The sequence below is a fragment of the Saccopteryx bilineata genome, chromosome 6 (assembly GCF_036850765.1).
Source record: "Saccopteryx bilineata isolate mSacBil1 chromosome 6, mSacBil1_pri_phased_curated, whole genome shotgun sequence".
In the NCBI taxonomy this organism is placed as follows: Eukaryota; Metazoa; Chordata; class Mammalia; order Chiroptera; family Emballonuridae; genus Saccopteryx; species Saccopteryx bilineata.
Window position 1 is genome coordinate 123,013,692 of NC_089495.1, and position 115,593 is coordinate 123,129,284.

The window sequence follows — 115,593 nt, forward strand, 5'->3', positions numbered from 1 at the left end:
ACACCAGTGGTCCCCAACCCCCAGGCTGTGGATCGGTACCAGTCTGTGGGCCATTTGGTACCAGTCCATAGAGAAAGAATAAATAACTTACATTATTTCCGTTTTATTTATATTTAAGTCTGAACGATGTTTTATTTTTTAAAAATGACCAGATTCCCTCTGTTACATCCATCTAAGACTCACTCTTGGTCACGTGATACATTTATCCATCCCACCCTAAAGGCCGGTCCGTGAAAATATTTTCTGACATTAAACCGGTCCATGGCCCAAAAAAGGTTGGGGACCACTGCTTTACACTATGAAGTCAATATAAGGAAATCAGTCAGGGTGCCTGGGGTTTCAGGTGCCAGAGGGGGAGCAGGTGCTGGCAGCTGTGAGAGGAGCCTGCTCCTTTTATTTTTATTTTTTTCTTCTTTTCTCCGCCGCTTTTTGTGCAGCCATTAGCAAAACAATGGCACCTCCCAAGCAGGAACACAATCCAATCCACCACCTGCAACCAACTGCCCCATTCCAAGCATCTGCCTAATGCCATTTCCCACAACAAAAGCAGCAAACCAAAAAAATACAAATTTCACAAATTCATCTTCCCAACAATGGGCTACGCTAGCCCACATGAGGTTCTCAACTTCCCCAGGGACACAGCAACCCCGCAATTCCCTGAGAACCCTCTCTTACAATTTCCCACCATTATGGCTAAAGCAGTGGGTCTCCCCGTGAACCCCATGCCTCCCATATCAGACAACAACCATGCCACACGAAGGAACTGGGGAAGGGTAGGGGAAACTTGGAGGGGACCCAACCCTGCCTTGGCCCTGTCAGTCTTCAAGGTTCAGAACCTTAGAACTTCCCTTGGCTTTTGCCCTCTGGGTTTTTTTTTTTAATTTTTATTTATTTATTTATTTTAGAGGAGAGAGAGAGAGAGAGATTGAGAGAGAGAGAAAGAGAGAGAGAAGAGGGGAGGAGCAGGAAGCTTCAACTCCCATATGTGCCTTGACCGGGCAAGCCCAGGGTTTTGAACTGGCAACCTCAGCATTTCCAGGTCAATGCTTTATCCACTGCGCCACCACAGGTCCGGCATGCCCTCTGGTTTTAAGCCAGATATTTCCAATTATTTTTTGCATGCAAAAACTCAATTCAGGCCTTAAAAACAGACACATTTAGATATTAAACAAAGACTTCACATACAATCACACAAATCAAGAAATTTAAATGCATGCACTTTACTTATTCCAATTAAAATTACACCAGAGATTTTCCTGACAAAGAGAACTTACAAAACAGACAACTTACACCTGACCAGGCAGTGGCACAGTGGATAGAGAATTGGACTGGGATGTGGAGGACCCAGGTTCGAGATCCTGAGGTCACCAGCTTGAGTGCGGGCTCATCTGGTTTGAGCTTGGACCCAGGGTTGCTGACTTGAGCAAGGGATTACGGTCTGCTGTAGGCCCATGGTCAAGGCACATATGAGAAAGCAATCAATGAACAAATAAGGTGTCGCAACAAAAAACTGATGATTGATGCTTCTCATCTCTCTCTGTTCCCGTGTGTCTGGCTCTTTCTCTGTCTCTGTAAAAAAAAAAAAAAACCCTCCCCAAAAAACCAAAACCAAAAAAACAGACAACTTACTATTTACATATACACTTTTAGGCACACAGTCCGACAAAGAAAGCAGTTCCCTGTCAGGGGCCTCTCAGGTGCTCACCTAACCACATCCCTTCGTAACTTAGGCTCAGGCACCAGAAATCCTCATCCACACACCAATCACTCAGGGGTTTTAGACAGAAACATTAAAAGCAAAGAATGAGATCTCGACAAACACAAAGGTGTCCCTGGAAGTCCGAGGCAGGACTCATTAACTCAGCCCCTACTCAGGTCTCTTCCTGAGAGCACCACCAAATGTCCCCACTCAATAGTTCCAAATTCAGTAGTCCCAAACAGAATTCAGCAAAGCAAGAGATCTGCCTCACTTCCAGAGGTCAGAATTTACACTCCTCGATCTCTGCCAAATTGTCAAATTTGCGGACCAGAGGTATCTGCCGAGTTGTCCAAACCCCCCAGAAAAACGGGAGCCCTGGAATGTCTCAGGTGGTGCCTTTCCTCGAGATCAAGCGGGGTCAGGCAACCCTCCGGAGAGACCAGCTGATCTGGGTGTCTCTACCCGGTGACGTGGAACACCAGCATCCCGGGCAAGCCCCCAAATGTTGTAAAGTAGCATTCCACTGGTTAACACAGACACCAAGGCAGTATACAGAAGTTTTAGGAAGAAATTTATTAATAAGCCAGCTGCATATGACTTACAGGGGGTATAGCTGACCCAAATCATGTAGTGTCAAATATAGCTCTGAGGCTAGTTATATATATACACTTGACCACATACAGGTTGGGGGGAAAAGGAGGGGGAGACATGATAACATAGAGATCATGCCAAGTGAGGTCATATGCCTGAGTGAGATATTGGAATTCCTTGGCATAAACAAGATTAGAGGAGTAGGAGTCCAGATGCTTTTCAATTGCAGATAGATTAGAAAGGAAAAAGAAACATGAACCCGATATCTGAAGGCAAATGAGAAACAGGATCCGGCAAAGGTAGAAGAGGACCCTGATAGAATGGAGGGGGTCATGCAGAAGGGGGAGAGTTCTGCAGGGGGGTCGGCGAAGGAGGGAAGATCAGGAGTGGAGGGTTTAGCTGAGGTTTCTCTGGCCAAAAGGACCTATGCTGTAGAGCAGGCGGCACAGAGATTAGGACGGGAGCGCAAATACCAGAAGCCCTGAATGTAAGGGATCTCCGAGCATTTCCCAGTTCTCTGGCAATAGTTCTGTAAATCAATGAGGGTGTTAAAGTCGAAAGTCCCTTCAGGAGGTCACCTGGTTTGGTTATCCAGTGGGTACTGTGGCCAGGCCACAGTGGAGAAGATCAGTTTCTTTAGGGAGGGATCTATGTTTGAGAGATTCTGGATAAAGCACCCTAGAAGTGTTTTTGAGCCAGGTTTAAATTTCTGTGCCCCTATGGCTACCCTCAGCCTTGGAGTGATCAGAGATGAGAATTGACGTCCTGCAACTTAACCTCTGGCCACGGGACAGTCAGGCAGAGTGGGAGTGTCTGGGACGTCTCCATGGGTACACACACAGTCGGAAAGGGTAGGAGGTCCCTGATGCAGCTGCGATTATGGACAGCGAGTCTCGGAGTTGGAAAGAACTGAGGGGAGGTCAGAGGCAGGGGACTTACCGCACCATGTGCCAAAGTGGGTGGGAGATCAGAGGTCCTGGTCTTCCTTGAGAGGGAAGGAGAGAGCAGCCCTTGCGGACTCAAGCTCCTCCCAGGTTTTGGCACCAAATGTAAGGTATTTTCCACCGAGGAAGAAAGAAGAATGTAGCCAAGTGTGGACAAGCAAAAAGCTTTATTTAGAGCGCATCCTGGGCAAGGTTCACTGGTCCACAAGACAGGGGACAGGGAAGTCGCACAGCTTCTCCTGCCCATAGGGATGGTAGGGTGGTGGCGGGTGGCAAAATTTCATTGGCTGACAGTTGTTCTTTTTCAAAATGCTCCTGGGCCATTTCTTTTCTTTTCTTTTTTTTACAGAGATGGAGAGAGGGATAAATAGGGACAGACAGGAACAGAGAGAGATGAGAAGCATCAATCATTAGTCTTTTTTTTTTTCAATTTTTAAAAAGATTTTATTTATTCATTATAGAGAGGAGAGAGAGAAGGGGGAGGAGCAGGAAGCATCAACTCCCATATGTGCCTTGACCAGGCAAACCCAGGGTTTTGAACCGGCAACCTCAGTGTTTCCAGGTTGACGCTTTATCCGCTGTGCCACCACAGGTCAGGCGCCATTTCTTTTTTTAAAAATTATTTTTTACAGGGACAGAGTCAGAGAGAGGGATAGATAGGGACAGACAGACAGGAATGGAGAGAGATGAGAAGCATCACTCATCAGTTTTTTGTTGCGAGACCTTAGTTGTTCATTGCTTTCTCATATGTGCCTTGACTGCGGGCCTTCAGCAGACGAAGTGACCCCTTGCTTGAGCCAGCGACCTTGGGTCCAAGTTGGTAAGCTTTGCTCAAACCAGATGAGCCTGCGCTCAAACTGGCGACCTCGGGGTCTCGAACCCGGGTTCTCTGCATCCCAGTCTGATGCTCTATCTACTGTGCCACCGCCCGGTCAGGTTGGTGAGCTTTTTTTTGCTCAAGCCAGATGAGCCCGCACTCAAGCTGGTGACCTCAGGGTCTCGAACCTGGGTCCTTCCGCATCCCAGTCCAACGCTCTATCCATTGTGCCACCTCTGGGTCAGGCTCCTGGGACATTTCTTTTGGCGGGCATGGGTGTGGCCGTTTCTTTTGGTGGTCATGGGTGTGGGTGGTTTCCCAGGCCAAAGTCCCTGGACCTGGTTCCTCATGTAACCTTCCCCCATTGCCAACTGATTTCAGTTAACACTGCTTTGGGACCAACAGTGTTTTGTTGTTTTTCCATTTATTTTTTTAAATTATTGATTTTGGAGAGACACACAGAAACATCAATATATTCCTGCTGACTGGGGATTGAACCCATAACCTTTGTGTATTGGGACAATGTTCTAACCAACCCAACTACCCAGGCCAGGGCTGGGACCAATAATGTTTCAAGGTCACTAACATTCAAACACTGAAATACACCTTGTTATAATCTAATAGAGCATAAAATAGAGCTCCAAACACTTAAGGAAGAATCAACCTTCATCTTTTCCAAATAGCAAAAACATCCCTTTTAAACCTCAAATTTTCAATTGTGAGTACTGTTCAGAGTACTTTTTAAAAAAGGCTTATGTAAGTATCATCTATTAGGGAAATCTCATTAATTCTACACAGTATCATCATTTTGGAGGAGACTAGGTTGAAGTTTATCTTTGTACTCTCTGTAAACAGCTCACAAAAAACCCCCCAACAAAACCATACTCACCTGTGGCAAAGTCTGGCTTCTTAGAAACAACAAACTGGATCTGCTGCTTCCTTTTTAGCAGTTAATAAATTCTAAATCGACCAGAGCACTCAGAGCTACAGGGACTCCAGCAATTATGGTAGATTTTAGTGCTATTGGCTCAGGCAGGTCTCATGCCTTCCTCTTTTTGTTCTTAGTGTTACCTAAACATAATAAGTTTATCTTGAAATTCCGCATAATTTGAACTTGTTTAATTACATGGTACACTCTTTCCCTTTGACAGTACAAATTAGCGAGGTTTTACTGTATCTTTATTTTTTGATTATAGCGAGTAAAGTTCAAGACAAAATATTCCAATATTAATAAAAATAGTATCAAATATCAGATTTATTTTTTGATGAGATGTATGTCACTTCATACACCCTCAGATCTTGATTACAGGTATTCATCTGTGAGTAATATATGTAAGCACTAATTCTGAAATAATTTTATATTTAACAGGTCAATATCAAGCAATATAAATGTACTTTTATTTCCCAGAATCTAAACTACTGTCAAGATAGACCCAAATGAGATTAACACAGTGCTTTTTACTTTATCTTAACACAGCAATTAAATCTGGTAGGAAGATTAAGGCTTGTGTCAACAGACAGTATTTCTACTGGATCTAAAATTCTGATATTACCAGTCCCACTGGGACAGATTTTATGTTAGGTCCCAAGATGGAAATTACATTTCCACTGAATTATACTACATCCACAAGACTGATTCTAAAACAACTGGTTTCATGAGACAGATGTCAGATATAGCTAACAGGTTAAAAAAAATCAAGTGATGTGTTGTTTTACACTGATTTTAGGAATAAAATTCACTAAGAGGGACACATTTACCCTTTATCTAAAATGATTGTGTAAATTAGATTTCAGCTGAAAGGACAATTTAGCAATTCAGATAAAGCTCCTAGAAACATACCAAAAATAAAGCCAGATATATATTAAGAAATAGAGTCTATGGAACTTCCATTTATCCTTTAGCCCTAGTTTCAATTATATTTTCTGATCCAAAAATCAGAACACATGGTTTGCAAAGGATTTTTCTATGCTACTCCTGGGTGTAAGCGCTAACCTGAGTGATACTTTTACATTGTCATGCCAGACACATAGTAACCTCCAAGCATTTCACTAGTTTAGGCCAAAATGACAGAATATGTGAAATCTCTATCCAGACTATCCAGTTAATATGGTCACCAGTCATGGGAACTCTGACTGAGAGCTCTCCCTACACTTACTCTACCAGGAGGGAACTGTGACTTTCATCTCCTTTCTTTAGCACCTCTTTCAGGAGGTTACAGGAGAGGGGGAGAGAGAGGGAGGGAGGGAGGAGAGCCAATCTCTGACCAAAGTCCAAAGGTCCTATGTAGAGATAACTTTGCTACCTACCTCTTCCAAAGAAGTTGAGGACAAAGAGAGTCATAGGGCTACTACAGTGACAATTTAGGGATCCTTCAAATGAAAGATTAATTCCCAATTACACAATATAACGATCTTACAGTAGGCATGAGTCGGAGAAATCCTTGTGTTGGAAAAATGCTATGAACAAATAAAAACAATGTGTCAGCAACCACAGGTAAGCAGGCAGAAAATGTGTCCAGCTCAAACCACTCACACCAAATTTCCTGGTTAGTTTATTTTCCCCAATCCATTTTCTTCACTCCTGCTTTTAAGCCAGGAATGGAAGATTTAATGGCAGGAATGGTGAGACATTTAACAGGAAAGCTTAAAAGGGTTCTACTGCACTTGAAAAAAAATACCTTTGCTTAAAAACACATGTATCCAGTGATTAGCAATTAAGATGTGAAAAAATTAACTACTTAGTAGTTAAATTCTACTAATTATCAAAAGTTATGGCCTACTGGGATCAGTAGCACAGCAAAGGGAACTTATACTGCATTTCTTAAAGCCTTTTCTGAATGAATGCTTAACAGGTCTCTTTCAGTGTTAACTGTACTTAAAACACATTTGTTTGTTCATTTAATCTCTGAAATCTCTTCATTTTTTTCTTCATTTATAAAGAGGAAAGGGTCAATTTATCATTTGCTTAACAACTCTCCAAATTCAATCAAGATTCTGCACAGACTTGTGTGACAGGGACAGGGGGAGTGGAGGAGTAGAGCTGCTTTCTGGAGCAGATTAAACTTGTCCTCATGACATTCAGAGCTTGGACTGCAGTGGCTTCAGGTGCTTGTAGTAAGATTCATGGACCTGCAGGGAAGGAGAAGAGAAGAAATCACTGATAAGGAGCTTGCAATGTAAGACCGTATGCTTTTACTCAAGAAATTATCAAAATCTTATCTCAATCCTTTTCCAAAGAAACTGAAGGGAAGAAACATAAAATTGAGCCAATTGGGAAAATCTGGACATGGGTTAGTTTATGATGTTAAAAAGTTATCGTTTAAATTAAAATTAATAAAAATAAAATAATATATAGCCCTGGCCGGTTGGCTAAGTAGTAGAGCGTCGGCCTGCCATGCAGGAGTCCCGGGTTTGATTCCTGGCCAGGGCACACAGGAGAGGCGCCCATCTGCTTCTCTACCCCTCCTCCTCTCCTTCCTCTTTGTCTCTCTCTTCCCCTCCTGCAGCCAAGGCTCCACTGGAGCAAAGTTGGCCCGGGCACTGAGGATGGCTCTATAGCCTCTGCCTCAGGCACTAGAACGGCTCTGGTTGCAACATAGTGACACCCCTGGTGGGCGTGCTGGGTGGATCCCGGTTGGGCACATGCAGGAGTCTGTCTGCCTCTCCGTTTCCAACTTCAGAAAATACAAAAAAAAAGAAAAAAAAGAAAAAGAATATATAACTTTTAAAGTTTAGATGAGATAAGTCTTATGATAGATATGTGAATTCCAAACTGCCCTCTTGATGTTCCACTTATCTGTCAGACCTCAGCCTTACTTGACTATCGCCCCTGAGCAGAGGAATTCCAAGAAGCTGGCAAGCCCCCCAAGAAGGAGCACTGGACATACCAGGACTTTTGCCTCAGTATCCCCTCAGGCTCTCCCAAACACTATATAATTTGCCCCTAGTCTGTAACCAGTGCTCTTCTCCTCAGCAGAAGTGCTTGGTAGGGTTCCTTTCTTCCTTTCAATAAAAGCCTGTTACTCTGGTCTTTTGGACTCCCATGGATTCCAACCTCTTAAATTTGTTTTTTGTTTTTTTAATCTTTTTTTTTTTTTTGGAAATCTCTTTTTTTTTTTTTTTTTTTTTTACAGAAGCAGAGATAGACAGGGACAGACAGACAGGAACGGAGAGAGATGAGAAGCATCAATCATCAGTTTCTCGTTGCGTGTTGCGACTTCTTAGTTGTTCATTGATTGCTCTCTCATATGTGCCCTGACCGTGGGCCTTCAGCAGACCGAGTAACCCCTTGCTGGAGCCAGCGACCTTGGGTCCAAGCTGGTGAGCTTTTTGCTCAAGCCAGATGAGCCCGCGCTCAAGCTGGCGACCTCGGGGTCTCGAACCTGGGTCCTTCCGCATCCCAGTCCGACGCTCTATCCACTGCGCCACCACCTGGTCAGGCAAATTTGTTTTTATTTAATGCACATTTTGAATTAATGTCTTATATCTTTAATCTTGGAATATAAATTTTGATTAATAGTCACAAATACAGTCTATTAAAAATTGTAGCTCTTTGTCGGACTGGGACACAGAAGACCCAGGTTCGAGGCCCAGAGGTCACCAGCTTGAGCCCAGGCTTGCTGGCTTGAGCAAGGGGACACTGGGTCTGCTGTAGCCCCTTGGTCAGGGCACAGATGAGAAAGCAATCACTGAACAACTAAGGTGCTGCAACAAAGAATTGATGCTTCTCATCTCTCTCCCTTCCAGTCCGTCTGTCCCTATCTGTCCCTCTTTGACTCTGTCATACACACACAAAAAAAATTGTAGGCCCTGGCCGGTTGGCTCAGCGGTAGAGCGTCGGCCTGGCGTGTGGGGGACCCGGGTTCGATTCCGGCCAGGGCACATAGGAGAAGCGCCCATTTGCTTCTCCACCCCCCACCCCCTCCTTCCTCTCTGTCTCTCTCTTCCCCTCCAGCAGCCAAGGCTCCACTGGAGCAAAGATGGCCCAGGCGCTGGGGATGGCTCCTTGGCCTCTGCCTCAGGCGCTAGAGTGGCTCTGGTCGTGGCAGAGCGACGCCCCGCCCGGAGGGGCAGAGCATCGCCCCCTGGTGGGCAGAGCGTTGCCCCTGGTGGGCGTGCCGGGTGGATCCCGGTCGGGCGCATGCGGGAGTCTGTTTGACTGTCTCTCCCCGTTTCCAGCTTCAGAAAAATACAAAAAAAAAAAAAAAAATTGTAGCTCTTCTCTACAAAAAATAAAAAAACATACACACACACACACACACACACACACACAAAAATAAAAAAAATCTTTAATAGATGTGAGAATGGTATTGTGATTATTATGTTTCTAAAAAGAATCTTGTATTTTAGAGGTACATACTGAAATATCTATGGATAAAATTTTCTCAATCTTGGATTTGTTTCAAAATAATCCTCAGGAAGAGGGTGGGGGTTGGGAGTTTCAGATGAAACCTACTGGCCACAAGTAGACAGCTGTCAAAGCACAACAAAGGACACAGGAGCTGTGTTATAGTATTCTACTTCTGTATATGTTTGAAAATTTCAATTAGTTGCTCAAAGGTCATTCCTGTCTTAATATTTATCTATTTTTTCCATTGATTTTTTAAGAGAATGTGGGGGGTGCAGAGACAGAGCAAGAAGCATCAACTTGTTGTTCCTCTTAGTTGTGCACCCATTGGTTACTTCTCATACATGCCCTGACCGAACTCAAACCAGCAAACTCGGGGTCAAGCCTATGCCCTCCAGACAGAGCCAGTGACCCAGGACCAAACCAGCGAAGTTGGTCCTCCAGGATGATGCTCCATCTGCTGTGCCACTGTCAGGGCCTGGCATAATATTTATTTATTTATTTATTTATTTATTTATTTATTTATTTATTTTTACAGAGACAGAAAGTCAGAGAGAGGGATAGACAGGGGCAGATAGGAACAAAGAGAGATGAGAAGCATCAATCATTAGTTTTTCATTGCAATGCTTAGTTGTTCATTGATTGCTTTCTCATATGGGCCTTGACCATGGGGCTACAGCAGACTGAGTAACCCTTAGCTCGAGCCAGTGACCTTGGGTCCAAGCTGGTGAGCTTTGCCAAACCAGATGAGCCTGTGCTCAAGCTAGTGACCTCGGGCTCTTGAACCTGGGTCCTCCGCTTCCTAGTCCGATGCTCTATCCACTGCGCCACCACCTGGTTAGGCATGTTATAATATTTAAATGAAGAGACCTGTGGTGGCGCAGTGGATAAAATGTCGACCTGGAACGCTGAGGTCAGTGGTTCAAAACCCTGGGCTTGCCTGGTCATGGCACATACGGGAATTGATGCTTCCTGCTCCTCCCCCCTTCTCTCTCTCTCCTCTCCAAAATGAATCAAGTCTTAAAATTGTTTTAAATTTATTTTTGTGAGAGAGACAGAGAGAGGGACAGATAGGGACAGACAGGAAGGGAGAGAGACAAGAAGCATCGATTTTTTGTTGTGGCACCTTAGTTGTTCATTGATTACTTTCTCATATGTGCTCTGACTGAGGGCCTACAGCAGACTGAGTAACCCCTTGCTCAAGCCAGAGACCTTGGGCTCAAGCTGGTGACCTCGAGGTTTCCAACCTGTTTCCTACACATCCTAGTCTGATGTTCTATCCTCTGCGCCACTGCATGGTCAAGCTTAAAAATTTTTTCTTCTAAATAAAGGAAAATTTCAAAAGGTGAAAAGACATTGTTTTCTTTACCTCTGCTTTGTTCAGTGGGGATGTCTTGGCCCACTCAAACAAGTTTTCATAAACATTCCCGTCATAGCGGCCAAGCACAGAGCCCAGTGACGCATCCCGAAAATCAAATGCATCAACCAAAGCAACAGCATCTGGGCGAATCGCAGTCAATAGCTCCTTCATGCGCTGGTGTACTTGGGTAATCTGAGAGTCTGTCAGGATGCTCTCCTGGAAGAACAAAACAAGCAAACGACATATATGTCTGTATAACATATAGACAGATATATTATACACACACGATTATAAAGCAGACCACAATTATTTTTCTACCAAAACAAGGCTTTAACTTAGAAAAATACTGACCTGGCCCTGGCCGGTTGGTTCAGTGGTAGAGCGTCGGCCTGGTGTGCAGAAGTCCCGGGTTCGATTCCCGGCCAGAGCACACAGGAGAGGCACCCATCTGCTTCTCCACCCCTCCCCATCTCCTTCCTCTCTGTCTCTCTCTTCCCCTCCCACATCTAAGGCTCCATTGGAGCAAAGATGGCCCAGGTGCTGGGGATGGCTCTGTGGCCTCTGCCTCAGGTGCTAGAGTGGCTCTGGTTGCAACATAGCGACGCCCAGGATGGGCAGAGCATCGCCCCCTGGTGGGCAGAGCGTTGCCCCTGGTGGGCGTGCCGGGTGGATCCCGGTCGGGTGCATGCAGGAGTCTGCCTGTCTCTCCCCGTTTCCAGCTTCAGAAAAAACAACAACAACAACAAAAAAACCCAAACAAACAAACAAACACAAAAAGAAAAATACTGACCTGCAGAAAATCCCCTGCCTTCTGACTGATTCCATACAGAGCATACAAGAGGCATAAATTCCTTAAGACAGCTTGGACAGATCTGTCTTGAATTTTGAGGAGTTGTTCTGAAAAGAGCTTAACTACCACATAGTGGCAATGTGCCTAGAGAAAAAGTAAACACCAGAGTGTGAGAACCTTTGAAAAGCCTCTACAGCACAGGAACAGGGTTTCTGCACTAAGAAAATGAGGGGAGGTGGAGGAGTAAATAGTGAAGGAGGGGAGACAGAACTATCACTGACCTCACTTGCTCGAACAAGGTCAACGGAAGTTAGGTTCCATGCTACCTCCTTGCTTTTTCTGTGACTCACTTCAGTTTGAAGGTTTTTCGCAGCCATTTCTACTAATCTGTTAAGAAATGAAAGAAAAGTGAAGCTTAGAAGAAGTAATGAATGGTGCTCACACCTTCTTCCTATTCCCTTGGGCTCCTCGCCTGAGGCCCCACAGCCGCTCTTCCAGCGCAGGAGGTGAGCTCACCTGGCTGCACGAAGTTTATAGGCTTCTGTGAGGCCCTCGGGACTGTTGATGTCCACCCCAGCTGGCCAGACTGCCACCTGCTGTGGCTGGATGCGTTGACTCTGCAGGTCATTCAGGTAGGACACCATGCCACACACCAACTTTCCCGAGTGCACCTGGTCAAAACTTTTCATCAGGAACCTAAAAATCATCAGTTTGCATGCTTTCAGTAACTCTGCTTCTCGTGAGACAGAAATAAAATCTTCAAAAGGCTTTAAGTTATGTGACAGGTGTTTCATACTTGCTAGTCTAACCACAAGATAACAGTGGGTCTGGATAGAAGACAAAATGATGTCTTTCAGGAACAAATATAATGTGAAAACAAACACGGTAACAGAAACTGATGAAAAGGCCTTGAACATTTTTTTTTTTTTTTTTTTTTTTTTTACAGAGTCAGAGAGAGGAATAGACAGGAACAGAGAGATGAGAAGCATCAATCATTAGTTTTTTGTTGCGACTCCTTAGTTGTTCACTGATTGCTTTCTCATATGTGCCTTGACTGTGGGCCTTCAGCAGACTGAGTAACCCCTTGCTGGAGCCAGCGACCCTGGATCCCAGCTGGTAAACTTTTTGCTCAAGCCAGATGAGCCCGTGCTCAAGATGCCAACCTCGGGGTCTTGAACCTGGGTCCTTCCACATCCTAGTCCGACGCTCTATCCACTGCGCCACCGCCTGGTCAGGCGCCTTGAACATTCTTATTAATAGATAACAGTAATCATGAATTAAGATTCTCACCGGGCCGTCTGTAGCATCATGACAGTGTTTTCTCCCTCAAAGGTGCAGGTTGGGGTAAAAGTGACGTAAATATTTGGAAGACCACTGCAATGAGAATAGCCATGGCCGCCACAAGCCATCCGACATGCTTCTATAGCAGCATTAGCTGTCCAGGAGGTGAAGGCCTTCAGCCCGGCGCTAAGGGCATGGAGCTGAGGGGAAAGCACAGGTCATTAGAACATCTGTACTGCTAGTTCCAGTTCCATGAGAACACAAACCCTCCTCTAACAGCGCTGGTCATTTTCAAAACCACTTGCCACGCATGGAACTGAAGCAGCATGGTGATCTAATTGGCCTGAGTTAATACTATTCCCACACTCCCTTCTTAACTGTTCTACTTGACAAAAAGCCACCACTGATGTTCCCTTGGTTAACAATGACCAACATGTCACAGCACTTCTGAAACATAAAGACAAAACTCACATCTTCATATCTAATCCACTTTCAATCAGAAAAATTTCAGGATCTTCTGAGAATATATGGGCTGTTCAAGAAATCCCAATGTGTAGTTTTCTCTGGACACTGTCTAACAGGCAAACATGAAACAGAAGAGTGCCCACCAGTTAAAGAGACTAAACACATACCTCGGGCAGTTCACTCAGGTCCCCGTGACCAATGTCTTCATTAATCCGATGATAGGTCTCCTTCATGTAGTCACCCACAAAATGGAAGGCATAGGCAGTGGCCAGGAGTGGAAAGAGTTTATACTGCTGGGTTTGAAAATCCAAAATCTGTGGTTCTGGTTCACTAAAGTATATAGAAAAAGGGGGAAAAAAATTAAACACACATACAGAACTTACTCTGTGCCAGGTTTAGTGTAAGCACTTTGATATATTAACTTATTTGTCATAAAGACCTTGAGAGGTAGCACTTACTACTCCCATTTTACAGATGTGAAAAACTAGAGGTCAAGCGCTGCCCACAGCCATGCAACTAGTAAGTGGCAGATCCTTGATTTACATTGAGGCTATTTGGCTACAGAAGATGTTCCTAACTACCATGTTAAACTGCGTTAGGTGGACAGAATTTCCTAGTTGTAAAGTTCACATCTTTCTTTGTCTTTCTAGTATGACTAAGGCAACTTTATCTTATAACAGCAATGTACAAAACCCAAGTTAGTTAACTTCATAGGACAAAGGCAATGTTAAAGACATCTAACCGACTCACTAGATGGCTGAATAAACTATATTTTGACCACAATTATGGAGAAGACCCAATGTAGAGAGTTAAATATTTGAAGTCTAAGATCTGTTCTTATCAATTTCTTTATTCCTTCTTTAAGAATGAAAAGGTTATCAGGGGGTTATGCCCAGGTGAAAGGCAGCAGTAGGAATAAACTAAGCATATGAACACAATAGGGAATCAAGGTTAATTTCACTTTCACTATGCCCAATTTGTAGTTGTTAGTAGGAATTAGAATTTTCAAACTGCCTTCAATATTTTGAACATTTCATGTATAGAGCTCAAGTAGTATTATTCTTTCCTGTTTTTCTTAGAATGTTAAAAATAATAAGGTGGTATTCTCATCTATCCACTTAAAAAAAGGGAGTCTCACCCTGGCTAGATAGCTCAGTTGGGTTAGCACATTGTCCTGAAGTACGGAGGTTGCCAGTTTGATCCCCGGTCAGAGCACATACAGGAACAGATTAATGTTCCTGTCTTTCTCTCTTTCCCCTTTCCTCTCTTGCCAAAATCAACAAATTTTTTTTTAAAAAGAGGAAGTGTAGCCTGGCCTGAGGTGGCACAGTAGATAGAACCTTGACCTAGAATGCTGAGGTCGCCAGTTCAAAACCCTGGGCTTACCCAGTCAAGGCATATACAATAATCAATGAACAACTATGAGTTGATACTTCTTGTCCCCCCTCTTCCTCTCTCTGTAAAATCAATAAATGAAATCTTTAAAAAAAAAGAAAAAGAAAAGGAGGTCTAGGTTCAAAGTAGCAGACCCAGTACACTGCCATCTTAACTAATTTTATAGCCAATGCATCTTTTCTATACCACATTATAGAGAATTTTGATATTTGAAAGGGCTCAAAGCCAGGTCCTCAGTAACGAGCCCACCTCAGACTCCATTCATCCTTACCCAGGTTTGATCTCAGACTGGTGCCTTACGGCACTGTAGCGGATGGCAATGGTGCATGCCTTCGCCAGACACCGAGCAGCTTCCCCTACAAGGACAGACCTGATAAACACCATGGTCCCGTAGGTCAGCTTGTTACTCATGGGCTTCACGTATGTGCCATCAGGCTTCACCTGGAAAAAGGACATGGGACTAATGCTTCCTTCTGTTTAAAAATAAGAGGCCAGTCTAGCCTGTAGGGGCACAGTGGACAGAGTGTTGGCCTGGAATACTTGAGGTCGCCAGTTTGGAACCCTGGGCTTGCCTGGTCAAGGCACATAAGGGAGTTGATGCTTCCTGCTCTCTCTCTCTCTGTCTCTCTCTCTCCTTTCTAAAATGAATTAAAAATATATATATAGTGGGGGGAATGTATTCGGTGGGACACCTGAATCAATGTAAACACAATAAATTTAAATCAATAAAAAATATATAAATAAAAAATAAAAAAGAAATAAAAACAAGAGGCCATTGTTCTCAAAGTGTGGTCTCCAGAACGGCAGTGTCAGTGTTGCCTGGGAACTTGTCTGAAATATAAAATCTCAGTCCCCACAATGACCTATAAGTCAAACTCAGGGGCGATGAAATCTGGAGAGTAGCTAACCCACCAGGTGATTCTAATGCATCTTCAAGTTTAACACTGCTGGTTTAGTAGACCAGCATACACCCATCATACCTCCCAATGGCTTTTGGTTTGCTGTCATAATAGAAAAAGCATCAGAAGTAAAATTATGTCATCACCTTCTAAAAGCAGACCCTTTTAACCCTGTGCTTACCAACAGCCACAGCAACCCCCATGCTTGACACCTCTGATCCTCTTTTCTGTTTTAATATACCTGGGCATGCTTCATCAGCATGTTTTCCCTGGGAATACGATAATGGTCCATCTTCAGGTAGCCATTATCCACCTCATCATAGCCAAATTTGGGACCAATGTCGCCAACGGTGATACCTACCAGACAAGAAAGAAAGCCACCAAGTGTTTATGCTCTGGAATTCCTGGCTGTCCCCACTCCTCTTTAGTCGTGTGTTATACTTTTTATAAAACAAAGTATTTGCTTTAAGTTTTCATCTCAACATCAGATGCACAATTCTAACCTGGCAAAGGCTTATGGGTTCCAATTTCACGAATAGGTACAATGAAGGCATGCAATCCATAGCATTTCCCCTTCGTGTAGAGTTGGGCAAGTACTATAGCATGATTCGAAGTCTTCCCAACTGCAAATTCAAAGAAAACAAGAGAGACAAGTGAGCACCCATTTTACATGTTCAGAGGATAGAAACAAAAGAGGGGAGGAAAGCATGTTAAATATAAGACTAATTAATAAGTACCCCCAGAGAGCCTTTCTTATGCACCTAGTTGTCAGGAGAAAATCTACTTAACCTGACTTTTTTTTAAATTTTTATTTATTTATTTATTTATTTTTTACAGAGACAGAGACAGAGTCAGAGAGAGGGATAGACAGGAACAGACAGACAGGAATGGAGAGAGATGAGAAGCATCAATTATTAGTTTTTCATTGCGCACTGCAACACCTTAGTTGTTCATTGATTGCTCTCTCATACGTGCCTTGACCGCGGGCCTTCAGCAGACCAAGTAACCCCTTGCTGGAGCCAGCGACCTTAGGTTCAAGCTGGTGGGCTTTTCCTCAAACCAGATGAGCCCGCGCTCAAGCTGGCGACCTCGGGTTCTTGAACCCGGGTCCTCTGCATCCCAGTCCGACGCTCTATCCACTGCGCTACCGCCTGGTCAGGCTTAACCTGACATTTAAGGTGTACAATATGTTGATTTGCTAGCAATCCATTTTAAAAGACAGCTCTACTTTTTTTTTTACTTACTTAGTTAAATTAAGAAAATTATTGTATAACCATAAGAACATTAAACTTTTTTTTACCAAAGTGAGAAGAGGGGGTAGGGGGGAGGCAGACAGACAGACTACTGCACGGGCCTGACTGGGATCAATCTGGCATGCCCACCAGTGGACGATGCTCTGCCCATCTGGGAAGTTGCTCCACTATGATCAGAACCAGTCTTGTGCCTGAGGCAGAGGCCATGGAGCGTCCTCAGTGCCTGGGCCAACTTTGCTCCAATGGAGCCTTGGCTGCGGGAGGGGAAGAGAGAGACAGAGAGGAAGGAGAAGGGAAAGGGTGGAGAAGCGATGGGTGCTTCTCCTGTGTGTCCTGGCCGGAAATCAAACCTGGGACCTCCATAAGCCAGGCCGACGCTATACCGCTGAGCCAACTGGCCAGGGCCAAGAACATTAATTTAAATTACTTCCTGGGCTGGCTTAAGCTCAGTGGTTCCTTCAAGTCAAAATCTGCTTGCGGCTCTGGCCAGTTGGCCCAGTGTGTGGAAGTCCCTGGTTCAATTCCCAGCCAGGGCACACAGGAGAAGCACCCATCCGCTTCTCTACCCTTCCCCCTCTCCTTCTTTTCTCTCTTTTTCTCTCTCTCTTCCCCTCCTGCAGCCAAGGCTCCATTGGAGCAAAGTTTGCCCAGGCACTGAAGATGGCTCCATGGCCTCTGCCTCAGGTGCCAGACTGGCTCCAACTGTAGCGGAGCAACGCCCCAGAGGGGCCGACATCGCTCCCTGGTGGGCATGCTGGGTGAATCCCGGTCAGGGGCACACAGGAGTCTATCTGTACCCCCTTCCCCTGTTTCTCACTTTGGGGGAGGGAATCTGCTTGCTAAATTACTTCCTCTTTCTCCCTTAAGGCAATATTTTCCAAAATAGTGGCCACTAGCCACCTGTGGTTATTTATATTTGTTAATTATAAAAAAAAAAAAAAAAAAAAAAAAAAGATTCAGCCCTGACCGGATAACTCGGTAGGTCAGAGCAGTGGTCCCCAACCTTTTTTGGACCACGGACCGGCCTTTAGGGTGGGATGGATAAATGTATCATGTGACCGAGACAAGCGTCAAGAGTGAGTCTTGCCTGACCTGTGATGGTGCAGTGGATAAAGCATCGACCTGGAAATGCTGAGGTCGCCGGTTCGAAACCCTGGGCTTGCCTGGTCAAGGCACATATGGGAGTTGATGCTTCCAGCTCCTCCCCACCTTCTCTCTCTGTCTCTCTCTCCTCTCTCTCTCCCTCTCTGTCTCTCTCTCTCCCTTCTCTCTCCTCTCTAAAAAAAATGAATAAAAATTAAAAAAAAAAAGAAAGTGAGTCTTATGACAATACGTGTGATAAGGGGTTAATAACCAAAATTTATAAAGAACTTGTAAAACTCGGCCTGACCTGTGGTGGCGCAGTGGATAAAGCATCGACCTGGAAATGCTGAGGTCGCTGGTTCGAAACCCTGGGCTTGCCTGGTCAAGGCACATATGGGAGTTGATGCTTTCAGCTCCTCCCCCCCTCCTCTCTCTCTGTCTCTCCTCTCTCTCTCTCTATCTGTCTCTCCCTCTCCTCTCTAAAATGAATAAATAAATAAAAAAATTAAAAAATTAAAAAAAAAAAAAAAAAAAGAACTTGTAAAACTCAATACCAGGAAGACGAACAATCCAATCAAAAAATGGGAGAAAGAAATGAATAGACACTTCTCCAAAGAGGAAATACAGATGGCCAATAGGCATATGCAAAAATGCTCAACATCACTAATCATTAAGGAAATGCAAATTAAGACAATGAGATATCACCTCATGCCAGTCAGAATGGCGCTCATCAACAAAACAACCCAGAATATGTGCTGGTGAGGATGTGGAGAAAAGGGAACCCTCCTGCACTGCTGGTGGGAATGCAGACTGGTGCAGCCACTGTGGAAAACATTACGGAGATTCCTCAAGAAATTAAAAATTGGCCTGACCTGTGGTGGCGCAGTGGATAAAGCGTCGACCTGGAAATGAAACCCTGGGCCGGTTCGAAACCCTGGGCTTGCCTGGTCAAGGCACATATGGGAGTTGATGCTTCCAGCTCCTCCCCCCTGTCTCTCTCTCCTCTCTCTCTGTCTCTCTCTCTCTCCTCTCTAAAATGAATAAATAAAAATAAAAAATTAAAAAAAAAAAAGCTTTAAGAAGACACTCAGAAGCTGGTTTAAAAAAAAAAAAAAAAAAAAAAAAAAAAAAAAAAAAAAAAGAAATTAAAAATTGAACTGCCTTTTGACCCAGCTATCCCACTTTTTGGAATATACCCCAAGAACACCATAGCACTGTTTGAAAAGAAGAAATGCATCCCCATGTTTATGGCAGCATTGTTCACAATAGCGAAGATCTGGAAACGGCCCAAATGTCTGTCAGTGGACGAGTGGATTAAAAAGCTTTGGTACAGGCCCTGGCCGGTTGGCTCAGCGGTGGAGCATTGGCCTGGCGTGCGGGGGACCCGGGTTCGATCCCCGGCCAGGGCACATAGGGGGGGGCGCCCATTTGCTTCTCCACCCCCTCCCCTCCTTCCTCTCTGTCTCTCTCTTCCCCTCCCGCAGCCAAGGCTCCATTGGAGCAAGGATGGCCGGGTGCTGGGCATGGCTCCTTGGCCTCTGCCCCAAGGCGCTAGAGTGGCTCTGGTCGCGGCAGAGCGACGCCCCGGAGGGGCAGAGCATCGCCTCCTGATGGGCAGAGCCTCGCCCCTGGTGGGCGTGCCGGGTGCATCCCGGTCAGGCGCATGCGGGAGTCTGTCTGGCTGTCTCTCCCCGTTTCCAGCTTCAGGAAAAAAAAAAAAAATACACACACACACACACAAAAAAAAGCTTTGGTACAGGCCCTGGCCGGTTGGCTCAGTGGTAGAGCATGCCTGGCGTGTGGAAGTCCCGGGTTTGATTCCCGGCCAGGGCACATAGAAGAAGCGCCCATCTGCTTCTCCACCCCTCCCCCTCTCCTTCCTCTCTGTCTCTCTCTTCCCCTCCCGCAGCAGAGGCTCCACTGGAGCAAAGATGGCCTGGGTGCTGGGGATGGCTCCTTGGCCTCTGCCCCAGGCACTAGAGTGGCTCTGGTCGCAACAGAGCGACGCCCCAGAGGGGCAGAGCATCGCCCCCTGGTGGGCGTGCCGGGTGGATCCTGGTCGGGCGCATGAGGGAGTCTGACTGTCTCTCCTCGTTTCCGGCTTCAGAAAAATACAGAAAAAAAAAAAAAAAAAGCTTTGGTACGTATATACTATGGAATACTACTCAGCTATAAGAAATGATGACATCGGATCATTTATAACAACATGGATGAAACTTGATAACATTATACTGAGCAAAATAAGTAAATCAGAAAAAAATAAGAACTGTATGATTCCGTACAGAGGTGGGACATAAAAATGAGACTCAGAGACATGGACAAGAGTGTGGGGGTTACAGGGTGGGGGGGAGGAGATTGAGAGGGTTGAGGGAGGGGAGGGGCACAAAGAAAACCAGTTAGAAGGTGACAGAAGACAATTGGACTTTGAGTGATGGGAATGCAGCATAATCAAATGTCAAAATAACCTAGAGATGTTTTCTCTGAACATATGTACCCTGATTTATCAATGTCACCCCATTAAAATTAAAAAAAAAAAAAGAAGAGGGATTACTTGTAAAAAAAAAAAAGAGTGAGTCTTAGACAGATGTAACAGAGGGAATCTGGTCATTTTTTAAAAATAAAACATCATTCAGACTTAAATATAAACAAAACAGAAATAATGTTAAGTTATTTATTCTTTCTCTGTGGACCGGTACCAAATGGCCCATGGACCGGTACCAGTCCACAGACCGGGGGTTGGGGACCACTGGGTTAGAGTGTCGGCCTGAAGCACAGAGGTTGCTGGTTTGCTCCCTGGTCAGGGCACAAGCAGGAACGGATTGATGTTCCTGTCTCTCTCTCTCCCTTCCTCTCTGGCTAACATTAATAAATAAAAAAAATGAAAGAGATTCAGTTCCCCAGTCAACTAGCTACATTTCAGGTATACATGGAGCCCTGGCCGGGTAGCTCTGTTGGTTGGAGCCTCATTCCCGATACACTAAAGTTGAGGGTTTGATCCCCGGTCAGGGTACATACAAGAATCAACTAATGAGTATATAAATAAGTGAAACAAACTGATGTTTCTCTTGTTCTCTCACTCCAAAAATCAATGGCTAAAATTTTTTTTAAATGTTCAAAAAAATGGGTATATTTGGCTAGTGGCTACTACATTGAACAGCAAAAATAGAGAGTACTTCCATCATTGCAGAAAGTTCTATGGCCTAAAGCTGCTGTCAGAGATTTTTGGTTAGTACATCCAGAAATATTTATCTTCTTTCGGCATGCTAGTTTTTTTCATATAAAAATGCAATGTCACATATGAAAATACATAATTTGAATAACAAAATCCTTTGAGCACTAATGCCATGTGAAATACATATTCTAAGACAATGACTCAGAATGGAATATGATATTAGGTAAGTTTCATGTCAAACTTATTTATACTAAATATGTGAAAATACTCAAGTGCTTTTCAATACAGAAACAAGTACCCAAACAAGGAATATAAGGTTACCTTAAATGATGACAATAGAAATTATGCTAATACACGGAAATGTTTAGAAGAGAAACTAAGAAAAGCACAGTAAGACAGCTGTCCTTTCTGTGCTTTGTAAAAGTTATAAATATCTGTATCATGCATCATAAGAGAATGAAATAGCTTAGAACAGTTTAAGCCTTAAGAGTTTTTTCTTTTTTCTTCTTCTTCTCTAAGTCAGAGGAGGGGATATAGAGAGAGAGACTCCTGTATAAGCTCAGGCCAGGATCCACTCAGCAACCCCCATCTGGGGCTGAGCTATTGATTGCAACCGAGCTATTCTTTAGCACCTGAGGTGGAGGCTCCATGGAGCCATCCTCAGGGCCTGGGGCTGATGTACTCAAACCAATCAAGCCATGGCTGTGGGAGGAGAGGAGAAGAGAGAGAGAGAAGAAGAAGAAGAAAGAGGAGGAGGAGGAGGAGAAGGAGGAGGGAAAGGGGAGGAGAAGCAGATGGTCACTTCTCTTGTGTGCCCTGACTGGAAATTGAATCTGAGATATCCACAAGCCGGGCTGATGCTCTACCACTGAGCCAACCAGTCAGGACAAGTTTTTTTTCTATATTACAAAATTATATTCTCATATAAAGCTCTATATTCTAAACATGATGTTACAATAAATCTTCAAAACATCCAATAATTGTTAAAAATTTCACTTACGTCCACCAGGCCACCACTTGATGGAGGTCACAGTAGGGCTATTAAGAATAAATTCCTGGGTTTCAGGGTCATACGTGGCTGTGGTTTCTAAGCCTCGAAGATGAGTTCCTAAGGAAATAAATTACATTTACTTCAAACAGGAACAAGGTAAAATCTCCTATCTACTCCTTTGGGCTCTAATATCACAGAGAATAACAAGATCTAATGACAATAAAATGTTTTTAGATGAGCTACAAATGTTTGATAACCAAGATATATAATTTTCTATACAGTGGTACTTTGAGATACAAACAGACCAACATACGAATTTTTTTTAAAGATACGAGCTGCAACTTGGTCCGTAGAGTTCTGTTTGAGATCCGAGCGAAATTCCGAGATACGAGTCGTGATTCGGAAAGCTGCCACTAGTTGGCGCGTTGGTGCACCAGTCCAGTATCAGCAGTTTGATATACGAGTTGACTAACTTAGCTCGGTTACAGAACAAATTAAATTTGTATTTCAAGGTACCACTGTACTTAAATCAAGTAACATTCATTCATTCATTCATTCATTTTTGTATTTTTTTTTTCTGAAGCTGGAAACGGGGAGGCAGTCAGACTCCCGCATGTGCCTGACCGGGACCCACCTGGCATGCCCACCAGGGGGCGATGCTCTGCCCCATCTGGGGCATCGCTATGCCGCAATCAGAGCCATTCTAGCGCCTGAGGCAGAGGCCACAGAGCCATCCTCAGTGCCCGGGCAAACTTTGCTCCAGTGGAGCCTTGGCTGCGGGAGGGGAAGAGAGAGAGACAGAGAGGAAGGAGAGGGGGAGAGGTGGGAGAAGCAGATAGGCACTTCTCCTGTGTGCCCTGGCCGGGAATCGAACCTGGGACTCCTACACGCCAGGCCGATGCTCTACCACTGAGCCAACTGGCCAGGGCCAAGTAACATTTATTTAGATCAACCAAAATACAATGTAAAGGCAGCTTAGAATCATAGTTTCATAAGATCACAGGATATGAATTTCACAGGTAAGTGAAATTCACAACAGACTGGCCTTTCAAATCCATCTCTCTTTTTTATCTGAAGTGAGAAGTGGGGAGGCAGAGAAACAGATTCCTGCATGTGCACTAGGGGGCAATGATCTGCCCATCTGAGGCTGTTGCTCCCTTGCAACTGGAGCCATTCTAGCACCTAAGGCAGAGGCTATGGAGCCATCCACAGCACCCAGGCCAACTTTGCTCCAATGGAGCCTTGGTTGCAGGAGGGGAAGAGAGACATAGAAAGGAGAAAGGGAAGGGTGGAGAAGCAGATGGGTGCTTCTCCTGTGTGCCCTGGCCAGGAATCGAACCCAGGACTTCCACACGGTGGGCTGACACTCTACCACTGAGCCAACCAGCCAGGGCCTTAATCCCCTCTCTTAAATAAAAAAGAAATCACTCTAAGTTGTGAGAATGTCAATTTCAACTCATACTACTGTGTTTACCACAGGTCTTCTACATTTAGAATTTATTTCAGAATAATTGCTAGAATGGAAAACAAGATCTTACAAAAGTATAACCATTATGAGGGAAAGACCTAGAACAATGACTGTCCTGGCTGGTTCACTACTGTGACCAGGAGTTCCCAGTTTCATGTTTACTGGGACAGGGAATCATGTTTTACATTCTCATACAAATGTACCAAAATTCTTTCAAAAGAGTTAAAGGAAAATGTTCTAAGTGACACTCTCTACAATGCTAAGTACCTTTCACCAAACTGTTTGATAATGCTAGGCAGAACTCATGAAACACTTAGAAACTTTCAAAGTGAACAACAGATATGGCCGTTCACTTGTGAACCACTACCTTCTCCAGAGTGGGAATCAAGGAAATAGAAACTTAAGACTTCTTTCACCAAAGAAGCAGCTTTTTAAGAAAATGAGATAATATTAAACAGAACAGATTATGACAAATTATTATTATTATTTATTTTTATTTTTTTTACAGAGACAGAGAGAGAGAGTCAGAGAGAGGGATAGATAGGACAGACAGACAGGAACGAAGAGAGATGAGAAGCATCAATCATTAGTTTTTCGTTGCAACACCTTAGTTGTTCATTGATTGCTTTCTCATATGTGCCTTGACCGTGGGCCTTCAGCGACCTAGGGTCCAAGCTGGTGAGCTTTGCTCAAACCAGATGAGCCGTGCTCAAGCTGGCAACCTCGGGGTCTCGAACCTGGGTCCTCTCCATCCCAGTCCGATGCTCTATCCACTGTGCCAACGCCTGGTTAGGCTGACAAATTATTTTCAAATGCACAAGTGAACCAAAGGGTACTACTTCACTTTGAGTCTTAAAAATCCTGTAAAGCACTATTCAGCACCAAAGCTGAAAGCCAAAGCAGCTATAAAATGAAGCAGAAATAATGAGCAAATGGCAAATACACAGTGGACCAGTTGTCCCAAAACCTTTGAATAGAAAAAGAGAAGCCATAAACAAATAAATAACAAACACAAATGTGAACTCACAACAGACTGAAAAGGTAAGAGGGGAATGAAAAGAAAAAAGGTACTAGAGAGACTGTGAGACCATCTGCCTGAAGGTATAGCTCATCTTATTTTTCTAAACTTTGGCTAAGCCACCTTCAGAAGTTTACTGAATTTACTAAATCAAGGCACAAATAACTTTCAGTTATTTTAAATGTTACATAATTTGGCTATATAAGCCACTTATTTCTTGTCAGCAAATCAAAGAGCATACATACTACGAATCTGTATTTCTAGAATTTCTGCAAGTTCACTAATGTATCAGTAGTAAATAAGGGTAACCAGATAGTAATGAGGAAAGAAAAATGAGTTCAGATTCTAATATGCACATGTATTCTATGCAACTTCAGTAAGCTTGAAAAGCCACTTACTTAATAAGGCCTGACTTGACCTTCTGAAGGGGAACTAATTAAAAAAATCAGCATATATCTGTGATAATGTAACCCTTCATTTTCAGTGACCAATGCAATATTTTTCCCAAGACTTGTATGTTGAAAAACATGACTTCTGCTTGACCTGTGGTGGCGCAGTGGATAGAGCGTCGACCTGGAATGCTGAGGTTGCTGGTTTGATACCATGGGCTTGCCTGGTCAAGGCACATATGGAAGTGGATGCTTCCTGCTCCTCCCCCCTTCTCTCTCCTCTCTCTCTCTCTCTCTCCCCCCCCCATCTGTCTAAAATAAATAAATAAAATCTTCTTAAAAAAAACAAAAACAAAAAACAACCTGATTTCTGTGGAAAGGTGGCATTGAAACAGTTTATATAGTACTTGGCACGCAGAGATAACACTGCTAACACACGGTGGGCGCTCCATATGTGCTGAGCATGCAGCATCTTGCCCAACCCAGAAGGTAGACTGAATGCACCGTACCATGACCCATCTCTGTCTGGGCATAAGTGCCAATGATCTCGAAGTTCCAGGCGTGCATGAAGAAGCGTTCCTGCTGTTCCGCAGTTGCCTGGTGAAGCAAGGTGGGCAGGAACATGCCCAAGTGAAGGTCCAGAGGCGAAGGCCCTCGGTGCACAAAGCTTTGAAGGAATACCAAGGGTAGGCATTTGAGAAGAGCCATCAGTTGTGATAGAATCAGCGATGTAAACACACAGATCAAGGAAAGGAGAAAAAAACAAAACCTTCCGTAAGTATGAGTTAGTCGAGTGGATTTTATAAATGTGTGGGAGCACTGCCCTTTTCTGTATTACTTTATAACTCTTGGCAATTTCCATTTACCTAAAGTATGAAAAAAGTATTTTCATACACTACTCATCTCTAAAATAACTCAGACTGGCAGGAGTGAATGCTGATTCCAAAGCTTGTACAGCACTTGTACAGGTGAGCAAAGCAAAGGATTCCAGGCTTGCCATTAAATCAGAGGAATAAAACATTTGAAGAGGTCGCATGGAGCATAGAATTTAAGTGGTACAATGATTTACTCTGCTGAGCAGCTAAGATAGAACAGTAGTTCTCTCACAGGAAGTTTTTCTAGGTGCGATTTCAACAATGCTGGGGTCTTTTCTGTTTGTCTTCAAAACCTCCAGCATTGGTCCAATTCCTCAACTAACTCTGCTCACTTCCTTTGGGTTCATCATAAGTATCTAGCTACATGCCATCAAGATAAATTAATACAAAAACTGACAGTGCTCATCATTCCAATAAATTTCAGAAATAAAAAAGACATGCAATTTCTAGTGAAGACCATAACTACAAAACAGATTCATGCATAACAAGCTTCCATTACAACTTATGAAAATTGCCACTAACAATAAACATCTTAATAGTAATTTTATTTTATTAAAGTTTTTCTTTATTGATTGATTAGAGAGAGAGAAAGGCAGAGAGAGAAACACTGATTTTTTTTTAATTTTTTTTTTTTTTTCTCAAGCTGGAAACGGGGAGAGACAGTCAGACAGACTCCCGCATGCGCCCGACCGGGATCCACCCGGCACGCCCACCAGGGGCGACGCTCTGCCCACCAGGGGGCGATGCTCTGCCCCTCCGGGGCATCGCTCTGCCGCAACCAGAGCCACTCTAGCGCCTGGGGCAGAGGCCAAGAAGCCATCCCCAGCGCCCGGGCCATCTTTGCTCCAATGGAGCCTTAGCTGCGGGAGGGGAAGAGAGAGACGAGAGGAAGGAGGGGGTGGGGGTAGAGAAGCAAATGGGCGCTTCTCCTATGTGCCCTGGCCGGGAATCGAACCCGGGTCCCCCGCACGCCAGGCCGACGCTCTACCGCTGAGCCAACCAGCCAGGGCCTTAAATTTTTTTTTAATTTTTATTATTTATAACATTGATTTCTTGTTCCACTTATTTATGCATTCACTGGTTGATTCTTGTATGTGTACTGATGGGGGATCGAACCACAACCTTGATGTATCGAGACAATGCTCTAACCAGCTCATCTGTCCATCCAGGGCAAGCACAAGAATCTTATCACCTAATCATATCTTCTAGTGTAGTGTCACTGGGCTGAGAATAATGATGAGGGCAGTAAAGATTTGCCCAAACCAGAGCCATCCTTGGAAGTGTCCCAGTAAAATATGACCACTGATGGAAATTGGGTGTGAGGTCCATGGGGACTGCTCTGTGCTATTTTTGCAACTTCCTATGAATCCGTAATCATTTCAAAACAAAAAGTTACAATCTCATTTTTAAAAGAATGGTGACCAGGAAAAAGAAATAAATGTATGCTGAGGCCCTGAAAAGAGAAAAGTCTTTGAACTAGGACTGCAAACTGTGGCATGGGAACAGCCCCTTGCAACACTGGAGGGCTAACTTGCATTACTAGAAAGCTGAGAAGCACTGGGAAGAAGCCACTCTGAAGCACGGGTCACACATATGGGAGGGCCTGTGGCATTATAGAATACAAGACACCAAGGTTACCACAAAATACACATATAAGGCAGGTGCAAAACCACTACTATCTCAAACTGTTTTGAGACTGAAGAATGTTTTCAGGAGAAAAATGTCTCTTGTGACTAAGATTATTCAGAAGTGGATGGAATTTAGACATATTACAAAGAGAAAGTGACCTAGATAACTTTTTGACTTAAATATTTTGTTGTAAAAAGTCTGTTATGTGCCTGACCAGGCGGTGGCACAGTGGATAGAGCATCGAACTGGGATGCAGAGGACCCGGGTTCGAGACCCCGAGGTCGCCAGCTTGAGTGCGGGCTCATCTGGTTTGAGGAAAAGCTCACCAGCTTGGACCCAAGGTCGCTGGCTCCAGCAAGGGGTTACTCGGTCTGCTGAAGGCCCACGGTCAAGGCACATATGAGAAAGCAATCAATGAACAACTAAGGTGTTAGAACGTGCAACGAAAAACTAATGATTGATGCTTCTCATCTCTCTCCATTCCTGTCTGTCTGTCCCTGTCTATCCCTCTCTCTGACTCACTGTCTCTGTAAAAAAAAAAAAAAGTCAGTTATGCATAACAAAGATTATATATTATTTTTTTTGTGGCAGAGACAGGGAGAGTCAGAGAGAGGAACAGATAGGGACAGACAGACAGAGGAAGGAGGAGAGATGAGAAGCATCAATTCTTCATTGTGGTTCCTTAGTTGTTCATTGATTGATTTCTCATATGTGCCTTGACCAGGGAGCTACAGCAGACTGAGTGACCCCTTGCTTGAGCCAGCGACCTTGGGCTCAAGCTGGTGAGCCTTGCTCAAACCAGATGAGCCCACGCTCAAACTGGTGACTCGGGGTCTCAAACCTGGATCCTCCACATCCCAGTCTGACACTTTATCCACTGCGCCACCGCCTGGTCAGGCTATATATTATTTTTAAATAACTTATTTTAAAGATACAAAGCACCAACATTTTACTCAGTGAAGCACTAGAGTTAATTCTTTTAAAACCATAATACCAAAGACCTTTCTAGTCTCTCCTTCTGTGTGATACAGGGCTTGAAAGGCTGGCAGTCAGCATTGAGGACAAAATGATTCAGTTAACAACAGATAAGAAAGAAAGAAATAAAAAATAATACCATCATTAATAAATAATTTTAGAAAAGATGTAGGCTATAGAGGGGGGAAAAAACACTGCATTCTTGTCCAATAGGCCCATTCAAGTAGAAACTTGAAGAAGAGATTTATAAAAGCAATAAAATATTAAAATTCATTAAGTAATTTAGCCCAAGATATTAAATAAAGACTTAATTAGGAAAAAATATATACCTAATAGGATGAATAAAGAATAGGGAAGAAACTGCTAATTCTTGGCTGAAAAGGACTAAATAAAGTTAATACTTCCCAAGAAAACATAAGGACTTAATGTAACAAAAATTTTAAATTCCTGTAGAATATATTTTATGACCTGACAAACTGAGATCAGAATTCATCTAGGCGAATAAGTATGCAAAAATACCAATACATGTATCTTGAAATGTAACAATGGTAGTCTTATTCTATCAAATATTAAAATATCTTACAAAGCAACAATGACTCAAAGTTTATGATGCTAGGAGAAAAACAAAAGAAGAAACAAATCATTGTAATATATTGAAGATTCCAGGAGTAATCCGAAACTATTATAATACTCTAGATGTAGAAGAACAACAGAAAGTGAGCTAATAGTTAATAAAGGTAAAAACAGCATGGGAGTCATTTATAAGTCAAAGCATTAAATACATATCAAACAACAAAACTTGGAAAAAACAGAAAACTTACACCTACTCAGAGAAGGATGCATTGAATACATACAGCCAAAATGTTGAACGAAACAGAAGACAACAGAAAAATACTGGGTCTGGCCTGTGGTGGCACGATGGATAGAGCATCAACCTAGAATGCTAAGGTCACTGATTTGAAGCCCTGGGCTTACCCAGTCAAGGAACATAAGGCAAGCAATCAATGAATAACTAAAGTGAAGGAACTATTATGAGTTGATACTTCTTGTTCCTCTCCTCTGCCCCCCTGTAAAATCCATAAATAAAATCTTTAAAAAAATACTGGAAGGATACAATATAATTATATATATAAGATCAATACCCATATTCCATTTAGTCAATACTCAAAGGAGAAAAATCCAGTTTCATACATGGGAAATACAGACAGTAAGCTAAAATATGTAATAATATCCAGGCTATACTAGCATTAGAAAATTAAAAACTCTTGACTCTTAGATATATGCTAATGTAACAAAACAAAACTAAAGTAACTACATTGATGGGGCTATAGAGATGCAAGTATATTACTAAGATGCTAAAATATATTGTAATAAATACATAGTGGTTTCTACATTTCAGGAAAAGTCTTGAAATATGCAACAAAAATTATTAAAATGTTCCTTTCCTTCAATGTAGTAATTGGTTTTTGAGATATTCTAAAGGCATAACCCCCCAAAACATAGTTTTTGTAAAGAAGTACACTGTAATTTATAATAGTGGGCAATCAGAATAGCCCCAATACCTAGAGAGCAAGTCTCATGGTAATTCCAATAAGAAAGGGACTGGGACTCACCCAGGAAAAATAACAGGAGACTGGCGGGGAGGCAGAGCAGTGAAGATACAAGGGGAGAAAGATCAGTGACTTATAAAATCAGGTTTATTATTTTTCAGTCAGATTCCAGGAGAGATCTGAGATGGTACACTGCCAGCTTTGAAAATGGAAGGGGGCCAAAAGCCAAGGAATGAGGGTAATTTCTAGAAGACAGGAACACAACTTTTTATAACCAAGCAACAAAAAAGGAAAAGAACAAAGGAATTACATCCACCAGAAGATAACTTTAGTTATTGAAGGTTAAAACCCTAGGAGTTCATGCCACAATAAACCAAGAATCAAGAGTATTACAGCCCTGGCCGGTTGGCTCAGCGGTAGAGCGTCGGCCTAGCGTGCGGAGGACCCGGGTTCGATTCCCGGCCAGGGCACATAGGAGAAGCGCCCATTTGCTTCTCCACCCCTCCGCCGCGCCTTCCTCTCTGTCTCTCTCTTCCCCTCCCGCAGCCAAGGCTCCATTGGAGCAAAAGATGGCCCGGGCGCTGGGGATGGCTCTGTGGCCTCTGCCCCAGGCGCTAGAGTGGCTCTGGTCGCAATATGGCGACACCCAGGAGGGTCGCAACATGGCGACGCCCAGGATGGGCAGAGCATCGCCCCCTGGTGGGCAGAGCGTCGCCCCCTGGTGGGCGTGCCGGGTGGATCCCGGTCGGGCACATGCGGGAGTCTGTCTGACTGTCTCTCCCTGTTTCCAGCTTCAGAAAAGATGGAAAAAAAAAAAAAAAAAAAAAGAGTATTACAAAAATGAGTTGTAGGATGGCATCCACTGAGGCCCTAAATCTTCCTGTTCAATTGCCAGGTTGTAAGGAATATTGAACTTGATTACCTATCATCATCCAGAATGCTCAGAGTTGCTTCTCTTCCGCTGAGAGTAGCAAGACCAAAACATACTTTGAAACAAAAGAATACTTGCATGAAAAACAACTTGCTCTACAACATCCACATTTACACTAAAGAGCAACAGCAAAAAAAAAAAAGGGGGGGGGCAGTGCCCCTGGCAGGATGGCCCAGTAAACAAAGCATCGTCCCAGCACACCTGGGTTGTGGATTGGATTCCTGATCAGGGCATGTACAAGAAGCAAGGATGAGCATGCAACTACATGGAAAAACTAAGTGGAACAAGCTGATGCTTCCCACTCTTCCTCCTTCTTCTACAAATCCATGAAAAATTTTAAAACGGGATGGGGAGGCAAAGAAAACATACAAAATTGAAACAGAAAAAAGAAATAGAAATATAGAAATTGACATTCAACTGGAGCTGGAAAGAAACTTGAATATGCCTAAATTCCCATCATGGAAAGAATGCTGATGTGATGAAAAAATGCTTACACCTGATTGAGACAAAGGCAAAGACAGGGGAGAAAAAGACATACTCTATATAGAAATATAAAGCTGGTTTCTTTCTTTTCTTTTTTTTTTTGTATTTTTCTGAAGCAAGAAGCGGGAGACTCCCACATGCACCTGACTGGGATCCACCTGGCATGCCCACCAGGGGGCGATGCTCTGCCCAGCTGAGGTACTGCTCCGTAACAACCAGAGCCACTCCTGAGGTGGAGGCCATGGAGCTGTCCTCAGCGCCCAGGCCAACTTTGCTCCAATGGAGCCTTGGCTGTGGGAGGGAAAGAGAGAGAGAGGAAGGAGAAGGGGAAGGGTGGAGAAGCAGATGGGCGCTTTTCCTGTGTGCCCTGTCCAAGAATTGAACCCAGGACTTCCATACACCCAGCTGACGCTCTACCACTGAACCAACTGGCCAGGGCCTGAAGCTGGTTTCTTAACTGCCTACCATGATCTGGAAGAAGAGAAAGACACACCCTGTGTCACACTGGTCAGCCTGTGAGAAAGAACACTGATCATGTACTGCAGAGATTTACTTAGCACTTACGTTGTACAAAGTAAAGGAAAAAAGTTTATTTTTCAAGTTTCAGAGAAAGTGTTTTATTTCATATTTGAATATTAGTGATGAGAATTGCAAAGAGACTGTACCATCTTCAACGACGATTACTCTGTACTATGTAAGCTCCATTTTCCTTAATATTAATAACAATAACAGTAATAGAATACAGAAAAATCACTAGGAAGTGACCAGTGCCTGAAACGATCAACTATCTGTGAAGACCATACATACTACCTGCTTTGTAACCTTGAGAAATGTCTGGTCAGGATAATTAACACTGGACCACATTCTAGGCTGTTCCTTCAATACCCAAATCCCAAGGAGACGATGCCCTCCTCAGCCCAGACTTCTGTCTTTGATTATAGCTCACAGACCCACAGACCAAGAGTGTGTCAGAATTTGTGTGCCTATGTAGACAGGTGTGTATTTAAAGGATGGAAGACAATCTAAAAGCAAGAGAGAAAATGGGTGACAAAGAGAGAAAACGGGTGATGAAATTTCTTTTTTTAGGATCTTATTTGTTGATTTTTAGAGAAAGAGAGAGACAGAAAGGCAGTGGGGGAGGCGCAGGAAGCATCAACATGTAGTTGTTGCTTGTCATATGTGCCTTAATCAGGCAAGTCCGGGGTTTCGAACCAGCAACCTCAGCATTCCAGGTTGATGCTTTACTCATTGTGCCACCACAGGTCAAGCAGGTGACAGAATTTTAAGATTCTTGAGAATCCTGGAATAAGCAAGCCTGACCAACATTGAATTTCTTCACTTCTCAGTGGCTACCTGGAGGTGAAAGACAAGAAAATAGTTCTAATTTTGATTCATTCACACTGGACAGCTATTGTTGTGTGAGTTTTTTGTCATTTTTTTATTTGACAACTGTCATTTTTTTGACAATCTAAGGGCAAAGAGGTCAGTGCCCCTGAATAGTCACGTATTGCATGTTTTAAAATTCTTGTGGCATGCCAGTTAGTCTTCATTTCATCCTCTCTTCCTTCAAAATTTAGGCCATATATTGCAATATATATTTGGAATGTACTTTATAAAGAGAGGCAGGGCCTGACCTGTGGTGGCGCAGTGGATAAAGCATCGACCTGAAATGCTGAGGTCACCGGTTCAAATCCCTGGGCTTGCCTGGTCAAGGCACATATGGGAGTCGCTGCTTCCTGCTCCTCACCCCCATTTTCTCTTTCGTTCTCTTTCCCCCTTACTAAATTAATAATAAAAAAAAGGCAGAAGTTTAGACCAATAGAAGATAAACATATCAGACCCATTCAGACTCAGAATGGTTTACATCTTATGCCTCTTATGAATAGCATGGCTAAATCAAATAAATTCTACAATGATAAATACTGAAAGAGAAAAAGAATTCTATTTAAAAACCACAAAGCTATTTAAAAATTAGAAAACACACACACTCTCCCTCTCTCTCCACCCCCCTCCAAGACAGAAAATGTATGAATGTTATTTCCCTTTCCTTAGGACACCTTTCTTCAGGCTTATTTCAGTATTGGCCATGCTGAAGCTCAAGTATTGGGTGTTTGACAAGGTGTTCAGAATACCACATAACAAGAATCTGTAGTCCTCACAGGGATTAGGATAAAAAGCATTTTCTTAAACCAATCACAAATCAAAATGCACCAAATCACACACAAAAATGAAACTTTACTGATACTTGCATCCTTCCCTTTTTCCCTTTCTTTACTCTCCTTAATTTACTTAATACAAGCAATATGCTAGTTAGGAATAGAATGGTCAGCACAAATTCAAGACACACAAATCTGCCAATGGCCTTGCCCATGAAAACAAATTTATTTCACATCAAGACCAAACAAAAAACTTTTGAAAGTAGCCAAACTTTTAGGAACAATTTAACAGACATATTCCTAATGAAAAGCTCAGGGACATGTATAGATATGATGTATAAAAGAAACAAAGAGAATCATCATCTTTTTCCCAAACCACTTTATAATCCCACCAGTCCACGACAAGAGTAAGACACTTAACTGCTCTGATCCTCCGCACCATTAAAATCCAGTTTTAACTTCAATAAAGCAGAGGCATTAACCCTCTCAAGAATTTCCAAGACACTCTAATAACTACACACAAACACGATGGGGCACTGTGCCACACTTCAAGCCCATCTTTCCAAACTGCTCAATATGGGTGTAATGTCGCAATGGTAAAAACAACGAAGGACGTTTCAGGCCAGAGTCCTGGACCAGTTTATGGGGAAATGACCTATAAAAAGACAAGGTGCTGAATTTTATTTAAGAGTTAATTATTTAAAAATAAAATCCCTATGTGTAGCAGCAGAAAAAAATCAAAAGCACGTATCATCTGTTAACTGAAGTCCTGAGGGGGGTTACCCACTGACCCTCAAATGTGGACTAACCGTGGCCCAATTCCGTCTGGGTGTAGGTGCCAATTATCTCGAGTCCTTTGGAGGAAAGCAGCCATTTCTCTTGCTGAGCAGTGGTGCCCTGATTCAGCAAGGTGGGAATAAACATGGAGAAATTGAGGCCCACAGGTTCCGGAAAATTGCTCATATGTAGTCTACAGGAGAGAAAAGAAAAGGGTCTCAGCCTCACTCGACACACTGTGCTGTACCACCCCTTCTTGCCAGACAAAGTGGCCCTCAGGATGAAGGCTGAGAAACTTAAACCCCTTTCTTGTGAAATTAAATGTAAAGTTTACCGTTTTACTACCTAAATAGCCAAAAGCAGAATCTAGTGGTATCTTTTCTGCCCCTGTCATTTCAGGGCCAAAATTCCTCTTTAATTCTATACCTAATCCAGGGAGCAAATTCTACATTGTTTTAGTCTAAGAACACTTTTTATTTTTGGTTTTGTTGGTGTAATGTGTTTTAATTGGCTGGATTTTGGGGGAGTATGTCTTTATTTTTGCTTTATTTTCAGGTTTTGTTTGAAAAATCAAAAGACTTCCATAGGTCTGTTAACAAAAGCTCCTAAAAGAAGAATGTAGGAAAAAGACTTGACCTGGGGTGGTGAACACACAATATAATGTGCAGATGACATATTCTAGAACTGTACACCTGGCCCTGGCTGGATAACTCAGTTGGTTGAAGCATTATCCCAATATGCCAAGATTGTGGTTTTAATCCCCAGTCAGGGCATATACAAGATTCAATCAATAGTGCATAAGTAAATGGAACAACAAATCGATGTTCCTTTCTCTCCCCCTTCCTCTCTCTAAAATCAATGAAGAAATTAAAGACAAAAAAAAAAAAAAGAGAGAGAGAGAGAAACAACTGTCGAAAAGTATAAGACAATTCAGAAGGCAAATACTAACTGGGTATCTGATATTAAAGGATTTGTTCATTTCTTCTGTATGGTAGCACTATTGTAGCTGTTAAAAATACAGTTCTTTTGCCTGACCTGTGGTGGCACAGTGGATAAAGGGTCGACCTGGAACGCTGAGGTCGCCGGTTCAAAAACCCTGGGCTTGCTTGGTCAAGGCACATATGGGAGTTGATGCTTCCTGCTCCTCCCTCCCTCTTCTCTCTCTCTCTCTCTCTCTCATTCTCTCTCCTCTCTAAAAATTAATAAAAGAAAACTAAAAAAAAAAAAAAAATACAGTTCTTTTAGAGCCACAATAAAATATTACAAAAAAATAATAATAATGTAAACTATCTTTCCCTAGATAACCAAAGCAAATATCCAGTGTGATAAATACATATTCCAGGGCCAAAGCACAGAGATCCTTAAAGGTCTCTGGAGTTTACAGATGGGTATTGTGAGCATTTTAAACACTTATCACCAGTGGTCTCTGAAAATTACTCCCGATTAAAGGAACACTAATCATAATGAAATTCAGCCTTCCACTATTTTCTCATAAAAAAGAATCTGTGAAACCGTCAAAATACAGATTACTGTATAGTCAGCCTTGGCTATACTGCATTATAGATTTTATAGGGGTCTGTTTTGTTCCATTTATCTATTGAAAGAGCTTAAAGTACAAAATAACTGATGTTCTTGACTTCTCAAGGGATGAAGAGGAGGCAGTGTTGCTACCAGTGTACCCTGATCTGTACAACAAGCAGAGTATGAACAGAGCGGATTAGCTGACAATTCACTTTTGCAGGGGCCTGAAATCACCTACCATGTTTTCAGAGGTGCTGGCACAGACTCAAACATCCAAGAAATGCCTGGACTAGCCATCATCAAAGTTCTACAATTTTTACAGCAATATCAAATGTTAATTGAAGCTGAATGGAAGGAAAGAGGGGAAAGGAGGAATATGAACAGAAAAAGCAAGCTGCTTTCCAAGTAACTTAGACTAGCAGCACTTTACTGATACAGCTCTGTACTTCACAAAACATATCCCTCCTCACTGAAGTGGAAGCCAAAGCCTAAAGAACAGATAAGTGCCTGACCTGTGGTGGCACAGCGGATGGAGCGCTAACCTGGAACACTGAGGTTGCTAGTTCAAAGCCCTGGGCTTGCCTGGTCAAGGCACATACAAGTAGCAAGCAACAACTAAAATGAAGCAACTGCGATTTGACACTTCTTGTGCCCCACCCTCTGTAAAATCAATAAATCTTAAAAAAAAAAAAAGAATAGATAAGTACAGAAATCATTCTCAAAAGCAAAAGCACCACAGCACTCCCTAGCAATCATGTCTTATCAAAAGAGGAAATGAGCCTACAAAAATTTCCGAGAAATACAAGCAGTCATTTAGGTACTAAAAATGGTGAAAATATAAGACACTTCTACTTCCCTGAGGGAAGTTAGGCTCTGGGCTTATAAAATGATGACATTGGCAAAAAAAATAATTCTAAGAAACTGAGGGGGAAAAATGTGACACAAAATAAAGACAACCAAATATTGATGTTCTTAATAACATACTGGGCCTGACCAGGCGGTGGCGCAGTGGATAGAGCGTTGGACTGGGGTGCGGAAGACCCAGGTTCGAGACTCCGAGGTTGCCAGCTTGAGCGCGGGCTCATCTGGTTTGAGCAAAAAGCTCACCAGCCTCTGGCTCAAGCAAGGGGTTACTCTCGGTCTGCTGAAGGCCCGCGGTCAAGGCACATATGAGAAAGCAATCAATGAACAACTAAGGTGCCGCAATGCGCAACGAAAAACTGATGATTGATGCTTCTCATCTCTCTGTTCCTGTCTATCCCTCTCTCTGGCTCTGTAAAAAAAAAAAAAAAAAAAAGATACTCTTGAACCAAAAAAAAAATAATAATAATAATAACATACTGGGATTTTTGAGGCCACTTAAAAATCAACTCGAGAACAAAATGTGAGAGCTTGTTTTAAAGTTACATTTATTCCCTCTTGAAGATGCTTTTCAACAAACCAGCTTTAAAAACTTAAGAAAGATAACAAAAACCATGACTGATTCTCATTAGAATTTTAAATTAGTCTAAGAATATTTACAGTTTTTTCATAACAAACAGTATAGTTAACAGACAAAATTATAGGAAATGGGATTAAGAAAACAACTTTCATATTCCCCCAATAGCAAGGTCTTACTTTCTCAAGGCCTGAAAAGTTCTTTTGTTGCTCAAATTGAGAAATTTCTAAGTATTTTACTAATACTCAGTCAACTTGAAAACACTCTCATGAGTGAGTTATATTTAGATGAAAAACAGATCAATAAATGCCCAAAATCCCCCAAAAGAGAAATATTAGTTTTTCATCAATTCTAACACTTCTCTACCCCAATTTAACATTTAAGAAATCTGATGTAATGCCTGAGCAGGCGTTCATGCAGTGGATAGAGCATTGGACTGGGACGCAGATGACCCAGGTTCAAAACCCCGATTTTGCCAGCTTGAGCGCAGGCTCATCCAGTTTGGATGTGGTTCACTGGCTTGAGCGTGGGATCACAGACATGACCCCATCGTCACTTGCTTGAAGTCCAAGGTCATGGCCTGAGCAAGGGGTCACTAGTTCTGCTGTAGCCCCCCAATCTGACACCCGCCCCATCAAGGCACATATAAGAAATCAATCAATGAACAACGAAGGCGCTGCAATGAAGAATTGATGCTGCTCATCTCTATCCCTTCCTGTCTCTTTCCCTCTCTCTCTGTCACAAAAAAAAGAAAGAAATCTGATGTATCAATTAATGCTGTATCGTAGTTAACTTTCTTGATGGCCTATAAAACTCAGGTGCTCAGACTTGATGGCATTCACTAACTGCTGAGATTACTTCTCAATCCCCTTCTTTAACCTAAATTAATCTCTCTGTCATATCCTACAGATATAGGAAGGATGTCAAAAGGTATGTTCAACCAAACTGGACAGCCTGCTTCAGCCCCAGCAACAGTTCTTGTGAGAGGACTGCTGTGGCTATGTTCTGAATTCGCAAGGTTTGCCTGATAAAGATTGATAATAGTCTCCAGGACATACTGTCTTTAGAAGCAGGCTGGCATGAAAGAGGCAGCATAGTGAAGTAGGAAGAGCATGACCTTGAAGTCAAAAGAGAGCTTTTTTTGTGTGTGGAAGTCCCAGGTTCAATTCTTGGTCAGGGCACACAGAAGCACCCATCTGCTTCTCTCTCTCCTCCACTCCCACAGCCAAGGCTCCATTAGAGCAAAGTTGGCCCAGGCGCTGAAGATGGCTCCGGTTGCAAGGGAGCATCGCTCCCTAGTGGGCATGCTGGGTGGATCTTGGTTGGGCACAACCGGAGTCTGTCTCTCTGCCTCCCCACTTCTTTTTTTTTTTTTTTTACAGAGGCAGAGATAGACAGGGACAGACAGACAGGAACGGAGAGAGATGAGAAGCATCAATCATCAGTTTCTCGTTGCACGTTGCGACTTCTTAGCTGTTCATTGATTGCTTTCTCACACGTGCCTTGACCGCGGGCCTTCAGCAGACCGAGTAACTCCCTGCTGGAGCCAGCGACCTTGGGTCCAAGCTGGTGAGCTCTTTGCTCAAGCCAGATGAGCCTGTGCTCAAGCTGGCGACTTCGGGGTCTCGAACCTGGGTCCTTCCGCATCCCAGTCCAATGCTCTATCCACTGCGCCACCACCTGGTCAGGCCCTCCCCACTTCTCACTTCAGAAAAATACAACAGCAGCCTGACCAGGCAGTGGCACAGTGGATAGAACATCGGACAGGGATGCGGAGGACCCAGGTTCAAGACCCTGAGGTCGCCAGCTTGAGTGCGGGCTCATCTGGTTTGAGCAAAGCTCACCACCTTGGACCCAAGGTCGCTGGCTCGAGCAAGGGGTTACTGGGTCTGCTGAAGGCCCAGGGTCAAGGCACATATGAGAAAGCAATCAATGAACAACTAAGGTGTCGCAACGAAAAACTGATGATTGATACTCCTCATCTCTCTCCATTCCTGTCTGTCTAACCTCTCTCTGACTCTCTCTCTCTCTGTAAGAAAAAAGAAAAATACAACAAAAAAAGAACTTTTTTGATTTCTTACTGTGCCCAATCAAGATGATTACCTTCTCTGAACACTGATCTTTCTGTAAAATGAAGAGTACCTCACTTTCAGGGCTTCTGGGAAAAGTAACTAAGATCAAGTGCTTTCTTTGTACATTGCTGTTTATATTCTGTGCTCATGCAAAAAAAAACGGTTCAAGGGGACTGAATATACTGTGATGGAAGATGGTTTGATTTTGGATGACGGGCACACAATGCAATGTACAGCTCATGTACCTTAGAGATGTACACTTGAGACCTATATGGTCCTATTAACCAATGTCACCTCGTTAAATTTAATAATAAAATATATAAAAAAAAGGTATGTTCAAGTCTGTCCTTTAAAGTCCCCAAACCGGAAGGTCTATATCATGAGAAACAATACACAAAACAACTGGCTAGTGTTTACTAATCTTTAACCCACATAAAGGATTTGTTCTATTTCCTTGTGACTTTACTTGGGTCTGGTTACCATAACAGATTATGAAATCTAACCAACTGTGAACCGCATTACATCAGCCATTTTAAAGCAAAAGGGGGGACAGATGGTGAAGAAAAGGACTTGACTTGGGATGGTGAATACACAATATAATATGCAGATGGTGTATTACAGAATTGTACACCTGAGACCTATATAATTTTATTAATCAATGTCATTCTAACAAATTCAATTAAAATTTAAAAATATTTTTTAAATTTATTGATTCTAGTGAGAAAGGAAGGGAAGGAGAGAGGGGGAGAGAGAGAGAGAAACAGGAACACAAATCTGTTCTTTTTTTTTTTATTTTTATTCTTTTAAATTAAAAATTCTATGCTGGAAACGGGGAGAGACAGTCAGACAGACTCTCGCATGCGCCCGACCGGGATCCAACCGGCACGCCCACCAGGGGTGACGCTCTGCCCACCAGGGGGCAATGCTCTGCCCCTCCGGGGGGTCGCTCTGCTGTGACCAGAGCCACTCTAGCGCCTGGGGCAGAGGCCAAGGAGCCATCCCCAGCGCCCGGGCCATCCCTGCTCCAACAGAGCCTTGGCTGCAGGAGGGGAAGAGAGACAGAGAGGAAGGAAGGGGTGGGGGTGGAAAAGCAAATGGGCGCTTCTCCTATGTGCCTTGGTTGGGAATCGAACCCGGGTCCCCTGCACGCCAGGCCGACGCTCCACCGCTGAACCAACCGGCCAGGGCCACAAATCTGTTCTTGTATGTGCCTTGACTGGGGACTGAACGGACAACCTCTGTGGGGTTTTTTTGGGGTTTTTTTTTTTGTATTTTTTCTGAAGCTGGAAATGGGGAGAGACAGTCAGACAGACTCCCGCATGCGCCCGACCGGGATCCACCCGGCCCGCCCACCAGGGGCGAAGCTCTGCCCACCAGGGGGCGATGCTCTGCCCCTCCGGGGCGTTGGTCTGCCGCGACCAGAGCCACTCCAGCACCTGGGGCAGAGGCCAAGGAGCCATCCCCAGCGCTTGGGCCATCTTTGCTCCAATGGAGTCTTGGCTGCAGGAGGGGAAGAGAGAGACAGAGAGGAAGGAGGGGGGGTGGAGAAGCAAATGGTGCTTCTCCTATGTGCCCTGGCCGGGAATCGAACCCGGGTCCCCACATGCCAGGCCGACGCTCTACCGCTCAGCCAACCGGCCAGGGCCTACCTCTGTATTTTGGGATGAAGCTTTAACCGAACGAGCCATCTGGCCAGGGCCAATTAAAATTTTTTTAACAAATAAAAGCAAAACAAATAAACCTTCTTTTTGTGTCAGTTTAAGAAAGAATTAAATCTTACTAATATTTTAAGGTTTACAGCCCTGGCCAGTTAGCTCAGTGGTAGAGCGTTGGCCTGGCGTGCAGGAGTCCCGGGTTCGATTCTCAGCCAGGGCACACAGGAGAAGCGCCCATCTGCTTCTCCACCCCTCCCCCTCTCCTTCCTCTCTGTCTCTCTTCCCCTCCCAAAGCCAAGGCTCCATTGGAGCAAAGTTGGCCCGGGCAGTTGGCCCGGGCGCTGAGGATGGCTCTGTGGCCTCTGCCTCAGGCACTAGAATGGCTCTGGTAGCAACAGAGCGATGCCCCAGACGGGCAGCGCATTGCCCCCTGGTGAGCATGCCGGGTGGATCCTGGTCGAGCGTATGCGGGAGTCTGACTACCTCCCCGTTTCCAGCTTCAGAAAAATACAAAATGAAGAAAAAAAAACAAAAACAAAAAATTATTTTAAGGTTTACAAACTCAACTTGGATAATTGAGAAACATAATCTAGGAGTTGCTCTACTTCAGCAATTTTTAACCGGTATGCCACAAAAATCTCTGAATCATACAATACCTGACTATTTTAGTCAGAGACACGAACGACTTCCTTCCCCTTAGATTGTTAAGTAAAAAAAAAAAAATAACAATAGCCACCCAGTGTGAATGGATCAAAATTTGACCTTTTTTTTTTTTTGGTCAGATAGGCAAAATACATAATATGGTTTCGGTGTGCTACAGAATTTAGGCATTAGTTTATGTGCGCTATGAGATGAAAAAGGTTGACAATTGCTGCTCTACCTCAATTATCACCACAGCCATGAGTTACAAACTTAAAAAAAAAAACGAGTTGCCTAGCCTGTGATGGCACAGTGGATAGAGCATGGACTGGAACACTGAAGTTGCTGGTTCAAAACCTTGTGCTTGCCTTGTCAAGGAACATACGACAAGCAGTAAATAAGCAATGAACAACTAAAGTAAAGTAACTACAAGTTGGTACTTCTTGCTCCCCACTCTCTCTCCTTTCTCTGTAAAATCAATAAATAAAAATTTAAAAATAATAAAATAAAGAGCATTTGGAAGTTAGTAAGTACTCTGATTTGGGCTACAAAAATAAATTAATTGCATTTTTATAACTAAAATGGAAAAGAATTCTGAGGGTAGTCCGAAGAGCCAAAGTAAAATATTTCTTCTTGACAATAATAACCAGGTAAATTGAAAATAATTAGATTCCAAATGTACTAGAGGTAGAGTATTTTGGGAAGAATGATTATAATTATTACATAAAAGCAGAACTTCCGCCCGACCAGGTGGTGGCGCAGTGGATAGAGCATTGGACTAGGATGTGGAAGGACCCAGGTTCGAGACCCCGAGGTCCCCAGCTTAGGCGCGGGTTCATCTGGCCTAAGCAAAAAAAGCTCACCAGGCCTGACCTGTGGTGGCACAGTGGATAAAGCGTCAACCTGGAAACACTGAAGTTGCCAGTTCAAAACCCTGGGCTTGCCTGGTCAAGGCACATATGGGAGTTGAAGCTTCCTGCTCCTCTTTCTCTCTCTCTCTCTAAATCTTTCTCTCTCTCCTCTAAAAATGAATAAATAGATAAAAATAATTAAAAAAAAAAAAAAAGCAGAACTTCCAACATGTTTCATTTTTTTTCTTGGCTCTTTAATATACACCATTCACATCATTTACTCTTTACTGATGAAATACGGGAGTTCTTCTAAAATGCAGAAACCGAAAGAGCAAACAGGAATGAAAAGTTTAAGAGGTGCTGCAGGGTCAAAGGAATCTTATACTATGGTCATGTAATTATAGTGTTATTTTTTTTAAAAAGTGCATTTCTCCCCTCCCCCAATTAAAAAATAAAAAACTGTTGGTCTGAAAAACAGAAGTACTCTTTTCAGCACTGGGACCATAGGATGTTTCTTTGAGTTCTCATATGAGCAGGAGAGCTATTTAAACACTGCCACCAGATTAAACAACACCAAGTTCTTAGAATATTTTATGTATATTTATTGAGATTTGACTGATGTTCTTTTACATTCCCTATTTCTCATTATTTAAAATTCAAGATCTACACCATCATCATCATATACAAATATAATGTTATTGCTACAAAACATTTAAATGTTTGGTTTTGCAACTGAAAAGTCCTTCCGATTTCAGCATCTAAATTTAGCAGGCCTACTTTCTACAAAGAGCAAATGTATTTTGAACTTAAACCACTTGAAATTGAGATGCCTGGCCGAAAAACTTTGTAAGATTTTTTGAGAAGGAAAATTGCAGGGTCTCTAACTTGTTATTAGCATACAAGGTTTAAATACAAAAGTAAACATTTTCCACACATACAACTTTAAAGTGGCATGAAAATATGCCGGTTTGAGTCTTCAAACTCCAAGCACAATGAAAAAGGACACTACAGACAGCAGATTTAAAGTTTGGGCTTTTACCACAGATAAAAATTTGATCTACGTTAAGGCATACCTACTTTTTAAACCACATGATTTCATCAGGATCTGAGATGCCAAACTCCCTGATTTTCTTCACCATGGTGGCACTCTTCCTAACAGCCACCTCATAACGCTGGCTGCGACTGAGGAAGTTCAAGTCCTCATGCTGGAAGTCTGGGTCGTTCAGAATCAGGTTCTCTGGAAGGGATTAAAGGGCATCAAAACGAAGACAGAAATTTTGGACTCAATTACATCTTCCTGAGGCAAAGTTGGTTTCAGAATCACAGCACAGGTCCCCTCTCCGAAGGGGTGACCCCCCCCCACCCCGCCACAGGCCTCCTTAAAAGTGGGGGTCCGGTCCCCTTAAAGCTGTGCCAGAGCCTACGGCCTACAGCACCCCAGACTCCGTATCGAGAGAGTCTCAAGCCTTGCTCGGAGGAAGGAGGCCTAGCCCGCCGCCCTCACCGATCTCTCGGCGACGCCGAGTCTTCTCCGGACTGCCGTCCAAGATGTACGTGAGCAGCTCCGGGATGAAGCTGGCAGTGGCCCGCTCCCTGCGCAGGTCCTGATTCATGGTGACAGCCATCGGAGACAGCAGAGGGTGAGAGGTGGCAACCAAGAGTGTCCGTAGCTCCAGTGCTGGCCGGGTCGGAAGAGCATCCCAGAACCGCGTGAGTCCCCGCCCCTGGCCCGCCCCTTCTCCTTCACCGCGGCCACTCGGCGCGTGACCCACACCTTATTTAAGGTGGAGGCGGCGCCGGATTGGTCGCCGTGACGGTGAGAAGGCGCGTCCCCAGCTTGTAGCCAGGGGAGCCCCGGAGCGGACGCCCCACACACTGGGAAGGAAACCCCGGAAAAAACTCAAGAAATTGCCCGGGGGAGGGGGAAGCAAGAAGCGTTCGGTAACGGCTCCTCCCTCATCACGTGACCGCGTGGGGCGGAAAAAGTAAGCACAAGGCTGCTGGAACGCGGGGACAGCAGCCCGGCTGGGGGGGGTTGGGAAGGGGCGGGACAACAGGGTTGAGGAAGACTGCGCCTGCGCCTTGGGAGTCGCCCGCCCCCGCCGCTTCCGGGTCCTTGCGCAAAGGCCTCCCGGGAAAAGAGCAAGGAAGGAGACCCAAGGTCCTGGGGTGGATAATGTGTGGGTGTTGCGAAGTTGCTAGGAGAGGTCTTAGGATTTCCCCAAACCCCAGATTGGGTCAGAAAAAGGACGGGGTTAAAGGTAGCATGGGGAGAGCTTCCGATTATCTTTCGTTAAGATGGCGTCTTTACTGTCAGAGATGTGGGTGGCTTCAAGGGCGCTCCCTCCTGTTGATGGGGTAGAATGAGAGACCGTGCCCACCTCCGTGCTTAGATATTGGAATCCACTTTGTCCTAATGATCGTCGTTACCAAAGTTGTAAATGCACACGTTTTAAAAAGCCAGTATAGGAGGATTTGTAACGAAAAGCAAAAGTTCCTCATTCTCAGAAGTAGCCACTTTTAATCAGTTCTGCTTTAGTTCTGACTCCTAAAAAGTTGCTAAGTAAAATACTTAAGCTGTTGCTTTTATTCGTTTTTGTTAGTTTTTTTACTTCATGTCATGATAGTTATATTGGAACAGCAAGAAACAAGACGTTTGCCACACAAGTAGTCAAATTAAGGAGTCTTTATTACAAAAAGCCGGGGACTAACGTGGGAACTAATGTTCCAAAAACTCGCCGCTGCTCCAAACACACTCAGGAGCAAGCTTTCAAAGGCAAAATTACATTCTAGCCAGGGTAAGAGGAGAAGGGGGGCCTAGCAGTACAACAAAAAAAGTAAAACAGACTCATTTATAGTGTTTATTTATAGCAGCGGTTCTCATGACCCACAGGTTGAGAACCGCTGATCTATGGGATTAATTCAGGGAGAAACATTCTGGGTACATCTGCAACCTTGCAACACTAGCCCAAGGCCAGAGCCTGCAAAAGTAGCCCCAAGGTCAGGGGTAGGGAGTCTTTTTAGAAAAAGTAGGTGTAATGGCGTGTTGTCATCTCACAAATTACACCACAATAGTAAGTTCTGCTCAAAGTCTCTTTATTTCATTTCTATAATAAAGATGAAGCACACTACACCATCCCCTTTATATCTCCCTAATTTACCTTTGTAACTTTAATCAACGTGCTTAATCCCCTTTTTTATTTTTTATTTTTTATTTTTTAAATTTTATTCATTTTAGAGAAGGGGGGAGAGAGAGGAGGGGAAGGAGCAGGAAGCATCAGCTCCCCTATGTGCCTTGACTAGGCAAGCCCAGGGTTTCTAACCTTAGTGTTCCAGGTCGACGCTTTTTTTTTTTTTTTTTTTTTTAATTTTTATTTATTTATTTATTTATTTTTTAGAAAGGAGAGAGAGAGAGAGAAAGAAAGAGAGGAGAGAGAGAGAGAAAGGAGGGAGGAGCAGGAAGCATCAACTCCCATATGTGCCTTGACCAGGCAAGCCCAGGGTTTCGAACCGGCAACCTCAGCATTTCCAGGTTGACGCTTTATCCACTGTGCCACCACAGGTCAGGCTAGGTCGACGCTTTATCCCACTGCACCACCACGGGTTAGGCAATCCCTTTTTTTTTTTTTTAATTATTTTTAAAATTTATTCATTTTAGAGAAGAGAGACAGAGAGAGAGAGAGAAGGGGGGGAGGAGCAGGAAGCATCAACTCCCATATGTGCCTTGGCCTGGCAAGCCCAGGGTTTTGAACCGGGGACCTCAGCATTCCAGGTCCACGCTTGATCCACTGCGCCACCACAGGTCAGGCGGCAGTCCCTTTCAAACGTGTCATAAGAAATGGTCAAACCTATAGAGAATTTTTATGAGTTTATTTGATCCAAACTAATGACATAATTGCGGAAGCAAGAACTCAGAAGCTCCTGAGAATAACAGTTTTGCAGCTTTGATACATTTGAAATCAAAGGGAAAATCTAAGGAAGATTACATGGAAATGGGGAAAAAGCAAGGAGGGATTGGATTACAGGTTAGTTAAAAGGATATGTTCTCTCTTGAGGGTGATTACACTTATTTTGAAGAAGTGTTAACCAGGATGCACAATAACAATGACAGAGCTGGATTAAAACTTTTCACTAAAGAAGTTACAGGCCTGGGCCTGACCAGGCGATGGCGCAGTGGATAGAGCATCAGACTGGGATCCTGAGGTTGCCAGCTTGAGCGCGGGCTCATCTGGTTTGAGCAAAGCTCACCAGCTTGTACCCAAGGTCGCTGGCTTGAGCAAGGGGTTACTCAGTCTGCTGTAGCCCCACAGTCAAGGCACATATGAGAAAGCAATCAATGAACAACTAAGGTGTCGCAATGAAAAACTGATGATTGATGCTTCTCATCTCTCTCCGTTCCTGTCTGTCCCTATCTATCTCTCTCTCTGACTCTCTGTCTCTGTAAAAAAAAAAAAAAAAAAAAAAAAAAAAAAAGCCCTGGCCGGTTGGCTCAGTGGTAGAGCGTCGGCCTGGCGTGCAGAGGTCCTGGGTTCGATTCCTGGCCAGGGCACACAGAAGCGCCCATCTGCTTCTCCACCCCTCCCCCTCTGTCTCTCTCTTCCCCTCCCGCAGCAAGGCTCCAATGGAGCAAAGATGGCTTGGGCGCTGGGGATGGCTCCTTGGCCTGTGCCCCAGGTGCTAGAGTGGCTCTGGTCGCAAAAGAGCGACACCCCGGAGGGCGTGCCGGGTGGATCCCGGTCGGGCGCATGCGGGAGTCTGACTGTCTCTCCCCGTTTCCAGCTTCAGAAAAATACAAAAAAAAAAAAAAAAAAAAAAAAAAAGGCCTGGATCAGGACTACCCACCAGGATGACCAGCCCATTTAGGAATTTATGATCAGATCACTCTGTTAGGTTACTTTCGTTAGAGATGAAATTAAGCAAGACTTGTGGAGACAAAATACCCAGGAAAGGCTATTTAGTAACTTCTGCAGAAGGGCATGCTGCCGCTATTGAAAGCCAGCCAGCAAGCACGCAGGTAGAGGGCAAATTCTGTTTTTATCCCTAATGTAGGCCCTAGGATGCTGGGTCTTGCTCCATTGGTTGGAGCATTGACCGTACAATCTTATTTTTTCTCCATTGGCTAGTTTATTTTTTTATTTTTTATTTTTTTAAAGATTTTATTTATTCATTATAGAGAGGGGAGAGAGGGGGAGAGAGAAGGGGGAAGGAGCAGAAAGCATCAACTCCCATATGTGCTTTGACCAGGCAAGCCCAGGGTTTTGAACCGGCAACCTCAGCGTTTCCAGGTTGACACTTTATCCACTGTGCCACCACAGGTCAGGCTTCATTGGCTAGTTTAAATGGCGGCACCAACGTGGAAGGAAGAGATGGGGATATCATTAACTAGGTAAGGGGGTTGAGGAATGGTCGGAAACAACCGGATGACCGGACAAAGGGGGTTGGGGGATTGGTAGACAAGTTAGCTATTTCTCATTCTGTTCTTCGATTGGAGGAATCCAAATGAATGGTGTTGGGAATTAGTTGAAGAAAAGAACATGAGTTAAACATTTCCTTCAGTCCCCCTATTCTTTACACTTCATTCTTTTCTTCAAATTTGGTGAGCAGATGTTGGCTCTGATCATCGGTGTTCATTACTAGTATCTGGTTAGTCTAAGGGGGAGGGCTCTGCTTGGTGATGGCCATTTCAGTCAGTCTCTGAATTAGGCCTTAAACACATGGGATGATGCAACATCCTATAAGAATGAAAACTAATAACAATTACCAGGGAGGTAAATACAGAGGTCATTAATCCTTTCCATTTTCCAAACCATTGTTCCATTAAATCAGTGAAGGAGTCATTTATACCTGGGTTTTCGGCTAACTCATCTGCTAGGATGGTCAGTTCATGTAAGGCTTTGGCTATCTGGGACTGTGTTATTGGGCATGTAGGTACAACACTGGGTTCAAATCATAACACATACCCCGACCTTTTCTACTAGCATTATATCTAAAGCTAGTCTACAGAGTTGGATTTAATGGCAGGCACACTGGGCATGCCCTGGGCCCGGACTTCTGAAGGGCCTTGCAAAACCCCAACTTTACACTTTTTCTAATGACACCAAATTTAAGGGGCCCAATATTTTTTCTGTGCCAGGGCCTCAACCGACCTTAGTCTACCTCTGCTAGTCTATTTTTCCAGGCCATTTGGCTGGTAGGGCCAAGTTGCTGTGCTGTTCCCTTAATCTTATCTCTAATGTAATCGACAAATCTTTGTTGATTATAATATACCGTATTTCCTTATGTATAAGATGCTCCCATGTATAAGATGCACCCTAATATTGAGGCCCGAAATTTGAAAAAACATGTATTGAGCTCAAGTTCTATTCATTATAAAATTCATGCAACTCTTCATCACTGTCAAACCTCCCATCCATTAGCTTGTCCTCATCTGAGTCTGATGATGAATCACTGTCTTCAACAATGAGCGCATAAACAAGGGCAAAAAGCGGAAAATGCAAGCAAAAAAACCCTACAACCGCCTGACCAGGTGGTGGCGCAGTGGATAGAGCGTCGGACTGGGATGCAGAAAGACCCAGGTTCGAGACCCCAAGGTTGCCAGTTTGAGTGCGGGCTCATCTGGTTTGAGCAGAAGCTCACCAGCTTGGACCCAAGGTCACTGGCTCGAGCAAGGGGTTACTCGGTCTGCTGAAGGTCCCTGGTCAAGGCACATATGAGAAAGCAATCAATGAACAACTAAGGTGTCACAATGAAAAATTGATGATTGATGCTTCTCATCTCTCTCCGTTCCTGTCTGTCTGTTCCTATCTATCCCTCTCTCTGACTCTGTCTCTGTAAAAAAAAAAAAAAATTGAAAAAAAAAAACCCCTACAACCACTGTATAAGACGCACCCAGTTATTAGAAACCAAATTTTTCAAAAAAAGTGCATTTTATACGTGGGGGAATATGGTATATAAATTGTCCAATCTACATTCTTGTTTATAGTTACCTTCCAGAATAAAGCTGATTCACCCTGGCTGGTTGGCTCAGTGGTAGAGCATGGTGTACCCATCTGCTTCTCCATCCTTCCCCCTTTCCTTCACTTCCTGCAGCCAAGGCTCCATTGGAACAAAGTTGGCCCAGGCGCTGAGGATGGCTCTATGGCCTCTGCCTCAGGCGCTAGAATGGCTCCGGCTGCAACACAGCAACACCCCAGATGGGCAGAGCATCACCCCCTGGTGGGCGTGCCAGGTGGATCCCAGTCAGGCACATGCGTGAATCTGTCTCTCTGCCTCCCTGCTTCTCACTTCAGAAAAATACAAAAAAAAAAACCAAACTGATTCAGATCCAGCTGCAATTTGATTCCATGCCTTAAAACAGGGGTCCCCAAACTTTTTACACAGGGGGCCAGTTCACTGTCCTCAGACCATTGGAGGGCCGGACTATAAGAAAAACTATGAACAAATCCCTATGCACACTGCACATATCTTATTTTAAAGTAAAAAAACAAAATGGGAACAAATACAATATTTAAAATAAAGAACAAGTAAATTTAAATCAACAAACTGACCAGTATTTCAATGGGAATTATGGGCCTGCTTTTGGCTAATGAGATGGTCAATGTCCGGTTCCCTATTTGTCACTGCTAGCTGTAATAAGTGATATGACGTGCCTCTGGAGCCGTGACGTGTGATGCATCCTGTGTTCCTTTCACTGACCACCAATGAAAGAGGTGCCCCTTCCGGAAGTGTGGCGGGGGCCACATGCGGCCTGCAGGCCGTAGTTTGGGGACCCCTGCCTTAAACCCATTGGGAACCCCTCCCCCCGTAGGACTGCAATAGAATTTATATATAAATATAAAAATATTACTGTCTTATAATGGAACGAGAAACAAATGTCTTGCCATACAATTAATCAATTAGCCAAATTAAGAAATGGAGAAGTCTTTAATTAACTGGCTGCGCAGACTGCATGGAGACCTGAGTCGTTCAAATCAATGCGGTGGGGAACACAGTTTGGGGGTGGCTTTTTATTTTTTTAATAGGTAGCATTTTATTGTTGATAGCATCTTTTCTTTGGTGTGCGTGTGCGTGTGTGTGTGTGTGTGTGTGTGAGACAGAGACAGAGAGAAACAGAGAGAGGGACAGATAGGGACAGAAAAACAGGAAGGGAGAGAGATGAGAAGCATCAATTCTTCGTTGCAGCACCTTATTTGTCCATTGATTGCTTTCTCATATGTGCCTTGACCAGGGGGCTTCAGCAGACCAAGTGACCCCTTGCTTAAGCCAGTGACTTTGGGCTCAAGTTGGTGAACCTTGCTCAAATGAGCCTTGCTCAAACCACATGAGCCCATGCTTAAGCTGGTGAGCTTGGGGTTTCAAACCTGGGTCCTTTGTGTCCCAGTCCGATGCTCTATCCACTTTGCCACTGCCTGGTCAGGCTGGGGATGGCTTTTAAAGGGAAAATTACATACTGACTGAGGAATGGGGAGGAGAGGAAGCATAGCAGTAAAACAAAGTAGTGAAACAAGCTTTCTTATAATGTTTATCTATAGGGTTAATTCAGGGAAAAACATTCTGGAACACCTGCACCCTTGCAAAACTAGTTCAAGGCCACAGTCTGGGGGACCGGCCTCAAGGCCAGGAATAGGGAGTCTTTTCAGAAAAAGTAAGTTCTGCTAAAAATCTCTTTGTTGCCAAAAATTAGAGCCTTTCTTTTCCACACTTCATTCCCTACTGGTTTTAATTAAATTTTAATCAAATCATTGATTTATTTTTGTTTTTGTTGCTATCTTGTCTCGAACAAACCTTGTTATAAAAGTGATTAAACATGGTACTACTATCAGACAAGTTAAAATTAAAGTAAGAGGACCAATTGCTGCAGACAAAAGGGTAGTGAGCCTTGGTGACCAATTAAACAATCTTTAGAACTAATTATTTGTTTAGATTCCTTTCTTCTCTTTTCTATGTTTGCCCTAACTAAAGGTAGGCTTTATTGATTATACTAGAATTGTTAGCATAGAAACAATAAGTTTCTCTCTTTTTTTTTGTTGTAAATTTTTTAAAAAAATATTTTATTTATTAGTTTTTTAGAGAGAGAGGAGTGAGAGAGAGAGAGAGAGAGAGAGAAGGGGGAGGAGCAGGAAGCATCAACTCCCATATGTGCCTTGACCAGGCAAGCCCAAGGTTTCGAACTGGCGACCTCAGTGTTCCAGGTCGACGCTTTATCCCACTGCGCCACCACAGGTCAGGCAACAAGTTTCTCTTAATGCTGCACATAAGCTACCTTGTTGAAGGAAAAGTAAAGCTGAGCCTCTTCTATTTTATAAAACTATTTCCTTTATACAAATAAACTGAGGCATAACATTTGTTAGAATATACAGTATAGGCTTATTCTGTTCCCTAAACCAGTTTTTTTTTTCCTTTGTACAAACTGCTTACAACCTGCACAAACCTCCTGCAACTTACATAACCCCATAGCTTTCATGAACTTTCTTATCTATTGTGAAATAACTAGCTTTTATAACAACTTACTTTTCCTCTTTTCTTTTCTCAGAAGTATATTTATACTTTATGCCTTCTATTATCAAAATTATACAATCCCTTTTAATCAGAACTCTTAAGTTTTAAAGATCCTAACCTTTAGTGACAACTTAAGTTAGTAATAAGGAATTTTCTTTTAAAATATGCTTCTTTTTGGAAGTGCCTCCCTCTAAGTAGCTTGTCGGACACATAATTAATATTTATAGGTTACTTTACAGGAGTAGCTATGAGTACATATATATTTTTCATTTACCTTGTAGCTTTTTTTTCTTAGCGAAGGGACTTAAACCCCCTTCTGCATTTCCTACAGCAGTACATATATTAAAATTTAAGATGACTCACTCTGGGCATTTCCCCAACCTGAGCTCCCCCCTTTCCCAAGGTTCAATTATAAAGAAGTCCCATAGTGAGGTTCCTCAAGCTTCTGTCGTACATAGACCAGCCAGCTTCTGGTTTGTGGCTGGAGCAGGGCATGTTGTTCTTCTCAGGGTCAACTTACAGGGGTTAGTGGGATCTGTTTGCACTGTCTCTGTCTCTGAGGGGGTCTTCAAGGGAGCCTAGGGAGAAGGGGCGTCGCCCTGCCTAATATAGTTGTACCTTGAGATACGAATTTAATTTGTTCTGTAACCGAGCTTGTAAGTCAATTCATATCTCAATTCAAACTGCCAATACTGGACCCATGCGCCAATGCGCCAACTGGCGGCAGCTTCCCGAATCACGACTCACATCTCAGAATTTCTCTTGGATCTCGAACAAAAATATGGACCAAGTCTCAGCTCGTATCTTAAAAAATTCATATGTTGGTCTGTTCATATCTCAAGGTACCAGTGTACCTTGTGGGGTGAATTTTTCCCAGTAGGGGGTGTATTTAGCTTCTAGCAAAACTAGGGGGAGTAAGTCAGTACAGTTTTCACCAGTTTCTAAAATAAATTTAGTTAGGACTTCAGAGCTTGGGACAAATTGAAAGAATGAACCGAACTCTGAGGCCTGTAAGCACAATGTAATTTCTAATTAATATTGAGTGCCTTTCCTACTAGCTGTGAGACCTTAGATACGAATGCAGGCCCATTATCGGACCCAATATTAATGAGCAATCTAAATCTTGGAATAATTTTTTTTTTTGTATTTTTCTGAAGCCAGAAACGGGGAGAGACAGTCAGACAGACTCCCGCATGCGCCCGACCGGGATCCACCCGGCACGCCCACCAGGGGGCGACGCTCTGCCCACCAGGGGGAGATGCTCTGCCCCTCCGGGCGGGGCGTCGCTCTGCTGCGACCAGAGCCACTCTAGCGCCTGGGGCAGAGGCCAAGGAGCCATCCCCAGCGCTTCTCCTGTGTGCCCTGGCCGGGAATCGAACCTGGGACCTCTGCACGCCAGGCCAACACTCTACCACTGAGCCAACCGGCCAGGGCCTTGGAATAATTTTATATAGCACTTTCTTAATAACTGTTATTGCAGTCTCATTTCTAGTAGGAAAAGCTTCCACCTATCCTAAAAAGGTGTCAATAAAAACTAATAGATACTTATGCTGGCAGCTTTATCTCAGTAAAATCTATCTCCCAATATTCACCTGGGAAACCTCCTCTATCCCTATTTCTCTTTACGACTTCTCTATTTTGTTTAGCATTTACTTGGGCATAAATTAGACACTTGGACACTATGCTTTTTGCAGTAGCTTCTAAGCCTGGCAAGTAGTAATTTTTCTTATATAATTCTATTAGCTTAGTTTGGCCTAAATGAGTAGCTTGATGTAGCTGATAGCCTCTCTGCCCAGGGCTTCAGGTAAGAATGGTCTCTTATCTGGGAACTCTAACCACCCTTATTTATTTTTAGATATTCCTTTTCTCACAGCAAAATCCTCCTCTAGTTGGTTATAAAAAGGCGTCTCTGGCAATAAGCATTCTATTAAAGTCACTAAGATTTCTTTTTTTTTTTTTAATGTATTTTTTGTGTGTGTGTGTGTTTTTCTGAAGCTGGAAACAGGGAGAGACAGTCAGACAGACTCCTGCATGCGCCCGACCAGGATTCACCCGGCACGTCCACCAGGGGCGATGCTCTGCCCACCAGGGGGCGATGCTCTGCCCCTCCGGGGCGTCGCTCTGCCGCGACCAGAGCCACTCTAGCGCCTGAGGCAGAGGCCAAGGAGCCATCCCCAGTGCCCGGGCCATCTTTGCTCCAATGGAGCCTTGGCGGCGGGAGGGGAAGAGAGAGACAGAGAGGAAGGAGGGGGGGCAGGGGTGGAGAAGCAAATGGGTGCTTCTCCTATGTGCCCTGGCCGGGAATCAAACCTGGGTCCCCTGCATGCCAGGCCGACGCTCTACCGCTGAGCCAACCGGCCAGGGCCTAAAGTCACTAAGATTTCTAAAGGCCCTACTGGTCTTAAAGAGACTTCTTTGGCTGCCTTATCTGCTGCCCGATTTCCTTTTTCCTCTCTTGAGTCCCCTTTCTGGTGTCCTGGGCAGTGAATAAGGGCTACAGTTTCCAGCAACCAAATAGCTTCTAGTAAGGCTAAAATCTCTTCTTTGTTTTTAATGTCCTTACCAGCAGATGTCAGGAATCCTCTCTCCTTATAGATTGCTGCATGAACATGCAGTAGCAAAGGCGTACCTGCCGTCAGTGTAAATGTTCATCTTCTTTCTTTTGGCCCACCTCAACGCCTGAGAGCGATAAAGTTCTGCCCGCTGAGCTGAGGTCCTGTGGGGCAAGGCTTCGGCCCATATGGTCTCATCAGGAGTCGCTACAGCCACTCCAGCATATCAAATCTCATCTAGGACAAAACTGCTGCCATCAGTGAATAGCTGTACTTCTCCATTAAATAGAGGTACATCAGTAAGGTCTGGCCTTGCAGTTTGAACAGAGTCTAACACTTCAGAGCAGTCATGCAAGGGAATGCTTGGTTCTTCATCAGGCATCAGGCTTGCTGGGTTGATAGCCTGCGTCTGGACAAACTTAATGTGAGGCTCATCTATGAGCAGGGCTTGATACTGAGTGATTCCAGCATTAGATATTCACCTTTCTGGAGTTCCTCTAGGCAAAGTCTCTACTGCATGTGGGGCTGTCAGGAACAGTTCTTGCTCCATTGTTAGTTTATCTGCCTCTCTCACTAATATGGTAGTGGCTGCTATGGCTCTGAGACAGTTTGGCCATCTAGATGCAGCAGGGTCCAGCCACTTAGAAAGATTAAGCATTAGGCCTGCGCTATGGCCGTGGCCCTAAAGTTTGGGTAAAAATCCCTTTTGCTATTCCCTTTCTTTCATGAACAAAGATCTGGAAGGGCTTGGTAATGTCTGGCAAAGCCAGCGCAGGGGCCTCAGTGAGGGCCTTCTCGAGGATTTTAAAACCTTATTTCTTATTTGTCCAAATTAACTCTTGGGTTCCTGCTGTACAGGAGTATAAAGGCCTGGCTATCTCTGCAAACCTAGGGATCCACAACCTGCAGTATCCAACTGCCCCGAGAAATTCTGAAACTTGTCTCTTGATAGTGGGGGTTAGATTTGAAGGATTGCCTCTACGACTGGAGGAGAGAGTGCGCTTCCCCAGCTCAGTGGGGTAGCCTAGACAGGTCACCCTAGAGGTGCAGAGTTGTGCCTTCTTAGCTGACACCCGGTACCCCAGAGTCTGCAGTGTTTGTAAAAGTCCCGCAGTGGCTGTCTGGCAGCTTACCTCCGTTTCTGCAGCTAGAAGCAAATCATCTGTGTACTGTAGCAGTGTGCATTCCGGATGTTCCTGGTAGAAGGTGAGTAGTAATGCCTCATCAAAGAGGGTCATGAATTCTCAAAGCCCTGTGGTAATCTGGTCCAGGTTAGTTGTCCTGAAGTGCCTGCCTCTGGGTCATTCCACTCGAAGGCATTTCTTTTACAGTTTGGACTCACAAGGAATAAGACACATCAGATTACAGTAGTATAAGCAGAGGGCTGAAACTCAGAAGCGGAATCAGCCCCAAGAAACTGCACCACTGCATATTTATTGAGTTCCAAAAGCCACAGCTTAGCAAATAAAACTAGAAAGCTACAAAAACCCTTTTTTCCCAACCATACCACCCCCAATCCTGCACGTCTACTGTGTCCTTCATGATCAAGGACACAAGAAGAGTCAGAGTCTCAGAGTTTATCAATCATAAAGGACATCTGATTCCTGAAGGCATTCCTCCAAGAATCCCGTGTACTTGCATTCAAGTAACCCTAGGCCAGTCTCCTGCATGGTTAACACACTCCAAGATCTCTTGTCTCCAAGTAACCCCTTCTCTGAAGTTAACTACCGTTCATATTTGTGCAGGGTCTTTCCCTTTATATCCCCCTTTTTTGGTTAGCTTGCACTTTCTGTAGCATAAGAGGTAACATGGCAGATTGCTGCTCTATTTTGCTTTGATGCCGATTTCCTCTTCTTCTGACTATATATAATAAAAGAAATATAAAGCAAATGATTAGTATAATGCCTCCTACAGTTCCTCCAAAAATCTTAAATTGTTTTAGAGGATTCAAATTACTGCTTCCATCAGAAATAGCAGTTAAGCCTGACCAGGCGGTGGCATAGTGGATGGAGTGTTGGACTGGGATGTGGAGGACCCAGGTTCAAGACCCCGAGGTCACCAGCTTGGGCGAGGGCTCATCAATTGAATAGTTTGAGCAAAGCTCACCAGCTTGGACCAAGGTCACTGGCTCAAGCAAGGGGTTACTCGGTCTGCTGAAAGCCCACGGTCAAGGCACATATGAGAAAACAATCAATGAACAACAAAGGTCTTGCAACGAAAAACTGATGATTGATGCTTCTCATCTCTCTCCATTCCTGTCTGTCCCTGTCTATCCCTCTCTCTGATTCTCTCTCTGTCCCTATAAAAAAAAATAGCAGTTAATAAATTTTCTCTATCAATTTCAACTGATCCTTAAAAGTAGTGTCAATATGCTTTTGTAAATCTAAAATTTCCATAGTTAAATTTCCATGATTTAACAAGTATTTTTTTTTAACATTTTCTTAGGGGAAATGAGTATGATTCCAAAGAATAGGGGTAATACAAAAAGTAGTTACATTCCAATCACATTTTAGTTTAATTTGTCTTTGCAGACTAACAATTTGATCTCCTAACATAGTCACAGTCTGTTCTAAATCTTAGCATTAATTTCGCTATCTATACGTCATCAAGAAGGCCACAGTTGTTCAGAATTTTTATGCCATTTTTGTACAAAGTCCACAGTCTGTATACTTGGATGTAATGCAACTCCAGATACAGCAGCCTCAGTAGTTACAGCTATTAATCCCATAATGATGGCGATGATCAGTCCAACTAGTCTTTTGGTTTGCTTCAAAGACTTAATAACATGTTGTAACAGCATCACAGAAGAGGAATCTTGCCATATCCTATGCATTTGTACTGGAATCCATATTCCTGTTCTGGTTCTTAAAATGTAAAGACTTTGACTATTTTTATTAAAAGGAGTGAAAAAGTTAATACATGTATAAAAGTACAGTTGTTGCAAGTTACAGAATAATTTTCAGCTGTCCATTTGGTTTCACCTATAACAAACATATAAGGCAATCTAACACAAGCAGATATAAAATGTGTCTCATTCTTTTTATAGGTAAACATAATAGTATGATTAGAAGGATGATTTCTCCAGTTTTCTCCTTTGCATGCTGACATGTGTTTAAGTGCCATGGCTACTTTCCCCAAATGATGTTGTATAGGACCAAATTTTATGTGAGGAGCTGGAGGTGACATCCCTCCTTCATGCCATATGATAGTACGATTACCTTGACTATCAGCTGTAACTGAACTATTGTTCTTATGTCACTTTAAATCAGCACCCTGCCCTTTTACTGGGGTGGAACTATGAGGGCTCCAATCCATGACATTTCCATAGGAAATATTAAGTGAAACCGAGCAGTTTCTCCTCTGCAATTTTCCCAATGTACCCATTCACTTAGCTGATTAACAACTGCAGTTTGACAGGGTGGTAAATCAGGCGGAGGTTTCAGGACCAAGTACAGGTGTATTACCTTTAAATCCGTATCCTTGTAACAAAAACATGTTTTTTTCCTCCTCCTTTTCTGTTATTTTTTATGATAGAGAGCCAAGCTTGAGCTTCTATTTTTAAACAATGTGGCTCATATCCTATACATATAGGTAATCCCTCAACTTCTGTTGTATAATTTTCTAATCTTATTCCTTCTTCCGAAGGTGCTAAGGGGCCTCTATCATCAAAAGGTCCTCAAGCCAGTTAGAATCATTAATAAAAATAGGAATGGCACTATCTTTCTAATGAATAGCTTTACTTAATGTAGGATTAGGGATGTATTCCCAGTAACTAAAAATTTCAGCTATATTTACCAGAATTGTTACCAAGACAATCATTGCTAAGAACAGATTAGTAGCATTTTGTTCTTTTCTAGTAGCTTGTAGTATCTTTTTGTCCTCAAAGGTCAGCTTTTTAAGTTGACCCGAACTTGGTATTTTAGCCTTCTTAGTACTAGGCAGCAGCACCTTTAAGGTTCTTCTTCCGAGGTTCAGTGCTTCCATCTCGGCAATGGGCAGCTATGGAAAGAATCTTTCTCTTGCTCATGTTGTTAGTTTAATTCTGCGGGCAGGGATCCAAAGGACTTTGCCAAATTCTGAAATGACACAGGCAAACCCTCTTCCCCAATGTTGCACTACACTAGGTACCTATTGATCCAACTCATTTTTATAATGCACAGATTGATTAATCTTAGAACTATTATGTTTTGTCTATTGTCTGTCTGCAGCAGTCAAATTATCCTCTCCTGTATTTAAGAAATTTAAAGTAAGTAAAGCTTTATGTAACATAATTCTAAGGGATAATTTCCTTCCTTTTCCCCCTTTTTGTTTAAGTAACATATATTTTTTTAATTTTTTATTTCTTATCTTTTCTTTCTTTCCCCTGGCCAGCAGGGGAGGAGAAAGAGATAGTAGTGGTGAATAAGAAACAGATTTTTGAGCCTGACCTGTGGTGGCGCAGTGGGATAAAGCGTTGACCTGGAACACTGAGGTCGCCGGTTTGAAACCTTGGGCTTGCCTGGTCAAGGCACATATGGGAGTTGATGCTTCCTGCTCCTCCCCCTTCTCTCTCTCTCTCTGTCTCTCTCTCTCTAAAAAAAAAAAAATCAATAAATAAAATATTAAAAAGAAACTCTTAAAAAAAAAAAAAAAAAAAAAAAGAAACATTTTTGAGAAGGGAGGGGAGGAGACTCTCAGAGGGAAGAGAACCAAGCACAAAAGAGGTCCGCAGAGGGACCAGAGAAAAGTCCCGAGAGAGGGGGAGAGAGAGAGAAAGAAGCACCCCCCGGGGGTCAGGCAGGAGGGAAAGAGAGTTGGGAGTTCCCGGAGAAGGAAAGATTAGGAGTGGAGGTTTTAGGTGAGGTTTCTCTGGCCAGAAAAAGGCCTGCGCGGTGGAACAGGCGGCACAGAGATTAAGGACGGGCACATGAATAATTAGAAGCTGTGTATATAAGAGATCTCCAATCAGTTCCCAGCTTTTTTGGCGATAGTTAAATTGGTGAGGGTGTTAACACCGAAAGTCCCTTCAGGAGGCTAATTGAGTGGGTTCGGTGGCCTGGCCACAGCGGAGAAGAAGAACAGTTTCTTCTTCTTTAGGGAGGGAGATTCCTGTGCCCCCACAGCCACCCTCAGTCCTCGGAGTGGTCAGTATTGAGTATTAGCGTCCTAAAAACTCAAAGGTCTGGCCACGGACGGAAAAGGTAAAGTGGATATGCTCCGGAGGTCTCCGAAGCACGTGCTCACTCGGACAGAAAAGAGTTCCCTGACGTAGCTATGGTTTCGGACAGGGAGTCTCGGAAGAAAGAACTGAGGGGAAGGCTGGAGGCAGGGGACTTACTGCACCATGCGCCGAAGTGGGTGGAAGGTCGGAGATCCTGGTTCTTTCTCGAAGGGGATGAGGAAGAGGAGCGGTCCTTGCGGACTTCTAACTCCTCCCAGGTTTTTGGAACCAAAATGTAAGGTAATTTTCCCCACCGAGAAGGAAGGAACGGGGCTAGAGCCACAAAGTGTGGAATAGCAAACGGCTTTATTGAGTACAGAGCACGCATCCCACCTGGCAAGGTTCCCTGGCCCCGAAGAAAGATGGAGGCCAGAGAAGTTGCCTAAGTAATATATTTTTCAGAGTGTGATTACTGCACTCAATAATTACCTCTCCTTGTGGATTATATGGAATTCTAGTAGTATGTTTAATATTCTAAAATGCTAAGAATTGTTGAAATTTAGCAGATGTATAGGTAGTACCATTGTTAGTTTTAATTGCTTTAGGAATGCCCATAACATTAAAAGCTTCTATAAGTTGTTGAATGACACAATCAGTATTTTCTCCAGGCAAAGGTGTGGCCCATCGAAAGGAAGAATAAGTATCAATAGAACAGTGTACATAAGATAGTTTAACAAAGGAAGAAATATGAGTTACATCCATTTGCCACAGGTCATTACTGTTCTGTCCTCTAGGATTCATTCCTCTTGGTAATGGAGGAGTATTTATAATTCTGCATTGAGGACATTTTCTAACAATATTTTGAACCTCTCGCCTGGTTATCTTAAATTTTTGCATTAAACCTTTTCTATTCTTATGAGTCTCTACATGAAATTTAGCATCTATTTCTACAGATCTAATAAGTAATTGATTAATTTTATTATTTGCAGTAGACATAGGGCCTGGTAAAGCTGTATGAGAATGAATGTGAGTTATATAGATAGGTGAATTTGGTTCCCACAATAAAAGTTGTAACTCTTGAAATAATTTGTGTAATTCAGAACCATCATTTGAAATGTAAACAGTTTCTATAAGTTTAACTGTATGTTCTACATATTGTGAATCAGTAACAATGTTAATAGGGCAAGGAAAATCATTAAGAAGTAATACAGCAGATAACTGCTTTTTGAACTGATGTATATGGAGTTTTTATTACTTTTGTCACTAGTCCAGTATGCCCAGTTATTCCTAATTTATTTGCATCAGTATAAAAAGTAGAAGCCTTTTGAACTGGCTGAGCTGATACTTTAGTCAGCAAAATCCATTGTGTTCTTTTTTTAAAAGTTGAATTCTTTTATCTGTAGGATATTGATTGTTTATGGTACCAAAATAATCAGCTAACACAATTTGCCAATCAATATTTAATTTACAGTTATCTGAAATGTGATTACATGTTAAGGGTACAATAATTTTATTTGGGTAATTTTTAGTCAGTTGTCTTATCCTAAGTCTACTTTTAGTAATTACAGTACAGATTTTCTCTAAGTAGGTACATAATTTTTTTTTGAGTCTTATGTGGCAGAAATTGCCATTCTAATATCTTGTTTTCTTGCCATATGATACTAGAAGGAGAATGTTCTGAGGGAAAAATAATTGAATACATTGATGTGTATTAATTTGATCTAAATAAGCAGTATGCATAATTTTTTCAATAAGTGATAGCTCTTGTTTTGCTATTTCTTTTTTTTTTTTTTTGGCAGTGTGCACATATCTTTAATTTTAAATAACTTATACCCTTTGAAACAAATAAAACTCTGAGGCTAAAATAATACACCTGAGGTTCTTTTTTTTTTTTGTATTTTTCTGAAGCTAGAAACTGGGAGAGACAGTCAGACAGACTCCCGCATGCGCCCGACCGGGATCCACCCTTGCTATTTCTTTTAACAGTCTAGGACTGTTTAAATCAGAATCTCCTTGAAGAATATTAAATAAATTTGTTAGTACATAACTAGGGATTCCTAAAGAGGGTCTCAAACAATATCACCCAATAATTTTTTTTTCACCCAATAATTTTTGAAAGTCATTTAAGGTTTTTAAGGAATCAGTTTGTAAATTGACTTTTTGAAGAATAATTCTTTGATTTTTAATAATATGCCCAAAATACTTAAAAGGACAAGATGTTTGAATTTTGTCTTCAGCTATTATTAAACCATATTGATTCAAGGTTTCAGAAGCATCTTTAAGGATGACTGAAAGTTCAGTATTATTTTCACAAGGTACCGATATGTCATCCATATAATGAATTATCAAAGATTGAGGATATTTATGACAAATTTTTTCTAAAGGTTGATTTACATTAATTTTAACACAATGTCAGGCTATTTAATATTATTTGTGGAAGGAATATAAACTTAGTAAGAATAGTTAGTTCTGCCTGACCTGTGGTGGCGCAGTGGATAAAGCGTCGACCTGGAAATGCTGAGGTCGCCGGTTCGAAACCCTGGGCTTGCCTGGTCAAGGCACATATGGGAGTTGATGCTTCCAGCTCCTCCCCCCTTCTTTCTCTCTGTCTCTCTCTCCTCTCTCTACCTCTCTCTCTCTTCTCTCTAAAAATGAATAAATAAATAAAATAAAATAAATTTTAAAAAAAAGAATAGTTAGTTCTGCTTATTGTTATAGATACAATAGCCAACATTGCCAGAAACAGAGTCAAGGATGTTTTTGAAGTCTTAGTCCTAATTAAAACATTTTTTGCCTCCTGGGTAAGTTTCTTCAGTTGCCCCCAAGTAGGCAGTTCAGCTTTTTGTGTTGTAGGTATTTCTACATCTTTATTTCTTTAATAACCTTTGGCTCTAGCTTAGTCTCTTTATTTCTTCTTCTGGAAGCTCAAAGATGTCAAATCTCCCTCTCTTCTATTTCCAACTCCTGCCGAGGCTTCAGTCTTCTGGAAGGTATCCACTGGTCTCCATATCTGTGGAGATAAGAGCAAATCCTTGCCCCTATATTTTGCCTATATTGCTGTTGTAACTCAGTAAATTGTCCGTGTCCAAAAAGTTTATCTTGTGTAATAACAGGAGGGTTAGCATTAGCATTCTGATTAGCTTGAATATGAACCTGATCCTCCTACTAAGTCATAAATTGTAACTATTCCACTTTTGAAAGAACAGTCTGAGCTAACACTTCTAAATTTTTTGAGATAAAACGTTCAGAGTCCGTGAAGGAGGACAGCAATCCCTGCATATAAAGAGAGTTAGTTCTATACTGGGAGCAAGCCGTTTTTAACTCTTGTAAGAGTTGACAGGGATTTAGTCATATTGAGTATAAAAAGCTCCCTTGGGGGAATTGTAGATTAGGTCCAAATGGAGTAAATGTGACAGAAAAAGCTTCTGATGCTGGACTTATGAATTTTAAATCCCCTTCTTTTTTTTTCTTTTTTTTCTGAAGTTGGAAATGGGGAGGCAGTCCGACAGACTCCCACATGCACCCGACCGGGATCCACCCGGCATGCCCACCAGGGGGCAATGCTCTGCCCATCTGGGGCGTCGCTCTGTTGCAACCAGAGCCACTCTAGTGCCTGAGGCAGAGGCCATAGAGCCATCCTCAGCGCCTGGGCCAACTTTGCTCCAATGGAGCCTTGGCTGCGGGAGGGAGAGATAGAGAGGAAGGAGAGGGGGAGGAGTGGAGAAGCAGATGGACGCTTCTCCTGTGTGCCCTGGCCAGGAATCGAACCCGGGACTCCTGCATGCCAGGCCGATGCTCTACCACTGAGCCAACCGGCCAGGGCCTAAATCCCCTTTTTGTCTAGCCTGCATTATTCCTTTCATAAGAGGTGTGAGAATAGGCCCCTTAGCTTGTTTTTCAGTTACAACAGTAGGTATTGAATCTACAAATGGATTAGCAGAGGGGGCTTCTGTGGGCAGGGCTGGATACAAGGAAAATCTTGGAGGAGCAGAGGGAGCAATAGAAGGAGGAGGCGGAGATTAATTATCTTGGTCAGTTTTGAAAGGGTTAATTAATACTATATTGAACCTCCTTGTCAGAAGTTTCAACTGTAGTTTAAAAAGTCGCTCCTTGGCCTGACCTATGGTGGTGCAGTGGATAAAGCGTCGACCTGGAAATGCTGAGGTCGCCGGTTCGAAACCCTGGGCTTGCCTGGTCAAGGCACATATGGGGGTTGATGCTTCCAGCTCCTCCCCCCTTCTCTCTCTGTCTCTCCTTCTCTCTTTCTCTCTGTCTCTGTCTCTCTCTCTCTCCCTTTCTCTCTCCTCTCTAAAATGAATAAATAAATAAATAAATAAAGTCGCTCCTTTAGCTTGACCTGTGGTGGCGCAGTGGATAAAGCGTTGACCTGGAACGCTGAGGTCGCCATTTCAAAACCCGGGGCTTGCCTGGTCAAGGCACATATGGGAGTTGATGTTTCCTGGTCCTTCCCCACTTCTTTTTTTCTCTCTTTCTCTCTCTCTCACCTCTCTAAAATGAATGAATAAATAAATAAATTTTAAAAAGTCACTCCTTTAATTGTTTAGAAGATAAATGTTTTTCTTCATCAGAGGCCAAATGACCCTTGTTATCTTCCCATTGTAAAAAAACTTAGGGTTTGTTAGGGACTTTGCCCTAAGCCTTGCAGCTTAGTGACCACTGCATAAGTGGTCCAGGAAGAAAACCAATGTTGCTTAGCAGTGTTGCTTAGCTAATGCAACAGATGCATTAGCTTCCATATCAAAAAGTCTTTTGTATTGTTAAGTCTATTTCAGGGCATCAGAGGAGCCAAATTCCCACTTTCCTCCGGGCCCCTTTTGCAGGATATGGCCTGACAAGCAGCCAATTGCCTGAATCAGCTTGAGACAAATTCTTGAAATCATTTATCAGGGCCCTGCTTAATTTTGCTTAATTCCTTTGTTTTACAGATCTGAGCATATCATTACACACAAACAAGACAATTTTCAGCACAGAAACACAAGTATAATACATAACTTGATTAATCCTAATACTTGAATTACTATTTGGCTTCTAACTCTGAATATACCTTACAATATACTAACCAAATTAGCAAATCTTTAGGATTCATATTACATTCAATTAAAATTTAAATGAGTGTTCCTTACAAGTTCCGACTTTAAAACAAAAAAATGTATAGATGAAACTATTTCTTCAATATAAGAGCCAGCATTTCCAATTTTTGCATGCAAGAACTTAATTCAGGCTTTAAAAATCACATATTGGACAACATCAAACAAAAACTAAAGGAAACAGAAACTAGAATCAGACAAACCAGAGAGAAACCGGGATTTTAGAGCACAGACTAGAAAGATGCCTGCCTGATATTAGGGCATTTTCAGAGAGACTAACATGGATGGTACTAAGCAAAATCTCCCCGAGGAAAAAACTCGCAGCTGCTGGGAGATTTTTTTTTTGTATTTTTCCGAAGCTGGAAACAGGGAGGCAGTCATACAGACTCCCGCATGCGCCCGACTGGGATCCACCCGGCACACCCACCAGGGGGCGATGCTCTGCCCATCCAGGGCGTCGCCCTTGTCACAACCAGAGCCATTCTAGCGCCTGAGGCAGAGGCCAAGGAGCCATCCCCAGTGCCCAGGCCATCTTTTGCTCCAATGGAGCCTCGGCTGCTGGAGGGGAAGAGAGAGACAGAGAGGAAGGAGAGGGGGAGGGGTGGAGAAGCAGATGGGCGCTTCTGTGTGCCTTGGCTGGGAATCGAACCCAGGACCTCCGCACGCCAGGCCGACGCTCCACCACCGAGCCAACCGGCCAGGGCCTGCTGCTGGGAGATTTTGTAATCAGATCTATTGAGAGTCCCCTGTCTAAATATCCAGGCAAAGAATAAGAAAGAAACAAAATGATAGTTCAGAGGATTGTAGCTAAAACATTAAAGAAAATCAGTAAGCATTCTTTATTTTCCAGATTTTTTTCTTTATTACAAAGACTGGAGAATTCCAAGGGCTTTGTGATTTCTCTATAAGTAAGTCTGTACCAATTGATGTAAAGCTTCAAATTTCTCTCCTTTTAGCGGCCACTGCTCAACCCATATTGGTTTTTATTTAACTATTATCAATATCAAACATTACTGGCTCTGGTCGGTTGGCTCAGCGGTAGAGCATCGGCCTGGCGCGGGGGACCCGGGTTCGATTCCCGGCCAGGGCACATAGGAGAAGCGCCCATTTGCGTCTCCACCCCCCCCCCTTCCTCTCTGTCTCTCTCTTCCCCTCCCGCAGCCGGGGCTCCACTGGAGCAAAGATGGCCCGGGCGCTGGGGATGGCTCCTTGGCCTCTGCCCCAGGTGCTAGGGTGGCTCTGGTCGCGGCAGAGTGACGCCCCAGAGGGGCAGAGCATCGCCCCCTGGTGGGCAGAGCGTCACCCCTGGTGGGGGTGCCGGGTAGATCCCGGTCGGGCGCATGCAGGAGTCTGTCTGACTGTCTCTCCCCGTTTCCAGCTTCAGAAAAATACAAAAAAACCCAAATATATCAAACATTACTTCACGAGCTGAAGGCCATGAGGATTGAGAATCAGACTGTAATGGTTGCAAAGCCAAGGAAATTAAGTTACAAAGAGACCAAACAGAAAGAGGAATAGTGTCTCCTTGTTGATGAGTTTGCTGTAAAGCTCTCATTACTTGTTTCCATGTTTTCAAACTTAAAGCAGTTTTTCCTTGTGGCTGAAACCAATAACAAAGCTTCCTAACATTTTTAAAAAGTAACTTAAAATTCTTATCTTTAACAGTTATACCAAAACCCTTTAACAATGCTTGCAATATTTTTATACACTGGGTCTCAACAGATGGGGAGTTCCCCATGACTCTGCCTAAAATATCCCTAAGGTTTCTCTTACCACCGAGCGGATGTTTTCCCCTTCGGTCTGATGATCCCGAGACTACAACTCGCTCCTTTTCGAGCCCCACACTGGGCGCCAGATGTTAGGATTTTTCTTTTATGGTTCAGACTCGCAAGGAATAAGACACATCAGATGAAAGTAGTATAAGCAGAGGGCTGAAACTCAGAAGCGGAATCAGCCCTGAGAAACTGTGCCACTGCAAATTTACTGAGTTCCAAAAGCAAAAGCTTAGCTGATAAAACCAGAAAGCTACAAAAGCCTTTTTTACTAACCATACTGTTGTGGTGCAACCTCAACATATGGAACTGGAGCCCAAATTGATGCAATCAATTTGGAAACTATTCACTGGCCAGTGGTCTGTCCACTGCGCCAGGAAGTAAAGGACATGTTAAGCTCGGGGCGATAGGGGTATTTATAGGCGAAACCCACAAAGTTACAATTTTTTTCAGCACATTTGTACAATATCTTTGCAAAAGCACACAAGCATACACTGTTCTAAGATAATAAACCGCCTTCCTGCAATATCTGCAAGGCTTACGCATAAGGAATGCATCCTGCCTCTGCTAGCAAGATTAGATTTGCTGAGGCCATGAGAATTTTCTACTCTAGCTGTAGCTATAAGCTAAATTGGGTCAGGGGTCCTCCCCAGCATGTGCTGGCATGCCAACACACATACCATCCCCAATCCTGCACATCTACTGTGTCCTTCATGATCAAGGACACAAGAAGAGTCAGAGTCTCAGAGTTTATCAGTCATAAAGGACATCTGGTTCCTGAAAAGGCATTTCTCCAAGAATCCCTTGTACTTGCATTCAAGTAACCCCAGGCCAGCCTCCTGTTATGGTTAACACACTCCAAGATCTCGTCTCCAGGTAACCTCTGCTCTGAAGTTAAGTGCTGTTTATATTTGTGCAGGGTCTTTCCCTTCAGAACACCTTCTCAAGGTGGTCCTGATTGTCCTCTTCAGAGCCATTTCTCCCTAGTATGACAGCTTTTTTTTGCCTCTGATTTGATTCTTTCTCTCTCTTCAGTAATAAAGTAACAAGCTGCTGGCAATCATCCCAGGTAGGGTGATGTGTATATAGCACAGATTCCAACAGTCCTGTGATAGCCTGAGGCTTCTCCGAGGCGGATGGAGCCGTTGGAGGAGGAAGATATGGAAGGGGCAATCCTGAACCTTCCTGAACAGCTTGTAAAACAGAGACCTTCTTGTCTGACTTTGGGGCTGTTGCTAACAAAACATGATGACCGTTTCTGACAGCTCAGCCTCTCAGCCAGGGAAGGGGATTCTCTACTAGAGCTCTCCACTGATCTATATATATGGGAACTGGTCTGGGTGGCTTGGAGGCTTAGCTATTACATTCCATACAGCTCTGACATCTCTAGGATCTAATGAGCCCTGTTTTGGCCACTTTGCCCCAAAGGATGGCCATTCTAGTTCACAAAGAGTTCAAAGTCTTCCTTTGCTTAGTTTTACAACATAATCATCAGAAAATCTAATTTTGAAATTCTTAAGCATACATTCAAGAGGAGTTGGACTCTTACTTTGCCCTTCCCGCATTGTTACAAACAATATGAGTACAAATGAACTTCCCAAAATCACAAAAGGGATCATGAACCAAGGTTTGTGCCAGTTTTCTAAAATGTCCCCTGTTGGATCATATCCTGGAGAACCAAAGAACTTTCAGACAAAAGAGAAGAGGGTGCCCGTGAAGAGCCACACACTGGAAACTCAGGCTCAGGTACCTGAGCTCCTTATTCACACAGTCACTCAGGGGTTTTCAACACAGAGACAGAATAACAAAACAAAAGTGAAGAACGAGAGCTCGGCAGGAATAAAATCAGAGAGGGACCCTTGAAAATAAAGGTCCTCTATCCAGTGAAGAATGCTGGCAGGTGATCCCAAAGAGGGACCAAACCAGGAGATGTCTCCTAGGATGTCCTGTAAAAATAAACAGAAACAGCAAAACAGAGGGCAAAATATGAAAGCAAATCCAAACGTGTCCTAGGAAGCTTGAAGTGGGACTCAGTCCCAGCAACTGTCCTCCCAAGAGCACAGAGATCCCTCTTCCAAATAACTATCTGCCAATGTCTTGGCACTGAAGAGCCTATTGTGTGAGTTCGATTGTGTCTGATCCTTGATTACAATAGTACAGATGGCTAGCCACAAACAAACCACAGATTGAGCAGATTGCAAATCTGCTCTGCTTACCTCCAGAGGCTTTTCTGATGACTCCAAATGGGTGGATGGGCATGCTGATTGTCCGTGACTGTCAGCCAGACAGAAAAGACCAGCGGGGCCCTGGAACATCTCAGGTGGCGTCTCCCCTGCTAGGTTTCCATTCCTGGCAGTCAGGCCAAGGAAGCCAGTTGCCCATGTGTGGCAAAACCAGATGTGTCCAGAGGACACGATCCCAGACTAGCCCCCAAATGTTATATCTGGACAGTGAGGAAACAAACGATTTGTCATACAATCAAGTAGTCAGATTAAGGAGTCTTTATTCTAAGGCCAGTGACCACAAGTGGATTTGCATCCTAAAGAACTCACAGCCCCTAACTAACTCAGGGATTTGCTGTTAAAGGTATTACAAATAATAGCTGATGCCAACCCAAGAAGACCTAGAAATAACACAAATAAAAATTGGAGGCAAGCCTGACCTGTGGTGGCACAGTGGATAAAGCGTCGACCTGGAAATGCTGAGGTCGCCGGTTCGAAACCCTGGGCTTGCCTGGTCAAGGCACATATGGGAGTTGATGCTTCCAGCTCCTCCCCCTTCTCTCTCTCTCTCTCTCTCTCTCTCTCTCTCTCTCTCTCTCTCCTCTCTCCCTCTCTGTCTCTCTCTCTCCTCTCTAAAAAAATGAATTAAAAAAAAAACAACTGGAAGCAGACAACACCAAGCCTAGACTCAACCAGCTCTACAAAGAAAACACCCAGACACCCAGGCACAATGAGAAGACAAAGAAGTACAATCCAAACGAAACCACAAAAGAGACCTTCAGGAGATGAACTGAGTGATATGGAAATAATCAAACTTCCGGATGTGGAGTTTAAAATAATGATTGTAAGGATGCTTAGGGATCTTAGAACAACAATGGATGGTCATCATGAACACCTAAATAAATATCAAGTATAAAAAAGGATATTGAAATATTAAAAAAGAATCAGAGATGACAAATGCAATATCAGAAATGAAGACCACAATGGAAGGAATTAAAAACAGGATGGATAGAGCTGAGGATCAAATCAGCGAGTTGGAGGACAACTGGAATGAAGGCATGAAAGCAGAGAAGAAGAAAAAAAGCGAGGGGAGGGGGTAAGCACCTAGCCAATGCAGTTTTACAGAAGCGAAACAGGCTTTCAGTTATCGTTGGAACAATCTAGGGAGAGAGTGCTTGGCGAAGCATTTTCCAAAAAGCAAAAGAATGTGTTCAGTTATCCCGGCCTTTTACAGAGGTTGTTAAGGCAGCAGCCTGAGGGCTTTTCCGGAATCTAGACATCAGGGAACATTTATGGCCTTTAAAGAACTCTTCTTTTACTCATCTGCAAATCTTGAAAGCTTGTTTTATGGACAGGGTTTTGTTATCACTGTACTTCATGCCCTATGCTTTTCTTCTATTGGGCTGTTTCTGAGTTTCATCCTTTCATAATAAGGCAGAAATCTAATATAATTGTGGAGTGGTAAACATATACAATTAAGATTCTTGTCTTCAAGAAACAAACCCACCTTTCCAGCAGAGACGACCTCCCCATGACAACATTCCTCTCACTAAAGCTCTTCTTCACTCCTCTCCAGAGGGGAAGAGGAAACACAAGAAGTGTCTGAATCAGAGCCCCAGTTCCTACTTCATGGGTGTGACATACCAGAGTGCTATAAAGTCACCACTGTCTTTAGCCATACATGAACAGCAGTTCTGTGTGTTAGCTGCTCCACTGTCCTCCATCAGCCTGCAGGAGGAGAAGTAAGGTTGACGAAAGGCTGCTCCTTCAAAAGGGAGCAGCACTGACAGCATCCTGAATCCAGATGAGTGGGGAACTATCCCAATAAACACATTTTGGATTAAAATAATAAAAAATGAACAAAAACGCCAAAGCTGATCAAAGCTATGGTGAGCTTCATGCTATTTCTCGGCAGTTGCTTCAGGAAAAAATGAAAGAGGCTGTCAGATTACTTCACCATCCTTCTTGTACAGTATTGTCAAACTTGCCAGTCCTTAAAAAGAATATATCTCCTGTTCCTACCAGGGATTTTTCTCCCACAAATGCTTTGGCGACTGAAAAGGGTAAGGCCCTTAATTGCAGGTTGTACCGTTACATTTCTAAGATTAGTTGAAATCCAGTTGAGTCACAAGAGAAGCCTGTCCTAATACATCTTCTCAGAAACTATTGAATGCCTGATAATATATAGATAATGGTTTATGGAGCCAGCTGTGCTTGTCTTAATACATAGCAACTTTTGTATGAAAAAAATTTGAAGTTAAATTTATAAGTGTATGCCCCTTCAAAGAGTCAATTCTTCTACATGATAATTCAAAAAATAAAAATAATAGCATTGTCATCCGAATCACAGCACCAAAAAAAAAGAGAGAAAACAAAAATAATGGCATTGTCACTTATAGCTTAGCTTATATTATACATGGTGCTTAAAAGCAGAAAAATTACCTTAAAAAAGATTCTAAAGTTTCAGCTTTTTGCTAGATTGGAAAAGACTGTCCCCATTATCCCAAACAGGAAGCATGACCTCTTGGCTGTTTGGGGGGGCTTTTTGTTTTGTTTTTCACTTCTCTCTCATGCCAAAGATGATTAGGGGGCTGTTTCATTCCTGGTGATGGAAAGAAGCAGCTCTGCTCCCTGGTTTGCTCTGCAGAGCATGTGCATTTGGTGAGAGACCTAGACCGTGGCCAGTGGCTCCTGCACTGTCAGCCAAGCCTAGTCCTGGCACACTGTTCTGAAATGACCGGGGAACGTGGACTGTGAACATGGACGGAGAACTGCTGACCTCCTCAGAGGAGACAAACCAATTGTGCAAGATTCTAAGTTCCATTCCACTTTGGACTAAAGCTGTGTCATCTGATTTCTGCAGGGATCTCACTTGGGATTATTTCATTGCCATTTTCTTTGTTCATATCTCCACTTCCTTGTCCTATCAAGAAACAGTCAAAGGCTCTCACTTTCAGGATCCCTTTGTCATGAAATAATTATTGCTGAATCCCCACTTCGCTAACATAATCTACACATGGCTTCTCACGTTAGGGAGTTTTCTCTCTCTCTCTCTCTCTCTCTCTCTCTCTCTCTCTCTCTCACACACACACACACACACACAAATGTACATATTATATGTTCCCACCTGCTCCTGCTCCTTTTCCCAGTAGTATACTTTGGAGATTTTGCCATATGAATATGTCTAATGCCTCATCTTTAAAAAGCCTGAGTGTTCCATTGCATTGTTATTACATCACTTATTTAACCAGCTGTCTCTTTCCCTTTTTAAAATCATAACCCCAGTCTAACCATGAGAAAACCATCAGACTAACCCAAATTGAAAGTCATTCCACAAAATACTTGACCAATATATCACAAAACTCAAGGTCACCAAAAACCATGAAAAGTCTGCCTGACCAGTGCTGGTGCAGTGGATAAAGCATCAACCTGGGAGGTCTCCCCCTGAAACCCTGAGCTTGCCTAGTCAAGGCACATAGGAGAAGCAAATACAAGTAGATGCTTCCCTGCTCCTCCCCCCAACCTTTCTCTCTCTCTCTCTCAAATCAATAAATAAAATCTTAAAGAAAAAAACATGGAAATTCTGAGAAACTGTCATGGCCCAGAGGTTTCTAAGACATGATGACAAAATGTGATGTGGTATCCTGGAAGGGACTCTAACAGAAGAGGGACATTAGGGGAAAACTAGGAAATCCAAGTAAAGTATGGAGTTAATAATAACATCTATATGGGTTCATCAATTCTGACAAATGTGTCACACCAATGTAAGAAGTTAATTACAGGAAAAACTGCATGTGATGTATATAGGAACTCTGTTGATCACTTTTATACGTTTTTAAAAAATAAATCTCAAAAGTTTATTTTAAAAAACATGAAGACTCTTTAAGACTCTTTTTTAAAGACTATCTTTATGTACAACTATGAAAGAATGTCAAAATACAGTAGTAAAAAAAAAAAAAAAAGATGCATGCCCTGGCCAGGTAGCTTGTTCGGTTAGAACATTGTCCAAATAAGCCAAGATTGCAGGTTTGATCTTTGGTCAAGGCACATACAAAAAGCAACCAATAAATGGATAAATAAGTGGAACAACAAACTGATGTTTCTTTCTTCCTGCCTCTCTCTCAAATCAATCAGTAACTATGTACACGGGAAATAATCAGCTTGAGGACCAGGTTGTGCTCGTTTGCTTGCATATCACCTGAGATGGCAGAGTTGAGTAATTGTGACAGAGATCATAGATTACTATCTGCCCTTTGGGAGACTTCTGCTTCAAGAGACAGGGAGGGAATGGGTTGCACTGGGGTTGGGGTAGAAAAAATACTTCTCCACATAGAGCTTTTGAATGTTGTTTTGTTTTCCAAACTATGTGAAGAAAAAAAAAGTTTTTTAAAGTTTTAAACCACCACCCACTGGAACTAGCCTTTCAAATGTTGTAGGTCTCAGACCTACAACTAATCTCCCTCTCATGGTCTGCTTGGTTTGTTAGAAATCTTCAAAAATCCATTCCACTCCAATGATGCTGCCCAAACCTGGGATCTATCACTTCCCCTGGGAGGTCAGTGCCGGCCAAGTTCCTGACGGGGGCTCACTGAGGACATTTGGCAGGTGAGAATGGTTATTTTTTGCACAAGATGGAGGGATGTTTAGTGGTTCCCGCCTTGCAAAAAAATGAAGAAAATAGTCTCATTATAATTTTGTCTGATTACTTTTAAAATGCTAAGAACTTAATATACAGGCCCTGTCTAGGTGGCTCAGGGGATAGAGCATCTTCCTGGAACAACAAGGATTTGATCCCTGTTCAAGGCACATATGAGAAGCAACCAGTGAGTGAACAACTGAATGGAACAACTAAGTGGAACTACAAGTTGATGGTTTTCTCTCTCTCCCTTCCCCTGCTTCTCAACTCAATGGAGAAAAATAAACCAATATGCGTTCATTGTAAAAAATGTAAACATCTATAAAGGTGTAAAGAAAGCAAGCAAAAATCACCTGTGATCCTACTGTTTGAACAACCACTGCTAATTTTTAGATGATTACATTACATACTTTTTCATGTGTATGTACATAGGTACATGTGGGGGTATATATATGTACACATACATACATATATCGTATGAGTCATTTATCATGTAACAAATTAATCCATAATTTAGTGGCTTAAGATGATAACTATTAGTTCATAGTTTCTGTGGGTCAGGAACTGGGGCATAGGTTGGTTGGGCCAACATCAGAAGGCGGGACTGTACCTACCTGGAGGATCTGCTTCCAAGGTGACTCATTCACATGTTGGTGAGTTAGTGCTGGCTCTTGTCAAGAAGACTCAGTTCCTTGCAATGTAGATTTATCCTTAGGGCTGTTCGTGGTTCCTCAGCATGACAGCTTTCCCTTGAATAAGTGATCAAGCAAAGAGAGCCACAATACCTTCTATGATCTAACCTCAGAGGTCACTTTTGGTCATTTCTGCAATTTCCTATTGGCTGCATGGATCACTGCTAATCAGGGTGGTAGGGGACTATACAGGGATGCAAATTCTAGGAGATAAGCATCATTGGAGGTCCTGGCCAGAGAGCTGCATTGGTTAGCATTGAGCCAATACACTAAGGTTGCAGGTTCGATCCCCACTCAAGGCACATATAGAAATCAACCAATGAATGCATAAATAAGTGGAACAACAAGTAAGTGTTTCTCTGTCTCTGTCTGTCTCTCTCTCAAATCAACAAAATACTGTTTTTTTTATTCAGTGAGAGGAGGGAAGGCAGAGACAGACTCCTGCATGTGCCCTGACTAGGATCCATCTGGCAAGCCCACTAGGGGGCGATGTTCTGCCCATCTGGGGCCCTTGCTCTGTTGCAACCAGAGTCATATTTTAGTGCCTGAGGCGGAGGCCATGGAGCCATCCTTAGCACCTGAGACCAACTCACTCCAGTCGAGCCATGGCTACAGGAGGGGAGAAAAGAGAGAGGGAAAGGAGAGGAGGAGGGGTGGAGAAGCAGATGGGTACTTCTCCTGTGTGCCCTGACCGGGAATCAACCCGAGGACATCCACAATCCAGGTCGACACTCTACCACTGAGCCAACCAGCCAGGGCCTCAAATCAATAGATTAAAAAAAATATTGGATCACTGGGGACTCTTGGAGACATATATGTACATATATATATATAGAGAGAGAAATATTTTAACCTAGGTGAGATCCTATTATATTACTAGATAGTACCATTTGTCCATTTACTTGTGTATGGTAAACCTAGTTTCATGCCAAGTATATAGATCTATATCCTCACTTTAAATAGATACATTTTATTTCATTGCATAGGTATATTATAATTAATTTAACTGTAATCTATTTACTAAACCAAAATCTATTGATTTTCAGCAAAAACATCAATGTAATTGAGTTGGGAAAGAATAGTCATTTCAGCAAATGTTGATTGCATTTGTTTATCCATTCAACAGAGTGTTACTGAGCAATGAAAAAGAACAAAGTACTGATTTATCCAACAATATCAACAAATCTCAAAACCATTATGGTGACTGAAAGAAGCTAGACACAAAAGAACAGATGCCATTGTAATTCCATCCGTATGAGCTGTTTGAGCAGGAAAATTCATCTATAGGGACCAAAAGCAAATCAGTGGTTGCCTGGGGTGGAAGATGGGGGGGGTGACCCCACCATACACATCATCCAACAGCAATATGTCAAAGGGGTACAAGGGGACCTTTTAGGGTGATAGAAATGTACTAACTCTTGACAGGGGGGATGGTTACACCAAGTGTGTATTTTTATCAAGACTTATTGAGCAGGTGCCTTTTAATGCATGTAATTTTTACCTCAATACTTTAGACCAGTGGTTCTCAAAGTTTTTGAAGTTGGGGTGCATTTAAAATCCTACAAATAATTGTAGGTGCACTATATACAAATCTCTTGAGAAATATGTTATAATAATAAAGTCAAATATTAAAGAAAAAATATATAAAGTCCAAGTATGCTTTTATGGTAATTAAAACAAAATAAATACAACAAAATTAAATTTATTCTGACATTAAAAACATTTTTATGTTACATTTTTTGAGTTATGCTTTTTAGAATTTGTAAAAAAGGGTTAAAAAATTAAAAAATGACAAAAAAGTTATCTTTTTATATATATAGATACATTCTTAGTAAGATTTAGTAAATTAAATTTGGCAGGTCCTGGCGCAAATGTGTTAAGTTTTTTCATTCTTGTATTTATGAAAAACATGACCCTGATGTGTCTTAGTGATTTCTTCAATGTTTGGGCATATCTTTGAAAGGCAAACTCTCATTTCCTCATCAATATATTGAAGAATTCCTCTCTTTTTACTCTTGTGTTGAGTGCAGAGAACTCCCACCATACACATCATCTTAACTTTACACCAAACAAAGGATAGAAGAAACTCACCTCCAGTCTTTCCGGGGAACATGGGGGGTAGTGTAAACAATCCAGCACCACAGCTTAACAGCCTTTTGCAACCAAATCAAGCAAGTGAGGTGGGGGGTTGGGCAGACTATCAGCTTACAGCCAATTTCCCACACCTCTGTCCCCACAAAATCTAAACTCCATAAACCCTGTTGGTTTTTGGTCCCCAACAGGCACATATTTCTCTGGAATACCGTAGGGCGCACCTGGAAATCTTCAAGGGCGCACCAGTGCGCCCTGGCACACACTTTGAGAACCACTGCTCTAGACTAAAATAGTTTTTCTGATTTGTTACTGCCATTTTTATTTTGTCTGGTCAAAGCAAACTTTCCCTTGGGTTTATTGGCCTCCCAAAACCTTTGATGCTTTGTGGTGGTTGTGTCTATGGATAAAAGTGATCGCACTTCCCCTGACTTTCAGATTGTGCCTCTACGACATGACCCAGTCCCGAGTGACCCTGACAGCTCAGCATGGATCTGACCAGCACCAGATTTTCGTCTGTACCAAGTTGGTGGAGCCATTCCAAGCTCAGACGGGCTCCCTATACACTGTCCTTGGGGAACTTGAGCACCAGAAGGGTAAGCCAGGGTCTCATACATGCCTTTTCACTCTGGGCCTGCTTTCTGATCCAACAGGAATATGTCACTGGGGTTAAGGTTCCTTCCAAATCATCTCACCAGTTCAGAGATTCATGAGAGATGTGTGATTGGGCTCAGAGCTGAGCTGCCACAGGGCATTGAGAAAGAGTGGAGAGAAACCATTAATATGAAGGCCTACAATGTACAGGCTTGGTACCAGGTTTGCTTAAATTTTTTTGAATCTTCTTACCAGTCCTTACTCTGAATCCTTTTTTTCCCTTTTTTTTTTTAGAGAGAGAGACACACACACAGACAGACAAAAAGGGAGACAGGTGAGAAGCATCAACTCGTAGTTGCAGCTCTTTAGTTGTTCATTGGTTGCTTTCTTATTTTTAGATGAGAGGAGGGGAGATAATGAGATAGACTCCCACATGAACCCTGACCAGGATCCACCTGGCAACGCCATCTGGGGCTGATGCTCGAGTACTGAGCTATTTTTAGTGCCTGAGGTCAACACTTGGACCAACCGCGCTATCCTCAGTGCATGGGGCCACATTTGAACCATTCAAGCCACTGTCTGTGTGAGGAGAAGAAGGAGAGAAGGGGGAATTGGGGAGGAAGCAGATGGTTGTTTCTCCTGTGTGCCCTGACCAGGAATCAAACCCAGGATGTCTGTATGCCCAGCCAACTCTCTATGCATTGAGCCACCGGCCAGGGCATTGATTGCTTTCTCATATGTGCCTTGACCTGGGGGACTCCAGCCAAGCCAGTGACCCTTTGCTCAAGCCAGTGACCATGGGGTCATGTCTATGATCCTGCACTCAAGCCAGCAAACTCAGGGTTTCGAACCTGGGTCCTCAGGATTCCAGGTCAGTGCTCCATCCACTGTGCCACCACCTGGTTCAGCAATCTGAGTCTTATTGCTAGTTCACAGGTGAGGAAACCAAATGCTCAGAGAGAATAGGTCTTGAATAACTATCCCAGGAGTCAGGGTAAAAGAAGGTAAACACAAGGGAAGGAATAAAAGCAACCTGGAAGAATCTTTGAGATTTGAAGTTTGCTCTTTAAAATCTGGGTACTCACATTCTTTGCCTCCCATCGAGCTATCTCTGTGCCATTTTGGTTGGATCTGGTTGTTTTGGCTTTACAGTATATCATAAGCATTTCCTCATGTTTTCAGAATTTTTTTAGATATTGTATTTAATGACTATATTTTATAGATTAGGTGTGTATCCTAATTTATATAACCATTGGACATATATATTGTTTTCATTTTTTGCTTCTAAATGTACTGTATGCCATGGCTGGATAGCTTGGTTGGTTAGATCATTGTCCAGAAGCACAGAGGTTGCTGGTTTGATCCCTGGTCAAGGCACATACAGGAACGGATCTTTGTTTCTCTCTCTCTCCTCCTTCCTCTTTCACTAAAATTAACAACTAAAAAAAAAATTAAATGCACTGTACATTGATTACTGGTTAAAGCAGTTATGTTGTATTTAGTCAGTAGAATATTATGCAGCCATCAACAATTCAAATATATATGAATTCACATAAAAAGATGTTCACAATATGTTACTTAGAGAAAGTTTACAAAATACTGTGTATTGTATGATCCTATTTTTGTTTAATATATTTTTACATAAATATAAAAGTATTTTTTATATTTCATACATAAAATTTTGAAAGACTATTTACCAAAATATCAATAGTTATTTCTGGGTGGTAGGATTGTAGGATTCTTTACATTTTTATTAGCATTTTACAAGGAAAATGTATTTCTTATATAGCCAGAGACGTGGGGAAGTTTTTAAGAAAAAAATCTATCTAGATATGTATTTAAAACACTACAATTAACATCTTTGTTCACTAACCTTTGTCATTTTCTGATTATTATTATTATTATTTTTGACAGAGAGAGAGAGTCAGAGAGAGGGACAAATAGGGACAGACAGGAAGGGAGAGAGATGAGAAGCATCAATTTTTCGTTGCGGCTCCTTAGTTATTCATTGATTGCTTTCTCGTATGTGCCTTGACGTGGAGGGGAGCTACAGCAGAGCGAGTGACCCCTTTATCAACAGTGACTTTGGGCTCAAGCCAGTGACTATGGGGTCATGTCTATGATCCCACACTCAAGCCAGTGACCCCACGCTCAAGCTGGTGAGCTCCTGCGCCATCCTGCGACCCCGGGATTTCAAACCTGGGTCCTACATGTCCCAGTTTGTTACTCTGCCGCCTGTTCAGGCTGATTATTTCTTTTTTGTTTTTGACAGAGAGAGAGACAGACAGACAGGAAGGGAGAGAGATGAGAAGCATCAATTCTTTGTTGCAGCTCCTTAGTTGTTCAGTGATTGCTTTCTCATCTGTGCCTTGACCAGGGGGCTACAGCAGAGCGAGTGACCCCTTACTCAAGCCAGCGACCTTGGGCTTCAAGCTAGCAAACTCTGGGCTCAAGCCAGCGACCATGGAGTCATGTCTATGATCCCATGCTCAAAGCCAGAGATCCCTCGCTCAAGCTGGTGAGCCCACACTCAAGCCGGTTACTTCAAGGTCTCGAACCTGGGTCCTTTGCATCCCAGTCTGACACTCTATCCACTGCGCCACCACCTGGTCAGGCCAGGCTTATTATTTCTTTAGGGTAGTTTCCTAAAAGTAGAACTGCTACATTAAAAGATATGAACATTTATGTTTGTTCATTTATACTGCCAACTAACTTTCCAAAAGTCACAGTGATTTTTAACTGTGGGCAAAATGCACTTGGAAATAAAAGTTAAGTAGTGCTTACTTTAATTATATTTGATTTAATAAAAGTTAATCTTTATTCAGGCTTAAGCCTTTGCAATCAAAGAGTTCCTGCCCTCATAATTGGTGTGAGAGGGTTATCAGGAGGAGAGATGGGAATGGGTACAAAGGGCCTTTGCATGAATGATTCACGAGCCATACAAAAGTCCTGGGGGCTCTGGAGAACTGACTGCCTAGTGTCTGAAGCTCTTAAGGCCCGATTGCAAATTCTGGGAAACTAAGATGGAACAGCAGGCCAGGACAAGGGCAGACCTGGAATGGACACTTCTAATGATTTGTGGGAAGAAACATGAAAAAATATTTAAAGTATAAATTCAACCCGTATAATTTTTTACTTTAAGGTTTTCATCTCAAACATATACAGATGTAGAATGGTAGAAATCACCTCCATGCACCCTTCACCCATATTCAGCATGACCCACACCCACTGTTCTGTCTCCACGCCTGCATTTGTTTATTTACCCTGCTGGTGCATTTAAAGCAAATATAACACATTGTCTCCTTTTACTCATAAATACCTCAGTATGTTTCTCTACCACCACCACAATCACACCCAACAAAATTAATAGCTTTTTATTCATATAATCTAATACTTTGTCCATGTTCACTTTCCCCCATTTGCCACCCCCTCCCCCAAAGATGAGTTTTTATAATTGGTTAGCTCAAATCAGGATCCTAAAGTCCATACACTGCATTTGGGTCACATATACTATGTCTCTGTTCATCTCTAACAGTTCTGTTTTCCCTTTTTCTTTTCTTTTTTTTTTAAATGCCATTTCTTAGAGAACTTAGTCATTTGTTTTATAGAATTTACTGAAACCTGGAACTGGCTGTTTCCACATGACTGCCTCACTTATACCTGCTGCTTCCTTGTCTTGCATTTTTTCTGCTTGGATTGTATACTGCTCACAAAAATTATGGGATGTTTCAAAATGAATATGAGGCTATAATATATCCCCTAATTTTTGTGAGCAGTATATTTCAGGGAAACCAAATGCTTGACAAGGGGAAGTTCTTTAGAGAAGAATTCCAGTGAACAAATGTAGGAGAAATGATTGAATTTGAAAATGACTTCTTTGTGCCTGACCTGTGGTGGCGCAGTAGATAACGCATTGACCTGGAAATGCTGAGGTCGCCGGTTCGAAACCCTGGGCTTGCCTGGTCAAGGCACATATGGGAGTTGATGCTTCCAGCTCCTCCCCCCTTCTCTCTCTCTGTCTCTCTCTCTCCTCTCTAAAAATGAATAAAGAAAAAAAGATATAGAAAAAAAAAAAAGAAAATGACTTCTTTGAAAGCCCTGGTTGGTGAAGTGATAAATTCAAGCAATGATCATTATCACCAGCTGCTAGATTCACTAGGCGAAAGCTTGTGGGGAATGTGGTAGCACTGGGCCTGCCTGGTCCATCTGATCATTCAAGAGGCAGAGCAGTGGATTGCGGGCCTTGTGGTTGATGCACCAGGGAGGCATACAGCACTGCTCTGAAGAATTCTGGCCAACAAAAGATTGAAGCTGAACAATCAACCCTCAGATCAGGCAACATTCTTCCTAGGCTCTGATTAGTTTACTGGTTATATTATAACCCATATTCTTTTTCTATTCTTAAAAAAAATTTCCCAAAGTTTTTAAAAGTCATACATGCTCATCATTTGCAACTGACACAAAGGAAGAAACTTGACAATGAGGAGGGAGGGGCAGAGTATGGGCTGAGCATGGAAGTGGCCACATCACCCCCAACCTGGGCAGAGGGGGCACAGTGTGGCTGGCCCCTGGTCATGTCCAAAGTCCTGTGGGGACACAAAGGTCAATCAGACAGCAGTCATGCCCCTTGACAAGATTGGCGGTTCTGAGGACAGATAAGAGGCTGCCTCAAGTCACCTGTCTCAAGTGTTTGCACAGTGAGCTTGCTGAGGAAATAGAAAAAGTGAGGCAGTGCCAGCTCTGTGTCACTTTCCTTGGCCACCATCCAAAGGCCCAAGGGCTTTCTGCCCAGGTGCTAAGGTACTGGGGTACAGCCTCTCCCCACTCTGCCTCAGGGTCCCTAATAGAGTTCCCAGGCTGAAGGTGACTTGCCTACAGCATGGGGCTGGTCTAGAGTTCTCGCCATAAGCCCCTAAATGCCACCCCTTCTGGTTTGCTCCACCTGACCACCGTTTTCTCCTCCACTGGTCTTCTGTTGTTTCCTCTGGCACCTTTGCTCTTCCATCTTCGGGCCTCCTTTTCCTGCGGTTGCCTGTGCCGGAACCTGCCTGAGACCTGGCTCATTTCCAGGACCACAGATCTCTGCCCTCCCTCCCACATGGAGGGCTGGTTCCCTTCTCAAGCCAAACGCACCACAGGTGGGGCCCACATCCTGCTGGCTCCTCAGGTTTGTCATTGCACACCTTTCTCCTCTGCGGCCAACTGGTTCTGCCACCTTGTGACCCTTCTCACTTCTGCTCTGACACCCATGGCTACTCCCAGAATGGCCCACTTCTGCTCCCTGGAACAGCTCCAGTTCACCCTCTGTATCTTTCTTTCCATCCCCTCTCCCACACCATGGACTTTGGACTCCATTTTCCTCCATCTTCTGTTCACTTTTTCCCCTCTAGCTGGACCTCACTATCATTTAAACTATATTCCTGGAGGAAGTTTCCAGCCCTTCCCCTCACTGCTGCCTGATTAAACTCTAACCTTCACCCGTTCAGGTCCCAATCGACTGTTGACCAAGAAAGTTCACAAAGCTCCTTGCATTCAAATTTCTAGCACAATGATTTCAAGGTCTTGTCTTACCAGAGTCCTCCACACTGCTGAGAAATCCTCCCTTATGTCCCTCCCAATCAACCCATCCCACAATCCACACAGCTATTTCAGGCATTCACTTATAACACAAACCTGTTTCATCACCTCCACCTGTCAGCAAATTCTCTTACCTCCTACATCCCAGGTAAAATTGGGGACACCGCAGCAGTCCATCCTCCTAAAATTATAATATGCATCCACACCTCTCTGTGGCTCCCTTCCCTCAGCCTGGGGTAGAGAAGGGGCGCTCCTGCCTGAGTGCAGCCCTGTGCTGGGATCCGTGGTCTGCCCTCCACAGGGACTCCACTCTCTCAACCCAACCCTTAAGCCAGTGGTTCTCACACTTTTTGAAGTCGGGGCGCATTTAAAATCCTACAAATAATTGTAGGTGCACTATATACAAATTTCTGAGAAATATGTTGTAATAATTAAGTCAAATATTAAAGAAGGCCTGACCTGTGGTGGCGCAGTGGGATAAAGCGTCGACCTGGAACACTGAGGTCGCCGGTTCGAAACCTTGGGCTTGCCTGGTCAAGGCACATATGGGAGTTGATGCTTCCTGCTCCTCCCCCTTCTCTCTCTCTCTGTCTCTCTCTCTCTCTCACTCCTCTTTCTCTAAAAAATCAATAAATTAAAAAAAAAAAAAAGAGCCTGACCAGGTGGTGGCGCAGTGGATAGAGCGTCGGACTGGGATGCGGAAGACTCAGGTTCGAGACCCCGAGATCCCCAGCTTGAGTGTGGGTTCATCTGGTTTGAGCAAAAGCCCACCAACTTGAACCCAAGGTCACTGGACCCAGCAAGGGGTTACTTGGTCTGCTGAAGGCCCGCGGTCAAGGCATATATGAGAAAGCAATCAATGAACAACTAAGGTGTTGCAACGCTCAACAAAAAACTAATGATTGATGCTTCTCATCTCTCTCCGTTCCTGTCTGTCTGTCCCTCTCTATACCTTTCTCTGACTCACTGTCTCTGTAAAAATAAAATAAAAAAATATATAAAAAAAGAGATAGATTTAACTATAGTAAGTTGTTTTATAAAGATTTATTCTGCCACACTTAGCGAAAATCCGACATAAAGTACTTGGTAAGTAATTACTATTATATGCTTTAACTTGCTGTAACTCTGCTTTATAAATTTTATAAAGTAAAGTTACTTCCCTACTTATAAATCACCATTACTGTGGAACCAGTGGGCAGTTAGAAAATTTTACTACTGCCTGACCTGTCATGGCGCAATGGATAAAGCGTCGACCTGGAAATGCTGAGGTCGCCGGTTCAAAACCCTGGGCTTGCCTGGTCAAGGCACATATGGGAGTTGATGCTTCCAGCTCCTCCCCCCTTCTCTCTCTCTGTCTCTCTCTCTCCCTCTCTCCCTCTCTCTCCTCTCTAAAAAAATGAATAAATAAATTTTAAAAAAGAAAATTTTACTACTAACAGATACAAAATGGGCGGTAGGTATAAAAAGGTTGACTACCCATTCTAGAGCATGGAATATATTCATTGATTTGCCAGAAAGCAGAGAACATGAGTGAAAAAAGAAAAAAAATAATAATTAGGGCAAACCTCAGAAATCTTTATTGATTGATGTCACTTGAACATTGACAAACCTTTCATCAGGTCACCATAGCATCTGCTAGAAGCCCCCTTGGCCCCTTGTACAGGGTGGGATGATTTGCCCCTATGAGGCCAAACTCTCTCCTTGGATTTATTTATTTTTAATTTTTTTCTATTGATTGAGAGAAGAGAGGGAGGAAGGGAGAAAGTTGGAAGGGACAGAGAGAGAGAGAGAGAGAGAGAGAGAGAGAAACATCAACTTATTCTACTTAGTTGTTCCATTTAGTTTTGTACTCATTAATTGCTTCTTGTATGTCTCCTGAATGGGGATTGGACCTCGGTGCACCAGGATGATGCTTTATGCACTGAACGACACGGCCAGGGCTCTCCTTGGATTTATTAAATATGGGGTTGTCTCTTTGCCTTAATTTCCAGTACCAGATGTAAATATGTAATTTGAGGTAATTGAGACCCCCTTCAACTCCAGCCACTTGGAACCTACAGGGAAAACGGCAGAAACTAAAATAACAAGAGAGGGAAGTGGAGGGTATATCTCTCTGGCCCTTCCCTGGAGAAGTGGAATTTCCAGGCTATCCCCTAAGTTCCAGACATGTGCGTGTAGCACATGGTGGGCCCAAGTAGACAAACTGCCAGTGTCCCGTGTGCCCTGTCAAATTCATCCTGTCAAAACTCAGGACTGAGTGGTAGAGCATTGGCCCGGCATGTGGACGTCCCGGGTTCAATTCCTGGTAAGGGTACACAGGAGAAGCACCTGTTTCTCCACCCTTCCCTCTCTCCTTTCTCTCTATCTTCCCCTCCTGCAGCCAAGGCTCCATTGGAGCAAAGTTGGCCCAGGCACTGAGGATGGCTCTGTGGCCTCTGCCTCAGGCGCTAGAATGGCTCTGGTTGCAACAGAGCGATGCCCCAGAGGGGCAGAGCATCGCCCCCTGGTGTGCGTGCCAGGTGGATCCCGGTAGGGTGCATGTGGGAGTCTGTCTGACTGTCTCCCCATTTCCAACTTCAGAAAAATACACCCCCCCCAAAAAAAATACCTCAGGACTGAGAACAGGTGGAGGGGGGACGGCAGGGATGCATCAGCTAGTGCCTTGGTGTTTGTCTCGCAGATGGAGGTTCGATGGTGAAGGCCCGCCTGCTGACTTGTGTGGAAGGAATGAACCTTCCCTTGTTAGAACAAGCCATCAGAGAGCAGAGGACATACCAGCGGGAGAGAGGCGGCAGCCAGTAGCAAATGGGAGCCCTGGGGACCCTCCCCCAAACTGCTCCTGGGGTCAAGCCCACCGGAGACGCTGGATCTGCTACAGAGACGACACAGGAACTTCCCTGGAGTGACGGCCTTTCGTGGAACTGGAGAGAAGAGGGGAGGGCTTGGGAACATGGATTGTCCCAGAAATGAGAGCCTGGAGAGTAGGCACCAAAGCCTGACACCCCCACCCCTAAGAGAGAGCGGAGGCTGCGCTCTGGGGCGCTGCGGGCTGTGCACCTCCAGCGAGGTGATGGAGGATCCCAGAAGGTCCTCTTGAATAAAGGCCCCGGTGGCGAGCCCTTGCAGTGTGCGTACGTGGTGCAGCGCCGCCGGCGGCTAGGAGGAGCTGCAGAAGTCCGCCTAGCTGTGGGGCCACCCGAGCTGTGAGGCCGCCCCACGCAGGCTTTCTGGTGAACTAGAGTGGGAGCCCTGCGAGGAGAGGGGCTGGGGACCCCGGGACCCGCGGACCTGGGTAGAGGGCCCAGGAAGCAGCGGGGGCGACCCCGCGTAGTTTTCTGCCCTCAGAGGAGGTCGAGCGCATCTGCACTCTGGTCCGGCCTAGGCCCTCTCCCTACCTGTGCGGTCTAGGGCAGTGCTGTGGCTCCAGAAACCCTTCCTTTTTTTTTTTTTTTTTTTTTTTTTTTTTTCCCCCCTGTATTTTTCTTAAGCCCGAAACGGGGAGAGACGGTCAGGTCAGACAGACTCCCGCGTGCGCCCGACTGGGATCCACCCAGCACGCCCACCAGGGGGCGACGCTCTGCCCATCCTGGGCGTCACCATGTTGCGACCAGAGCCACTCCAGCGCCTGAGGCAGAGGCCACAGAGCCATCCCCAGCGCCCGGGCCATCTTTGCTCCAATGGAGCCTCGGCTGCAGGAGGGGAAGAGAGAGACAGAGAGGAAGGGGGGGGGGTCAGGGGGGGAGAAGCAGATGGGCGCTTCTCCTGTATGCCCTGGCCGGGAATCGAACCTGGGACTTCCGAAAGCTAGGCCGACGCTCTACCACTGAGCCAACCGGCCAGGGCCCAGAAACCCTTCTTGACCCCTGACTTCTGACCCCAGCTGACTTTGCTTCCCCCACTTCAAGGCACCCCTTCTGGGCAGCACTGAACCCCCAGAACCAGGGCCTGGCTGGGCAGCTGAGGGCTGAGGCATGAGAAGTTTGGGCCTTCCTGTGCTCCATAGCCAGCCAGTCACCTTCCTGGCTGGGCACCTGGCAGGAGGCCTGGGCTGGGTGGGGGACCTCTTGCCAGGTGCCCAGGAGTGCCGGGGTGGGGATGGGAGTTGCAGAGGACACCCTGACCCTGGGTGTCCTGGCATGCATAGCAGGGCTGGTCCTGTGGGTACAGGCTTGGGAGCCAGGAACCCTGGGCAGAGGCCTCCCAGGAGGCTGGAGCATGCAGCAGGGGTATTGGGCATGGAAGTGAACACCCGGGCACTTTCCCGGGCAGCTTTGTGGACATGGACCTGTTCCAGAAGATAGAGAAGATCGGAGAGGGCACCTATGGGGTGGTGTATAAGGCCAAGAACAAGGAGACAGGGCAGCTTGTGGCCCTCAAGAAGATCAGGCTGGATTTGTGAGTGCTGGGACAGCCCCTGAGACACTCCACCCAGAGGCGGCCCCCCAGGCCCATGAGATACCCCACCCAGAGGTGGCCCTGGCCCCCCAGGCCCGTAAGACACCCCACCCAGAGGTGAGCCTAGCTCCCCCATTTGTGTCTCATCTCAGGGTTTTACTTTCACCTCCTTTCCTGAGTGCTGTACAGTCACATTGGGGTGGCCAGAAAGGTGGAATCCTCATCTTCACCCCAACCAGGCTTTGCCCTGGGCCCCTCGTGGTAATAAGTATATTCTGAGGAGCACAGTGCCCCAACACCCCATGGCTGAGGGATGGGCCATTCTTATGGAATAGGGAACGTGGGCAACTTCCCCCCAGGGCAGAAGCACCCTTCTTGGTTCCCTGACTCAACTGCTGTACCCTTCTTCCCTGCAGGGAAACTGAGGGGGTCCCAAGCACTGCCATCAGGGAAATCTCCCTGCTCAAAGAGCTTAAGCACCCTAACATCGTCAGGTGAGGTGGGAAAGGAGGCAGGAAAGGGGTCTGTCCCAGTCTACCTGAGAGCCTCATCCTGACTGGCATCCCCCAGCCAGGTTGCTGGATGTGGTACACAATGAGAAGAAGCTGTACCTGGTGTTTGAGTTCCTCAGCCAGGATCTGAAGAGGTTCATGGACTCCACCCCAGTCTCCACGCTCCCCTTGCACTTAGTCAAGGTACCCAGGGAAGGACGGGGAAGACTGCTAACAGCCTGCTCAGCCAGCCCCACTTCTGCTCAGCCAACTCCCTCTCACGCTATTTCAGAGTTACCTCTTCCAGCTGCTGCAGGGGGTGAGTTTCTGCCACTCACATCGGGTCATCCACAGAGACCTGAAGCCCCAGAATCTGCTCATCAATGAGCTGGGTGCCATCAAGCTGGCTGACTTTGGACTGGCTCGAGCCTTTGGGGTGCCCCTACGCACCTACACCCACGAGGTACCATAGGACAAAGGGGAGCAAAGGACGGCTGAAGGGAAGTCTGAATGATGCTGTGTCCTTGTCCCCACAGGTGGTGACGCTCTGGTATCGCGCCCCCGAGATTCTCTTGGGCAGCAAGTTCTATTCAACAGCTGTAGATACCTGGAGCATTGGTTGCATCTTCGCAGAGATGGTAGGGAGAGGGACAGGGCTATAGGCAGGGTTCTACTGAGGTGGGGTGGGGGGGATTCTGATTCACCTATTAGAGGTGGATTAAGGGATTGGCCAACAAACTGAGGAACTGGGCCTTATTCCAGAAAGGTTAGGATTCTTAGCATGGTCCCAGGAGAGATCTTTGAAGATGCCTCCCTGATCTGGCCTCTTATTTGTATTGGATTCCCAATGATAGGGGGTGGACCCGACACCTCCTCTTCCTTATTCTAGGTGACCTGCAAAGCTCTGTTTCCTGGTGACTCTGAGATTGACCAGCTCTTTCGTATCTTTCGGACCCTGGGCACCCCCAGTGAAGCCACATGGCCAGGAGTTACCCAGTTGCCTAACTATAAGGGTAGCTTCCCCAAGTGGACCAGGAAGGGGCTGGAGGATGTTGTGTCCAATCTAGAACCAGCGGGCAAGGACCTGCTCATGGTAGGTAAAGGTAGGCACCTGGGAGGGCAAGAAAGGCCTTCTAGCTCCAGCTGCTGCTTTAATCAGAAGTGTCCCTTTTGTTACCCAGTGTCTTATGTAACTCTGGCTCCAAGCCAAAGCTGGTCTCTTTTTCTGACCCCTGTCCTCAACTCGCTTGTCCCTGTCCTTGTGCATATTGACTGTTCCAACTGGAGGTCTGTCCTGTGATAAGTCCAATGGTCACTTTTCCTTTTGAAACATCTTTCCTGTAGTTAGCTTTGTTTTTGTGCTGTGATTCTTGCCCTTTTTTCCCAAGTTGCCCTGTGTTTTTGGTAATTTGTCCTGTGGTCATTATTACCACATCTAAACTAAGTTTTTCCAGGCCGGGACCATACCTCCTACTGTGCCAATATTCTCCACAGTGCCTTCCCCAGTGGTTACTCCCAAACAGTGTTCCCTTCTGCCTGGCCCCCTGCTAGTCCTCACTCATGCCTCCTGTTGCACCATCTTGATCCCTTAGGCTGGCCTAGGCCATACTGCCCTGAAGGTCAGAGTCACCCGTCTTGCCCACACAGATTTGCAGGCACATTTCTCCCTTTAACCTGGTGTTGGATAAGAGGCAGGCTAGGAAGTATTCTCATCTTAAGGCTACACGTGCAGCTTTCAGAAGTCTGTGTGTGTTTACCAACCCAAACGGCAGGACAGCATAGACTTCCAAACAAAGCTCTTAACACTCTATTCTAGCTACTCCAAGGCAGTGGGTCCTCCCACAGCCTGGCTGGGAATAGGGACTGGGAGTTCCTACCCCACCCACACTTATGCTTTCTGACAGGTTTGGGCCCATATTTTGTGATACACAGAGAGAAGTCTGTCTCACCTGGAAGTAGGCTAGGGCCTGGAAACCTCGGTAGGGAAGGGAGAGACTGACTCAGCCTCAGTAGCCTGTAGATTGGGAGTGACTCAGCAGGGCTGGACCAGAACTAGGTCTTTGTCTCCACATTCTAGAACTGGCTTGTGAGCTGGGAGGTGGTGGCTTTGTGCACTTCTGGGTCTGAAGGCGGCACTTTGGGGCTTGGGGCCTTTCAGCTGAGATTTACCTGGGAGGATAATTCTTCTCCCCACTCTGGTGACAACAAGGCCCAGTCGTTTTCCTCCTCTTCCTTCCTTCACAGCAACTCCTGCAATATGACCCCAGCCAGCGGATCTCAGCCAAGGGCGCCCTAGCCCATCCATACTTCTTGTCCACTGAGGCCTCCCCGGCTCCCCATCAGTGTGTGCTGGAGTGTTTCTGCCACTGAGAATGTTAAAGGCTACCACCATGAAACCTCTCTCCAGCTGCTGCCACAGCTGCCTTCTCACTGGCTTCCCAAGAAAGAAGACATATCTGGGGAGAGAGCAAATATCTAAGAGATTTGGCATCAGCCATCAGAGGGCTGAGTTTGGGTTAGTCCTGCCAACAAGTTGGCGAGTTCCTGTGTTGTTTTGTTGAGTTTGACGGTTCCATTTCAAGATGAGGACATAGAAGCTCTGTGCATGAGGGGGTATATCAGACTGGGCCCCCTGGCACTGGGGCAACAGGCCGCGGAGAGCAGGAAGCCTGCCCTGGCAGCGGTGGCTGCTGCTGCTGTAGGGCAAGGCTCTCCGCCCTTCACCTGCCCAGCCCGCAGCTGCAAAGCCAGACCCTAAGGGAAGGGTTCCCCCTGCTGGTCTTTCTGGAGTTAAAATGCTTTGGGGAAGAGTTGAGTTCCAGTTAAAAGTCACAAAGTTCAACAGGAAGCAGGGTGAGGGAGAAAGGAGATATTTTCCTGGTCCCAGAAATTGGGTAGTGTGTATGGCTGTTCTAAGTAGTTGTCACCTAGGATATGCTTACATGTGATTGTCTCTGGATTTAAGAACAGGAAATAAAAGTGATGCACTCCGAGTTTTCCCGTTTTTCTGCTGAGGGCGCACCAGGGGCTTGCCCATCCATGACCATCATCTTCCGTGACTTGCCAGCAGGTCCCTCCCAGAGTCAAGGGCTGAACCCTCTGAGAGCACCCGTTTCCTATGAGGCCCAGTGGGCATGTTCACCCCCCTCCCCCAATCTGGGAAGAACTCAGGCAGTGGTGTCCCTTGTGCTCATGACCCAGGCAAATCCACTCTGCATTCCCAAATGTGAATGGGAGAATTGGTTTATTGGAAGTACTGGGTGGGGGAGGGGCAGGTCTGCTGATCTCCGGGCCTGGGGATGGACTGGGCGCCAAGGTTAGGGAGGGAGCCCAACACCGTGAACATTGAGTAATAATAGAACAGGGATCAGACAGAAGGAAGACCCACTCCCTTGCCCATTAGGCTGCTCTGGGGTGCGGGGTGCAAGCATCCTACCGTCCCCTTCACATACACTCCCATGACTCTGCCCCTGTCAGCGCAGGGCACGCAGTGGTAAGGTGGGGGAGGCTGAGCCAGAGCAGCGGTACCCCTCCAGCGCAGCTGGGAGGAGCAGCAGGCCGCTGAGGGGGTCTTTCCGGCAGCGCCCCATGGCCTCCTTGTAGCTCAGTCGCTCCTTGGAGATGGGGTCTGTCAGATCCTTCTCGTAGCTGGACTCATCCTGCAGGAGCTGGGCCAGCTCTTCACTGATCATTCTGGAGTGCACAGCCTGTGGAAGGGGGATGCGGCCTGTCCTCTTGGGGTCAATGAGTCCCCCGGTCAGGTGCTGCACCAGCAGGTGTGGGAACATGCTCTCCTGGGGCATCCAGCCCTTCTGGACAGCCTCGCCTACTGACAGCCTCTTCTTGGTGACAGGATCCTCGATGCCGGTGAAGGCCTTCTGGGCATTGAGCAGCCTCTGTGTTGAGGTGTTCTCAATGAGCCCCCTCTCCATGGCCTTGTGCACAGAGTAGCGCTCACGGCTGAGGAGGTCCACAATGCCCCCTGTGGCTGCCTGGGCCTCCAGCAGCTTCTGCCCAGTGATGGGGTCCAGCATGTTCTTGGCCATGGCCGTCTTGATGGTGCACTTGTTATCTGTGTTTGTGTCGTAGACTCCGGCAATGGGGAAGCTATCATCGCCAAGCCCGAAAAAGAAGCTGGAAGAGAAGTAACTGGTGTTTTGAGGGGCTGGGGAAGTTACTGGGGCCTTGGAGATGATGGAGCCGATGGAGACTGAGGAGCAGGGCTTGGTCTCCCCCGCCACCAGCAGGGCAAACTCAGAGATGGGGAGGTGGCCGTTCTTGTAGAGCTGGTACTCCTCCTTGGAGATGTGTCGGCAGCGCAGGGCGGCCTCAATGGAGTACTGCTTCCCACTCTTGCGATCCAGGAGCACTGACTCCTCCCCACAGGGGCCAGAGGTGGTGACCTCCTCCCAGTCACACTCAAGCTCCTGCAGCTGGAGGTACTGGCCTCGACTGATGATGCCTTTCTTGTAAGCCTCATACGGGGACATGTCCTTCCCTGTCTCGGGTTCCAAGATGGATATCTTGGTGGAAAGGTTGGTCTCTCGTGTCTGGGTCTCCTGGTTGAGCTCCTCCCGGCTCACCTTGGTGTGGAGGTCCCGGAGAGTCCTCTCCTTCTCGTAGATCTGGTCCTTCTCCTGGAGGATGGCTGCCTTGAGCTGCGAGAGCTCCTCGCCCTGCTGGGTGGCCCTCTGCCGCTCACTCTCCGTCTTCTGGCTGAGCAGCTTTGACTCCTCCTGCAGCTGCAGCACCTTCTGCTGCTTCTGCCTCTCCAGCTCCCGCAGCTCCTGCTGCAGCTGCCTGCACCCCTGGCTCGCCTGGTTCTGGGCCTTCCGGAGCTCGGCTTCCTCCCGGGCCCAGGTCCTGCTCAGTGCCTCAGCCCTATTGACCTGTTCCTGGAGGCGCTGCACCTCCTCCTCGCGGCCCTTCCGGCCCACACGCTCCTTATTGAGTGCCTCCCACACCCAGGACCGCTCGCCCTCCAGCACTGGGTCCTTCTCCACCCTGATCACTTCCTTGTAGATGGTCTTCTCTTGTGATTTGGTTTCCTGGAGGATGTCGATCTGGACCTGTAGGTTCTTGCACTCCCGATGCAGCTCCGTCACCTGGGCCTTCTCCTGGTCCAGGTCTTGCCGCAGGGCTTCCGTGGACTTCTCCAGATCTGGGTCCTTCTCCAGCTTGACCACTTCCTCCATGATGATCTTCTCCTGCACCGCAGGAGGCCGCTTCTCTAGTTCCTGGATCCGCAGGGTCAGCTGCCGCAGCTCCTTCTCCACAGCCAGCTTCTTGTCACGGTTCTCCTGGAAGCTGAGCAGGCCCTCCTCCTCTTCCACACCAGCCAGCAGCTGCTGCACCTCCCGCTCCAGCTGCCGCCGCCGGCCAACCTCCTCATCCAGGCTCCGGCTCAGCTGGCTGTGGTCCTCATGGAGCTTCGGGTCCTTCTGGGTGACCACCACCTCCTGCATCACCACCTTCTCCTTGGGCCGCCTCCGCTCCAGCAACAGGTACTTGTTCTGCAGCTCATAGACCATGTCCTCGGCAGCCCGCCGCTTCTGGGCCGCCTCCCGCACCTCCTGGCGGAGCCGCTCGGCCTCCTTCTCCAGGACTGGGTCCTTCTCGTGTCGTACCACCTCCTTGCTTACCACCTTGGTCTCCACCTTGGAGCGCTCCCTCTTCCACTCATCACGCTCCCCCTGCAGCCGGATGCGCTGCTCCTGGGCCCGCCCACTGGTGTTGACCAGCTCGTTGAGCTGAGCCTTCAGCCGGTCGACTTCCCGTAGCACCTCTGGGCTCCTCTCGAGCTTGACCACCTCCTGCGTCACCTCCTTGTACTCTACCGGAGGCTTTTGGGCCCGCAGGACCTCTAGGTCACACAGGAGCCTCTCTACCTCCTTTTCCACACCGCTCCTCCTGCTGGTGGTCTCCTGCAGCTCCTCCTTGAGCCGCACGATCTCCTGCTCCGTCTCCAGGTCCACCTGGAAGATCTCGTGGACACGCTCCTGCAGCTCCATCTTGGGCTTCTGCTTCTCCACCTCACTGTACTTGTCCTTCAGCTCCTTCAGCTCCTTGGCCAGCATCGCGTTCTTACTCCTCTCCCCCTCCAGGAGGCTCCGCAGCCTGGATGTCTCCTTGACAAGGCCTGGGTCCTGCTCCACCTTTTTTGCCTCCTTCACGATCACTTTGGGCTGCACAGTGCTGATTGCCAGCTCCAGGTCTTTGATGCGAGCCTGCAGCTTGACCACAGCCTCCTCGGCCCTCTTCCTCTGTGCGGCATCCTCCTCTATCTGCAGCCTCAGGACCCGGGTTGCCTTGACCATTTCCAGGTCCTTCTCCACTTTGATCACTTCTTTCACCAGAACCTTCTCCTTCACAGTCGCCTCCTTCTGCTCAAGGACCAGCAGCTCCTTCTTCAGCTCCTCCAGCTGGGCTGATATGGCAGTGTTCTCCCCCTGGAGGTGCTGGATCTCACTGCTGAGCTGGGATGCCTGGCTGTCCAGACTGGGGTCCTTCTCTATGTGGGTCACCTCTTTGGTCAGCAGATGAGGCTGCATGGTCTTCCTCTTGCTCTCCAGCTGGACGACCTTCTGGGCCATCACCTCCAGGTCTGCCTGTAGGCCGGCCCGCTTTCTGTCCTCATCCTCCACCTGGGACTTCACCCTGGACAGGCTGCTTTCCAGCTGGGGGTCCCGGTAAAACTCCACCACTTCCTTCTCCTCCAGCCTCTCCAAGGGCTGCTGGGTCCTCAGTTGTAGCAGCTGGTTTCTCTGCTCCTCCAGCTTGTGCTGCACCCAGGCCACCCGTTTTCTCTCCTCCTCTAGATGAGACTTCAGGGCCTCAGATTCCCTTTCTGCCTGGGCTGGTCTCTCAGACTGCTGCTGTGCATCATGGGTCACCCGGATGTCCTCACTGAGCTCCTTCTGCAGAGGGAGAGGAGGAAGGGGAGAGTACTGGGGAGGGGAAGAAATGAATTACCCCATTCCTCCTCACATCTGAGATCAGAGACCCCTCCCTGCTTCCTGAGACATCCCTCCCAGTAGGTTCTTGGAGGTGGAACTAAAGACCTGAAATGCATGGATGCAGGATTTGAGAGGACCCATTAATCCCATCATTTTAGGATGTAAGGCAGGGTTCGGGCCAAGTTTGCACTGGAACGTGCAAACAGGACAGGTGTTCCCTTCCAACCGTTCCCCCTCCCCCTTCCATCAGGGCTCCCAGAAATGGGTCCACCCCCTCTGGGGGATGCTGGAGTACTTGTCTGGGTAGGAAAAGCTGGCGAGTCCCTTGCCCAGTCACCAAGAGTCATGGAGAGTTTTTGGCTCCCGGTCTCCCAGGTAGGAAACGTAGGTGGCCTCTTGCCCACTGCTGGGTCCTAAGGCTAAAGAATGCAGGGATTTTTCTCCTGTCCCCACTGGGGAACTATGCAGTGACTAAGCCATGAGCCTCCTGAATGACATCTCCAGGACCTTCCTCTGAGATGCAGACCAGCCTGTAGCGCCACTGGGGAGAGAGCTTGGGGAGGCAGAGCCCCAGGACTGCAGGTGGGGGGAGGGGTCAAGGAAGTCTGCCAGGCTGCCTCGGTGGGAACAGAGTGGGCATCCTCCCCATACCTTCTCTAGCATCTTCCTGGCAAACTCCAGCTGCTGTAGCTGCTGCTGATGTACAGCCACAGCCTCAGTGTAGGCCTTTGTCAGCTGCTTCTCCTAGAGAGGCCAAAGGGGGAGGCGAGGGGAGGGCAGGGTCAGCTTCTGCCCCAGAGGCTACAGAGCTGGTGCCCACTGGGTCCTGTCTCACCTGGTCCTGGATGCTCTCCTGCAGGGGAGCCACTTGGGGTCTCTTGGGGGCCAATGCTGCCTGGGTAGGCTCCAAGGAGCAGCGGTAGGTGTCTGCCTGCAGCTCATAGTCCTGAGCAGGGAGGAAAGGACAACAGGCTGGCAGTCAGTGAGGGAAGCTGGGGTGAAAAACCAGGGGATTGGCAGGAGGGAGGGAGGATGGATAAAGAGGGACCAATAGAAGTAACGCCACTCACCCGGAGAGCCACCTGCAGGTCCTGGGAAAGGCAGGATGCCGTGGCCCTGTCACACTCCCGGCCCTGGACCTCTTGCAGCAGCCTCTGCAAGAATTGGGGTCAGCAACGCCACTCACAGGACTCTCCTCCAGCCAGAGTCCGCCAGGGCCACAGGCAGGAGCAGGAAGGCTTCTATGCAAAACTGCCCTTTCCTTTCTCTGACCCACCATGGCCTGGGCTTAGGACATTTTATCCCTTCTACCTAGCCACCCTGTCTATTCCTCAGGCCTTAGCTTGGATGTCGACTCCTTCTAGACCGCTTGTCCAGACCCCCACCCATGTCCTGCCGGCAGCTCGCACAGCACTCTGGCTTCTCCACCAGGCACTTACCAGCACCGTGACCTGTGCACTCTGGCCTTCTGCCAGCCTGTGCTGCCTGAGAGCTGAGCTGTCCCCTAGCCCCTCGCTCATTACCAGTACATAGTAGGGGCCGGGCAAGTATGAGGAAGAGAATGCAGTAGAAGTGGAACTACGAGGAGCATAGAGCCCACTGCCCACCTAGGACCACAGTGATGGGTTGGCCACTGCTGGGAGCAAAGTGGAGCATTTTGGGGGAGGTTGATGATGACCCAAGACCTCTATGGTCTGAGCTATAAGGTCTTTTGGAACACTGGCCACTAGGGGACCAGAAGCACACAGGGGGCTCTCCCTGTGGGAGACAGGCTGCCAGGGAGGTAGATGTGGCTTGAGGCCCCAGCTCTGGGCAGGGGCCAGACCTACCCCCATATCGCCTAAAGCCCCAACTCCTCACCTTCTGCACCTGCAGCTTGTAGGCGATCTGGCTGGGCCCGTCGCTGGGCCGCACCTGGTTGTGGGGCAGGTGCTCCAGCCAGGAGCTCAAGTTGTCCCTGCAGTTCTTAAACTGCTGGTAGGTGAGGCCGGCATCCTGCACCATCTTCTCCCTGCATAAGATGAGGCCCAGAGCAGAGGTGAGAGCTGCAGTGAGGGTGCACAGAGGAGGCTGGTCGCTGCCTCCCTCACTGGGACAGGTCAGGAGGCCTGAGTGACCACCATACTGATCCCTATCTCTGACTCTGTGCTGGATCTGGGCATTCTTTCTTTTCTTTTTTTTAAGAGAGAGGCAGACAGACATGTAGGGAGAGAGATGAGAAGTATCAACTCATATTTGTATCACTTTAGTTGTTCGTTGATTGCTTCTCATACTTGCTTGACTGGGGGGCTAAAGTCAAGCCAGTGACCCCTTGCTCAAGCCAGCAACCCCGCACTCAAATCTGGCGACCTTCAGGTTTCAAACTTGGGACCTCAACATCCTAGGTTGATGCTCTCTCCATGGCACCACCACCAGTCAGGGAGACCTGGGCATCATAGATGGTCAGTCTCTGCCAGGTACTATCCTGTACCTGGTGCAGCACTAGGTGCTGCTATTATCCCATTTTATTTATTTATTTAATTTTTAAAATTTATTGGTTTTAGAAATAGAGGAAGGGGGAGAGAGAGAAACATCGATTTATTCTACTGATTTATTTATTCACTGGTTCACTCTTCTAAGTGCCCTGACTGGGGACTGAACCCACAACCTTGGCATATTGTGATGATGCTCTAACCAATTGAGCTACCTGGCCAGGGCTATTATCCCATTTTAGAGGTGAGGAAACTGAGCCTCAAGAAGGTGAAGTCTCCAGTCCAACATCACATAGCTTGTCAGCAGCAGCTGCTATGCACTGTGGGGGCATGCCCAGAGCCCTGATGATCCCGGCACTTACCGCAGGTCCAGCTGGTCTCCCACGGCGTGGTAGCGGTCAGTGAGGGCTTGCACCTGGCGCTGCTGGCGCGGCAGGTCTTGGCTGAACTCCTGGAAGTTGTTCTGCAGCGCACTGCACGCGTGCTCGGTGGCCTTCAGCTCACGGTGCAGCCCCAGGACACAGGCCTGTTGCTCCAGCAGCTCCCTTCGCTGGTGCTGGAGGAGGAGAGGGCACAGTGAGACAGACCTCAATGGTTACATGAGATGCTACATCTACCATCAACTCCCAACCTGCTCCCAAAAGCTTGTTCAGGCTGTGACCACTCCCGCCCTGAGGCTGCCTGGCCCCTCACCTGCAGTTCATTGACCCTCTCCTGCAGGGCACCCGGGCCAGCAGGGATGGGGGCCTCCTGTGCCAGTGTGGACTCGAAACCTCGGATGACCCTGTCTGTATCCTGGATCTGCCGTTCCAGACCCAGGGCAGCCTTGGCTCTGCAGCAGGGGAGGCAGAGCTGTCAGTCACCCCCTTGGCCACACTCTTGCTGCCCCACCCAGTGGCCCCCTCCTGGTGTTCCCAGAGCACTCACTTCTCCCAATAGAGGTTGCAGAGAACCTGCACATCACTGTACTTGTTCTTGAGGTTGTTGAGGGCCACAGGCAGGTGCAGGGCAGCAGGGCCCAGGGGCCGCACCGACAGGAACACTTCACACTCCTGCTGCGCTGCCTCCTTCTCTACTCCCAGGCTTTGCAGCTGCTGGGCTGTGTCCTGGGGCAGGGCAGGGGTCAGAGATCTGTGTTCTGGGCAGAGGGGTTTCAAGCAGCCCTTCTGCCAGATCTACCTAACTGTTCACAAGCCTGAGAGTGCGATGGGTATGTTTCAGGCCCAGGCTAGAGATCTGGGAACAGTCCTGGCCCCATTACTCCCCATATGGATGACCTTGGGCAAGTGAACCTTTCTGAACCTCAGTTTCCTCATCTGAGGAATGATTGATGGAAGGATGAAATGAGACTGTGCATGTCAGGAGCTCAATGGCACCAGGTACTCGGTTGCCCACTGTGGTCTTCATGTCATGATCATGCCCACAAACCTTCAGTCCCCTGCCCCATCGCAGGTCAGGCAACAAGGCATTTACTCCATTCACTTGGGGTTATTTAGTTCATTTTTAAAATAATTTTTCATACATCTGTTCCATAAGTCATAGGTGCCAACACTGTACCATAGTCCACCCCCTTCCAGTCTAACTGGACGTCTGTGGACCCCTAACATCCCCGATGGGGTGGGGGCTGTGACTTCAAACCCAAGGATCTATTTGGGGATTGCTTGGGCCCAAGAGAGCTGTCATGTCCCAACCAGTGCCTTACCACAGGGTCTAACAGCCCAGAGCCCTGTCAGATTCAGAGCGTCCCCTGGAGTCAGCAGAGGTATTCCCCTCCCAATCCCACAGGGAGCACCCAGTGCATGCCCTGATAAACAACCTGCATGCTCATCTCCACTTGAAGGCATCTCAGGACCCAACCTGCAGCACCTCAAGGCCACCTTTCTCTCCTGGGAGCCTTCCTGCCCCGCCTACCCTCTGACCCAGCTGAAATGCTGCCTCCCTCTACTTGCGGTATATTATTCAGTGAAAGTCACAAGTCGCACAGCAATTTGAAAACAACATGACCTCAATTTTAAAAACCAAACTCAAACAACATATTTGAATAGAAACCTGCTCAGAAGGGTATAACCCAAATTGCCACCCCTAATCCCACCCCAGGTGTGAGGAAGGGACAGGCTTTCACTGTTAGAAGTTCTTTTGCTTACTCTGCAGCCTCTCCAGGGAGGCTGCTGCCCACCCCCATCCCTGCACACTGCACCCCCAGCTTCCCTGAGAAATCACCCTGAAGACACTTCAGGCTTTCTTGCTGCCTTCCTGTCCCTCCCAGGACACCTCCTGGGTCTGGGTGACTGGGTGTTTACTTTGAGTCTTGCCCCTTTAGAATCTTCCCAGGCCTTACTACACTTTATCCTTCTGATAACCAGATGAATAGGGCATTATAGTACCTGTTTTCAGAGATGAGGAAACCAAGGCCCAAAGAGGTTAAGTGAATTGCCCAAGGTCACAGAGCTGGTCAGCAGAGGAGCCAGGATAGGAACCAGTTTGTGTGCACCCTGGACCCTTCATCAACCTTGGGGCCTGTGGCAGCTCCCACGCTTGTCTCATCTTGTTTTGTGCTCCCCCAGGGCAGGGCCATGTCTTACCCAGTTGCCCTGGCTCGCCCACCTTGTGGCTTCGGATGCGACCCTCCAGGTCCTCCAGCAGTGTGCTGCGGCTCAGTGGGGCCCGGGCCCAGACCAGCAACTGCTTCTCTATCTGCCCCAGGTCCCTGTCCAGCCGCGTCATCTGTGTCAGGAGCTTCTGGGCTTGTGGGTCGGCTGTGGCTGAGCCAGTCATAGCTGGGGCATAGGGTGCCTGTGAGGCTCTAGGGCCTACCTTGCATCTGCCCATCCACCTGAGGGGCTAGCTACTCCCTGAGTGCCCGCAGAGGGTCCTGCGTGGGCTAGGGCGTGAAGGGCAGGGCCAGGCCTGAGGGAAGGACAGCTCCAGGGACTTGCCAACCCAGGAGGTGGACTCTCCAGAGCAGACATCCCTAGCCCAGGCCAACCTTGCCCACCAGGCACGGCCACAGTAGGAGTCTACTCCCTTTATCCCAGTAACCTCCCACCCCACACCCCAGCCAGCCCTTGGTACCCTGCTGGCCAGGCTGCAAGGGCTCAGCAACACGGGCCTTCAGGCGGCTCTGGACCGTGGCCAATTTCTGCTTCAGGGCCTGCAGCTCCGAGGCCAGCCTGGATGGAGGAGGAGATCAGGGAAGAATGTCCCTCCTCACTCCCCCCCCCCAAGCCACACAGACACTAGTCCAGGTGAAAGTCAGGCAATGGCCTTAAACCCCACAGGGCCAGTCCCCATGGCCTGCCCCCTGCCCCTGAGTCACCCCAGGCAGACCCACTTGGAGACCCTGTTTATGGCTTCAGGGTCCGGAGCTGGGATACAGAAGCAGGCAGCTGGGGCACGCTTGGTCTCCCCGCCCAGGCCCTGAATGACCCAGGTGTGTGGGTCAGTGTTGTCCATCAGCGTGTACCGCTCACCCCGCAGCAGCTGTGCCTGTGGGGCAGGTGGGGAGGGGCTCATGTAGGTTGAGGGGCAGGGGCCAGAGAAGGGGCCGAAGCCAAGCTAGAGTAGGGATTGGAGATGGGGACAGGGATGGGGACAGGGATAGGGACAGGTTAAGGGACAGGTATAGGGACAGGAGCTGGGCAGGGGCAGGAATTAGAGAGGACTAGGTCTGGGGCAGGGGTGGTGCTGGGAATGGGTAGAAGTGGGGCAAAAAAGGCTGAGCCTGTACTTCTCCTGTGTCCCAGTCACAAATGCTATCCACGTGCAAAGATGGCTGGGGTGTGTTCCTGCGCTGTGGCAGAGGGACCAACTCCTGGCAACGCCGCTGTAGGTCCCCAATGGTCTTCTCAGCCATGGCTAGTTTCTTCTCCTCTGTCTGTGGGGTCCCAAACAGTGGAGGCTTATGCCAGGCTCACCCCACACCTACCCCCCAAGAGAGCCAGGGATCTAGCCTTCATGAAGATCTCTAGATCAGCAAAATAAAAGGACTCCTCCCTGGGGGCCCAGGATGTGGGGGTCTGCTGGGTGGAGTGAGTGGGGGCTTCCAGAATCATCTAGGCCTCCAGAATGGGAACTGGGGTGGCCGCAGAGCAATCCTGGAGACCCTGTCACATTGCAGGCAAGGAAACTAGATCCAGGGAGAGGAAGAGCTTGCTGGTAACAGACCAGCCACCTCTTGCTGCTAGAGTGATCCCTTCCTTCTGGTCCTCATCCCCCAAGCCAGGGCTCAGGCAGGACTAGATGCCTGGGAGTGGTGAGGCTCAGACCCATGGGTGGACCCCATTCCCAAGAGTGGGGTGAGTGGGGGCCGTCTCACCTCTAGCTGTCGTAATAACTCTGTGGGGCCACCAGGGAGCCCCTCAGGGGCAGGACCATACTGGATATCCAGGCTGGAGTTGAGATTTTCCAGGGTCTGGCTGACAGAGTCGGCCTCTTCCTGGAACTGAGGTCAGTGGGTGATCAAGCAGAGCCCAGGGCGTCGCACTGCCAGCCAACCCAGCAAAACAGCTAAATGCAAACCGGCTAAACCCAAACTTCCACTTGTCCCCACACTGCTGGCCCTTCCACCGGGGAAGTGGGCCCTCCTTAACTGAAGTCCTCTGCAAATGGGGCCTTTTTGGTTCAATGAACTTAATTTCCTTTAGTGTTATGAACACTTTGGCTTCGTCTTTCCTGCACAGATAGATGAAGGGCACTGCCTCTGTGGCCTCCCTCCAGCAGCTGCCCTTGTCCTGGCTGGGACTGGGGTAGGACTCGGGGTGGGTATCGGAGATGTGGAAGCTGGGATGTACTTTAAAGAAACATCCCACTGCTTGGTGACACTACAAAATTCTTGTCGATGGGTGCGATGTGATATTGGTTATAGAGAAAAAGAAAAAAAAAACCCTTGGCATTTGTTTCTCTCTATGTATATGAAACATTTTGCGTGAAAAGTTACCTCAAAAAGTCCCTGTTGTGTATTATATTAATTTTTCTCAACACTTTTTAGTTTTGTATTTTCTAAGGAAGTTATCCAGACTTTCTTCTTAATATCCCCACCACGTTCATGAAATCTTTTTTCTTTTTTTTTTTTTTGGAAACGGGGAGGCAGTCAGACAGACTCCTGCATGCGCCTGACCGGGATCCACCCGGCACGCCCACCAGGGGGCAATGCTCTGCCCATCTGGGGGGTTGCTCTGCCGCAATCACAGTCATTCTAGCACCTGAGGCAGAGGCCACAGAGCCATCCTCAGCGCTCGGGCCAACCTTGCTCCAATGGAGCCCTGGCTGCGGTAGGGGAAGAAAGAGACAGAGAGAAAGGAGAGGGGGAGGGGTGGAGAAGCAGAAGGGTGCTTCTCCTGTGTGCCCTGGCCAGGAATCAAACCCGGGACTCCTGCACGCCAGGCCGATGCTCTACCACTGAGCCAACCGGCCAGGGCTGAAATCTTAACACCATAGATATGCTGTGTATCCTTTCTGTGTATATCTGTGATTTACCCATAAAAAGGGTGGCACCTTTTTTTTATTCTTTTTTTTTTTTTACAGAGTCAGAGAGAGGAATAGACAGGGACAGACAGAAAGGGAGAGAGATGAGAAGCATCAATCGTTTTTTTGTTACGCATTGCGACACCTTAGTTGTTCATTGATTGCTTTCTCATATGTGCCTTGACTGCGGGCCTTCAGCAGACCGAGTAACCCCTTGCTTGAGCCAGCGACCTTGGGTCCAAGCTGGTGAGCTTTTGCTCAAACCAGATGAGCCCATGCTCAAGCTGGCGACCTTGGGGGGTCTCGAACCTGGGTCCTCGGCATCCCAGTCCAACGCTCTATCCACTATGACACCGCCTGGTCAGGCTTTTTTTATTCTTAAGAACCAATTTTCACTCTTCTGGGAGTGATATCTCTGTGTTGAGAATGTCATTGTGACATTATTTTCCCTCTGGAACCTAGTCACAGAGACACACCTCTGTCATTTTATGAGGCACCTTGTCTCCCATAATGCAAGTGTGTCCTGTGGTGTTCTTCAGGCACGTCTGTGCTCCAGCCAGGGACCTGGTGGTCAACCCACTCCCTCCTCCTGCCCAGCACTCGCCCCCCCCCCAGCCCTGCCCACATGTTCACCCAACGGTAATCCTCAACGTGCTGCAGATGGCTCTCCTGGCAGATGCACAGGTTCAGGAAGTTCTGCCACTCCATCTTTAGGGCCTCCTGGTGGACCTGGGGATAGCAGCATGGAGACTTTGGACCCTGTCCACTTGGCTAGCTCTGCTTGTTGTCCCCAACCTGGGCCATGTCTCCCTTTCCCTCTCCCCAGCCTCCCTGGGAAGCCCTCAATTGAGGGAAAGGGGGTCCCTGAGGAAGCAGGGAGTCCCTGGGCCTTGGCACCTGGATGGGTCCCACAGCGGGATGGCCGAGCTCTATCATGCGCTCCCCGTCGTCCTCCAGCTGATTCACACACTGCTCCTGAATGAGCAGCTCCTGCTGCTTGAAGTGCTGGGGAAGAGGAGCACACAGGCAGGCATGAGTATGAGGAGGCCCTCGTCCCCCACACCCGCCCAATCTCCCCTCCTGACCTCATACTCCTGCCGCAGGCCCACGGGGTCCACCATGAGGTCGCTCCAGTCCTGCTGCAGGATTCGTTGCTGCTGCTGGGCCAGGGTGTTCAGCTGGCGCGTGCAGCCCTGCAGGTGCGTGTACAGGCTGCCCAGGCTCTGCCCGCGCCACGAGGCCGCCTTCTGTGCTCGTGGAGAGAAAGGGGAGCAAGGCACGTCATCAGGCTACACCCGGAAACACTAGTCCAGTCAAGGGTGCAGGCAGCCAGGCCCAGCCCGCTCTCAGCCCACCAGCTGGGCCCTTCCTCCTGCTCACCAGTAGGTCCCGGTATTGGCTTCTGATGGTGGTCGCATCCTGCCTCAGTCAATGGGGAGAAAATGCAGGCCCAGTGAGAGGCAGGTACAGGGGAGAGCACTCCCATGCCCTGGTTGACTGGGGCTCCCTTCTTCGTCCCTTGCCTGAGGCCAGTGGACCTAGTTCAGGCTCTGATGGGAGAAAGAGGGCTGGGACATGTGTGCAGAAGGCTCACCCACCGGCCCTACGAGGTTCCGCAGCTGCTGCCCATAGGCGTCGATCTCCTTCTGCAGGATGTTGTGTTCAGCAATCTGTTGCTCCAGCTCTGCCATGCCTGGCCCGTACTGACCCTCGTGGATCTGCTTCTGCAGAAGAGCCGGCCACTCAGCTCTGCCTCGGGCCTAGGGGTAGGAGCCATCCCTTGTCCTCCCTTGCCTGCCCTGCATCCCCATCAGCAGGAGTAGAACTAGTCATTTGGGCAGAGGATGGACAAGCTAGGAGAATATCCTGGGTGAAGAGCTAGCAGCTTCACCATTGGGGACCTGCCATTCTCCAGTGGTCCTAGCTAAGGCCTTGGCATCACTACGACTGCAGTCCCTGAATCCCACTGGTGCCCAGGGTGTGGGTCTCAGCCTCTGAAAACTCTCCCCTTCTTCCCTGACTCCTTCCAGCCCTGGTCTCAGTGCCTCCTGCCTGCACACCTCCAACCATGCAGCCAGAGCCTGAGCATGGCCTCCCCACGGTCCCTTTATTGTCATCATGGTACTCCCTCTGTTGTGGTGTCAAAGCACAATTCCTCACTCAGGGTGAGGGTAGGGTGCCTGCCTGTGATCTGGATCTGCCTGCTTACCCAGAAAACCCCACTTCCTGTCACACCCTAGGCTTCCTGTGGCAGGAGCTTCTGTTCCCTCTTTTTGGAGTGTTCTCTCCTCACCATTTTACTGCATCCTAGCCAAGCCTTTCCACCTCTCTGAGAGCTCTGAGCCTCCTCTTGCAGGAAGCCTTCCCTGACTGCATGGTCTACTCAATCTCTCCCTTTCCAGATCCCTAAAAACCTCCAGGTCGAAGCATACTGTCAGGCCCCTGATGACACTCTATTGCTCTGATTACTGCTGGGTGTGACTTCCAGCTCCTTGAGGAGTCTTCAACATTGGAGATGGCCCCTGACCTGTTTCTGCTCCAGCACCCGTGCCCAGTCGACCCTGGGCCCCATATTGGGTGGCAGCACCATCTTCTCATATAGGGCACGGTACTCGGCACACTCATGGGTCACCCGCTCGTGCAGCTGCTTGATGCTGCCAAGGAGACAGCCAGGAAGTCAGGGCGAGGCAGAGGGCTTCCCTGGAACTACCACTGCCTCCACCCTTGAGCTCAAGCCCCTGCCACCACGCCACTCACTCCTTCTCAATCTCCTCAGCCTGCGGGTGCTTGAGCCGCCGGGCCTTATCCACGTCCAGGAAAAGGTCCTTCAGCAAAACCTCAGCCTCCTTCAGGCTGCGGCCTGCCTCCTGCTGGTGCTGCAGGGCCTGGCTCTGCTCGCTGTGCAGCCGGTCCTGAGGATGTGGGTCAGCATCCTCACTGCCCATCACTGCCTCCGAGCCCCACCCTGAGGAACCCCGCTGCACTGGCCAACATTGGAGCCCACACTGACAGAGGGACAGGCCCAGGGCATCTGCAGGGAAAGGTCAAGGACATAGGGAAGGCCTACACCCCCAAGCCCCTTCGACACCCTCCCCCAAGTTTGAAGCCCAGTAGGCCTCTTTCCCAGTGTTTGGGAAGTGACCAGTGAAAAACAAAGGTCATCTGTCCTATCTTTACCATGACCAGTGGACATCCAGGGTATGTCAATAGGCCTCCCATGCCCCCATACCTGCTATTTGTCCCCCAGGCCTCACCTGCTGCAGCCTCTTCTGAGTCTCTAAGATGTCCCTCTCTACCTGGTCAGCATTGGCCTGCATGCGGGAGATTAACACGGCCAGCTCCTGGGTGGCAGTTCTATTGGGTGATGGGGACAGAGGCCAGCATGATTGAAAAAGGTACTTCTGTTCCCTTTGGGCAGAGGCCTGCCCACCCAAATGGGGTCCCCTCCTCCCCAACCCTATGCTGCCCTACAGCCAGGCTCAGTGCCCTGGAGGGAAGAACCTAAGGCCTGGGGAGCTCTAGTCTCCCCGAAGAAGGCTGAGATACTCTGTTGGGGAGAGCTCTGCCTCCAATTAGGCATCAGAAAGTGAGGGTCCCAGGTGTGTATGGCACTGTGAAGTAGGCTGACCTCACTGTCCTGGCAGTGAATTCCAGACTCCACCCAGCGCCCTGCCTGGTGGGCCAGCAGCCCAGGGAGTGAATCACCAGCTCAGCCTAACACCCGACAGGATGGTTGGGCCTTGGGGAGGGGCAGCTGGGCTGGCTGGGGGCTAGGGAGCAGCAGCATGTCCCCACCCCAACTTCCTCCCATCCCAGCCCTGTCTCCGCCTACAGCCCCAGACTTTGCCTATGCCTAGGCTCCATCCAGAGGAACCACATTGCACTGAAGATGCAGGGCCGAGAGATTGCCAAAGCACCCCAACGTTTTCTAGATTTCTGGGTTCTGAGCCCCAATTGGAACCTGGCTTGCTCATCTAGCAGCTTCTTTAGGGCACCTATTGTATGCTTGAGCTCACTCTCTGGGGCCTAGAGGGTCAAGAAGACCTAATGAAAGGAAGAGTGGTCTAAGCCTTAAGAACATAGTACCCTGTGAGGTCACAGTCTTAGAGAAGGGAAGACTTCACAGAGCTGGTCCTTGAACCAGGGATCAAAGGATGAGCCCTCCACGTGGTGCAGCAAAAACCCAGTCTGGAAGAACTCTGACTAGACAGCTGAGTTTGATTCTTCTCTATCACTACTGCTGTGTGGTCATGGGCAAGTTACTTAACCTCTCTGTGCTTGAGGTTCCCCACTTATAAAGTGGGGCTAATATCTACCTCATGTTTATTGTGTTAAGAGAACGAATCCATCTGAAGTGTCCAGCAGGGAGCCAGTGCAGAATCAGCATCTAGTAAGTGTTGTTTTTACTCTACTAGGAAGTAAGTGCTGTGAAAGCAGGGGCCTGTTAGTTCTGTTTGCGGGGGCATCCCCAGTGCCTAGAAGTCTTGGCACACACAGCAGAGTGCAGTAAGTATATGTTGAACAAGTGGATTGCATGTGATGGGAATGAGGAGCCCTCTTTGTGGATAGAGATGCCCTGACCAGGATAGGCTGCTGGGGATGGGGAGCTGTGAGTTCTGAGCCGTGGGTACCTGTCCTTAAGTCTGACCTTCTGGGAGGCCTGCTCCCACCAGGAGGAGCACACTCCACACTGGGCAGGGCTCAGGAGCCCCAGGGAGGACAGGTCACTTCAATGAGAGTCTTAAGTGCAGTATTTCCTGTCTACTCAAAAGCCCAACCTCCCGTCTATCCACAATCCCAGTCTCCGTGTTATCACCCATTATCCTGATATCTCTATCAGGATAATAGGCTTTTCTTCTCCATTCTCATTTCCGCCCTCAGGACCCATGTGAACTGCCACCCCCATCCTGCAGAGGGGGCTGATGTAGTGAGCAGGAAGATGCCGGTCAAGTCTGTCTGCATGCCATGGGGCTTTGGGGAGCCTGGCCGGCCCTGCAAGGAGCTGGGTGCACCAAGGGAGGCTCTGAGGAGCTCTGGGTCCTACGGGCCATTCCCCGTACTTACAGCACCCCTTAATACACCCACACGGTGAAGAAATCACCCCAACTCTGGACAAAACTCTCAAGGCCTGCAGCGACAGCCTCGTGGAGAAAGCTGCATCCCATCCACAGCTCCCGGCTTTTCTGGCCTCAGATCTTCTATCCACCCTGTACCCAGGTCCCAAGGGGCATCCCAGCCAAGCAGAGCCTTTGGGGCAGAGCCATGAACAGGAGCCAGACATTCCGGTCCCCTGGTCTCAGCAGAGGAAGGCAGTGCTTAAGCCCCTGTCCAACAGGACTCCTTCAGAGTGGCCTCAACTCCCAACCCCTAGCCCTTCTTCCCCCGCCCCCACCCACCAGAATGCAAGGAGCCCCAAGCTATCTCTGGCCTCTTGCCAGGGCTGGAGCTAGGCCTGGGACAGGGAGAGAGTCCACCTCCAGGCCCTTTGGCCTCAGGACACCAAATGCCAGCACATGGCTGGTCCTAAGCTCTGGGCTGCACTTCCAGGTGGCTGGAGCACCTGGGTCTGGCACCACTCTGTCTGGCCCCCATTCTCCAGCCCCACTCACCCGCTGTGCTTGCTGGGAGAGCCCTTGGCCGGGGAGCCCTTGGGGGACCCCTTTCCCTGGGAGCCTTTGCTCAGCCCCTTGAACATGGTGTTGAAGGCAGGTGCTGGCTCAGGCTGTGCTCGGTGGCAGGTGACGGGCGTGTGTCCTCGCTGGCAGCTTGGCTGGGCTCTGGTGAGGTAGGATGACCAGGCAGGGGGAGGAAAGGCAGTTTCTGGGAGGCCCCTCTCTGCAGGTGAGGGCTGGCAGCTGCGCATGCACCCACACTTGCCCACACGCACACCCTGTCCTGCACAACCAGTTTGGGAGGAAAGGGCAGAGCCCAGAGGGCGGGGCGCCCAAGCCTGTCTGACTCCCAGAGGTTTGGACTTGTCACACCCACAGGCCCAGAGGGAGCCAGCAGTGATCACACCCAGCTAGGGAAACAATTGGGCCCAGGAAGGACAGGGCTCCAGACTGACAGACACATGCACACACAGGCTCGGAGACAGAGGCTGGGCCTCAGAGCTCAGGCTCAGGCTAATGAACACCTCCTGCCAGTACTGCAGGAGGGCTACCAGGCGTGCTGCCAGCCCCCCCCCCCCAGGAGGCTCTGGCTCCTAGCTCTCCACCCACCCCCAGGGCATCTAGGCTTCTGCCTCGTGTTCTCTTCTTACATGATGGGAAGTCACCCCAAACAACTGGCACAAGGTACATTTTAAAAGTGGGTACCACCAGCTACCTTCTCAGAGCTTGAGTCAGCAGTCCCACCACCCCATCTTCCTGGCTGGCTCGTTTGTCCTGCCTGTCCGCGACTCCAGGGCCAGAAGCAGTGGGACATGCATGACTGGAATCCTCAGAAGAGTCTCAGGCCAGCTCCAGAGGGGCCAGGACTCCCCTGGACCCCTCCCCCAAGGACTCCTAGTGTTAGTTTTTAGGGGCTTCTACCGAGCCCTGGTAAACAACTGTGCTTGGGTTTTCCTGCCTCTCCAGACTCTGTTCTCCAGAAGTGGCCCCTGGTGACTTTTGTGAAGTCAGATGGAGTGACTGACACAGGTGCCCGTTTATTGGACTTTTCCTCATGTTGAATGCCAAAAACGGCATTTTTTTTTTTTTTTTTTACAGAGAGAGTCAGAGAGAGGGACAGATAGGGACAGTCAGGAAAGGAGAGAGATGAGAAGCATCAATTCTTTGTTGCAACACCTTAGTTGTTCATTGACTGCTTTCTCATATGTGCCTTGACTGGGGGGGCTACAGAAGAGCAAGTGACCCCTTGCTCAAGACAGCGACCTTTGGGCTCAAGCCAGGGATCATGGGGTCATGTCTATGATCTCACACGCAAGCCAGCAACCCCTTGCTCAAGCCGGTGACCTCGAGGTTTCAAACCTGAGTGATCCACATCCCAGTCCGATGCCTTATTCACTGCACAGCCTGGTCAGACCAGAAAGGTCATCTTGATAGCTGCCTTCTTCCGTGGTGGTCCCAAGGTCTTCAACGGAATGTGTCCCCCTCCGTTTTCAGGCACTTATTTTTATGGCCCAATTTAAGAAGCCCCTTCTACCGTTTTGCTGGAAGAAGGGTTTGAGGGGAGCAAGAGGAGGAATGAGTTCCACTGGGTTTGGAGCACTGGGACATCCTGGCAGGCCTAGCTGAGGACAGAAAACATCTGGAGAAGAGAGACAGGGACAGAGGCCTGAGTTTGGCCACATGCCCCAGTGTGACAGAAAAGGTGCGAGTTTCTACATCTTATAGACAAGCTCCTAAATTTGGCCCTGGAGGGGGACAGAGGAGTCACCCATCAGAGCTGGGGGGGGGGGCTGATAGTGGCAGTGGGGTGGGTGGAAGGGTAGCAAGAGTCCTGCACAGGACAAGCAGCAGTAGGGATGTGGAAGCAGTGTCCATTGTTCTCCCCCCACTGGCTGCAGTGGGATGAGATGGAAGGTGGGGCCCAAGGCTACTCAGCCCTGGCCCCTCTTTTCACTTTGTTCCTAGATGACAATTTTCTTCTAACCACAAGTAGCATGCCTACAATCAACTGTTCTCAGAAAGGGGTCATTTGTTGAAATGACTGCAGGATCCAGGAGCCAGACCTATCCACAGGCCTCTCATCCAAAACTAGTCAGCACACTTCCTTATTTTTGAGGTTAGGCAATGACTGGAAGAGCCGAGACTGGAGAGGCAGCCCTCAACCCACTGTCCTGCCTCCCTGGGGACTCTAGGCCCCTTCCTTGGAGGTGGTGACCATCGGAGGTAGGGACCCAGTGGGAAGACAATGTCCACACTCCATCCCTGGGAGCAGGAGCAGCTAGGAAAGGCCCCTTTGAGCTGGACAGGGGAGAAGGCTGCAGCCCCCCATGGAAGGCAGGTGATGAAAGGCAGCCAGGTTGGTATCTGGAACATTTGATCTTTGCCTCTTGTTTGCAGAGCAGAAGCCCTCCTGGAAATGAGTGCCACAGGGGCCCTCACACGCCCCAGAGATTAGGGCTGATTCACCCGCAAGAAAAACAAGAGCTGAATTCCTGGCGTGATGTCTAATGCCTGAGCAAATCAGAGCCCAGTCCTCCATAGCGGCCAACCTGCAGCAGGCAGGAACAGCCAGGCCGAGGAGGCCTCCACTCACTGAGGGACGCTCCTACTCAGGTGGCAGTGTCCTGTCCCCCAAGAGACAAAAAAAGACATAGGGTTTTAAAATGTGACCAAAAAAAAAAGAAAAAGAAAAAAGACTTATTTAGAAGTTAGGAATGGACCTGTGCTGTCCCACACAGCAGCCATGAGCCCTGTGTGGCTCTTGAGCATTTGAAATGTAGCCAGTGTGATCTGAGATGCGCTGTTGAATGTAAATTTCACACCAGATCTCAAAACTTCCTATGAAAAGGATGTATAACATTTCAATAATGTTTTATATCGATTACATGTCAAAATATTTTAGATAGAGAAAGTTAAATAAAATGTATTTTTTAAAAATTAATTTCACCTGTTGCTTCTTACGTTTTTAATGTGGCTACTAGAAAATTTAAAACTATGGATGTTGCTTGTGTTTGTGACTTACGTTATAGTTCTGTCCAACAGCTCTGATCTAGAAGCTGGGCCAGGCCCTGACTTTCAGCCTCCCTAGGCTTTACCCCTGACCTGTCTCTTCCTTTTGAACCAGGCAGGAGGCCCAGGACCTGGCTTCTTGTCCTGCCCCAGGCCCTTCCACTCACCTGGCATTTCCTTTCTCTGTGGATTGAGAGGTTGAGGTCGCTTGATCCCAAGTCTCCCTCCAGCACTAACCAGATATGACTTTGAGTGGCAGGTTGCTCACATCCCCTGGCCTAGAACTTCCAGGCAGGCTGATGCGGGCTACTTAGAGTTCATGAGACCTCAGGCTGGAGCAGGTGGCCAATCAGAGCTGAAAGCAATACAGCTTCTGGCTCTGAGGCTGCCATGCATGCACGCACACAATGCATGCATACATGCAATGTACACACCCATGCAGTTAGGCAATAGGGTGACACTTGGATAAGGTTCCAGAGCTTAAGCTATCCACTATTCTCCAGCTCACAGGGCTCATGAGGGGAAGGACATTCCTCTCCCTGCTGAAGCAGATGGTGGCAATTTCCTATTTTGCCCTGGGAGCCATAACCTGCCAGGCTCCCATATGCTCCCAGATCTGAACAAGCTTTGCCATCTCAGGAAATTGCCCTCTATTTGTACAAAAGCTCTGCCACCAGGTCGTTAGAGCCAAGCTGCCTGATAACCTCTTGCCTTACCCTCCTTGGCTCGCTGAGGAGCAAAGGTCCCTCAACCAGCTGGGATGCAAGGACAAGGGCTGGTGGGGAGGGTAGTTAGAAAACGAGACTTCATCTGTCTGCAGGTGCCCCTGAAATTTGGGGCTCAGCCCAGACTCTAGGTCAGAGATGTCCAACAGAATTAAAACATGAGCCACAAATGCAAGTGACATCTGTAGTTCTAAATTTTCTAGAAGCCATGCTGAAAAAGTAAGGAAGGTAGCAGCAACAACCCCAGGAATCCACAGGGCAGTCTGGAGAAGGCTCTCTCTGGGCTGTGGGTCTGCCCAGCAAGTCAGATAAAAAGAAATGCTGAAGGTTTGCCTGGAGAGAAAGCGACCAAGGCTTGCCTAACTAGAGCAGAACAAGCAGAAAAGGTGCTGGCTATTCCTCTTGGGCATTTTACAGGAAGAGTCCAGAGGAAGCAACTCAAACCAACAAACTCTGCTTGTATTGAGAGAATAGGGTTCCCTATACTAGATGGCAAGACAGGCAACACAGAGGGGACCTCAGGTCAACGCTGCCTTGAGTACCTGTCCCTCCCTAGGAATGATTACCTTTCCCTAGCCTTGGGCAGCCATGATGACCTCAGTTCACCTGTGGCACCCGTGCTGGTACAGCCTACATCTCCAGGCCACAGTAGCAGCCCATGGCGCAAGCCATCCCTGAATTCCAGAAGTTTGCAGTTCGCCTATTCTCACTCAGCACCTGCTGGGCCTCCCAAGGGCTTCGGGCCACTCTGCCACTTTGAAGAATGGCTAGTCTTAATAGGTAGGTCTGGAGACCTGCAGCCCTGTTGTGAAGTTCAGGTCTGATGGAGGCGGCTGACTAACCATGTACCTCACAAGGTCAACAGGAAGGCATGGCAACTGGAGAGAGAGCTATCCTGGCTCTACTGAAGAGCAGTGGTTAAGTTGCACTGAGCTCCATTCACTGATCCAAGAAAGAAAAAGGTTTATAAAATGAACAAACAGGAAAAAAAAAGTCTTCTTCATAGACTATTTTCCTAATTAATTAGTCTTTATTGCCAAGAAATTGGAAGGCACACAAGGGCATCTTATTCAACTCAAACTGTGTTCCTAATAACATTGCCTAGACCTAGTAGAACTCAGCTCTGGAGGGCAGAAGAGAAGGCAGCGCGGCCTGCTGAGAAGGGGGAGGCCAGGGTGAGTGGGAGGGTCTCCTCACCTCTCTGCTGCACTGGCCCCACCAACTCAGGGCACAGCAGCCCACACTCACCGGACCCTGGGCCCAGACTGTTCCAGGGAGCCTCCTCACTGTAAGGCTGCAGTGACCGAGACTTTTCTACAAATTCAGCCCCAGCTAGGCAGGGGCTCCTCCCACCAGGTCGGTCCCAGGTCAGAGCCAGGACAGGGCTCAGGTGGGAATGAATGAATGTGGTGTTGTAATGCCAGCTCCCACCACAGGGCAGTACTGAAGGGAAGGAGATTCATGCTTGTCAAATACCTACTAGGTATCAAGCCCTCTGTACAATTTCTAAGTTAGAGAAACAGATGTGCCTGTCTTACAGATGATGCCCCCCCTGCATTCCACAGATGAAACAGAGCTCACTAATGTTACCACGTTTCACCAGTTACCTGCCTGTCAGAACTACCTCTTGCCAGATCCCTGGGGACAGTTCAGCCTCACAGGAAGGCTGTGGTTCTTTTACAAGTGGCTAGGGGTCAATCAACCATAGATTGAGCAAGAGGACACACAGCTGCAGTTTATGGAGGTGAACAAAACCACCTGCTAAAAACAGACCAGAGAAGCAATTTCTGATACAATTAAAAGCACCACAGTGGGTAAGGCTGAGGGAGGAAAGCAGTGCCCGCCAGCCCGGCCCGAATTCTCTACGGGCCTTGAACAGAGCTGCTAAGGCTACCACAATCATGCTGCCAAGTCAAAAGCAAAAACAAAAACACACCTCAGGTCCTTAGCTCACAGTCCCTTGAGCAGCTTGAAAAGCTCAGACAAAAGGTTCCCACAAGTATTCTACCAGTATGCCATTAACGATTGTATTTTCTGACTTGTACCAACTAATATCGCAGCTAGCAACACTTGCAGTTACTGTGCCAGAAGGTACATCCCCGGAGGAAAGACCCCTGCTGCTAGGGGCTATGCTTGACACCCCGTGCTACTGCCTCCCCCCCCCCCCCCCCCCCCCGGCATCTCTAACATCCTGGATTCACAACATGCTGGATTCTTCCAGTTAGTGTTGTAAGGATGCAGGCAGTTTCCAATTTATCTTTTTGCTTTGGAACATGGACCAACTTTCCAGTTAAATCTGGTTTCCATCTCCTCTGTAGCAACAAGTGTCTTTAAAAAAAATTAGAACCAATACATATTTTTGCTATCTTTGGACATTTTCCTAGACCTCTGAAGGGTCCAAGCTTTCCAAAGCCGCCGACAGCAATGTGCTGTTTAGAATTCTGTGATTAGTTAGCTTTGTGATGAACGATGCCACTGGTATGAAAATCAGCCCTGCAGTGATGACAGGACGGACAGAGTGCAGCCCACTCTCTAGTCCTGGGGCCCAGCTTCCTCTCCTAGAGGCACAGGCCTCAGCTTCAGGAGGAAAGATTGACAATGGTGCAGGGCCATTGGGGCTGGGGGCACATTGCCACCCCAGATTGTGAAAGGCTCAGGTTGCCAGCAGGTGAAGGAAATGGAAGAAGCCCAGCAGTGTTTCACTTCAAACAGGGAGTCCAGAATTCTCACTTGGTTTAATGTAAAACCAGAGACAGCACATCACAATAATGCATACGAAAGGATAAAAGTCCAGTCCCAGCTGCCTTGTGTTCCCTTCTCCCAGAGTCCCCCGGGTTAAAGGCAAACTGGGCCAACTTGTCTTTTCAATGCCATGTTGAGCATTATCCACTGATATCTAAAGCCAGCTTTTCCCTGCCAACGATTCTACAGATCATGACCATCACCACCCAGTAGGTAGAAAAATAAAAATTAACACGGCAGTTCATAAGCATGTCTTATAAATATAGACTGACGTGAGCTTCCCACCTGCTCTGGATCTGAGGAGAGTAGACGCTTACAGGACCCACACCTGCTAACTGTACTACAGCCCATCCTGGGGAAGGGACAGGAGCCCAAACAGCAGGAAAGTCCCCCTGCCCCCTGAACAAAGCAGATGTCCACAACCACTCCTTACATCTAGAGACATCATTGTATCAACTGCTCCCTGGAAAGGAGAACCAGGTGGGCTCTGCCATTTCACTCTTGAATCCGTCAGCCCAGGGCTTGACAATGAACTTGTTACCATGCAAGGTGAAAGTCGCTTCCCCGGCCTGAAGACTGGATCGGGTCCTGCTTTGGATATTCTATTGCCCATGACACAGCCTGTTTAATGTCCAGGGATCCTATGTGAAGAGATACGCAAGCTAACCGGAGACCTCAGCCCTGCCAGCTGTCCTCTTAGGTAAATATATACTTGTAATACAAAACACATCTTGACAGCCTCACTGGCTGACTAGAGCCACTATGGTCACAGCCGCCAGCAGGGACACCAGGAGAAAGGGAATTTCTGATCACAGTTGTCCTAAGAAAAAGTGTAGGAGTGTGATTAGAATGGCTGATGCCAGAACTGTGAATACAAGATAAAGGGACAAGTTCTCAAAAAGATGAGGACAGAAGGAGCTTCTCAGCCCCAGTCCCACCCCTACAGTGCCACACACTTGCACAGGCAGGCTGGAGGACAGCCTGCATGGTGGGACCTTGGACTGGGCTCCTGGCACTGGAGGATAGCCCCGCTGTGGCAATGGCTGAGGCCAGCGCCAGGAGGTAAGGGAGATATGGAACCTGGTGCCATCAAGTGCACTGGGGAGCTGGAGGAGGGTGAAGGGAAGAATGAGCCCCCAACCTCCCTCAGCCCATTAGGCCCCAAGCTGTCGCAACCAAAATCCAAGACCACAACTGAAGACCACGTTATATTGCATGGCAGAGATCATGAAACTTTCAATTTAAAAAAATTTCAGCTTCCTGAGGCTGTGACCCAGTGTAAATCTTGGGGGAGGAGAGATCACATCTGTGAGCATCTTGAGAGTCCTTGACA

General features: G+C 46.4%; 4 protein-coding genes across 10 annotated transcripts; 2 read left to right on the forward strand and 2 right to left on the reverse strand.

Annotated features, from left to right (window-relative positions):
* Window positions 1-5,288: 5,288 nt before the first annotated feature.
* On the reverse strand, window positions 5,289-44,277 carry ACOX1 (acyl-CoA oxidase 1). 3 transcript variants are annotated; one of them, XM_066237459.1, is made up of 14 exons: window positions 44,019-44,277; window positions 43,592-43,751; window positions 25,472-25,629; window positions 22,097-22,204; window positions 16,092-16,211; window positions 15,830-15,945; window positions 14,961-15,130; window positions 13,462-13,624; window positions 12,839-13,029; window positions 12,065-12,244; window positions 11,830-11,935; window positions 11,549-11,692; window positions 10,768-10,974; window positions 5,289-7,180 (listed from the first exon to the last, which is right to left on the reverse strand). In XM_066237459.1, the coding sequence occupies exons 1-14, from the start codon at window positions 44,137-44,139 to the stop codon at window positions 7,130-7,132; spliced, it is 1,995 nt and encodes a 664-aa protein (XP_066093556.1). In that variant the 5' UTR covers window positions 44,140-44,277; the 3' UTR covers window positions 5,289-7,129. The 3 variants fall into 3 exon arrangements, with proteins under 3 accessions (XP_066093556.1, XP_066093555.1, XP_066093557.1); XM_066237458.1 differs by lacking the exon at window positions 25,472-25,629 and adding an exon at window positions 34,371-34,531; XM_066237460.1 differs by lacking the exon at window positions 44,019-44,277 and adding an exon at window positions 34,371-34,531 and having other exon boundaries at window positions 43,592-43,731.
* Window positions 44,278-44,318: 41 nt separating this feature from the next.
* On the forward strand, window positions 44,319-85,521 carry TEN1 (TEN1 subunit of CST complex). The gene is made up of 4 exons (XM_066237468.1): window positions 44,319-44,499; window positions 73,293-73,411; window positions 76,664-76,821; window positions 85,077-85,521. The coding sequence occupies exons 2-4, from the start codon at window positions 73,320-73,322 to the stop codon at window positions 85,196-85,198; spliced, it is 372 nt and encodes a 123-aa protein (XP_066093565.1). The 5' UTR covers window positions 44,319-44,499; window positions 73,293-73,319; the 3' UTR covers window positions 85,199-85,521.
* A 633-nt stretch (window positions 85,522-86,154) lies between these two features.
* Window positions 86,155-90,351, forward strand: CDK3 (cyclin dependent kinase 3). Of its 4 annotated transcripts, none has more exons than XM_066237467.1 (7): window positions 86,155-86,791; window positions 87,208-87,285; window positions 87,366-87,456; window positions 87,521-87,745; window positions 87,819-87,920; window positions 88,172-88,375; window positions 89,527-90,351. In XM_066237467.1, exons 1-7 carry the CDS (start codon window positions 86,676-86,678, stop codon window positions 89,650-89,652), a joined length of 942 nt encoding a protein of 313 aa, XP_066093564.1. In that variant the 5' UTR covers window positions 86,155-86,675; the 3' UTR covers window positions 89,653-90,351. The 4 variants fall into 4 exon arrangements, with proteins under 4 accessions (XP_066093564.1, XP_066093563.1, XP_066093561.1 ...); XM_066237466.1 differs by having other exon boundaries at window positions 87,362-87,486; window positions 87,575-87,745; window positions 89,527-90,349; XM_066237464.1 differs by having other exon boundaries at window positions 87,366-87,486; window positions 87,575-87,745; window positions 89,527-90,349.
* Window positions 90,352-90,507: 156 nt separating this feature from the next.
* EVPL (envoplakin) lies at window positions 90,508-108,041 on the reverse strand. 2 transcript variants are annotated; one of them, XM_066237456.1, is made up of 22 exons: window positions 107,782-108,041; window positions 105,427-105,526; window positions 104,930-105,084; window positions 104,700-104,826; window positions 103,771-103,932; window positions 103,553-103,591; window positions 103,258-103,419; window positions 103,070-103,177; window positions 102,806-102,901; window positions 101,025-101,150; window positions 100,437-100,583; window positions 100,041-100,195; window positions 99,782-99,879; window positions 99,314-99,486; window positions 97,637-97,815; window positions 97,403-97,541; window positions 97,072-97,265; window positions 96,099-96,249; window positions 95,309-95,392; window positions 95,074-95,184; window positions 94,890-94,982; window positions 90,508-94,199 (listed from the first exon to the last, which is right to left on the reverse strand). In XM_066237456.1, the coding sequence occupies exons 1-22, from the start codon at window positions 108,033-108,035 to the stop codon at window positions 90,756-90,758; spliced, it is 6,297 nt and encodes a 2,098-aa protein (XP_066093553.1). In that variant the 5' UTR covers window positions 108,036-108,041; the 3' UTR covers window positions 90,508-90,755. The 2 variants fall into 2 exon arrangements, with proteins under 2 accessions (XP_066093553.1, XP_066093554.1); XM_066237457.1 differs by having other exon boundaries at window positions 103,771-103,896; window positions 107,782-108,040.
* Window positions 108,042-115,593: the final 7,552 nt, after the last annotated feature.

Excerpts from the sequence above, each read along its gene's own strand:
- EVPL (XM_066237456.1), bottom strand. The coding sequence starts at position 108,035 with ATGCGCAGCTGCCAGCCCTCACCTGCAGAGAGGGGCCTCCCAGAAACT. Across the intron at positions 103,933-104,699 it reads GGGTGCTGGAGCAGAAACAG|GCCCGAGGCAGAGCTGAGTG; the intron begins GTCAGGGGCCAT and ends TCCTACCCCTAG. Across the intron at positions 95,185-95,308 it reads ACCTGCAGGTGGCTCTCCGG|GACTATGAGCTGCAGGCAGA; the intron begins GTGAGTGGCGTT and ends CTCCCTGCTCAG.
- CDK3 (XM_066237467.1), top strand. The coding sequence starts at position 86,676 with ATGGACCTGTTCCAGAAGATAGAGAAGATCGGAGAGGGCACCTATGGG. Across the intron at positions 86,792-87,207 it reads AAGAAGATCAGGCTGGATTT|GGAAACTGAGGGGGTCCCAA; the intron begins GTGAGTGCTGGG and ends TCTTCCCTGCAG. Across the intron at positions 87,286-87,365 it reads AAGCACCCTAACATCGTCAG|GTTGCTGGATGTGGTACACA; the intron begins GTGAGGTGGGAA and ends TCCCCCAGCCAG.
- TEN1 (XM_066237468.1), top strand. The coding sequence starts at position 73,320 with ATGATGCTGCCCAAACCTGGGATCTATCACTTCCCCTGGGAGGTCAGT. Across the intron at positions 73,412-76,663 it reads TCACTGAGGACATTTGGCAG|ATTGTGCCTCTACGACATGA; the intron begins GTGAGAATGGTT and ends CCTGACTTTCAG. Across the intron at positions 76,822-85,076 it reads GGAACTTGAGCACCAGAAGG|ATGGAGGTTCGATGGTGAAG; the intron begins GTAAGCCAGGGT and ends TTTGTCTCGCAG.
- ACOX1 (XM_066237458.1), bottom strand. The coding sequence starts at position 44,139 with ATGGCTGTCACCATGAATCAGGACCTGCGCAGGGAGCGGGCCACTGCC. Across the intron at positions 16,212-22,096 it reads CAAGTGGTGGCCTGGTGGAC|TTGGGAAGACTTCGAATCAT; the intron begins GTAAGTGAAATT and ends TTGAATTTGCAG. Across the intron at positions 10,975-11,548 it reads AGGCAGGGGATTTTCTGCAG|GAGAGCATCCTGACAGACTC; the intron begins GTCAGTATTTTT and ends TTGTTCTTCCAG.